Raw genomic sequence first — 144,179 nt, 5'->3', positions numbered from 1 at the left:
ACAGCTTTCCTCCAACCCGTCCTTTACCTTGATGTGCTACTTCACTTGACCCAGAACAGTGGATTCCGTGGACCAGAGACTAATCCTCTGAAGCCATGAGCCAAAGTAAAATTTTCTTTTAAGTTCTTCCTGTCAGATTAATTAGGTCACAACAAGGTAAACCTGTCTACCCTGACCAACTGAAAAGTAACTTTACATCATCTTTAGAATGAGGTGGCAATAGAATACAATATAAGAAAATACCTTTATATTCTTGACACTCAGGTGCTTATCTGCCCACAAACTTCAATTTAAAAAATGAATACAGAAATATCAAAAAGTACTCACATAAAGGAGTAGTAAAATTATAGAAAAGAATTTAGCATTATCTGTCAAAGTTTCAGAGGCACTACCATTTAGCCCAGTTATTCTACTTCTCAGTTTATCTCCTAGGGAAATGTTCACAAATATACAAATAAGTACTGAAAGATAACTTCAAGTGAGTTCATGTCATTTTTCAACAACAAATACACACTTCCTAAATGTCCAGCAACATTACAATAGATGCAACAGTACAAAGACATAATACACATTTGTGAAAAATAATGGTGCCTAAAAAATGGATAAGGAATAAAAACACAAACAGACCCACGAATCAAGGTCCTAACCTGCATAGAAGAAGACATAAATAAGGATCTCAGAACACTGAAATAGTTTTCCATACATTAGTTGTCTTAGGAATCTCAGTATAACTATTTTGGAGGAATCCAAGTTTGTGAATTTTCAGTTAATGACAAATCTCACAATACATCCTTCAGAGTAGTGCCTCCTGCAAAAATTTCAAGATAGATATCATTACTCATGAAGTTGTCAAGCAATTATGTATCAAAGTTTTCTTGGAATAATTTTCCATAGATAGTAAATTATCCAGAAATTTAATTGCAACCATCACTATTTTCCCAAGCTTTTTCTTATTATATTTCTTATTATTTCTTAACCTCTCTCACTTACCTTACTCCTACAGCACAAAGCTACTGTGTACCCTAACCAGGCTAAGTTTCAGGAAAGGCATGTATTCTCTCAGTTGTTGACTTTGTCTCTATATTGCAGAGGATAACCCAGAAATTAGATGGTTCCTTTTCATTCTAAGCTTCCAGACTAGTGTTTGCCACCATCATTAACATACAGTATATACGGGAGGTGGGAGGAGGAGAAAAGCTTCTCTGTGAGGGTCACAGTGGCTTTGCAGACTTTGTAAGCACTCATTTCTTTTGTGGGGGAGGCTACCAGGGATTGAACTCAGGGTCACTCATTCTCATCACTATTTTGTATTTTATTTAGAGATAAGGTCTCATTGCGTTGCTTAATGCCTCGCTTTTGCTGAGGCTGGCTTTGAACTTCTGATCCTCCTGCCTCAGCCTCCAGAGTCGCTGGGATTACAGGCATGTGATACTGCAACCGGCTGCACTTTTAAATAAGTTGTTTTTATTGTAAATAGTCAAATTATTTTCATATAGTTATGAAGTACAAATATTGTAATGTTTTCATAATGCAATGCAAAATAATTCAACCTATAATTAACATATAAAACCTAAAATACCAATTTTTATGGTAAAACACTTAAAATTTACACTTGGCTATTTTGTGGTGTACATTATGCTGTTATTAACTATGTTCACCACCCTGTGTAATAAGTCACAAGAAAAATATAGATGAGTTATTCCTCCTATCTAGTGGAGACTTTTGCCCATTAACCATCATATTTTATTATCTCATCCCCGTCACCCTCTAGCATTCAATTATTTCAGATTATACATGTGAGTGACAACATGTTCTATTTGTCTGTCTGTACCTATTTCACTTAGCATAATTGTTATTTCCTTTAGAATAATTTTCTCTAATTCTAAACATGTTCTCAATAATGGAATTTCTTTTCTAAAGCTGAATAGTATTTCACATTTTATTTACACCACATTTATTGTCTTTGTGATGCTTCTGTGAATAGCCACCTAGGTTGCTTCAATAACTTGGCTCTTGTGAATAACTCTATAGTGAAAATTGGAGTGTGAACATCTTTTTGAAATATATATTTCTTTTTATTTTAATTGATTTTATTTTTTAAATACATGACAGCTGAATGCATTGCAATTCTTATTACACATACAGAGCACAATTTTTCATATCTCTGTTGGTATATAAAGTATGTTCACAACAATTCATGTCTTCCTACATGTACTTTGGATGATGATGTCCATCACAATCCACCATCATTCTAACCTCCTCTCCCTCTCTTCCCCTCATACCCCTCTGCTCTATGCCCCCCTCCCTACCTCACTATGAGTCAGTCACCTTATATCAGAGAAAACATTCCACATTTGTCTTTTGGGGATTGGCTAACTTCACTTAGCATTATCTTCTTCAATTCCATCCATTTACCTGCAAATGCCCTGATATTATTCTCTTTTATTGCTGAGTAATATTCCATTGTATATATATGCCACATTTTTTGTATCCATTCCTCTACTGAAGAACATTTAGGTTGGTTCCACAGTTTAGCTATTGTGAATTGTGCTGCTATAAACACCGATATGGCTGTGTCCCTAGTAGAATGCTGTTTTCAAGTCCTTTGGGTATAGACTGAGGAGAGGGATAGCTGGGTCAAATGGTGGTTCCATTCCCAGTTTTCCAAGAAATCTCCATACTGCTTTCCATATTGGCTGCACCAATTTGCAGTGTATAAGTGTACCTTTTGCAGTGTATAAGTGTACCTTTTTCCCCACATCCTTGCCAACACTTATTGTTGTTTGTCTTCATAGAAGCTGCCATTCTGACTGGAGTGAGATGATATCTTAGAGTAGTTTGATTTGCATTTCTCTAATTGTGAGAGATGATGAACATTTTTTTATATATTTGTGGATTGATTGAATATCCTCCTCTGAGAAGTGTCTTTTCAGGTCCTTGGCTCATTTATTAATTGGGTTATTTGATTTTTGGTGCTTAAACTTTTTGAATTCTTTATATACCCTAGAGATTAGTGCTCTATCTGATGTGCGAGGGGTAAACATTTGCTCCCAGGATGTAAGCTCTCTATTCACCTCACAGATGGTTTCTTTTGCTGAGAAAAAAACTTTTTAGTTTTAGTCCATCCCATTTATTGATTCTTGGTTTTAATTCTTGCGCTATAGGAGTCCTATATTAAGGAAGTTGGGGCCTAATTCCACATGATGGAGATTAGAGCCTACTTTCTCTTCTATTAGACGCAGGGTCTCTGGTTGTATTCCTAAGTCCTTGATCCATTTTGAGTTGCATTTTGTGCATGGTGAGAGGTAGGGGTTTAATTTCATTTTGTTGCATATGGATTTCCAGTTTTCCCAGCATCATTTGTTGAAGAGGCTATCTTTTCTCCAATGCATGTTTTTAATGCATTTGTTTAATATAAGATGATTGTAATTTTGTGGGTTAGTCTCTGTGTCCTCTCTCTATTCTGTACCATTGGTCTACCAGTCTGTTTTGGTGCCAATACCATGCTGTTTTTGTTACTATTGCTCTGTAGTATAGTTTAAGGTCCTGTTTCACTCTTCCTGTTAAGGATTGCTTTAGCTATTCTGGGTCTCTTATTTTTCCTGATGAATTTCATGATTGCTTTTTCTATGTCTATGAGGAATGCCATTGGGATTTTGATTGGAATTGCATTAAATCTGTATGGTGCTTTTCGTAGTATGGTCATTTTGATAATATTAATTGTGCTTATCTAAGAGCAAGGTAGCTCTTGCCATCTTCTAAGGTCTTCTTTGATTCCTTTCTTTAGGGTTCTGGGTTCTGTAGTTTTCATTGTATAGACCTTTCACTCTTTTGTTAAGTTGATTTTCCCAAGTTTTTTGTTTGTTTGTTTTTTAAGGCTATTATAAATGGGGTAGTTTCCCTCATTTCCCTCTCAAAGGATTTGTCACTGATATACAGAAATGCCTTTGATTTATGGGTTTTGATTTTATATCCTGCTACTTTGCTGAATTCACTTACTAGTTCTAGAAGTTTTCTGTGGAGCTTTTTGGGTCTTCTAGGTATAGAATCATATCATCAGGAAATAGTGCTAATTTAAGTTCTTTTTATCCTATACATATCCCTTTAATTTCTTTCATCTGTCTAATTGCTGTGGCCATTATAAATAAAATTATTCTCTTGATTTCTTCTTCTTCAGGTATTTCAATTTTAATGTATAGAGAAATTACTGACTTTCATATATTTATTTTATGTTCTGCTACTTTACTATATTTTAGTTTTGAATTTTTTAATATGTCATTAATGTGTTTTTATTATTTTAGGAAAAACCCAAAATCTTAGTTATACTTTTTTTGTAGTCCACAGTTTAAAATTTTCCAAGGTTTTATGACCAATGACAATTATGCAAACTATCACAGTAACATATGATTTTATATTTATATGCTCAATACTTAGGTTGGATCTTGCTTTGCACATTCAAGAGAGATAATTCTATTTCAAACCATATGAAGAATACCAAGGTTTACTGAAACACTTGTCCTTGACTAACCATCTCCTTTTTGGATTCATATATCATTGGAAATAGCATAACTTCACAGAAAGAATAGCAGAGTTGAATTTTTTTTGCAAATAGATAACTGGTTACTACTAAAAATCCTCCACAAAGTTATCTCAATCAATCAAACTCTTTACATTTTTAAATGCTATTATCTAGTCTAAAATTAAGCTATTTTATCATTCTTTACTTCCATTGCCCAGTATAAGCTAGTTCAAACTAAAGAGAGAACACCAATCCCAAACTTTAACCGAGGTGACTTTCTCATCTCTTATAGTTTCAGCTAGATTTAAATCGCTATAGACAATGATGACTGCATCATAATTCATCCCTCTGCTGGCAACCCACACATGCTTTTGACTTTGACTTTAAAACGTAATTTCAGAAATGGCAAAATGGGAAATGTGCATCTTAGTAAAAATATAAAATAATAACCTCACAATAATTCTCTTTGGCTTCATATATTCTCTGGAAACTAAAGAACTGCATGACAGAAGACAAGGCAGTGAATAAGAATGATCTTTAGATAATAAGTCTAGAAAAAAATAATTGGTTACTTGAGAAAATACATGAGCAGACATTAATCAAACCCACACAAAGAGAAATAGGATATGTGTACATAGACATATGTAGAAACACACGCACACACACATACATACACACACATTTAGTATGTAGAGTATATAAATTCCTCTAAGAAATATATGGTAAACATACTGAATCAGAGATAATATGCTTATAATCTGGATCTAAATGTAGATCTCAAGTAATAAAGAGAATAAGAATCTTAATCTAAACTTAAAATATTAGCTATGTAACCTGACATTTTTAAAGACTCATTCTTGGCATATTACATAATATTTTCAAAGAAAGTAAATCAGTTTTTAATTTGTTTTCATAGATTGCATATTTACATTGTATATTTTCTTAAAATATGATCAATCAGTAACTTTTTTTCTTGCCATGAACTTTGAAATAAAGGTCATTAAATAGTTTTTTTTTTGTTAGTAATTCTTGTTGCCTTATGCAACATTATCTTAAAGACTTTATATTGCCTTATCCACTTTTTCTGATACACCTATTTTTCATGAGAATATAGTCCATTTTGTAGGAACTCTATAAGGAGCTATCAACTTTTCATTAGGAAATCAAAGTGTAAAAGGAGGTTTATTATGAAAGCACACAGAATAAATATTAGTTCTTTAGGAGACTTGATAGACTGAAAAGACCATCAGCAGCACATTGCACATCGATTATTCTGATATATTTGGCTGGAGCAGTGCTTATAGAAACTAAATTATTTTGTTCTCAAAATAATTTTAGCTTAATGTTGAAAAGGATGTGTCATTCATTGAAAATTGTGATTTTCCTTTGTGTATCTGGGTAGAATGCTTCTGGAATGCAAAATGAGAGTTCAAAGAAAGATATTTTTTGTTCCATTAATGTTTAATTATTGGGTATAATTTTGCAAAACAAGTAAACACTATTCTTAGAATGATGACGCTGTTTAGGTGAAAAAATGATCATTTATCTTTTCAATGTATCTTTTTCTAAAGACAATTCTATTTGTAGAAGCTATATGTTGAGCCAATTTACCACATGATTTAGTAGGAAATCTCTGCCATGGTCTATTTTCTTTAAACTTCATAGGGAATATTAGCATATTAAAGCCATATCCTATAATATAGTCTAACCCATAAACTTCTTTCAAGGTGAATAGTTGCTTTAATTATTAATAATGTCAACAACAAAATTTTTGAAAATCAGGATAATCATCATGGTATTGACTGTACTACTTTATATTTTTTTTCATTTATAATGAATGCACTAAATAAAAACTGTTCCCTAAAAAATACTGTTTCTTAAATTTTACAAAACAGTAATTTCAAACTATTGAGATTTTTTAAAACAAAATGCTTAAAAAATTAAACTCTTAAAACATCATGAGTTTTTAGAAATAGAATGCAAATGTTTGTATAGAAATAAATATTAAAACAGCTGTCACTGAATCATTGCGGAGAGTATCCATGATAAACAGTACGAAATATAATAAAATCTTAAAAACACTGTAGATTTAAATGTCATAATTCTTAATACAAATTTATTTGAAAACACATACATACATATATGTGTACACATTGATAATCATAATGCATAATTTTAAGTAAGAAAATATTATGGAGGGAATAAGACTATTAACTTTCTCTTCTTCTAACAAGACTGCCCCATTCCCCCTTTGTTCTGTTCTACAATTGAAAATTTTCTTTTTATTTATGTTTATTTATTTTTAGTTTCTGGTGATTGAACCCAGGGGTCACTCAACCACTGAGTCACATCCCCAGTTGTTCTTTTTTTTAATTTTTAATTTTGAGACAGGTTTTCACTAAGTTGCTGAGGCTTGTTTGAACTTGAGATTCTCCTACCTCAGCCTCCCAAATTGGGATTCCAGGAGAGCACCACTGCACCCATTCTCTAATGTTTATTTGTGTCTACCATAGAAGAATAAGAAATAGATAAATATAAACTTAACGTTTCTCCTTTTTGCATGCACAAGCTATCGTGAGTAATTGAAATAAATAAAGTGCTTTTAAGTTTTTAAATATGCTATAGATACATCAAAGTATATTTACCTTACAAATATACACATGGCATCAAAATAAGAGTAATTCAAATTATTAAAAATAAACTCTATTTAAATATTTAAATATATTTAGCTAAATGCCAGTATTTAATAAGGTGATATAAATACTTTTGAAGGTTGATAGTCTTTTATGTCATCATGACAGTGATAACTACTTAATTTCTAACAAGAATGAGGCAAAGTAATATATTCGCAACATATATCTGTTCCCTTATATTCTTATAGTAGTGTTTACATTCAATTACTGAGATTAACACAGATATGGAAATGTTAAACTGTACTGTATAGATGTCCTTAATGAAGATGCTTTAAATATTTAATTATAGACAAAGATAACTTCCCATTGCAAAACACAGATGATGATGGGCACTGAAAGCTGATAATTTCTGGTCAATAAGCCATTTCCTAAAGCTGCTGGTACTTTTTCTCCCAAAACTGATGAAGCAGTCTTTTTTTTTTTTTTTTAACAAAATGATGTTATTTTATGCACTTTATAACATTATTTCAGTTATCAACACATAATATCACAGTTTAGACAAATTTACCATCATAAATTGAACTGAGAAGATTATCACTTTAGAGGGTCAGTTGTACTCACATGTTGACCATTTACTTCTATAAGTTCTCTAATCTCTGGCTTATAAGTTAGATTTCATAACAGGGAGACTCCTAGATTATATTAGTCTAGCTTCCATAATAAATCTTTTCACACAACTATTATTTACTATCGTATCACTGATTTGACTTTTGCTATAAGAAATAGCCATGGTCAAAATATTTACTATTTTTAAAGCCTCATGTCAATGTAACTTGGTATTTCCTCTTTTAGAAATTTAGCCTGGGAACATACAGGGAAACTTGTACATCAGTATGTTTGTGGGGAAGGGAAGCAGTCTTTTAGATTTGAAGAATTATCAATTGGAAGACACAACTAAGAGGGGATGGTTAAGGGTTTGGAAGTGAAATCAGTAGTCAATTACCTTATTTATGTTAACTGTACCTCATTGTTGTTATATAATATTTTGTTGAAAAATAAAATTTATCTGAAAAAAATGCATTTAAAAAATATCTTCTCGGGCTGGAGCTGTAGCTCAGTGGCAGAACGCTTGCCTAGCATGTGTGAGGCACTGGGTTTGATCCTCAGCACCACATAAAATAAACAAATAAAATAAAGGCATTCTGTCCATCTACAAATATAAAAGATATTTTTAAAAAAATCTTCTCAATTTTTTTCTTTTATTTCTGAAACTGCAGAAATAAAAAAATATAATGCTTTGCTTAAAGTATTCCTCTCTTACTAGGTTGGTATAAATGTACTACAAACAGATGGGATGATAAACTTTCAAATCATTATCTCTTCAAATTACCACATGAGAGGGTTTCCAGTTTCACCTCAATTTAAAGAAATTAAAATTGGAAATCTGATATTTGTAGGAGAAAGAATTCACTATCCTTGAACAGATCTATATTCAAAGGCTTTAGCATTATGTCAGATATTAGCATGGAAAATCCACTTATTTCTTTTAAACATTATTAAATATTTAAAATATGTTCAAGTTATTTTCAATGATTTATGCTTTAACTACATTTTAAATTGAAATCATGGTGATTTTTACATTTTATTTTATGAATAATTTTATAAGCCTTTATCAGAGTTATTACATTATAATAAAATAGTCTGGCTTGGAAGTTACAAGAAATCTGTTCATTGACTATTTGAATTTTTATCAACCATATTTACTTTCTGAAAATCAAATTTATTCTCATTAAATTATGTTGGGTTAAACAATACCCAAGAAATATTTGATTCCTTAATTTACTTGCAGGTGCCATGGCACTAGAAAATATTTAATTTGCATTTGTGCAGTGAATGACTTGGGGGTCGATAACATTTTTTCAACACAAGAAGAACATATGTTTAAAAATTTTCAGAATATTCCTGAGTCTTTCTAAATAAACAGAAGCAAGAAGTTTTGAAGAGTGAATGAGTTGTTATGCTTAAGAGTTTTCTTTGCTTGGCTTTAATTTTTTCTCCTGGCAAATACTGGAGTATCAAACCAGCATTATATGGCGATTGTGATTTGCAACTAATTATTAAAGGAGACCAAATTGCAAACAAACAAAATGACATGGTTAACTTCATTAGAACTAGAAATTGCATCATTCCTGAAAACTAGTCTGAGTTACCATTTCTTTAAGGATTTCTATTGAATTTTAAGTCTGTTTTTAAGATATTAATTCAAGTTATCTAAGACTAGTATATTCCTTGGCAAATATTTTACATTTAGGAAATTATATAGGATTTTCAATGAGACTTGGCTTATTAAAATACACTTTTCATTATACTAATCTTGTTAAAATGTGTTTTTTTTTCCCCTACTGATGATTCTCATAATAACCAGCAGAATCTCATTGATACTTTAGGCACATTCATGCTATTTCAATATTTATTAATATATATATTCATGCATCCATTCAATGAAAACTTACTGAGTACTTATCATGTATCATGTACTATTCCAGCCACCATGAGCACAGGAGACAAATTCTTACTCTATATAATGCTTACATTCTGCTTGAGTAGATAGATGATAAACAAACTAATTAGGTAAAATACCTGATGTGATACACACAAATAAGTAGAAAGGGGAAAATTAATGGCCAGGAAAGGAGTGTATGAGTAGTACCATTTTAAGAAGAAAGTCAGAAAATGCTTCAGTGAGACATTCACATCTGAGTAAGAAAGTCAGGATCTGCCTAAATAGATTGAAGAGAGAAGAACTCTGCAAGCAGAGACATCCACAAAAGGGAATGTGCTCCAGGGCAGATGGGCCTGCTTTCCCAGAAGAGACATAAGCAGGCCAATTGAAGAGGGGGCAAAATTGTAGGAGACGAGGCCAAATAAACATGAGAGTGTGGACAGATTACCTTCTTCAGGGATGTTAAGTGATTTATGTGTTAGTTGCCAAGATGCATGCAGATGGTATACAGTGAGAAAGTGTTTAAACAGCTATATAGCTAATTGACATAAGCATGACATTTGAGCCTCACTAATACTGAACTTGGTATGTGTTTAAAAAGTTTCCATTTTTTAAAATTTGTTTATTTATTTATTTTTACAACAGTATTGGTTTATGAAAGCTAGGGAGAAATGGTCTTTTGCTCCATAAGGCATTGAAGAATTATTGATTTAGGAGAATTTACTCTGAGTGTGACGGGGAACAGTTGGTATTTTAAGAGAGACAAGATTTACTAAGAGTATCCCACTGGCCTCTGTATTGGGAAATTGCCAAAGGAAGCACAGAGGCCTAAACATGGACAGAGGGGTTAGGTGGCTGTTGAACAAGCAGGTGAGGGTATATGGTGGAGAGAACAAACAGCAAAGAATGTGAGATATTCTTAGGTTCTGGATATATTTTTGAATATAGAAAAAAGAACATTTTACAGATCATACATGAAATGTGATGTAAAAAATAAGAGAAGTGTCAATGCTGACCAAAAAGTATGGCCTGAACAAGTCAAAGAAATTGTCATATGCTGAGATAAGTGTGGATTGTGAGAGCAGAGGTTTTGGCTGGTGGAAGCAAAACTGAATGCAAACCAGGAGATGGGGCAGGACCATATTCATTCTGAGACGTACCAGGCAGCCTGGTGAAGAATGTCAAACAGAATTTGACTAATGAGGGAGAGGGGAATATAGCAAAATCAGTGCTTAGAAATGAGAGCATCCAAACTGTGAAAACAATTAAAAGATCATAATTTCAAAAAATAAAAAAAAGACACCTTGAATTGGTTACTCACCATTCCCTGGAGCACAGTGTTAACTTCTTCGAATGACTTCTTACATTTGGCTTTATTTAATATTCTTAGGGGCAGGCATTAATATTGTATATTTAGAATGAGAGTCTGTTGCTCAAAACAGTAAACATTTTACCTAAGAAAACATATAAAATCAATAATCTAAAAACCCCCATAACTACTGTATATTAAATAATCTTATTAAATAATCATTAAAAATTACCACTATCTATAAAGGGTGATGGTCAGTATCTCCTTGGTGGATACTTCTTCCTGGTGAGGAGGGTGTAAGACAACTGAGAATTTAAAGTCTGGAATAATTAATTAAGAACAAAAGGAGTCAGAAATATATTTCCAAAGAGTGGAGCCCCTGACAGATCTAGTCCACATGGGTACTAGAACTAGGCAAAGGAAAGATGGATTTGTTGGTTTATTAAAGGCGTACATCAAAGGCAGGGATAAGGTTTCAAGGGTGGAGTCTTGCCTCCTGATGTCTTGAAGTCAGCAGGTTGATTGGCATCTTGGCAGGTCACATCCATCTCAGGTGCTGTGTTGGACATGGCAGCTGGATAGAATTCACAGTGTCCCTGGACAATTGATAGAGGAAATGTCCACTGGTCATTCCCAAACACCAGATATTCTTATCCACTAGTCTTCGATGCACAAGTACGGTGATCCACACACCCATGGATGGGTCATGACAACTATTACTTTATAGAAGATAAAAATTAAAAACAGATTAATAAATATCTTGCATAAGCTTTTACATCGTTTATTGGTAGAGACACAATTTGAGTGTAATTGATAGGTTTAGAAGTCAAGGTACTAAACAAGATATTCACCTACTTCCTCTAGACTAGCAAACATTATAATTAGGTTTTTCTCATAGTAGAAATCAGATATTTTTCAAAATCCCTGGCTATTTCTATTAAATTCACTTATCAACAACTGTGCATAAATCAGATGCACTTGAGAATTCATTATATACCAATTACTGTGTCTCACCCCCACGACTTCTTATTCATTTTTGTCTAGGGTGGGACCTGATAGTTTAACTTTCTTGTAAGCTCTCTGGGAATGCTGTTGTTACTGGCCTGAGAAAGGTATTTCTGAGAACTACTTCTCTTTTGTGTGGAATATTTCTATAGAATATTATGTTCTAATGTTTTATAAACATTGCATAGCTTGTATGTAGTCTTTTATGTAGCTAATAAAGGTCAATAGTTTTTTAAAGGAACTATGGTTTAAAATATCCATGCAGGCCTTACATTCAAAGAGAGACCACGAATCTTTGAATTTATTATCAAAGTGATTTTCAGGTTTGGTCCCCTTTGAGACAGTTCATCCTGAAAAAGATAGTTAAAACCACAATGACAATTTTATATGGAGTGAACTCATGCTGACATCAGGCAGTTTCTGCCAAGCAGAAAAAGGGGTGTCACACTCAATTTGGTCTTTGGAACTATGGTAAAAGGAGCCAGGTGAATAGCTGTATAATGAACTCACTTTTTTTTATGTTCAAAAGATGTGTGAATGGGGAGATGATACTAAGGATGTCTACAAGAAAGGAAAATGCAAAGAATGTAAGGAACTAAAACACTGAGGCAAAAAGTGGGGAAAATTAGCTCCTCTGGACATAGTATCTCCATTCAACTTGATCTCAGTTTGTCATCCCTTGACCTTGTGATATACTAATTTTAAAACCATATTTTCCCCTATAAATTGTACTTTTTATTCATTTTGTCCTTGCTTTCTTTTTGCAATTTTACTTAAAAATTTAAAGTCAAAATTTGTAGTTCCCTTCAAAACAGCTGCAGTTACAACTTACATGGAAATTTCTCTAATGCATTTTAGGCTTCCATGGCTTGACAGTTTGCTAAATTTCTCACATAATTATTTCCGTGGAATTTTAAATAGTGTTTCAAACCAAAACATTTCCCAAAATGCTCTTCTAAATGAATATCTCTGGATTTACTTCAGTAGCTATAAACTTTACATTTTAAAAAATTCTCCTTTTTTTTGGCTTCTGGGAAACAAGTATAAAGAATGAAGTTTCAAAACATCTTAGTTTATTATACTGTTCGAATGTCAAATAGAAAGCTGAAATCTATTAGTTACATGTCTGAAATTGAAATCACTAGAATACTAGAATGTGTTTTTAAAAGGCTAGCATTACAAATGTTCATCATAATTAATGTCCCTGCAGATTATAATATCCTGTGATGGTACTAAGTGAGCTAGGCTGGGAGCCATGTTTAGAATGAGTTCTCATTCCTGCCACTTACTTCTCTCATTCCTTTGCTTTTTGACACTTTGTCTCACTGAAATATTAGGTGTTAAGGGCACATAACTTTTCAAAGTCTAATTAGGATAAAAGACTTTTCATTAATATAGAACCTAAATAGTCTTTATTCCTTTCCTTTTTAAAAATAATAAAATGACACTAATTTTGAAAATTTTACTTTTCAAATAAAAGGCTGTATTTTTATGGGTCACTATCTAATTCTGAAAGGAATTACTTCTTATATGGACCTATATTTTAATAGTTATAGAGGTATATATTTTATGTTAAAAAATAGAGTTTTTTTTCCAAAAAATATGAAACTGCTTTTACATGTGTTAATTGAACTTTATATCTTTTGATATACAATATTAAACCTTACATGTTCTACATTTATTTTAATACTATTGTGACTTTAATAGATAATAATGCCCATATTACAAAACTCACAAGTACTAAATCCCCCAATTCACCATTCCCTTACCAAGAGACAGGTGGCAATATGACGTTTCTTCTATCCCTTGAATTCCAATCTAGGCAGTGTTATATAGTTGAGATATATATTTATGTGTGTCTACATATGTGTATGTGTGTGTATGTGTATGTGTATTGTTTATTTGTTTTGTTTTGAGCAAACTGTATTGAACTATACATATTGTTCCATACTTTACTTTTGTACTTAATGCTTAACTTCATAGACATTTTTACACTACATCATATATAGAGTCTTTTTTACACTTATAGACATAAAATTATTTCATGGATATAGTGTAGTTTATGAAGCTACTCATTATATTTCTTCCAGGTTCTTTTAGAAGAAATCTACTACAAATTGTGTTATATATACAATGTTATTCATATTATTCAGACTTTCAATTATAACTGCAGGAAATAAAAGAATTATGGAATTTCTAGATCTAAAGCTATCCTTTAGTTTTGGTAAGTATTCTTAATTACCACTCATGAGACTTTCTTTAATCTCACGACCAGCAACATGTGAAAAAAAACTCAAGAAACGATTGAGTTATCAAATTTGTCAATCAGATAAAAGTTACATCTTTATAAGCATTTTTTTATACTTATGATTGAAACTAGGGGAAAACTATCCAACTATCCAACTGAGCTACATCCCTCAGTCATTTTTATTTTTTATTTTGAGACAAAGTCTCACTAAGTTGTTGAGGGTCAGCAGCATTTTTTATTCTGATTTATGTTGACATCTTTTTGTGTACAAATATAAAAAAATAATTTAGTTTTGATTTTCCATAAAATGATCTTAATCCATTCTATTCACTTATCCAATTGCATGGTTGAAATTCATTGTATCAACTTCCTAATATGAAAGTTGGCAGTTTGCTTATGAAATGTGTTAAATTTTTTTAGTTTGTTTTGTAGTTTTGCCTTCTGACCTTGTTTACAGTTTATTCTTGAACGTATTTGACCATAACGTCATATTTCAATTTTTTGTTTAAATTAAATATATTTTAACTGATACATAATGACATAAAATTACATATATTAGTGGGACACCACATAATGTTTCAATATATGTATATGTTGAATGATGTTTAAATCAGATTAAATATATTTAGCCCCTCTTAAACATTTACAGTTTCTTTATGGTGAAAACATCAATTATTATTTTTTCTAGCTTTTGAACTAGACAGTATATAATTGTTACTTATAGTAACCCTACTCTGTTATTGTATACCAGAAATTCTTGCTCCTAAGTGTAGCTTATTACATGTACATTTTTGTATTCTACATTAAAAAAAATTGTTTTTCAGTTTTGTGATCTTTTCCCAACTCTTACCACCAAGAAAGAATTAAAAAATAATGAAATAAGAGTCTCTCTCCCTATATTTAAAAAAAGTTAATTTCCTACAGTAAATTTTGAACAAATACAACAAATAGAGTTAGTCAGACATTTGGTTAAGAATCATATTTTATTGTTTATTCAACTCCCCGCCTCACCCAGATTTTTTACCAGAGATTCAACCCAGGGATACTTAACTACTGAGCCACAGCAAAGCTCTTTTTTATTTTAAATTTTGAGACAGGGTCTCATTAAGTTGCTTAGGGCTTTGCTAAGTTGTTGAAGCTAGCCTTGAATTTTTGAGATTGGATTCAAATAATAACAATCTAACATTCATTATGTCAGAATGACATAAGCGTTTATGAATCTCAATCTTTTTCAAATTTTCCTGTCTCTATAGTGTTTATCTGTCCAGTTCACTTGCATAAGTAATATTTCTTATTTACATATTAATTATTATTCATATTGCAATTGTTTAGATCAGAAAGGCAAAGGCTAGGCAGTGAATAGAGTTGAGAATCCTCAGATTAATAAATTAATTTAATGATATTTGTAAATCTTAAAGGTAATAATATTTACAATATCATCACTATGTTTTTGTATTCACTCTTCCAAATCTTCCTCTCTCCTCTCTCTCTTAAAACCATATTTCAGGCATTAGTCAAAATATCTCCACCATAGACACACAAAAAAGATATCTGCTTTATATTCCCCTGGATCCTACAAACTCAGTAATTTAGAAAAACCTTGAAGGTTTTTTGAAGGTATAATTAAGTGAAGGGTCTCCAGATGGAGGGGTTATCCTGGCCTATATGGGAAAGAATGGAGCTTTATCTGGAGTTAGCACAACCTGATAAAACTTTGTTTTCAGCATAGTGATTCTGACCTCAGACGTCTGGCTTCCAGAGCTGTGAAAAAAATACATTCCTGTTTTACAAGTCACCAAGTTTATGAATATTGGTTACAGCAACTAAGAGACTAATGTACTCATCAAAAGCTTTCAGAGGTCTCTTATTCAATCATGAAAATTAATATTCCTTGGACTGAACTCATAATTTTGGCCTATTCTAAAATCTTTGTGTTTTATTCTATGGTTGGCAAAATGTTTATGAAATGGACCAGATTGAAAATATTTTAGGTTTTGCCAGTCAGTATGGTCTTTGTCAAAAATGCTCAAATCTGCAATAATAGTATGAAAGCAGTCACAGATGATAGGTAAATGAATGAGGACAGCTGTGTTTCAATAAAACTTTATTTACAAAAATAGATGGTTGTACAGATTTGGCTCATAGATAATTGTTTGATACCATCTACATGCTTCATTCCAATAATGTATTTTTCTGTTTCATAATGTATAATTACTTGGTGCCGCAGTCTGGCTGGGCACACAATCACGAGCCACCATACAGCTTGTAGATTCAAACAGCAACTCTTTATTCCCGAACTCACACCAGCCGTCTACAATCACGTTCTGGGGAAATCCACATTCTCTTCCCAAATCCTCGTCCACTGGGCTTCTATCTCCAAAATATACTGTCTGAATCCCGTGAGAACTCAAGGGGAACTCAGGCAGCAGGATACGCCCTATTCCCAGCAGGAATAATCTTAAACCTTAAACCTGGAACCTAAACTGGGAACGCCCTAAACCCGATTATGTTAAACCGGGAACACCCTAATCCGCCCTGGTCCTTGAGCAAGGTCACCTACATTCAATGTCACTGCAACATGGGGTACGCTGGCAAGGAAATTGTCATATCTACTTGGCTAATGGCTCCCAGCATCTCCCCCCTTCTGATTAATTAAACAACAAGCAATGTGGCTTAAGGACCGTGCCTGGTAGGTTGTCCAATTCAACATATGGTTCTTACCCGTCATCGGAAAACTGACCTTTAGGCGTCAGCCTCCTGTCTTAGGTTGATACCACTGCAATTGAATCATACCCGTCACTGACTACCGGTCCAGCATACAGCCATACTTGTGGATAGGTCTATGCACCAGTGGGGGGGTGAGGTTCTTTGCCTCACCTCTGTTGGCCCCCAAATTTGGCCTTGGTGCCAGTGGGGGAGTGAGGTTAATGTGGCTTATGTGACTTAATGTGGTAGGTTGTCATACCCGTCACTGACTACCGGTCCAGCATAAGCCATTGGCCCCCAAATTTTAGACCATCACTAGCAGAAGGGAGGAGGATACAGAAATGCCACGACACCAAGCCAATTGACGGCTCCTTGGGAAAAATTGCATCACTGGTGACACCATCAGCAAAGATATGCCAGCATTACCACAATTCGCTGCACCAAACGATACTTACATAGTCCAGGCAAGTTCTGCAAGCAGTTCAAAGCAGAGGAATCTATCAATATGTCCATTTCCTCCCAAAATCCGTTTCCTCCCAAAGTAAGTTGACTCTTTGATTGAGCATTACTTGTTGAGTTCTTCACCGGCACTGGGATGGAGATAGGAATTCTGGCAATGATGCTAAAGAGACATTATCCTGAAAAGAATTATTAAATATAATGAAAAGGAAAGGTGAAAGTAAACAAACAGATCTGTTAACCTACTTTAAAAACAATCCTTAACAGCTTTTTACCTAATTTAAATTAGTAAACAAACAGACCTGTTAACCACCTTTAAAAACATTCCTTAACAGCTGTTTACATAATTTAAATTAAACCATTTAAATCAAGAGAATAAAAAAAATAATAATAATTCGGATCCATTTTTTCATGAGCGCTCCTCATATAAGAAATATGGACATACGCACATACAGACATACAACACAAAACACAAGAGTGTACACAAACGTACAACACATAAGAAAATAGTAAAGGCCTTGTAGCTTTACCTAGGTGAAATCTCCATTGCAATGTTTAAAGACTCCACAGTCAAAAAATAAAACTGATCAGAAAAACATTAACCTAGGTTTGTATGAGCTCAAAAAATAAAAATAGAACCTTATGATGTGGAAAAATGCAATAATAAAATAGCTATTGAAAAAAGCATCCTGGTTAATCACTGTCACAGATGTAAGAATGGCCAAGCTGGAGTTCTGGATATCAGCTGTTATGGATTTGAGTCAAATCGTCTTCTTTTCGATCTGTAGAAACTGTTTTAGTTAATCTCTCTGGAATCCAAATGGGCTGCTGTTCTCCCTGTGGAAAAACACAAACAGACCCCCGACTCAAGACAATCACTGGGTCAGGACCTTTCCATTGTCCTGTTAGAATATCTTTCCAAAGTACTTTAGGCTTATGTACATTTTTTGGATACATATGCCTTTCCGTAGCACTAAGTCCTGATGAATCCAAATTTAAAAAGTTTAGAGTAAAAAGCGTTATTTTAAGTTTATCTTTGGGGGATATATACCCCCTTCCAATTCCCTCTTTTTGCTTTAATAAGTATGTTTTAATAGTTTGATGAGCTCTTTCAACTATGCCTTGTCCCTGTGGATTGTATGGGATTCCTGTTATATGAGTAATACCAAATGATGAGCAAAATTGTTTAAAAGAGGTAGAGGTATAGCCAGGACCATTATCAGTTTTTAACTGTTTAGGAACGCCCACAGTGGCAAAATTTTGTAAGCAATGAGCTATAACATCTTTAGTTTTTTCTCCGGCATGAAGGGAGCCCATCAAAAATACAGAAGAAGTATCGACTGTAACGTGTAAATATTTTAATTTTCCAAATTCTGGCAAGTGTGTGACGTCCATCTGCCAAATATGGTTAGGTATCAGTCCTCTAGGATTGACTCCAAGATTAACTTGTGGTAAAAATGTCACACAATTTTGACATTGTTTTATTATATGTCTGGCTTGTTCCTTAGTTATTTTAAAACGCTTTTGTAAAGTATTAGCATTAACATGAAACCTTTTATGAAAATTTGTAGCTTCTTCAAATGTAGAGAAAATATGTATGTCATGTGTAGTTTTACCTGCTGAATCATTGCCTAAACTAAGGGCTCCAGGCAATCCTGTATGTGCCCTAATATGTCCTATAAAGAATGGATCTTTTCTGTCCCAGATTAGACTTTGTATATTGGAAAACAAAGAGAAAACAGTAGAAGAAGGGGAAATCCTACCAGCATCTTCAAGAGATACTATAGCATTAACTACATACTGACTATCAGAAAATAAATTAAATACAGAATCTTTAAACATCACAAAAGCTTGTAAAACTGCATTAAGCTCTACCTTTTGAGCTGATTGTTTGGGTACTAAAAATGTAAAAGTTTGATCAGGGGTAACTACTGCTGCTGTACCATTATTTGACCCATCAGTGAATATATTTGGAGCATTCATGATAGGTGTTTTTCTTGTCATTTTAGGAAAAACTACAGGATGCTTAGACCAAAAAGACAACAAAGGATTAGATGGTAAATGATTATCAAATGAAACATTAGATTTACACATGATTATTGCCCAAGTATTTAACTCATTAGCTAACTCATCAATTTGATCCATAGTATATGGAGTAATAATTTTATTGGGAGAAATTCCAAACACTCCCTTCGCTGCTTTTATTCCTTTGAGTATTAATTGTCCTACAGCCTCAGGATACCTAGTAAGAATCGTGTTAGGAGAATAAGATAAATGTATCCACAATAATGGACCTTCTTGCCCAAATACTCCTGTAGGAATATTTTTTGTTGGTAGTACAATAAATAATAAAGGCAAACTTATATCAATTCTATCCAAATGTATGTTTTCCATATATGTTTCAATAATTTTTAATTCCTTTCTTGCTTTAGGAGTTAACATGCGGGGTGAATTTGGATCTGATGGACCTTTTAGAATATCAAATAAAGGTCCCAACTCTCCTGTTGGTATACCTAGATAAGGCCTTATCCAATTTATGTCTCCCAATAACTTTTGAAAGTCATTAAGTGATTTGAGTTGATCTACTCGTATTTGAATTTTTGGTGGACGGACCATGGTTGAGGATAGTAGAACTCCTAAATAATTAATTGGAAAATTTAATTGTACTTTATCTATTGCTATCTCTAGATTATAATTTTTTAATAAGTTTGTAAGTGTGGCATAACATTCCAGCAATATGTTTTTATCTTTATGTGCCAATAATACATCATCCATATAGTGAAATATTTGTAGTTCAGGATTTTGATTTCTAAGTGGCTGGATTGCTTTGTTAACATATATTTGACACATAGTTGGACTGTTAGCCATCCCTTGAGGGAGTACTTTCCATTCGTATCTCTGATCAGGACCTTCATGATTTAATGCAGGGATAGTAAATGCAAAACGTGGACTATCCTCGGGATGAATTGGAATTGAAAAAAAAACAATCTTTAATATCTATAGCTAAAACATGCCAAGTTTTTGGCAAAGCAGACAATTGAGGAATCCCTGATTGAGCAGGTCCCATAATAACCATCTCATTATTAATGGCTCTTAAATCTTGCAACAATCTCCATTTACCAGACTTCTTTTTGATGACAAAAATGGGAGTATTATGGGGAGATATGGAAGGTTGTATATGTCCTTCCGCTAATTGTTGTTTGACCAGATCATGGGCTACTTGTGTCTTTTCTTTAGTCAGGGGCCACTGAGGAACCCATACTGGTCTTTCTGATTTCCAAGTAATTTTGATTGTCTCAGTGGCCCTTTCTGAAAATCCAACCCATGTCTGTCTGTTCCTTGATCTATTTGTACTGGTGCTGCTATAACTTGCCCTTGTTTTCCTAATCTTTTTTCTTTCCTAAAGCCTTGTCTAGCCCTAGTAGTGGGCGCATTAGGATTGATGTTATTTGTTAATGTCAAACCTAATTGATCTAGGACATCTCGTCCCCATAAATTTATAGGAAGATGATCCAATACATATGGCTGTATAGTTCCTTCACATCCTTCAGGATCCTTCCAATCTAATATCATAGAACTTCTATGGGGATTAGTCGCCACTCCTTGGCCTCGAAGCGTTTGAGTGGCTTGTTGTAATGGCCAATGTTTTGGCCATTCTTGACGAGATATGATGCTAAGGTCAGCTCCTGTGTCCAGTAGTCCATTAAACTCATGACCTTGAATATTTCGTTTTAGCATTGGGCAAGAATCTAAATTTAAAGACAACATAGCCCAATCTACACCTGTGGAGCCTAATCCCCTGGAACCTCTTTCTACACTATGACTAGGAAATTTATTATGTAGGCTGGGTATTATTAACAACTGTGCTATTCTATCTTCAGGTGAAATTACTGATATACCTCTTGGAGAACTAGCTATAATTTTTATTTCACCTACATAATCAGGATCAATTACCCCAGGACTTATCATAAGTCCTTTTAATGTAGATGAACTACGTCCCAAAAATAATCCCACTGTTCCTTGGGGAAGAGGTCCTTTTACTCCTGTGGGAATGATTTGAACTCCCATCTCTGGAGTTAATACTGCTCTGGCAGAGGCACAGATGTCCAACCCTGCGCTCCCTCGGGTTTGTCTGATGAGGGATTTAATGGACAATGTGTCCTGGGCACTACCCTGATGGTGTTGCTGGGATCCTCCACTGCCCCGTATATTTGTGGTTGTGGGCCCCGGAGCATTGGGCCCCCCTGTCCGTTTTTTGGCAATGGAGCCTGATGCCTTTCTCCACGATATCGTGGATAAATACCTGGTCTTTGTTCGTTTTTTGATAAAGGAGTACCCTCAATGGTGGTTTGAGAACAGCATTCATTAGCCCAATGTCTCCCTCTACGGCATCGTGGGCAAATACCCGGTATTCTATTCCTTTGATACCTACTTTTGTTAAACCCTCCTCCTATGGGGCAATTCCTTTTAAAATGTCCTGTTTGTTCACAATCATAGCATGTTTTTGGCCTGGCATCTAAAGCCTGTTGTACTGCAGCTGCCAAGACTTGCCCTTGTTCATTAATATCTCTACATAATTTAATATATGTGTTTAAATCTTCATGTCTCCATGGTCTAATAACCTCTCTGCAGCAACGATTTGCTTGGTCATAAGCCAGTTGTTTTATTAATGGCATTGCTTGTTCTGTATCCCCAAAAATTTTGGCAGCCGTTTGAATTAGCCTATCTACAAAGTCAGCGTAAGGTTCATTAGCTCTCTGTATTACCTTAGATAGCTGACCTTGTAAATCTCCATATCCTTGTAAAGTCTTCCATGCCCTAACTGCGTCTGCAGCAATTTGTGCATATATAGCAGGATCATATTCAATTTGTTGCCGTTGACCCTCATAAGGTCCTTTTCCTAACAACATATCTAGATTTCTTTGAGGGTAACCGGCTGCTGCATTTCGCCTAGCTGTCTCCGCGCAAAATTCCTCATTGGTAACCTTCCATAACAAATATTGTCCTCCATTTAGTACAGATTTACACATGCTAGCCCAATCTGCTGGCGTCATGTCCAAGTTAGTAATGGACTCGACCATGCTTACCGTGAAGGGAGCTTGGGGGCCATCGGTTGTTACAGCCTCCTTTAACTGCTTCACTGTTTTAAAATCTAAAGCACGGTGAATTCGCTGCCCTCCTGCCTGTTCAAGTACAGGGCATGCTAATCTTTGAGGTCCTGTCTCAGGATCCCATTTATCAACTACGGGGTTTGAGGGCCACTCAGCTGTCTCCATCGGTGGGGCTGTTGGTTGAATTACGCCCTCTTGTGATAAAATGGAGTTAGTAACAGCCTCCTGTTGTGGCCTTTTTCCTAACAACCCCTTTTCCTTTAAATTTTCTTCCTCTGTCTGACTAGCTCGAGAGACCTTCTCTTTTGCTTGATCTAAAATGTCTTTCTCCATGGTCTGAACCTCTAACAATTTACTTAACATCTTTTCGGTTTGTTTTTTACTAATTTCTAATCTACTATAAAGATAACGCAACCCAATAAGATAGCACAAAACAAAGCCGAAACTGAATGAAACAAAAACGGAATAAAAAATCCTTGTATCAATTTTCTCTTCCTCAGGGCCGACAAACTTCAAACCTTTAGTCAACCATTTTTTCCAGTTTGCCTGAGAAATTTCTAGGGATAGGCAGCTTGAAACAAAAACAAGATAAATCAAAACAATAACACATTGTTTTTTGAATTGGTCACCCATTCTTTCGCTCTTCCTCAGGGGCAAGCAATTTCACTTACCTCCAAGCTTCAGAAGTTCCCCGTACGGGCCGCCAAATGCCGCAGTCTGGCTGGGCACACAATCACGAGCCACCACACAGCTTGTAGATTCAAACAGCAACTCTTTATTCCCGAACTCACACCAGCTGTCTACAATCACGTTCTGGGGAAATCCACGTTCTCTTCCCAAATCCTCGTCCACTGGGCTTCTATCTCCAAAATATACTGTCTGAATCCCGTGAGGACTCAAGGGGAACTCAGGCAGCAGGATACGCCCTATTCCCAGCAGGAATAATCTTAAACCTTAAACCTGGAACCTAAACTGGGAACGCCCTAAACCCGATTATGTTAAACCGGGAACACCCTAATCCGCCTTGGTCCTTGAGCAAGGTCACCTACATTCAATGTTACTGCAACATGGGGTACGCTGGCAAGGAAATTGTCATACCTACTTGGCTAATGGCTCCCAGCAACTTGGCAGTACTTGTTCTTATGCCACCCACAGAGATTATATATTGTGTTATATTAACCATATGTACTATATTAACCGTAAATAATTTTTGAATGTGTAAAATTCTCATTTCTAGGTGGAATAGTGTGCTTGTATTCTACAAAACATTGTGAATGCATGTAGTTTCTTTCCCTTGGCTCTCATACTAGCTAAATATTTATTCTTATATGCTGCTTATGAGTATTGTAATCACTCATCAGAGTTTAATTGCAATACTACCTTCTCTGTGAAAACCAATTCAAATTTCTGTAAATGTTCTTAACCTGCTATTGCATATATTATCAGTATCTCAAAATAGCACATACTGCCTCCTTTGTGAAATTTGTAAATATTCAACCCAGATAATTTTCATAATTTTATTTAGAGTCACTATTTTGGCACCATACAACCATTATAGTTTTTGATAACACAAATTAACCTTAGGGTGTATTTAGAGTGGTTCTTGTATTTCAAATTCAATGTATTTACATTTTGGGTATCAAATGTACCCTCTACGCGTAGAAAAAAGCTACATCACCTCTAATTTTGGTTCTATTTTCCATAGTGTGGAAATCCTGACTCTATAAATAAGTATTCAGCAGTGCTTTTCAGATCAATTTTTATAAATTGTATTAGTTGGTATTGATAGCCATGTTGATCACAGCTAATGTTAAATTCTGCTATTACATGCTTGTAGAAAATACATTAAGAACTCCCACGAAAAAATACTCAATCATAGCCAGTCCAGGTACTGCTCCTAAAATATTGTATTCTGAACTCCATTGCATGCAAAATATAATAATAATGTTCTATTTGATTAAAAATTCCATTACAGATAAATACATTTATATATTCATAACTAAGAGAACAGAGTCCAGAGTTTTTCTACATTAAATGAGAGAAGCAATGTTGAAACTTGAGACCAGGCCCCTCGCTCCCCCCACCCCCCTCAAAAAAATCAGAAAATAAAGAAAATAGAATATGTATGGAAAATTAAATCATTTTCTGTATGTCCCCTTCAAATTAGTTCTATTGTCATTTCAGTACATAAATTATCTTCATTTAAATTATGATTTTAGACTTATTAAAATAACCTCCAGGATAATCTTCCTGACCACAGCAAAATACAGTATGTTTTATAAAATCATATGTAAATTTGATTATATAGGAAAATATTTTCCAGCATATATTTATTCTTCTGTTAGTTTTTCTTATGCTTTCAAACATATTGTGGTGCTCCAGAATCCAAAATCACCTGAAGATTTTAAAATATTATTTTTGTCTATTTCTATTTCCACAAAGACCTCAAGAGTAAGTTTGCAATGCATTATGACACATATGTAAGCACAAAAGGAAAATAATTAAAATGATAGTATTTTTGCTTTTTCAAAAATTGTATTTATACATAACACTCAATAAAAAGCATCACAGTGTAACTCATGTTGTTGCAGGATTTTTTTCACATGTCACTAAAATAATAACTTTTTACTTGGGATAGTGTGCATTTTATTTAAAATAAACAAACCTACTAAGGGTTCATTCCTTTATGAAGGAAGTGCTTATTGCCATGTGATATTGCATAATATTGAGATACATTTCCATTTCTTTTAATATATTATTTATAGAAGAACAGTATAAATTAAATTTTAATTTGCATAATTTATAAACCTAAATGAATGATTCTGATATTTTAAATTTTTTCTCAGTTGTTCTTTAGGATGTTTATTGGCTTTTCATAAAAACTGTTTGTCATTATGTTGAAACAAATTTCAACATTAAATTGATTTAAACAGTATTCTGCTTATATGTCCTAAACATTTATTCAATAAATGATTAAAGCTGATGGAATTTAAGCTTTTTTTTTTTTGCTATACTAGTTGTACTCACTGTCAACTTCCCTTAAAATGGCAGAGTTAATAGTGTAACCATAAGTGTCGACTTTTTGAGTCAAATTTATATTAGAACTGTTTTATGAAATATAAATATTAAAAATACACATTTAGATATGTGGAATTTATTATTTAATTGCTTTATGCAATGTAAATTTGCTTGAATTTAAGTATTGTTTATTTCTTCAGGTGAGTTTTGTCATCTTCAACTTCATTAGAAAGAAGACATAAATCCAAATGAGCATCTTCTGTGTTTTCTCCACCTAGGGACTATTCACCTTCTTTCCTTTTCCTGTCAATGTTCAGGGTCTCCTTTAAAAAACCTTCTCCCTTTATTTATAGCACCATTCCATTTGGTTCCATTCCCTTGAATAGAAGAAGCCATTAAAAGCCCATCTTTTATCACTGACAGCCACAATTACTCCAGATAACCACACCCTATAGATCTCCATAGGCCCTAGTGAGTCCTCATCCATGATCCTGGTTAAAGTTGGAAATCCTAGGACATGTTCCCTTTGGACATTTCCTGAAGTATAATTGGAGTCTGTTTGCTATCAGGAAGGCTAAAGTGGGCACGTGGCAAGGAGGGAAGCTACCTAAGATATAGAAAAATACCATAGAACTTGATTAAACATGTTACCCATAATAGGTAAATAAAATTTTATGTGTCAATTTACAACAAATTAATACATAAAATTTGAAAAATTTATGAAAAACCTGAAGTAATACTGCTTATACTAGGCCAAATTGTGTTTTCTGCTACTTTTAAATCAAATACACTACTTTAAATAAAATCATTAGCAGAAGAAAGTTAGTATGGTAAAAAACAAACAAACAAAAAAACTGATCCTGAAGGTAGAATTAACTAAGCCCAAAAAAAAAAAAAAAAAAGGCAAATCTGAGGGCAACAGGGATATCAAGGGGGAAAAAAAAGTGCATCACAAATGTAAATGTAAGCAATTGTGTCAGAAGTTAAAGAGAGAGAAATGAAGTATCTAGGTTTAGAAAAGACATCAAACACCAGAAAGGTGCCAATCAACCTCTTTTGCAATAAAATGAGTTCACAATTCATGTGCAGTCCTTCACAAGACCAGGTAATTAATAGTCAGAGACATTAACCCTGCATTATAGTGACTCAGGGAACTTGGTGGCCTTAACATTGTAGCTGTATATTCTCCATAAAATTCCTCTTCCATAATATTTATGGAAGGAAAAAGACTGAGAACTATGAAGACTTTCTCAGTGCCGCCATCTCTGAAATGTTACATATCACACCTGTTTATATTCTTTTAGCCAGAGCAGCCATATCGTTCCACAAAGACCAGGAACTAAGGAGTTTTGGATCCTGTTGAGGTAATATTTTGAAATATCAATTATTGAGATGTAATACTAGGTAGAGAGTCATTCAAATACGTGCAAAACCAAACGAAAAGCAACCTAAAACAGATTTAGTCCTATTAAAAATCATATATTCTTTTTTTTAAAGAGAGAGAGAGAAGAGAGAGAGGGGAGAGAGAGAGAATTTTTTAATATTTATTTTTCAGTTTTCAGCGGACACAACATCTTTTATTTTATTTGGTGCTGAGGATTGAACCCACACACAGATATATATATATATATATAATACTACATATGTATATAGTATTATTTTATTTTTGTATTGTGTATTGTGTATGTGAGTGTGTGTGTGTTTATATATATATATATATATATATATATATATATATATATATATATAGAGAGAGAGAGAGAGAGAGAGAGAGAGAGGAGAGAGATGGAATTATTATATTTTTGATATTGTACATTGAACCCAGAGATGCTTCACCACTGAGATACCCCCCACCCTTGGTCCTTTTTATTTATTACTTGATTTTTTATTTTGAGACAGATTCTCTCTAGATTGCAGAGGCTGGCCCCTAATTTGCAATCCTCCTGCTGCAGCCTCTGAAATCATTAGGATTATAGGTGCATATCACTGCACCCTGTTTTCATTTTAGTATGAAAACATAAATTATGGGAGATGCTGTTTTTTTTTTATATAAAATAAGAAGTCTGGCTTCTCAAAAAGAGGAAAAAGAGGTGGGAAATAAGATTAGTTTGCTTAAGAGATTAAGATTAATACTGATAATGATTATTGTGTGGAGACACTATAGGAAATCAAAGATAAATCTGAACAAAGACATTCTAAAAAGTTGCAAGAAAAATTAAGACACAACCTCAGAATGAAATTCACAGATTTGCACTATATTATGGTTATATTGTGGTTATGTAGTATCTTTCATAAACTAATCAACAGGCTCCAAAACAACTAGATAAGAAAATGAATCAATAAATAGGTTTTTTGGTTGTGTTGCAGATAATGAGAATGGGGAGGGAGTCTTCCCAATGTAACTAAATTAAGGCAGAGTGACTATTAATTATTGGTCAGAAAGTATAAAGTGAGCAGTCAAAAATAACACTTGGGGAGAGAAAGCACAGATCAGGTGGGTTTGAGGTTATAGATGCATTTTGCATTTAGGAACATGGCAGAGAATAGCAGGGATGAGAGGTTCCTGGAGGATTCAGGTTGGGGAAACCAAATTTGGAACTCTGAAAATGTGAGTTGGTTTTCTAGATGTTGAGACTTGTTGGATTTTTATGTATTGTGGTCTTTGATAAGTTTTTAAAGATACTTCTATACTGTGCTCCAACTAAATTCAGCCATCTGCAGCCAGAGAAGAGAGCTGTGTATCCTCATGGTTGGCCATGCCTGGCCATATAGTATTTCTACTGTCAGTATCATGTCATTGGATTGGGGGACGGCAAGGGGAGGAGAGAGAGAGAGATGTTCACTAGTGCTTAATAACTGGTTTGCACTAGTTCCAGCATACCACTGGTTATTGCCTATAAAACAGTACCTTCTAGGTTTTAAGTTGCAATGACGCAGCAGCAGATATGTCTTGCTAAAAGCATTACAAAAATGAATACCATATTTCTAGGTTTACATTTATTTTAATTTCACAAATTTCTTTGAAGTTTGTATAAGATAGGGACTCAACAGCTGCGAGGTAATCACAAACTTTAGTTTTTGAATCTCTTTTATACTTGTGTTTCTTTTAAACATAATGTTGCTTCAACCTATGGAAACATTTTTGATAGTAAAGGGAATACAACTTTGATAAAGCATAAAATGTTTTTATGAAAGGTAACTTCTAATGGACCTGTGGAAATTATACTTGAAATATGAAGTTTGGGAATTTTTCAAAGCAGAAAAACAAAGAGAATGTTGTCAATTAAGAGACTTAGTAGGCAATATTGCAGCTTTCCAGAATATCATTTAAATATGGACAATGTATATGAAAAATATGAAGGTGTAATAAAAAGAGTATACCATATGAAAGAAAGTTAAGTATTGTTCCTTTTTGTGTTGCAAGTAATTTTATTAAGAGCCATATTCTATAATTATTTTATTAAATTTTTTTTATTAAAATTATTTCAAAGAAAATACATTTTATTTCATCAAATATAATTATATTACAATAAAAGAGAAAACTTAAAATGTCTTTTGTATTTAATAATGTATTAGGTATTAATGTTACTTTGTGCAAGAAAAGTGTCATTCTTTGTTTTGCTACAACTCAGTTGATTAAAAAAAGAACCTTTTTAATACAGTGGCTGAAAATGATTTTCATCTACTTGTAGTTTTCTCAGATTTTGCTAAGGCCCAGGATGCTTCCCATTCTATAAACTTTCTCATTACTATCTTAGCTATGAATGAAGCATTTTATAAATAGACAACATTTTGACAAATTCTAAAATACTTTGAACGTATTGATGTAAATAAAATCCTTACCAAAATGAATTTCTTTTGTTTCCTTTTTACTGTGTGAGTGTTTGCATGATATGCACTAGTTTTTGTATGACTATATTACATTTCTATTGAACAGTGCCTGGCCAGAGTCTGTTGATGAGTATGGAAGCTATAAAAAGCCGAAGAAAAAATTCTTCCAGCTGTGGAGTTTAGGAAATGCTGGGAAAATAACTGTGTGGGAAATAAGTTTGTGAAATAAAATCATGGTGACAGTGGTGGACAAGAAGATAGCAAATCAGATATTTGAGTTATGATTGCTGTCACATCAACAGAAAAAAGGCAAAATAAATGAACAGTGGGGAAAATGAGAAGACATTCTTTAACAGACATGAAGTCCTTTAAAAATCGAGGAATACAAATTGTGTGGGAGTAGAAATTATGATAGTAACAGTGTTTGTTCATCCTGTTAATATAGTATTTATTATTTTGTCTTTTAGTACAACACTTGTTTCTAAACACTTTCTGTAAAGTAGCTTCAAAGTAAGGAGAAATGTTACATGTTTTCAATAAAATAATCACTCTAAGACAAATGCAATGCTCAGCCAGCATCTTCTTGTTTTAGTCACATTAGTATTGACACCATTTTTAAAACTTAATCTTACCTGTGTCTGTCACTATCAATATTAATTCTTTGTTGATATAATAAAAAAATAAGTAAATGGGAAAACAACAAGCCCATGACCTGTAGCTATACAAGTTATAGTCAATTTGAATAGTACCTTCCATATTTGGGCGGTATATAAACTAGTATGTGTCATTTTATTTTGCAAAGCTGAGGGGTAGGTGACATTAAATGAGTTATTGTTATTATGTAGCAGATGACATAAATTCAAAAATAATTTTCATTTTTCCCATTGGATTTCTTTAGAGAGGATTTTTAAATTGGGGAGAGGTATTTTTTTTTTTTTTTTTGTATAAGACAGGGACTCATTTAGAATCAGTCAAATATAGGACTTAATGCAGTATTAATTTGGTATTTAGAATGGTTCTTGAGGGACCATTAAGAAATGTAGTTACACTGAACCCATCACTTGAAACTATTCATAAGATGAGTTTATAAAAAGAGAAACTGTAACCTTCTATGACCAGTATGCCCAAATATTGCTACCATTTACTTATCAACAGTTTTTTTGTGTGTGTCTTATAGTAACTGGCAGGAGTTTTGAAGTGAATGAAAAAAGGAAAATAGGTATTTAGAAATCTGTCAATCATCTTGATACACAGAGATTGCTATAAAATAGACATTTTCCATTCTTTCTAACTTTTTGCTCTGATTTTCAGCCATAGTTGCCTACATAAAATCAAGTGTTCAGATGGGGCTCCTATACTTTCTATCTTCTCTGTTTTATGAAGCCGAGGTTCTGAATGGAAAGAGTATGTGTTCTAATGGAATTCTCCCCTGGGGCACATCAAGTCATTTTATACAATGACACACTAAGAAAGGCAATTTATGATGTGTGACTGACTCTAATGCGACTTTTTTATCATTTCATTTGTTTTCCATTAGTCAGAAAAAAAGACATAAGAACCACATATAAATTTTTTCATTGTACTCCACAGGGGTTTGCTAGTATATGAGAATTCCAGGGAATGCAATATTTTATAAAGCTTATGAGAAAATGGATGTTCAAAACCATTTTCTTTTAACCTTCAAGTCTCTATCAAGAATTTCAAAAACATTCTTAAAAGCCATAAAAATTTTAATTGCAAATGTCTTATAAATTATGCTTTTTGTAGATAAATGTTTGCTTAAAACATTAATCAGTACTTTTAAACAATTTTCAATTACAATTCAGATTTCTGAAGCCATTATACTTCAATGATAAACCAAAATCAGAGATGATGGCTCTGATTGTATAATTTAAATCAACAAAGCCCAATTTTTAGTTTTCTGATCTGTTTTCAATCACAATATTTCCCATTTGCGCTTCTAATAAAATTTCTTCTGTAAACATGCAAACAGTGCTGTGGTGAAAATATTATCATTGGATACAACATATCTAGAGTATTTGCATAACATGTTCAGTTCAGTCAGGTTTTGGCTCTTAATGTAGCTCCTTTGCTACCATCCTTCCAAATCCCAGATTGCACATCAATTTCTTTGCTGTTGTTTTCATTAGTTCCTTGTTGTTAGTTCCACAAGTTGTCTTGTCTTTTTATGACCTACATTTGTCCTCTTCACCTTTCTTTTAATCATTTGAACTGTATTGCAGATGTCAGCACGTCCACTCAATGCAGTAGCTCATTTAGAGTCTCGAGATATAGCCTGTTATTACCAGTAATAAAAATAATCTTAAATAAATAATATATATATATATATATATATATATATATATATATATATATATAACTAAGATAGTTACATATTAAAATAATAAAGGTATTTTGGTATTTATAGTGGCATTAAAAGAACACAGAAAACCATGTGAGAAGGGCAAAATATATTTAAGATTGTGAAATAGAGTAAATACAGTTATGGTAACATTATATTAAAACATATCACCACATGTAAATGTAGTAAATATTTTAGCTAAAATAATTATAATAAAATTCAGTGTTTAAAATAAATAGAAGAAAAACATAGGAGACATTATATAAATAGACTGTAATCATTAAATAAATGAACAGTGGTGTGAATCCAATTTCCTGCACCACCACCAAATTGAATTCTAGAATCTGAATCTGGAATTCTTCAAGTTATGCATGAAGAATATTCATTAACACTTCTTTCCATGCAGATTGTTAGTCATCAGTTTGTTAAGTTTTGTTTTTCTGCAAATATTTAAATGTTTCCATTATTTTCTCAGATATTGTTTTTGTATCTAATCATTTTTAATAAAATTTTTCACTTGAGGTAATTTTAAATTCACATTCCCTTTTAAGATACAATGCAAAGTGCTCCCAACATAACCCTTTACAAATTTTTGGACTATAAACATCTAGCAAAACTATTGTAAATCTACATGATACATAGAAGGCTTAGAACATGTCCATCAACACAAGTGTCTCTCATGCTCTCCTTTATCACTACACTCACTTCCCTCTCACCTATCTGCAGTTTTCCCTCTTGAAGAATGGTATGATGTAATCATAGAGTAATTTGGGAATCCGTGTTTTTTTTTTCTTTTTCCAAAATAATACTTTGGAGATTTACTCAAGTTGTTATATAAATCAGTAGTTTATGTAGTACTCCCTGACATGAACCAAGAGTTGTTTTACCATTTATCTGTTGAAGGACATCTGGGTTATTTCTAGTTTTGAGTTATTATGAAGAAAGCTGTTACATGCAATTACAGACAGATTTTGTGTGAAAATAAGTGAGAATTAGTTTTCATTTCTTTGGGCCAAATGCCCAGGAGTTTCACTGATGGATATATGATAATTGAATGTTTAGGTTTGTTGAGGAAATTATGAATTTTTAAAATAATGCCAGAAGTTTTCTATTAGTGATCCAGTTACTTTGCATTTTTAAAAGCATTTGATACTTTTAAAATTTTATTACATATACACATTCTGATAAGTAAAGTGATATCTCAGAGTATGTGTGTGTTCAATGAATTTTTGATCATTGTAGTTTTTATTCACATTTTTCTCATTAGTATTTTTGCTTCCTGCATATCCTCTTCACTAAAATGTTTCTTATTTTGTTTTGCACCTTTTCTAAGTGCATTATTTTGTTTTGTTCTGTTTTGATTTTATTGTTGAGTATTCAGAGTTCTTTATGTATTCTAGATAGCAGCTTTTTTTTGAGTTGATATATTTTTTTCCAATATTGAATTAGTTAGTCATGTGTCACATTAGTGTGTGTGTGTTAAAGAAATACACACACACACATACACACACATACACACACACTTGCTTATATATATATTGAGAGAGAGAGAGAGAGAGAGAGAGAGAGAGAGAGAGAGAGAGAGAATATTAGTTTAAGGAATTGAATTGAGTCACATTATAGTGAGAAACTGATGTGACTCCATTTTTGAGAAACCAGCCTCTACCTCAGAGCAAAGCCTGTCCAAGGAAGAGGGCATGACCCTTGTCCTTGGAAAAATCCACAGAGCACTCCTAAGCACATACCCACCCTGCTGAGTTGTCTAGAAATAACAGGAGAGATCTGCTGTCCCTGACTCAGTTAGGCTAGGTGAGGACCCATAGTAACCCTCTAGCAACCACCAATCAGCATGAGACAGGGAAAATATCTGGGTTGCCAGATAACCCCCCAGGAGTTTATGGTGGTTGATAATATGTTGGGAAACCATGTAGTTTAGCACATATACCTCTTGTACTAACCAATCACCCCTACCCAACTTGTTCCCGCCAGTGAATGTGCTAATCAATGTTAAGAGTAGTTGTTTGATTTTCCTGCAGTATGGAATGATTTGCTGTGTGATGTTGTGATGCATAGAATATCCCCCCAAAACCTGTAATATCTCACTGAACAAAAGACTGGGACTCACTCCCTGGGACTGCTGCGTCGGAAATGATTGTGAGTCCAGGCTCGAGCTTGCAATAAATACTCTTGTGTGATTACACGGGATTTGGCTCCTGGAGGTCTATTGGGGTCCCATGAATCTGGCATTACAATAGAGGTTGAGAAATCCCCAAATCTGCTATTGGAGCCTTAGATACCCAGGATATCAGACATGTAGTTCTAATCGAAGACTGAAGATTTCAGAACTGAGAGATGGTTATACAAATTCTAGTTTGAAATCTGGCCCTCAAAACCTAATGAGAGTGTGTTTTTTTTTCAGTTCAAAACTAAAAATAGGAAACAACCAATGACCCAACTCAACAACCCAAGTTGTCTTTCAGGGAGAGCTCCTTCTATCCTTTTTTGCTCTACTCAGGTCTTCAATTATTTGGATGAGTACGTTGAAAAATTGAAAAGCTTGTGAATTTTGGTGAAAGATGTGAAAGGACACTCGCAAATTCCATGCAGAATCCAAAGACCCTACCACGTGCTGGAATCTCACACAAGAGATTTATTGTCAATAGCATGGAGCAAGCTGACAAAGCTGTCCCTCTGAGGAGAGCAGTAGCATGTTGACACTCACAGAGCAGCTTTATAGACAGCAAGAGGAATTTTACATGCGTGCTTAGGGTTTGCAACATGGGCTGGAGTAGGGTTGACCTTTTAGCATTTACATGATTTATGGGAAACTGAGAAGCATTGCCTCAGAATAGAAACTTAGGAGTTCCTAGAAAAAATGGCACCTGACCTAAAATGGCAGATCTAATGCTAATAAGATGTAAATTGTACATAAACCTTTTCCAAATCCAATGCCTTGAAGCTTTTTCCTATATTTATTCTAAGCTGGTTTATAGGTTAGCCCTTAAGTGTAGAGTAGTTGTTTCATCCATTTTGAATTAATGTTTCTATAGGGTACAAAAAAAAAAAAAACACAATATGGCAGTTTTTCAAAAAACAACAACAAAAAAAGGATTATCATGTAATTACTATAATGTATTAATTCTGCGCTTGATAGACATTTTAGAAAAGTGCAAATAGATACTCTGACATGTATTTTGCCATTAATATTCATAGCCAAAATTTGGGGAAAACAAAGGTCAATAGTAAGATGGATGGATAAAAAACAATGTAGTATATACTTAGGTGGAATATTATTCAGATTCAGTCTTCAAAATGGATCGACCTTGAAGACATTATAATATGTGAGATAATTCATCACAAAAGTATAAACAGTGTATGATTCCACTACTATAGGGTAGCTAGTGATGTCAAATTCATTGAGACAGAAATAGAATGGTGATTTCAGGGTCTCCAGGGAGAGGAGCATCAAGAGCTGTTGTTGAATAAGTATGGAGCACCAGTTGGGAAATAGGGGTATGTTCTGGAGTTGGATGGTGATGATGGTTGTGATACCACTGGTTATTGGTGATGAGTTCTGCTCCCTCACATGTTGAAGTATAACATTAGAGAAGCACACTGAGGCAAGCATATAAACCAAGGTTTTTTTTTTAAAAAAGGGGTAACATAGACTACTCCTGGTAGGGAGAAGGGGGCCATAGCTGGTATCCTGGTATCCCAAGAAGTGAGGGTGGTCTGCCTTTTTATATGTCCTAGGCTTCCTCTGTTCTCCTGCTCTCTTCCCCCTTATCTCTCTCCTTCCTGCATATGTGACTAGGCCCAAGAGATGCTCAGTGGGATGGCCAAAAGGTGAAGCAGATGGGATGGAGTGGCCAGGGTAGAATGATCTGGGCAGGAAGGGGGTAAAATTAACCCTAACTCTAACTCTAACCCCTGGCACAACCTTAGCAACAATTGGAGCAGGGGCAGGTTATCTTGGTAAGAGTGGAAGAAGAGCTCTGAAGGAATTAACATTTCAATCCCTCCATTCTCTGGATCCACTCTCTTGCCTATCTGCTTATCTAGTTCTAGCTTCACTTGTACTACAATGTGAACATAATGGATGTCACCAAACTGTACACCTAAAATATTTAGGCTTCTCTAATTTAAATAATGTGTACTTTATCACAATGAAAAATTATCTTAAGAATGGAAGGAAAATAAAAATAACTTTAGATGTAGGAAAACTAAGACAAATGTCTTGCAAGCAGTTCTACTTGAAAAGAAGACAATATATAAACAGAAAGGAAATTATAAAAGAAAAAATATGTGAATATCAGGAAAAAAGAAAGAATAGTTTAAAAAGTACAAGTGTAGATAAATAAAACATAGTCCCCTTCAGCTTGAGTTTTATAAATTATGTGTAAGGATTGAAGCAAAATATATAGCACTGTAACAGGGGTCCACTTTATACATTGAATATAGCCCTTGATGCTCTGCCACTGCAACTGCTACTTATTTTTAAAAAGGACATGTTTCTTGGGGCCAGGGTTGTGGCTCAGTGGTAGAGCACTTGCCTAGCAGGCGTGAGGCACTGGGTTCGCTCCCTGGCACCACATACAATAAACAAATAAAATGAAGGTATTGTGTCCATCTACAACTATAAAAATATTTTTTTTTTAAAAAAAGGACATGTTTCTTTTTATTTTCTCTTTCTGCTCTTGCCTAATCTCCCTTCACCCCCTTAATCTCAGGAAAACAGGAAGATCTTTCTTCCCCATCATAGACAAAGTAATCCCAATCTGCCCTTGAGTACTTACCTACTGAAGCCAGAATGAGACAGGCAGTCAGTATAGATAAGAACATCAAGTCAGGTTGGATCAAGGAGGCCAGTTTTGGTGAGTCCTGGAAGTTGGAGACTGGCACCCCCCAGGGATTGAAATGTTAATTCCTTCAGAGCCCTTCTTCCAACCTTATCAAGAACCTGCCCTGGCTCCAACCTGTTGCTAAGGAATTGCCCCTCCCTACAAGGACTTATAAAGTTGTTATTTAATGTGTCCTGGCTGCTCCATTCTGCCCTTTCCCCTCCAGCCCACCTGCTTTCCACCTTTTGGTCATGCCACCTAGTCATGTATGCAGGAAGGAGAGCGATAAGGGGAAGAGGGCAGGAGAACAAAGAAAACTAGGACCTATATAAAGGCAAAACACCCTCACTTCTTGGAATACCAGGATACCAGCTACGGCCCCCTTCTCCCTCCTGGGAGAAGTCTGTTACCCCTTTGAAAATAAACCTTGTTTTATAGGCTTGCCTTGGTGTGCTTCTCTAATGTTCAAACTTCAACATGTGAAGAAGCAGGACTCATCACCGGTAACCAGCAGTATAACTACCATAGGAATGAAGTAATCCAGACTTTGGGGATGGTGCCAGAATATCTCAGAAATAACTATCTCCCAAATTAACAAATAAATTACAACCCTGACAGAGAACATGTGGAACGTAGCTTTTGCATCACCTCTATAAAAGCCCTCTGTTCCTGTTGATGGACAGAATCACAGCCTTTGGGACAGGAGTCCCCTATGTTTCTCTTTTGCTAGCAAAGCAATGAACCTTCTTCTTCGTTTTTGTTCAAAACTGTATTCTTATTATTGGATTGGCACTGGGGACAAGGACTGGAGCTTTTGGCAACAGCATTGTCCCATGTGATTCTAAATTTCTGCGTAGTATATATTTTAAAACATTCTATTATAAATAGTAAAGAATAATACTACATTAAGGGGGAACAGACTTCACAGAACAATAGACTGTCACAGGTCATATAATAATGTATAATGCAGTAACTAGAGACATCATGGATGCAGAGATACAAAGACCGACATTCAGAAATACTACAAGTGAAACAAAATTGAGTCAAATAACATACAAGAAGGTAGAAGAAAAAAAAAAAACAGAGAAAAGACAAAAATATAAACAAGTGAAAATACAAGATTAAATGGCAAAATTAAATGGCAGAATCAAACACTAGCGTATCGATGGATACATTCTGTGTAAATAATCTAAGGACACCAATTAATAATAGGTATTGATGTAGTGGATTAAAACATATGACCCAACTCTCTCTTTTGAAGCACACCATTTTCAATTTTGATCAACTCCAATTTATCTGGGTTTTTTGCTTGTGCTTTAGAAGTACACCCCAGAAACCATTTCCAAATTCAGTGACTTGATGCTTTTTTCTATATTTACTTCTAAGGTAGTTTACAGTTTTAGCTATAAGTATAGTTGTTTCATCCATTTTGAATTAATGTTTCTGTAGGGCACAAGTAAGGGTCCAACTTTTGCATGTGAATATTCAATATTTACACTGTTGAAAACACTGTCCTTTCCTCCATTGAATAATCTTGTCCCTGTGTTGAAAAAAACCTGACCTTATGTACCAGGGTTTATTTCTGGGCTCTCTAGTCTGTTTGCTAAAAAAAATTTTTGCTGGCTATAGATCCTTACCTTCACAGATCATCTCTTTCAGTCCTTGGAAAACGCTGTGCTATTTCCTTTAACCTTTGTACCTTTCAAGGAGGAATTGAATGTCTTTAGAATAGCTTTCCGTGTATCCCTTTGCTTTTATCTTTCACAAGTTTGACTTCATTTTTTCTCCATGTGGATATCTTTAAGTTTATTGTGTTTGGGGGTTATTGAGTTTCTTGAATATTTCAGTTTACCAAATTTGGGACAATTCAGTTATCCCATTCTTGAATACTGTCAAATTTAATGTGCTTTCTCCTCTCCTTCAGGAGTCTAATATGCTCATATTTTGACTATTGTAATTTTCACTTTTAAAGTATCTTTTCAAGTTCAATTGGTTACTGTTTGATTCTTCACTTGTTTGTTGATACTTTCTTTGCTGAAATGATATTTTATTTTCCTCAAGTAGACTTTAATTGGTCAGTGAATCATTTTTCTCATGGCAGCTACAAATCATTGTCAAATAATTCTAATTTCCTTGCATACCTGGAGTTGGCTTCTATTGATTGTCCTTTTTTATTTAAAATAAAATTTCTTCATTTCTTTGTAAGAGGACCGGTTTTTTCAAATGAAGTCTGCACACTTGGAATGCTATGTTTTGATCATCTCAAAGTTATGCAATCTTTTGTTTAGCTGGCTTTTTGCATCACTGTGAGAGTTTTACAGTGATAGAAGCTACTTAATCATAGGTACAAGCTATTTAATCATAGGTAGAATTTGAAATGGATCATAGAGGAAATTTAATGTAGGTGTTTAGTTATCTTCTCATCAAGGAATTAAAAGGCCCAAAGTAAAAATAGCAAGCACAGGAAGAAGCCATGGTTAGAAGTGGATTGGGAACAAAGAAAAGAAATGGGCGTGTTTACCTCATACTTAGTGCCTTAAAACATCACAAATGTACTATCTTACTGCTCTGGGTGCCAAAAGTTCAAAATATGTCCTCAGAGATGTGTTCCTCCTGGAATCTTCAGGGCGGAATCCACTTAGCTTCTTTTTCAGATTCCAGAGGCTTTACACACTCCTTGACTCACAGTCTTTCATCTCTCCAAACCTCTGCATTTGTGGTCACATCACCTTTTCTACTTCTGCTCCAGTGGCCACATTCTGTCATGCAATTCTGACCCTTTTACCTTCATCTTACAATGATCTTGTGACTACATTGAGCCCACCCATTTAATCCAAGATAATCTCTTTAAACATCTCTAACACAATAATATCTATACATTTTCTTTCACAATGAAAATTAACAAATTCACAGACTGGCAGGGATTAAGAGTCAGAAAGACCTTAGAACAGGAAGTGTATTACTCAATTTATCACAATGGGTTATATAAGAACCTAAGAGCAAGGATCACCAAAAAAACTAGCAGCATGGCCTGTTGAGCAGTAACTGAACCCACAAAAGAGAGAACCACTGCCAGAGCACCACTCTTGAGAAAGAAAAGGAAAAGCAGGAGGATTCTTTTCCAATGTGTCCTTGAGTCTTTTTCAACTTTTGCCCAGTGTTGCTTCTTGATGGTAGGCAGATGAAATTGGATCCTTGGGATTGGCGCCAGGAAATATGAAACAAATATGCTGCTTTATGCTTATTTTATGTTAAGAAAAAAATAAAATGCATATCTATTTTGATATAAAATTTAAAATTGTTACAATAATGAAGAGCTTATAATATCAGTGAAATTCCATTGACTATAAGAAAATGAAAAAAAAAAATAATCACAAAATGCAACCTCAGAATGTTAAAACTACACAAAATGATAGAGAATGAGAGTACATGAAACGGTAATGGAAGGTATTTTTGATTCTCATTTTTACTGGTTTTTACTGTAAACAATTTTTTGATGCAAAAAAAATCACTTAGCAAAGGCCATATTTTCAGTGAAATGAATCTTTTTTTAATTGACTGTGCTTTCATTGGTAAGAATTCAATTAATTGATTAGTATTTTAAAGAGGATGGCTCTGCAGAATTTTAGCTATTTTGTGACAATAAGAATCTGCTCCAGAATCACCTCTAAGAACAATGTCCAGAGATTTACAAGGCCTAAAGAGGTTGAGTGCCTGTAATTTAGTCCTTTCTTTGCTTTCTGGAAATACTAATCTAATTCCAATCAGAACAGATCTTTAATATGATGCATCATTGCATTGTGTGTTCTGCAGTGGCCCATTTAAAAACTATATGCAAGTCACAGATGATGATGGAAATTACACAGTGCTTAAGCAGAGCTTCATCTGTACGCAGTGAAGCAGAGCTAAGGCAGAAACAGACACCTGGAGCTCATGCAAAGTCAATTGAACTACATACTCTCAAAGAGCTCTGTTCAGGGGGTGAAACAGAAAATGGTTGGCGGCTGGTCCAACATGGAAGTGAAACTGCTATAATAAGGGAAAGCAATTCACTTTAGACAGGCACATCTGAAGCATAGAATTAAAATAATTCACCTCCTAAAGAATGACTCTAACAGTTTGAAGAGTCACAACTTTAATCTTTTGTTTTATTAACAGCTAAAGACCCACGCAGAATTGAAATATGTGGAAAAAGATAGTGTGTGCTTCTATATATTAGACTGATTGGCTCATATTAAAACTATAAATTAGAAAACAACCATGTTTAATTTGAGGAAATATATTTTGAAATTAATGACTTTTCTATGGACACATGTTTAATTACGTGTTTGTTTTTATTTATCACAAAAATGTGGGTGTTAAAAGTGATATCTGTGTATTTGAATGCATGTGTTTGAGATATGAGAACACTTAGAAGATAGAACATCAGACAATGAAGACAAAGTATTTCAACTGGAAAAGAACATAGACAGCTCAGCAAGACTGTTAAGAAACCATGAGCAGAACATCCAAGAAATATGGGATAACATTAAGAGACCAAACTTAAGAGTCATTGGGATACAGGAAGGTACAGAGCTCCAAACCAAAGGAATGAGCAGTCTATTCAATGAAATAATACAAGAAAACTTCCCAGACTTGAAGAATGAGACAGAATCCCAAATCCTAGAAGCCTACAGGACGCCGAATGTGCAAAATCATAAGAGATCCACACCTAGACACATTATAATGAAGATGCCCAACATACAGAATAAGGAGAGAATTTTAAAAGCTACAAGAGAAAGGAAGCAGATTACATTTAGGGGTAAGCCAATCAGGATAACAGCTGATCTTTCAACACAGACTCTGAAAGCTAGAAGATCCTGGAATAACATATTTCAAACACTGAAAGAAAATGGGTTCCAACCAAGAATTGTGTATCCAGCAAAATTAAGCTTCAGGATGGAGGATGAAATTAAAACCTTCCACGATAAACAAAAGTTAAAAGAATTTGCAGCTAGAAAACCATCTCTTCAAAACATCCTCGCCAAAGCATTACAGGAAGAGGAAATGGAAAATAACAATGAAAACCAACAGTGGGAGGTAGGACAGTAAAGGGGGGGGGAATAATCAAAGAGGAAAACAAACAATGTTTAGTAACAGAAATAAACAAATATGGCTGGAAGAACAACCCATATCTCAATAATAACCCTAAATGTTAATGGCTTAAACTCACCAATTAAGAGACACAGGCTAGTAGAATGGATCACAAAACAAGACCCAACAATATGCTGCCTACAGGAGACGCATTTGATAGGAAAAGACATACATAGGCTGAAGGTGAAAGGTTGGGAAAAATCATATCACTCACATGGACTTCGGAAACAAGCAGGCGTGTCCATACTCATATCAAATAAAATAGATTTCAAGCCAAAGTTAATCAAAAGAGATAAAGAGGGACACTACATACTGCTTAAGGGAACCATACACCAACAAGACATAAGAACCATAAATATTTATGCCCCAAACAATGGTGCAGCTATGTTCGTCAAACAAACTCTTCTCAAGTTCAAGAGTCTAATAGACCACCACACCATAATCATGGGAGACTTCAACACACCTCTCTCGCCACTGGACAGATCTTCCAAACAAAAGTTGAATAAGGAAACTATAGAACTCAATAACACTATTAATAACCTAGACCTAATTGACATATATAGAGTATACCACCCAACATCAAGCAGTTACACTTTTTTCTCAGCAGCACATGGATCCTTCTCAAAAATAGATCATATATTATGTCACAGGGCAACTCTTAGACAATGTAAAGGAGTAGAGATCATACCATGCATCTTATCTGATCATAATGGAATGAAACTGAAAATCAACGATAAAAGAAGGAAGGAAAAAGCATACATCACTTGGAGAATGAACAATAGGTTACTGAATGATCAATGGGTTATAGAAGACATCAAGGAGGAAATTAAAAAATTCTTAGAGATAAATGAAAACACAGACACAACATATCGGAATCTATGGGACACATTGAAAGCAGTTCTAAGAGGAAAATTCATTGCTTGGAGTTCATTCCTTAAAAAAAGAAAAAACCAACAAATAAATGATCTCATACTTCATCTCAAAATCCTAGAAAAAGAAGAGCAAAACAACAGCAAAAGAAGTAGAAGGCCAAGAAATAATTAAAATCAGAGCTGAAATTAATGAAATGGAAACAAAAGAAACAATTGAAAAAATTGACAAAACTAAAAGTTGGTTCTTTGAAAAAATAAACAAAATCGACAGACCCTTAGCGATGCTAGCGAAGAGAAGAAGAGAGAGAACTCAAATTACTAGCATACGGGATGAAAAAGGCAATATCACAACAGACACTTCAGAAATACAGAAGATAATCAAAAACTATTTTGAATCCTTATACTCCAATAAATTAGAAGATAGTGAAGGCATAGATAAATTTCTTAAGTCATATGATCTGCCCAGATTGAGTCAGGAGGATATAGAAAACCTAAACAGACCAATATCAATTGAGGAAATAGAAGAAACCATCAAAAGACTACCAACTAAGAAAAGCCCAGGTCCGGATGGGTATACAGCAGAATTTTACAAAACCTTTAAAGAAGAACTAATACCAATACTTTTCAAGCTACTTCAGGAAATAGAAAAGGAGGGAGAACTTCCAAATTCATTCTATGAGGCCAACATCACCCTGATACCTAAACCAGACAAAGACACTTCAAAGAAAGAAAACTACAGACCAATATCTCTAATGAACCTAGATGCAAAAATCCTCAATAAAATTCTGGCGAATCGGATACAAAAACATATCAAAAAAATTGTACACCATGATCAAGTAGGATTCATCCCTGGGATGCAAGGCTGGTTCAATATACGGAAATCAATAAATGTTATTCATCACATCAATAGACTTAAAAATAAGAACCATATGATCATCTCGATAGATGCGGAAAAAGCATTCGGCAAAGTACAGCATCCCTTTATGTTCAAAACTCAGGAAAAACTAGGGATAACAGGAACATACCTCAATATTGTAAAAGCAATCTATGCTAAGCCTCAGGCTAGCATCATTCTGAATGGAGAAAAACTGAAGGCATTCCCTCTAAAATCTGGAACAAGACAGGGATGCCCTCTCTCTCCACTTCTGTTCAACATAGTTCTCGAAACACTGGCCAGAGCAATTAGACAGACGAAAGAAATTAAAGGCATAAAAATAGGAAAAGAAGAACTTAAATTATCACTATTTGCAGATGATATGATTCTATACCTAGCAGACCCAAAAGGGTCTACAAAGAAACTATTAGAGCTAATAAATGAATTCAGCAAAGTGGCAGGATTTAAAATCAACACACATAAATCAAAGGCATTCCTGTATATCAGCGACAAATCCTCTGAAATGGAAATGAGGACAACCACTCCATTCAAAATATCTTCAAAAAAAATAAAATACTTGGGAATCAACGTAACAAAAGAGGTGAAAGACTTATACAATGAAAACTACAGAACCCTAAAGAGAGAAATAGAAGAAGATCTTAGAAGACGGAAAAATATACCCTGTTCATGGATAGGCAGAACTAACATCATCAAAATGGCGATATTACCACAAGTTCTCTATAGGTTTAATGCAATGCCAATCAAAATCCCAACGGCATTTCTTGTAGAAATAGAGAAAGCAATCATGAAATTCATATGGAAAAATAAAAGACCCAGAATAGCAAAAACAATGCTAAGCAAGAAGTGTGAATCAGGCGGTATAGCGATACCAGACTTCAAACTATACTACAGAGCAATAGTAACAAAAACAGCATGGTACTGGTACCAAAACAGGCGGGTGGACCAATGGTACAGAATAGAGGACACAGAAACCAATCCACAAAACTACAACTATCTTATATTTGATAAAGGGGCTAAAAGCATGCAATGGAGGAAGGATAGCATCTTCAACAAATGGTGCTGGGAAAACTGGAAATCCATATGCAACAAAATGAAACTGAATCCCTTTCTCTCACCATGCACAAAAGTGAATTCAAAATGGATCAAGGAGCTTGATATCAAATCAGAGATGCGCCGTCTGATAGAAGAAAAAGTTGGCTACGATCTACAGTCGGTGGGGTCGGGCTCCAAATTCCTCAATAGGACACCCATAGCACAAAAGTTAATAACTAGAATCAACAAATGGGACTTACTCAAACTAAAAAGTTTTTTCTCAGCAAAAGAAACAATAAGAGAGGTAAATAGGGAGCCTACACCCTGGGAACAAATCTTTACTCCTCACACTTCAGATAGAGCCCTAATATCCAGAGTATACAAAGAACTCAAAAAATTAGACAATAAGAGAACAAACAACCCAATCAACAAATGGGCCAAGGACCTGAACAGACACTTCTCAGAGGAGGACATACAATCAATCAACAAGTACATGAAAAAATGCTCACCATCTCTAGCAGTCAGATAAATGCAAATCAAAACCACCCTAAGATACCATCTCACTCCAGTAAGATTGGCAGCCATTATGAAGTCAAACAACAACAAGTGCTGGCGAGGATGTGGGGAAAAGGGTACACTTGTACATTGCTGGTGGGACTGCAGATTGGTGCAGCCAATTTGGAAAGCAGTATGGAGATTTCTTGGAAAGCTGGGAATGGAGCCACCATTTGACCCAGCTATTCCCCTTCTTGGTCTATTCCCTAAAGACCTAAAAAGATCATGCTACAGGGACACTGCTACATCGATGTTCATAGCAGCACAGTTCACAATACCAAGACTGTGGAACCAACCTAGATGCCCTTCAGTAGATGAATGGATAAAAAAAATGTGGCATTTATACACAATGGAGTATTACTCTGCATTAAAAAATGACAAAATCATAGAATTTACAGGGAAATGGATGGCATTAGAGCAGATTATGCTAAGTGAAGCTAGCCAATCCCTAAAAAATAAATGCCAAATGTGTTCTTTGATATAAGGAAAGTAACTAAGAACAGAGTAGGAACGAAGAGCAGGAGAAGAAGATTAACATTTAACAGGGATGAGAGGTGGGAGGGAAAGGGAGAGAGAAGGGAAATTGCACGGTAATGGAAGGAGACCCTCAGGGTTATACAGTGGAGGGGGTAGAGAGAGAGGAGGGGAGGGGAGGGGAGAGGTGGGGAGGGGGGAGGGTGGAGGATGGGAAAGGCAGCGGAGCACAACAGACACTAGTATGGCAATTTGTAAATCAATGGATGTGTAACTGATGTGAATCTGCAATCTGTGTATGGGGTGAAGGTGGGAGTTCATAACCCACTTGAATCAAAGTGTGGAATATGATATGTCAAGAAATTTGTAATGTTTTGAACAACCCACAATAAAAAATTTAAAAAAAAAAGATCCCAGTACCATGCATACCAAAAATAAAAAAAAAAAAAAAAAAAAAAAAAAAACTATAAATTAGAAAACAACCATGTTTAATTTGAGGAAATATATTTTGAAATTAATGACTTTTCTATGGACACATGTTTAATTACGTGTTTGTTTTTATTTATCACAAAAATGTGGGTGTTAAAAGTGATATCTGTGTATTTGAATGCATGTGTTTGAGATATTAGTGATATAGCATGATATTGGTTCCATTTTTGAGTGTTCTTTTGGACTCTAGGTATACCTTATTATAATTCCTGTAGTTATCCAGTAATATTACAAATATGAAGATCAAGGTTCTGAAATTATGTAAACATAAATCATATGCCAGAGTCGTAAGACCCATATCTGTTTGTATAGAAGTCTGTTTTTTATTAATAGAACACTTTACTAAATGTTTCATTGTCATAATTTTTGTGAGTTTAGCAAGAGTATGTTTTATCACATAAAATAATTAAATTTCTACAATACAAATTTTCATTTGAAAAGCTTACTTTGATTTAATAGGTAATCACTGTCATTTAGTTATGCAATTTTTAATCATATCAAACCCTAATGTACATATGTAACAGTTACAGTCAGGAGAATTATAAGTTTTCCACAATGATTGGGGAAATATTATGTTCTCATCTGCCATTACACGATAACTTGGATTAGAAAGTATGCTATGAGCGGAGCGGGTGTCTCAAATATTTCTTTTTCTTTTTCTTTTTTTTTTTTTAACACGGAATTGAACACAGGAACACTTTTCCACTAAGCTATATCTCTAACCCCTTTTTCATTTATTATTTTGAGCCAGGATCTCGCTAAGTTGCTGAGGCTGTCCTTGAACTTGTGACCCTCCTGCCTCAGCTTCCTTGGGTTACTGAGATTACAGGTGTATACCACCATGCCTGGTTTCAAATATTTCTTTTAACTACTGGACCATCTTTGAGGGAAAATACTTTGGTAACTCTCCTAGTTATCAAGTTTCTGAATTTAGGGAGACTTGCACAAAGTTTTTAAGGGAAAATAATTTGTATAATAGAAGGATACAAATTTGGAAAGGAAGAGAGAAAAAAAAAGGTGCAAATAGGAGAATGCTGATAAAAAGGTAAAATTACCCCATCCTGTTTCTTCCAAGTTTTCAGTAAAATATGAAATACATTTTACATATATGGAGTTCTTTGCCGCAGTCTGGCTGGGCACAAATGCCGCAGTCTGGCTGGGCACACAATCAGGAGCCACCACACAGCTTGTAGATTCAAACAGCAACTCTTTATTCCCGAACTCACACCAGCCGTCTACAATCACGTTCTGGGGAAATCCACGTTCTCTTCCCAAATCCACTCCCACTGGGCTTCTATCTCCAAAATATACTGTCTGAGTCCCGTGAGAACTCAAGGGGAACTCAGGCAGCAGGATACGCCCTATTCCCAGCAGGAATAATCTTAAACCTTAAACCTGGAACCTAAACTGGGAACGCCCTAAACACGATTATGTTAAACCGGGAACACCCTAATCCGCCCTGGTCCTTGAGCAAGGTCACCTACATTCAATGTCACTGCAACATGGGGTACGCTGGCAAGGAAATTGTCATATCTACTTGGCTAATGGCTCCCAGCAGTTCTTATGATAACCAGTGAAGGCAGAGTTATTGATATGAGGTAATCAAGCATAAAACAGAAAACATGAGTGGAGAAAAGGGAACAGGAGACCCAGGTAACCCTGGGGCTGGAAAAGGTTGAGTGTCAACTTGAGGGAAATGTCCAGCCTATAAGTCTTGCCAATACTTGGTGATTCATAATCCAGGCTGTACTTAAATTCCAATTTCCTTTTCATTGTTTTACCTTTTACATCAAATTCTAGGCATTTTGTGACATGATTATGAGAATGAGCCTTTTTCTATTATGCATCTATGACATAGAATAAGCTTCTATAAGCTCATTGAAGAAGCTAACACTTCCTGAAATTTCCATTTGATCTCTTCCTATGCCTTTCCAGACTGAATTCAAATATCCTCCTAAGTTCCATTTTTCCTGAGTGCCAAATTGTTGACTTGATCCCATTATACCCTGTAGTTAATATCTACCATGCAATTTTTAACTTAGATGTTTATCATGTGGCTACTAACCTATATCTCTGACTTGACTGCAAAAATTCAAAGTAGGAGCTATCCATCATTAATTATGCAATCATAAGTTGCAACACTTAAAAAAAGTGAAAATACAAAGTATAAATAGCTAAAAAATTAGTGATTTTTTCTTTTGAGAAGTTCCTTCATAACACTACAATTATTTATAAATCTTATGATATTCTTGCAGTAAACTTGACAAAAATAAGAAAGTAAAATTCTTTATTGTATGATTCCTTTTTTGTTGAAATGTTACAATATAAATTTTTTTTAATAATTTTCAATATTGTAGTGTATTTTTAAGGGATTGAAAGAAATATCTTATAGGAATATTTTGAAATATTAAGCTGGGACATTGCAAGGACAATGAAACAAATCCACTATGATTTCTTTTGGCAGTATTTCTCAAATAAATATGTAGAGAAACTCCAGAGCAAAAGGATCTTTATTGGTGGCTGAATGCCTTGAGGGCCGCATACAAAATATGATTTCAATAGCTTTTTAGTGACTTTGATATGACCTACAGTTTTCTACAAATGCTCTATGTAAATGTGCTTATCATGTCTGTGTTGTTTTGTCCTGTGTTATAGGTACCACTGCACAGAGGGTGATTTCTCAATTACAAATTTTTAGTGTGATGGTCTTGGTTTTTAAACAAGTACCAAGGACACATTTATCATAGAATTGTTGTATACATTTTTTCTATTTCTTCATTTGTTTCAGGATTTCAGTCCTTCCCCATTTTCTCTTTTTCGTGGAAGATCATAAAAAATAGAGAAATATTGGTAATAGGAACCTATGGAGGGCTGTACACCTTTGGAAACTCTGGAAGGTTATACTGAGACAGAGACTAGAGCAAGGTCGTTTTTCTTCAGAAATTGTTATTTTGTCATAGGTTGGTGTCTCACTCTTTGGGATGAAAGTTTAATTCTTCAAATAAGATTACACTTTTCTTTGGAGCCTGGCACGTACTGTCTTCGTCTCATTCTATTGTAGGCTCACAGTGCTTAGGGGTTTTCCGCTTTACTGAACAATTGCATCAAAACTTCCTAGAAAGAATGTTTAAATGCAAACTTTTGGATTCTATTTTATAACACATCACAATCTCTGAGTCTGGGGTTCAGAAAGCATCTTGTTGACCTTCACACGATTGAGAACTTCTAGATTTCCAGCATCTTGACAATGGCTAATATATAACTCTTGACCTTCCTGGTCTTTGCTCATGATGAAACTATTATCACTTGCATTCAAATTAATGTCACAGAGGTTACTATCATATTGTTCTATAATGATGAAAATCTGTGATATTATTTGCAATTATTTAAAAATTTAAATAAAAAGAAAGAAATAACTGAAAAATTTAAGTTCTGCTATTTTCATGTTCAGTTTTAAATAAATTTCAAATATCAAACAAGAAAATTGTATACCAGTATACTTGGTACATAGACTCTGACCCTAAAACACACAACAGAACTGACAGACTGTGGATTCCAGATTCTCCTTAGGACATTATAGTTTGTTTGTTTGTTTGTTTGTTTGCACCAGTAACTTCCAGGCAACAAATACAAGTGAGCTTTTGAAATTTAGTTCCAAAGTAGAGAATCATTTGAAACTTACTTTCCACCTCCCCATAAAGATCACATGGACTATTCATTTCATATCATTTTCATATCTCTTACACACAGTTTTCTTGGGTGCCTGGAGCCCTTACTTTTGGTGACTTAAAAAAAAATAATCTTTCCATTCTTCTGGATTTTTAGTTTTCTAGGTACCTTATTTTCAAAAATCATACCCTATACTCCAGAGCAGCCACCCCCTCCTGGCAGATTCTATGCAAAATAATTAACATCACACATACACATTTTAAAATTTAATCACCATCACTCTCTGTTCTTTAATCGTCGTCTTTATCAGGAAACATCAAGAATAGTTTAAGAAAAAAAATGTCTACACATTCACTAAAATGTTAGTAGCTATATTTTCATCGGATACATTTGATGAATGCATAGATAAATATATTCATATTTTTGAAATATTTTTAAATGTGTGAAGTTTTACCTTTGTAAGAAAATACTTTTTTCATAGCATCAAAAGATGGATTTATTGTCGAATACTTTTAGTGTAGTGTGTCCAACTTTTTCTAAAATATTATTATTGTTTTTCACAATTCTATTTCTTCTCTTTGATATATATCAGCAGAGAGTTTAAATCAAGAACTAACTGATTATTTCTGAGAATGGCCAAGATAGAGTGACAGGGATAAGATTTACCTTCCCACTTGAAACCAGATAAAGCAGTAAAATCAATGAAACAATGATACTTTGTAAACTGGATCAGACAACAAGAAACAGGAGGGAAGGGAAACTTGCAAGTTTACAGAATACAATTATTTTGACTATTGTTATGAGAATGTTTCCAGGATTCAGCTTAGGGAGGGTAGAAAGAAAGTGGGGTCCACAGCTGGTTTCTTGGAGCTGAAGTGACAGAGCAGAATCCAGGAGATCAAAGGGCCAGAGTTAGCCAGACAAAACAATGGAGAGAGGAGGGATGTTCAGAGACAGAACTCCAGAGGTCTGAAGAAGTCACTTCTCAGATATACCACATGTAAAGCCACCATAGAGCATGAACATACGATGAAGAGACAGGAAAGGAATGACCTGAAAGGATTAGATGGAGCATGACCAGCACTTCCATAGGACCAGGCAGTAGTGCCTGTTTCTTCCTCTCTTACTAAAAAAACTCAGCTCACAGAGTGTTGGTGAGAGTGTTCAAGAAAATCTAGCTTCAGTTATGAAGAATAATTAGTCCCAGACTGTATACTTCTCTGGTTCTGCCTCAGAAAAAAACAAACAAAAACAACAACAACAACAAAAAAAAAGAAAAACCAATCAAGATTCAAAATGAACTTACTTTTCAAATAAGTATAAACAAGAACAAAGCTTAAGAATTTATAGGGATGATATTTATAGGGATGACATTGATCTGTCCTGTAATATTTGCCTGTACCAGTGGCCTCAGAGGTTGTCATGGCTTCTCCCCTGCTCTCTTGTACTGGGTGAAGCAACTGTAAACTTGAACACGTTCAAAGGTATGGGATAGTAACACCTGAATGAGAGAGATGTCAAGGAATTTGGGGCCTATGTTTTAGAACTCGCATTGTTAAATCAGAAGCTTATTTTTAAACAAACTTTTTGCTGCTGAAGGAATATACCTATATAGATATATCTAAAACACATAAAACTACTCAATGAATTTATAATTCAGAGAAAGGAACCATCATAATACGTAGATGCAAATGGAAGCACTGAAGATTTCACTGTACAAATTAAAACTCAAATTAAAGATTACATATAGTTTCAATGAAACACATCATGCATTAATTTTGATCTGTTTTGGATATGAGTATTATTATTTTCATTACCTCCGTATTTAATTACTGAGTTTGGCATATGGTAAAATCTGGCAAAAAACAAAAGGAATAAAATGCTATAATATAATTACCACTTCTGATCACAGTCTCTATTCCCATCTTGGTATTCAAAATTGATCAAGGTAATATAGACATGGCAATAGGTATACAGCAATGAGTCAAGTTAAAATACATTTCCCTATGATTTTCCACATTAACCACAAAAACTTCCATCAATATTGCAGTGGACTGCTGGCTAACACTAAGTGATTCCAGGAAACCATTATGAAATGTGTCACTCTACCACAACAACCCCATATCAAGATAAACCTGTCAATTAAAACACACCTTAAACTGTTTGATCACTTTGGAATGATTTTTCTATTTGTTCTAATTCTAAATACTTTATATTCTTAACTACACAAAAAGTTCAACTACATGGAGAATTAAAATATGTTCCTTTTGTTCTGAGTGATTTGTTTGCAGATTAATGTATCACTGTGGAAAATTTCCATGCTTTTAAAACAGGTCATTAAAAACTACATTCTAAAAAAGTGTAAGACTTTCACATAAATAAACACATCAAGAGCTAAAATTATTCTGTCTTAGAATAATAATATGCTATGTGGACAAATGAATACATATGTAATTTTTAAATTTTTAAGTGGCTTTACAAATGTAGTTAATAAAGCAGTAGAAATGTTCTTAAATGGTAGCATTCTTTACTTATTTCCATTGAAAATAAACAGCTTTCCACTAAAATAATCATAGATGTTTTTCCTTGTGAAAAACAAAATAATTTAACCATATGAAAACATGGTCTTAACAATGTGAGATATACTTTCAGGTATTTATTGATAACAATTACATTATTCATTTTTTCCTAATTTGAAAGTGAAGCTAATTTCAAATAATTCTCATGTGTCTATAAGTTGATTTTGATTTTTCAAATATGGCAGTTTAAATTCCATCTGTAACAACTGTTCATTGACTATAATCTTGTCAATCTTTCTATACACCTGACTGACTTAAGCAGCCCATACAGTGAGTTAAAATGCATCAAGATTTTAAAGGGAGCAGAAAAATTACACAGACTTGCATAGTACTGAAGACTTATGGCCTATTCACATAAGCAGGTAGCATTTTTATCTAAGTATTACTAGAGTATTTGAGAAGCAACAACACATTACACTCTGTAAATTGTATGGTATTTAAACAGTGCTTGTGAATAAATATTGTGCCGCAGTCTGGCTGGGCACAAATCACCGAGCTGCCACAAAGCACTTGTATGTTCAAACAGGAAACTTTATTGCCTGAACTCCAACAGCACTCCACGCACACTCCCCAGGAACTCTCCCCAATGCCACCCACGCGGCCCCTCTCCAGCACACCACACCAACCGGAACTCCCTCCACTGGAACTTCACCAACCAACTCAAACTCCCCAGGAAATCCCCGCAAGAACTCCAAAGTAGCAGGTGGAGGCGGACAGCAGGGGTCTATATACAGTTGAATCAATCCAGCATCGTCTTAATGGCTCACCTCTCAACCATATCTTCTGGCAAAATGCCAGGGGCCATTCCGACTGGGCTGTGGCTCTCAACAATATTGCACTTAATTTATTCTAAGCCACTACTAATTATAGGATGAGGCCTTATTTCATGTACACTATAAAAAATATGTGCTGTCAATTAAACTATATAAGAATGTTTTGTTGCTACTTAACATATTTTCTGTTTATGATTCATTTTATGAAATTTAATTAAGAAATTTAATAATTACTTTCTGCAAATGTAAAAAATATATGAGAGAAATTAAATATTTCTAACATGCATGCACAAAGTCAATATTCCTGTATTTTAAAAATGCAATTAAATTTTTTAGCTAATTCATAAAAATATAAAAATTTTGCATATTTATGGGGTATTACATACTGTTTTGATACATGTCTATATTATCTAATGTTTAAATTAGGGTATGTATCAATTTCTTCAAACATTATTCATTTGTTTAAGACAAAAATTTTCAAAATACTTTCTTCCAGAATTTTGAAAAAACAGTACATTACTACTTCCTATGATAACGCTATTGGGAAGTAGCACACCAGAAGGTCTTAATCCTATTTAACTGTAAATTTGTACCCATTGGTCAACCTCTCCACATACTCCACCCTTCCAATCCCCACCCTCTGGTAACCACCATTGTACTCTCTCTCACCTTCCATGGGATCAAATTTTGAATAAGATCATGCAATATTTGCCCTCTGTGCCTAGTCTATTTCATTAATATAATGATTTCCATTTCCATGTCTGTTATCACGAATGAAAAGTTTTCATTTATTTGTGGCTTGATATTCCATTATGCATATGTACCACAATTTCTTCATGCATCAGTTGAGGGACCCTTTGGGTATTTCCATTTCTTGGCTATGGTGACCAGTATTGCAATAAACATGGAATTTTGGCTACCTTGTCTACTACTAATTTTTATTTCCTTTGAAGAACACATCCAGTAACAGGTTTACTGGATCATATGATAGTTCTAGTTTTAATTTATTTGGGCAGTTTCCATACTATTTCACATAATAGCTGTCTTGATTTACATTTTCTTCCATAGTGAATAAGTGTCCTCTGTTCTCCACATCCTCATCAGCACTTGTTATCATTTGTCTTTTTAATAATATGAATTATTACTGTAGCATTAATGGAGTTCTTTCTGCCCTGCCTCTAACACCACTTCTTATGGACAATGAATCCGTGAGTCTAAATATGCATAGTGACCATGGTTAGTTCTCTTTGACCTCTAATGCAAGTGTAAAAATTCTGGAAGTAAATAATTTCTTAGACCCTAAGGTGACATTCCAGGTTGCTATGGAAGTAAAATTTCTAAGGTAGAAGAATAAAACTTTTATTTAGTGATTTGCTTGGTTTATGTATTTTAAGTTTCCATAGACAAAGTAGGCCAATTTTATGTGAATACTTGTATTGAACCTTGTAGAAGGACTAATTTCATTTTAGTTTTCAATAGATGAAACTGTCTAACACAATCATTAATTTCCATTCTGCTACTTTGATGTTAATAAAATGGATAAGTTTTTTCCATATTTATGAATGATTGGAATAATATTTTCTCCAAAATTTCCTCCCTAATCCTGGAGACACTGATACTATTTTTAGTTGAGAAACAATTTCTAATAAAACTGGATACATTTTACATGAGAAGTACTTCAATTTTTTTCCTCTGAACTTACTCTTTGTCTTCCCAGTAAAACATAGCACACCAGTGTTTAAAAATACAGTTAGCACTATTTGTTTATTCCATTCTTCATAATTTTCACCTCCTAAAATTAATTATAATTTTGAGCTACTTCCTTCCAAGTTTGTCCCAAGAGTGGAAACATGTGTTAATGACATCTGCAATGCTTTATGATGCAGTATGCAAGTGGTGGTCTCAAGCTCAGAAGCCCTGTTTTCTTTTAAAACATGATTTCTAAAAACTAACTGGAATTTTCTTTAGTACAGATGAATTTGAGGTAGTCTTAAAAATGAATTATTGACTGCATTTTTGCAGTGTGCTGATTATCCTCTGCATTTTCTTTTATCTGTAAAACTGGTCAAATAGTCTGGGATGTAGCAATGTATCACAGTATCGTTTATTTCCAAACAAAGCTCTCTTTATTCAGAATTGTCTCAAACATAATAAAATGTAAAAAAAAATTATCATTGTTTATCACTTTAGTTTGAATGTTATCTTATGTTAAGAAATATCAAAAGAAAACAACTTAAAGGAGTAAAAATTTATTTTGGCTCATGGGTTCAGAGGTTTCTGTCCATGGTCAGCTGGCTCCCTTCTTTGGGCCTGAGGTGAAGCTGAACATGGCCATGGAATGGTGTATTATAGAAAATCTGCTCACCTCATATTGGCCAAAAACAGAAAAAGAGAGAGAGAGAGAGAGAGAGAGAGATACGTGGGGCCTGTTGGGGGAAGTGGGAGAGAGAGTGCACATATGTGAGGATGGGACAAGGGAAAGGTAGAAGGACTGCAAGCAAGTTCAAGGCCAACCTCCGCGAGTTAGTGAGACCCTGTCTCAAATTAAAAAAAAAAAAATATATATATATATATATATATATATATATATACACACACACACACACACACACACACACACACACACACATGAAAGGCTGGGATGTAATTTAGTGGTAGAGTCCCACCACTGGGTTTGGCTGCCATTACCACAAATAAACACACACACAGAGGCTTTAAAAACTTCCAGTTAGAATAAGTTGGTCAGGGATATTACTGGAGCAGAATAGAAGTTTATTGAAAGGATACTAGGTAATTTCTAAAATAGTTAGAAGAATTCAGAATGAGACCTTAAGCATTACAATCAGGGAAACACCCCAACAACAACAGCAGATCAGCAGATCAGCAGACCTGGTCTGGTGAGGACACCAGCTCCCTTGGCACAGAGTAGAGGTGGAGTTTACCACCTGCAAAATTGAGGCCTGGAAGGCATCTTATACTCTGCCTTGCTACATAAAAGTAGCAACAGCTCCACTGCACGGACTCTTTTCATTATGAGCTCCAGGACAGACTCATGTTCCCAGGAATTGTCAAAATAGTCCGCTCCTGTTTAGACAGTATGTTTTCTTTTTCCTATGTAGTCTATAAATATGATGGATTGCACTGAATGGTTTTCAAATGTTGAGCTAGCCTTGTATTCCTACAAAACTTCTTGATTGTGATATATTATTGGTTTATTATGTTGTTTCAATTTGACTACCACTTTGTTGGGAATTTAACTTTTTCTTATTTGTTATTTTTAGATATACCTCACAGGAGAATTTTATATCTATTTTGAGGAGTAATATTGGCCTCTTTGTAAAAAAAAAAAAAACATATTAGTTGTGGTTGGACATAATACCTTTATTTTATTTATTTGTTTATGTGGTTTTGAGGATCGAACCCAGTACCTTGCATATACTACGCTGAACCACTGAGCCACAGTCCCAGCCCCTAATATTGGCTTCTTTAAAAATAACTTTCTCTGCCTTATGTGTCTGTATATGCTGGCCTCATAAAGTTACTAGAAATGTTGCCTCCTCTTAAATTTTTTAAAAGATCTTGCTAGGAACTGTCATTTATTTCTGCTCCAATGCTTAGTTTTATTGAAAAATTTGGCCATCTGCTTTTTTTTTTCTTTTTCTGAAAGATTTTACCTATGTAATTAGCAATAGTTATCTATTTCTTCTTGGGAACATTTTGGTAGTTTGCATCTTTAAATGAACTAATCAATTTCTTATAATTTGTCAAATCTTGTCATAGAGCTCCTTTTAATATTCCCTCATTGACCTTAAAATTTCTATGTGATCTGTGATGACAACTTCTCTTTCTTTCCTGGGTGATTTATGTCTTTTTTTTTTATTTCCTGGTCAAAATAACTAAGAGTTTTTTACTCCCTTCCTTCTGTTTGTTTTGGTTTGGTTTCCTGTTAATTCTTTTTAGTTTCAAGAGGTGGATACTTAAATTATAAACCTGTGAACTTTATACTTTTCTAATATAAGCGTATCATGCTATAATTTTCCCTCTAATTTTTCCTTACTGTGTTTTTCAAAATTTGATATACTATATTTACATTTTCATCTACTTCAAAATATTTTCTAGCTTTCCCTTGAGACTTCTGCTTTGATCTGTGGCTTATTTATTATAGCAATGGATGTTTATAAAATGGATGTCTATAAAATGTTTTAAATGTATCAAATAGCCTTTTGATATTTATTTTATGGTCATTTAATTTTTTCATCAGAGAGCATAGTTTGAGAAACTTTTAGTTTTTTAAAACAATAAGATGAATCAGCAATGATCTATATCCTGTTAGATGAAAACATTGCTAAATGGTGAATCAACTCTTTGTTTTGTAGAATGGTTTTATTCTTTGGAAGATGTCTAGCGTCTGGATCTTCTGCCCACTCAATAGTTGATCACAATCATTTTGCAAACAAATTTCCCTCAGAAAATTTTAAATGTCTGTTAGTGGCAGCAATGCCTCCTGTTAATATGACTGATTTAAATGAACAAGAATATTACAATTATTGAAATTCAGTATGTAAGTATCAGATAATTTAGATTTGCTTGTTCTCAACCTTATTTTAACCATTGCAAAATGTAGCAATTGTTAATTTATTTGACTTTTGGCCCACTGAATTAATTACCTTATGTAAACAAAATGAACTCTGGGGAAAATTATTTATCAATTTAGTATTTTAAGGTAGCTACCTTCTTTCTCTCTATTGTATGTGTGTGTGTATACACATGAGTACATGTTACCTACCATCAGTATTAGACACCTAAAATTTTATTATATTACACTCATCTATATTTTCAAAATAAATTGCTTCACAAGCGTTAGGGAAAAAAATTCCCCTCCTCTTTATCCATTAACTTTTATTATGGTGAAGATGATGTAGATTCCTTTAAAAAATGAATTTTAGTTTTCCTCTGAGGAAATGTGGCTTAAGCAAGTGTCTCTTGATTGGTAGTGGTGGCAAGCTGTGAGCCTTTTGATAATCACTTAATAATGATAGCTTTGAGGTAGCAGTTTGGACCAGCGGCACTGGATCGTCGGGACCCATCATTATTTCTTCTCTGTGAAATAGGCTATCATTATGGTTCACAAACACACATATCTCTGTCTTTTCATAACTGGAACACTCTACCTGGGACAAGCAATGAGGGAAAAATCTACAGTATAAAAATTCTTCTCTCCAGAGAGAACAACTTGATATAAATAATATTATTAATAGAGTTAAAAAAATTACTTCTCCTACTTTTCCTGTCCAACAGTCTTGTTATTTCCTTACTGATGAGACTAGTTTATGGAGTCACAAACAGTTTCCCTGTGAGTCAAGATAATTATATCTTAATGGCTTAGAATACCAATCTTGTACTATAGAGTTAATAACAACTGATTATAACTGATTGACAATAACTGATAAGGATTTCTCTTTTACTTCCTACATTTAAATTACCAAAGGAAGTGTGAGACTAGGACAGTTGATGAATATCTAAATTATTTCTTAAAACACGTTTAGCCGAACTACCTAATATCTCCAGTTCTCACAACTGGCAACCCAAATCAACATGTAATGCATTGTTGTACTCCAATAAAAATCAGCATATTTAAAAACAAACAAACAATAAACAATGTAGTGTTAGATATATTATGAGTAATGAAAATACTTTCTGAGGAATTGCTTTGTACTAAAAAACCTGACTTTTTTATTCAGTAAAATCAATTTTAATCCTCACCATAAAACAGATTGATGCTGTGTCCAAAAAAAATAAATAAATAAATGGAAGATCTAGAAATTGACACTGGATCTGGTGTTCCAGAATCTTCCATTCTCAAACAATTCCATTTTGCCACAGCCAGGGGCAGGACTTCCTTATGGATACATGAGGTGATTTGTATGTGATTAGCAGAGGGAATTCAAAGGGCGTAGTTATTAAGAATGAGACTGCATAGATACTTGGACAAAATCAGATGGTGGTTTACCAACATGATTAAGCTTTCTGGGTTTAACTTTGAGAGCATCAAGAAGTCACTGAAAGATTTTAAGCAAACCAATAATCTTTTTATTATACTTTTAGAACTTTCCTTTGTTTATATGATCAATGAACTGTAGAGCTATGAGACTGGAAACAGAATTTTATAAAATTGTTCTGCATAAAATTTATTGAATTACCAGACAACTATTTTTTTCCTATCTCTGAGTGGCAGAGGATATATTTAGATCATAGAACCACAATCATCTGTTGTGGTTTATTAGAAAAAAATTAAGTATAACATTATAGTTTCTGGATAGATTTGTAATTTTTTTCATTGTTTGACAGGGTCTTAAGTAATCTCCATAAAAATTGTAGTGCACAGAAAATTTAAAAATTTTTGGTAAAATTTGTATTGCATTTTTTTTTTCTTTTGCAAAAGTCTATGCTGGGGCCAGTTTCTCTATACAGCTGAATGTCAGAACTTTTTTCCCTGCCAGGTCTAAACTAAATGACAATCCAGATCTCCTTTAGTTCATTTCCTCACTCTGTTATGGAAAGAAAACTATTCCAATGATCCTCTGTTTACTTTATGATTGTGAAAGTAACTGAGTGAACACTAGTACAGGCAAGACAATTGATTACTACTGCTCTACAGTTTCACAAAATTGGATTATTGTTTTCATTTCACCTGCCTGTTGGTTGGCTGTTCACAGGCTCCCCACCTATGAATCCCAAAGCATAATGGAATTATTGGGAGTGTTTCCCAACTTCTTTTCTGGGACCCTGCTCTATCTCATAAAAGCTATTTGTGAGTCAGCCTTGGTATCATTTTGTTTGTTTGATGTATATTATGCAAAATGTATCTAGTTCTAATCACTGATGAAGATTTTCCCTTACTTCACCTTTTGTACAAGTCGTGGCTTATTTTTAAGTAGAAAACATTTAAGGAGACATAACTATCACTTTGCAGCCAGATTTTTACCTTACTTTGAATTTTTTGCTCTGTGCTTTCTTATTTTCCATTATCTTAGTCTGTTCAGGTCACTGATGCCTATCAGATTTCTCTAAAAATATAACTTAGTTTTGCATTTGCCTCTAGGTACTCTTCATCTTTCTTCTTTATTTCATCACCAAGATAATTCAAAATGCAGTATCAATTCCACATATCTACTCTATAAGCTCATATTCATTATTCCTCCCACTAATACCAGGCTTCTAACCACTCAGTTACACTGAGCCATGAGACAATCATGGTATTCACTCCTGGATTTTGTCTCATTTAGTTCAATGGATGTTTAGGTTTATATGTGAGATTCCCTGCAATGCTCCTGTGATCATGCAGGGGTTCTCAGAACTGAAGTGATTAAATTGTAAGAGCTCTAATCTAATCAGCCTATCCTATTTTGAATGAACTGAGTGGGTGGTAACCATACAGGCAGGTAAGGCTTGGATGGAGGAAGTGGATCACTAGTACAACCTGGAAGGGTTATTGTTTCTTCAATACCCTCCACCGCCCCCCCACACCCTCGCCCCCCCTCCCGCTCCCCCCCCTTATAATTTGAGCAGCTTTGCTCTCATAGGCCCTTCCCCCATGATGTGCTTCCTCTGTTTGGGCCTAGAGCAATGGAGTTAGCCATTTATGGACCAGCGCCTCTAAAAACGTGAGCCCCAAATAAACTTTTCCTTCTCTAAGTTTTCTTGTTGGGTTGTGTCACAGTGATGAAACAGCCGACTGAAATACTTTATATTGACTTTTCAGCTCCTGGGAGTTCTATACAACCTGGCTGTATAATATACCTTGCTGTTTATTCATAATCATCACCCTATTGTTTCAAATGTTAGCAATTGATAATAATGTTGCCTAATGAAATGACTAATTAGATATCTGTGTGCTGGGGTCTCTTCTAGTTCCATCTCACTTTAATGATGGTGAAAGCCTTCCATTTAATCCAAGAAGGCTTTAGCAAATCAATGACACATTATTGAATTCAACCCTAAAAATTAACATTCTCAAGTATTTTATTTAGCATTTACTTTTCAAAGGACTTCTTCATCAGTACCTACGGTTTGGTTAACAGATTATAAGATTATTATGGAGAGATTATAAATTCATCCTCCCATAGTGATAATCAGGCTTAGCTTCATGAAATTTTCTGACTTATTTCCTTATCTCTTATCATTAATTTTCAGCTTCATCCACTAGCTATTCTTTCTTTGCTTTCTTGTTATGTATTGCTGCACCCCATATTGTTCATCAGTATTTTTTTTCATCCTTTTCTGCTGCAACATCCTCCCAACTTTGAACATTCTCTCTCCATATTTTCAATGTCACCTTATAGATGATTTTAAAGATTATTTCTTTCAGCCTTAGTATCTCAACAGTTTTGTTTGCTGTGTCATACTGCTTATTTGACAATGACACTACAAAATCCATAGGTATTTATGTATTGTTCCTCTATCTTGTTTCCTAATTAAATAGTTTACCCTATTCAATCACTCAAAGATACATCTGTGAGATCTCTTTTTTTTTTTTTTTTTGCAGGAGTACTGGTGATTGAACTCAGGGGTGCTCCATCACTGAGCAACATCTCCGGCCCTATTTTGTATTTTATTCGGAGACAGGGGCTCACTGAATTGCTTAGAGCCTCGCTTTTGCTGAGGCTGGCTTCGAACTTGTGATCCTCCTGTCGAGCCACTGGGATCACAGTCCTATGCCTCTGCGCCCAGCCTGGGAAATATCTTTTAACTTTGTTTTTACCTCTATTCACACAAATTTCAAAATTTGTATTTTTTTTAGCCTAGTTCATTTGTTCTGCTTTAGACCTTCAGTTAAAGCCTTAATTCAGACTCACCTCTTCATATCTTCACCATTGAATGTCATAGTCTCCAAAGATAATTCTATCTTCTGAATTGCATCTCTCCGTTTTCCTCTTCCATTGTTACAAGAATGATCACTGTTGAAATGCAAGATTTGTGATATTACTCATTGCTAAAAACTCTTCAATAGATCACAAATTTCACAGGATAAAGCTCAAACTTCTTAGGAAATCATTCAGGAAACTCATGATCTGGATGCTCAAGGTAACCAAGGTTTTTCTTTCTTCACCTGAACTCCTACTCTTGCCAACATATTTGTAGCTCAGCAGGGTACCATTATTTCATAATTTAGGTGCTTTTTTGATTTTTTGCTTAATTTCTGAAATGACTTTATTCACTGGCTAGAAACTACTTACCCATCAAACAATCCTTCATAAATAATTAATATGTCCTTTGTGACTTCACTATAATGTGAACATTCTACCTGTATAACATCTTATTCAACTTATTTGTGTCCATATCTGTCTCCCTCTACTTAGTAAAATGAGTACAGGAGCAGTAAGGCAGCAAGTAGTTAATGGCAACGTTCTCTGATTGAACTAGGCATGTGAAGATGACTAACTCTGGGACTCTGGAGTCTCAGTCTTGGACTCTCCCTCACCTCTGGTCAGTCTCAGCTTCTACCAAAATTTTAGTATAGCAGATTTTAGAACAGGTTTTGCTCAATAATTCTGTACTATTATGATTAAATAGTAAGGGTTTAGATGATTACTGGCAAATTACTACAACATTAAATAAAATAGTATGCTCCCATTCTCTCTATACATACCTTAATCCTGACCACTGTTAGAAATTAATTTCCACTTTGGAGCCTCCCTAGATTACCTCATGAAATTCAGAATTATGCCTGTGCTGTTCCTAGTTGTCGTTGCCTAGGCAGCTATTAACCTTCCAGTTTCTGAGAAGCCATCCCTATTTAGTAGGTTTATTGTGCAGACTTTGAAAGATAATTGTATTGAGATCCTTGTGTATATTAGGTGCATGATGTGTTTTTTACTGATTCAGTCCACAAATCCTTTTTCTGCATTATAAAGGATTTGTTCAAATCATGTGGCTCTTTGCACTGAATTTTCATGTAGCATTTTTCATGTATTTTTACTTTTAAGGGTATTTCTAAATGCTACTGAGAACAAATTTACTCCCAGGATTTACAAACATATATTTTATTTTTTTTTACCCTTTAATCTAGTGAATGCTTTAAATTTCAGAGTTACTGGGGGCTCCAGATATAGCTCAGTTGGTAGAGTGCTTGCACAAAACCCTGGGTTCAATCTCTGGCACCACCAAAATAATAATAATAATAATAATAATAATAATAATAATAATAATAATAATTTAGAGTTCCTTAAAGTCATTTATTTGTGGTATGAATATATGTCTTTCCCATATACTAATTCCCCAACCTAATAAAGTACAAATTCTCTGGTCCTGCATATACACAGGCACATCACTTACTGCAAGACTCCTGAACAGGGTTTCTTCTGACAGATTATAAACTATGTTTTGAGTATTTAAAATAAAAAAAACATTTGTTTTTATTCATAGTGAAAATGAAAAAAAAATCTTTTCACAAAAGTGTTGGTAAATTATAGGATTGGGGCAGAGTATTAGCATTGCTATACCTTCTTGTACTATTTTACCACTTAATTATGTTTTCTAAAAAGAAACACTAAAGAATGTAAATATGCTGTGATGTAAAAAGGTGCATTATAAAAGTCATAAAATAGTTGTTAAGCAATAAGTCTCTGGAAACATTAAACATGAACTAGGAAGTGAGTGGGACCATATGACCTTCGATATTTCTTTCAAAAATAGTGGAAGCAGTATATTTCTTTTAGGACTCAAAGATACTTTTATGAATCAATATCATTTTTAAAATTTATTTATTAGTTCTAATCAATTATTCATGACAGTAGAAAACTCTTCTATTCATTGTACACAAATGGAGCAGAATTTGTCACTTCTCCGGTTGTGCATGAAGTAGAGCCACACCATTCGTGCAATCATACATGTACCTAGGGTAATGATGTCCGTCTCATTCCACTATCTTTCCCACCCTTTTGCCCCTTCCCCCCTCCCCTTTGCCCCATGCAAACGTCCTCTATTTACCACATGCCTCCCCATATGGATTAGCATCAATTTATCACAGAAAACATAAGGCCCCTGGTTTTTTGAGATTGTCTTATTTCCCTTAGCATAATATTTCTCTAACTCCATCCATTTACCTGCAAATGCCATGATTTTATTCCCTTTTAATGTTGAGTAATATTCCATTGTGTATATATACCACATTTTCTTTATCCATTTATCTACTGAAGGGTATCAAGGTTGGTTCCACAATTTAACTATTGTGAATTGTGCTGCTATTATAAACATTCATGTGCTGTGTCCCTGTAATATGCTGTTTTTAATAGCTGGGTCAAATGGTGGTTCCATTCCCAGTTTTCTAAGGAATCTCCATACTGCTTTCCAGAGTGATTGCAATAATTTGCAGTCCCACAAACAATGTGTGAGTGTGCCTTTTACCCCATATCCTCGCCAACACTTATGTTGTTTGTATTCTTGATAACTGCCATTCTGACTACACTGAGATGAAATCTTAGTTTTTATTTGCATTTCTCTAATTACTAGAGAAGTTGAACATTTTTTTCATATATTTGTTGATTGATTATATTTCATTTTCTGAGAAGTGTCTGTTCAGTTCCTTAGACCATTTATTGATTGGGTTATCTGTTTTTTTGGTATTAAGTTTTTTGAGTTCTTATATATCCTGAAGATTAGTGCTCTACCTGATGTGCATGTGGCAAAAATTTGCTCCCAAAATGTAGGCTCTGTCTTCACCTCACTGTTTCTTTTTTTGAGAAGAAGCTTTTTCATTTGAATCCATCCCATGTATTGATTCTTGATTTTATTTCTTGTGCTTTAGGAGTCTTGTTAAAGAATTATGGGCCTAGTATGACATTATGAAGATTTAGGCCTACTTTTTCTTCTATTAGGTGTAGGTCCTTGATCCACTTTGAGTTTTGTGCATGGTGAGAGATAGGGGTTTAGTTTCATTTTGCTGCATAGGGATTTCCAGTTTTCTCAGCACCATTTCTTGAAGATGCTATCTCTTTTTCCAATGTATGTCTTTGGCTCCTTTGTCTAGTATGAGATAATTGTGTTTATGTGGGTTTGTCTCTGTACCTTCTATTCTGTACCATTGGTCTATGTGTCTGTTTTGGTGCCAATATCATGATGTTTTTGTTACTATTGTTCTGTAGTATAGTTTAAGGTCTGGTATTGTGAAGCCCCCTACTTCACTCTTGCTAAGGATTTCTTTGGCTTTCTGAGTTCTTATGTTTCCAAATGAATTTTATGATTGCCTTTTCTATTTGTAAAAGGAAGGACTTTGGGATTTTAATTGGAACTTCATTGAATCTATATAGCACTTTAGTAGTTTTACTAAATTCTCTTTCAGAGGATTCATCACTAATGTATAGTAATGCATTTGATTTATGGTCATTGATTTTAAATTTGGTACTTTGCTGAATTCATTTATTAATCCTAGAAGCTTTCTGCTTGAATTTTTTGGATCTTCTATGTATTTGATCATGTTGTTGACAACTAATGATAGTTCAAGTTCCCTTTTCCTACCCTGATCTCCTTAATTTTTTTATCTAATTGCTCTGTGTAGAGTTTCAAGAACTATGTTGAAGAAAAGTGTTGAAAGAGGGCATTCCTGTCTTTTTCCCTGTTTTAGACGGAATGCTTCCAATTTCTCTCCATTTAGGATAATGTTGGCATTGGATTTAGCATAGAGAACTTTTACAATGTTGAGGTATCCCTACTAGTGGTTTGAACATGAAAGGGTATTGTATATTTTCAAATGCTTTTCCTGCATGAATTGATATAATAACATGATTCTTATTTTAAGACTATTGATGTGATGGATTACGTTTATTGATTTCCGTATGTTGAACCAACCTTGCATCCTTGGAATGAATCCCACATGATCATGGTGCACTATTTTTTTAAATATATTTTTATGTGCAATTTGCCAAAATTTTGTTGATAGTTTTTGCATCTATGTTCATTAGCGACATTTCTTTTCTTGATGTACCTTTGTCTGGTTTTGGTATCAGGGTGATACTAGCCTCATAGAATGAGTTTGGAAGGGTTCCCTCCTTTTTTATTTTATGGAATAATTTGAGGAGTATTAGTATTAATTCCTCTTTGTAAGTCTTGTAGAACTTGGCTGAGAATCCATCAGGTCCTGAGCTTTTCTTGGTTGGTAGGCTTTGATAGTGTCTTCTATTCCTTTGGTTGAAATTGATCTGTTTAAGTTGTGTATGTCCTCCTGGTTCAGTTTGGATAGGTAATATGCCTCTAAAAATTTGTTGGTGTCTTTGGAATTTTCTATTTTACTTGAGTATAAATTTTCAAAATAGTTTCTAATTATCTTTTGTATTTCAACAGTGTCTGTCATGATATTTCCTTTTTCATCACAAATTTTAGTAATTTCAGTTTTCTCTGTCCTCCTTTTTCTTGGGGTGGCTAAGGGTTTCTCAATTTTATTTATTTTTAAAAGAACCAGCTTTTACTTTTGTCAATTTTTTATATTGTTTCTTTTGTTCCAATTTCATTGATTTCAGCTCTAATTTTAATTATTTCCTATCTTTTGCTTCTTTGGATGTGGTTTGTTTCTCTTTTCTAGGACTTTGAGATATAATACCAGGTTTTGTTTATTTGTTGACTTTTTTTTTCTTTTAATGTATGAGCGTAATGAAATGAACTTTCCTCTTAGTAATGCCTTCATAGTGTCCCAAAGATTTCTATACATTGTATCTGAGTTCTCATTTACCTTTAAGAATTTTTTTAATTTCCTCCATGATATCTTCTGCTATCCACGTATCATTCAATAGCATATTATTTAGTCTCCAGGAGTAGCTTCTGCTTTTTATTTTATCATTTATTTCTAATTTCATTCCATTATGATCAGGTAGAATAGAGGGTAGTATCTCTATTTTTCTTGTATTTGCTAAAACTTGCTTTGTGGCATAACATATGGTCTATTTTGGAGAAGGATCTATGTGCTGCTAAGAAAAAAAGTCTTTTCACTTGTTGATGGATTCAGTATTTGATATATTTGTGTTAAGTGTAAGTTATTGATTGTTTTATTGAGTTTTTTAGTTTCTTTGTATAAATTACCCAGTAATATTTTGTTATGGTCTATTTGATTCTTGAAGTTGAGAAGTGTGGTTTGAAACACATAGATGCCCAATTATTTGGGGCATAGATATTCATGATTGTTATGTCTTGTGAATGTATGATTCCCTTAAATATATGAAATTACCATTTTTTTAATCCCTTTTCGCTAGCTTTGGTTTGAAGTCCACTTTATCTGATATGAGGATGAAAACCCCTGCTTGTTTATGTGGTCTATATGAGTGATATGTTTTTCCCATCCTTTTACCTTCAATCTGTGGATGTCTTCCTGTGAGATGTATCTCTTGAAGGCAGCATATTGTTGAGTCTTTTTTAAAAATCCAATCCGCCAGTCTGTGTCTTTTAATCTATGTTTTTTAACTTGGTTTCTCCTTTGATTGGCCTTTCCTTTGGAGTACTTTCTTCCTTTGCAGATTTTCATTGTTATTTTTCATTTTCTTCTCGTGAAATATTTTGCTAAGAATGTTCTGTAGTTCAGACCTTCTTGCTGTAAATTCTTTTAGCTTTTGTTTATCATGGAAAGTTTTTATTTTGTCATCAAATCTGAAGCTTAATTTTTCTGGATATAAGATTATTGGTTGGCATCAGAGCTTGGTATATGTTGTCCCCTGATCTCTTGGCTTTGAGGGTCTGGGTTGAAAAATCTGCTGAGATCTGAATTGATCTTCCCTTTTATGTAATCTGATTCCTCTCTTTTGAGGCCCTTAAAATTATATCCTTATTCTGTATGCCAGGCATTTTCACTATAATGTATCTTGGAGTAGATATGTTTTAATTTTGTTTAAAAGGCTTACATTCAGGGTCCTGTAAGCCTTTTGTATTAGATTTTCCACTTCATTCTTAATTTTTGGTAAATTTTTTTATATTATTTCATTGAAGAGATTGCACATTCCTTTGATTTGAATCTCTGTGCCTTCCTATGTCCAAATAAATCTTAGATTTGGTCTTTTAATGCTATCCCATAATTCTTGGATGTTCAGTTCATGGTTTCTTAACAACTTCACTCTGTGGTCAACTTTATTTTTAAGATTATATATTTTGTCTTCATTGTCTGAGGTTCTGTCTTCCAAGTGATCTAGTCTGTTGATGATGCTTTCTATTGAGATTTTTAATTTGTTTTTTTTGTTTGTTGGTTAGTTGGTTTCCATCATTTCAAGGATTTCTGTTTTTTTTTTTTCAGAATCTCTATCTCTTTCTTGAAGTAATTTTTGCTACCTGTATTTGCTCTCTTATATCTTTTTTGGAGTGATCAATTTTTGCTTGTGTTTGCTTTCTTAGGTAATTCTTTAATTCACAGAGATTATTTTTATTATGTACATTTTAAACTCATTCTCTGACATTTCATGTATTGCACTGTCAATGAGTTCTCTTGGTGTAGTATCTTGGTTTGTTTGAGGACCTTTCCTCCCTTCCCCCACTTTTATTTTTTTTTCTTATTGCCTATGTGTCTTCTTGTCTTGCAATGCAGCTCTGAGATATTGCAGTTTCAACCCTATAATTTTATAGTGTCTCTGCAGGTTACCAATACCTTATCTTTAAGGGCGATATTGAGATTGACAGCATGAAATGCAATCAATATGCAGCCATAAATCCATGATTTTCTATTTTGACATTTACAGTTTTGTTGCTATAAACAGACATGATGAATTCAGTTATCTTCTACCATATAGCCAGTAAGTTTGCATTTTCTAATGGTGTGTGTGTGTGGGGGGGTAGGCTGTGATGTTTATGAGGTAGAATGTGAGAATGTAGAGGTATTATATTATAGAACTAGTGAAAGGGTAATCAAAAGAAATTAGCTGTTAGTAGGAATAAAAAGAGTGAGGTGACCCCATGCAAGGGCTCCCTGTTGCCTTTGCAACAGGATGGTGTCTGTTAGCACACCTAGGAGAGATACTTCTGGGGCAACTGGATCCACAGAGACCTAGGTAACAGTCTTCCAGGTCCTGGTTGTTGTCCCTAGATGGAAGCGGCTGTGTACCTAGTTGGAGGCAGGAGTAGTGTCAAGCCTGTAGGTACCTTAATGTTGGGCTTCCAGGCTCCAGTCAGTATCTAAAGGTGGAAGCTTCCCCCACTAAAGATGGTAGAGGCAGCAGTGGAGGTAACCTAAGATGTGGTGGAGATGTCCCTAGATGGAGGCAACTGCTTTCAGAGATGGGGCTGGAAGGATGGGCTGTTCCACAGCATTCGGGAGCCTTTTTGATGATGCCACAGTGTGTCATGCAGTGCTGCAATGGCCAGCTGCCTCCTGGCCCTGTCTGATGTCCCATGGTGGAGATTACCATGTGAGAAAGGCTATGGCGGTGGCTGCATAGCCCAAGATGGAGGTAGTTTGGGTGGAGCCACTCCATTTGGGTGGAGTTGAATATGGAACCTCAGTGTGGTCCCTGCCCAGGTGCAGTGTTCCTCTCTACGGGCAGCCATGGGGCAGCAATGGGCACTTGGTGGGTCCAGGATGAAAATCATTTTGATTTAAACTGATATTTTGTTCCTAAAAGTATATCAAGGCAAATTAAGGTTAAATTCTTTAAAGACAGGCAAGAAGAATGAAAGAATATTTTCTTTGAAAAAGAATGCTCTTCCTCCTTTAATTTTAAACAAAGGAAGAGTTTAGTTTCAAGGAGCAAGCCTTAATTATAAAATTATGATATTGCATATTTTAAAATAATAAGATTGCATAATTTTCCCTAACACTATTGCCATTTAGCCATTTGAAAATTATTTTTTAAATTACATTTTGAGAAAATAGTATGTATATTCTAGTCTGTCCCTTACTTCAATTTTTTGTTTTTATTGGTATATCATAATTATGCATAATAGTGGGATCATTGTGGTATATCTGTACATACACAAAACATAATTTGATCAATTTCATTCCCAGTACTTCCCCTTTCCCATATATCCTCACTCCTCCTAATGCTGTTGACTCAATAAATCTTGTTTAAGAATAAGATAAGATAAAACATGTTTCATCCACATCAGTTTTAACTAATATATTATTTCAATATTTCCAAGTTATAATTAACAAAACATGCAAACAATATCGAAAAAACTAAAATTCAGAAAGATGTTTTCCTTTTCTTTTGCTCATGATGAACATATTGTTCACTCTAAGCAAGTTTCTTTCACTTCATTAGAAAGCAGAGAAGCCCCTTTACACCAGCACTTTGCCTCAAGTAAGCTACTAGAGTCTCTGGGTTCCAATGCAACACTGTAGTTGCTCTTAGAAAGACGAATGAACCTCAGGCATATTTAGAACAGTTCAAAGGAAATCCCAGGAATCCACTTACACTACTTATGCCATGCAGATTTTTGAAGAGGAAATTATTTTTACTGTGTGCATTGCCTTTAAAAAAAAGAAAAGAAAAGAAAAAAAGGTTGATATTCTAATGTAACAGGACTAGATGAGGAACCCATACTCCATGCCGTGCAACATTAGAAAACACCATTTAAAAAATATTTTTAATTGCATTTTCATGAATACTGAATATAAAGTGTTCCTTTTTTCTCATTGCTAAAATTATGTTACTGTTGCTGCTGCTTTTACTGTTATAGTTTTATTTCAAAGACACAGTATGTCTGAAGCTACTGAACACTAGAGTTATCTTCAAAGTAAATAAGTTGAGGTAAATGGCTAAATACAGAAAGGATTGCAATAAATGTAGAAAATATTACAATAAATAATGCAGTTTCAGCACTAATATTGATTTCTTAACCTTTGATGAGAATGTACAGGTTTAAAATATATTGGTTCAGAAATAAAATCAGTTCTAAAAGCATTTTCAGTTATTTTGCACTAATGGATGAAGGTTGTTTGATTTGAAGTCACAAAATCAAATTTAAATCACAGGTCTTGGTGTAAAAATCTGGGTAAAATGCTATGCTGACTTAAATAGGAATATAACACAAGCTGGAACATAATATTGTTTTAAACATCATGTGAAACAGTTATGTGAAGCAGACATATTTTACCTCACACAGTAATAATTAAATGTCAGTTATTAACCTGCACAAACCAGTAATGTTCCTAACAATCTGTGTCATAGAGTTAATTTACATTTTTTAAATTACTATTTATTTACTTGTTCAGCAGTTAAACCCCCACTTGTTTTATTTTATTTTTATTGTACACATGTAAACTATGCATAATATTTTGATATACATATAAAATAAGTAAATAATATGGTCCAGGAAATTAACTTATACATCACATACCTTTACTTTTTTTTAGCAAAAGCACATTTTTTTTAGCAAATCTCTAGTACAATATAAAATACACTGTTATGTAGTTCATTAGATTCCCTAGACTTATTTATCTTACATAACTCCAATTTTGTACAGTTTAACCAACATCTCCATTTTTTTCTCTCACTCCCACACATCCCTGAACACCAGCTTCTACTCTCTGTTTTCTATGGATTCAGTTTATTTTACATTCCGTGTATAAGTAAGCTCATGTATATTAGTGTATCCGTGTTAGGATACACTTAACATAATGTTTTGTAATTTCATCCAGGTTTCATAAATAGTATGAATTTCTACTTTTTAAAGGTTAAGTAATATTCTATTATTTATATGAAATATATGCACATTATATATATGCACATGTGTATAATGTTATCTATGTATAATATATGTGACAGAAAATATTGAATATAATGGAATATACAATCTATATTTTCTTTATCTATTCATCATATTAACATTTAAGATATTTGCTTAACTTGGTTATTGTGAATAACAAATAAATGTGGGAGTACAGTAGCTCCCCAAAACACTGATCTCAGTTCTTTCAGATATATTTTCAGCAGAGAGTAGTCCTATTTTTAATTTTCTGAGGAATCTCCATACTGCTTTCCATAATGCATTCCCTAATGATTCATGACATTCAGCATTTTTTCATAGGCCTATTTACCAGTTTTATGTCTTCTTTGAAAAAATGTCTATTCAGATCCTTCCCTCAGGTTTTTTTTTAATGGGGTTGTTTTTGTTTTGTTGCTATCAATTGAGTGACTTCTTTACTAGAAATTAGACAGTGTCTATTCCTCCCATGCTCCCTCTGCCTATCCCATTAAGAATCAGCCTCTTATAGCAAAGACAACACTCACATTTGGTTTTTGGGGGGATTGGCTAACTTCACTTAGCATTCTCTTCTCTAACTTCATCCATTTATGGGCAACTGCATGATTTTATTCTCTTTTATTGCTGATAAATATTCCATTGTGTATATATGCCACATTGTTTTATCCATTCATCTATTGAAGGGGATCTAGGTTGGTTCCACAGTTTAGCTATTGTGAATTGTGCTGCTATAAACATTGATGTGGTTGTGTCCCTGTAGTATGCTGTTTTTAAGTCCTTTGGGTATAGATTGGGTCAAATGGTGGTTCGATTCTGATTTTTCAAGGAATCTCCATACTGCTTTCCATATTGGCTGCACCAATTTGCAGTCCCAACAGCAGTGTATGAATGTGCCTTTTCCCCTACATCCTCGCCAATACTTATTGTTGTTTGTCTTCATAATAGCTGCCATTCTGACTGGAGCGAGATGAAATCTTAGAGTGGATTTGATTTGCATTTCTCTAGTTGCTAGTGATGATGAACATTTTTCATGTATTTGTTGATTGATTGTATATCATTTTCTGAGAAGTGTCTGTTCAGGTACTTGGCCCATTTATTGATTGGGTTATTTGACTTTTTGGTGTTTAGCTTTTTGAGTTATTTATACATCTTAGAGATTAGTGCTCTGTCTGATGTGTGAGGGGTAAAGATTTGCTCCCAAGATGTAGGCTCTCTATTCACCTCACAGATTGTTTCTTTTGCTGAGAAGAGACTTTTTAGTTTGAAGGGAGGAGCCATGGGGTTATAAATGATGCTGAAATGTGATAATTATTATTATCCAAAATATATGTATAAAGACATGAATTGGTGTGAATATACTTTGTATACAACCAGAGATATGAAAAATTGTGCTCTATATGTGTAATAACAATTGTAATGCATTCAACTGTCATATATAAATAAAAAGAGCAAAAATGAAAAAAAATGATATTAGTGTACAAATGAATTACATGTGTCAGAGTTAATTCCTTAAAAATATTATGTGTGAGAAGACACATATTTAGCAAAGTTAAAGATTGCTCTAAACTCTAGAAATTAAAAAAAAAACTTAAGAAAAATTTCAAAATCAGATAAATCAGATTTCCATTACTATAGCCAATACCTAGATAATAAACTTATTTATTTATATATTCAGCTCACAATTTTGAAGGTTCCAATCCATGTTTTGTCAGAACCACTGCTTTTAAATATTTGATGAGAGTTCAGCAGATCATGATAGTAACACATGGTGGAGGGAAACTGCTCACCTCATGGCTGAGATGGGAAAAGCAAGAACAAGGAAGACACCAGGGTCCTAGCATCGCCTTTGGGCCATATCTTCAATGAACTGGGGACTTCTCACTAGACCCCATCTACTAGCATTTCCACCAACTACAAGTAGTGCCTCACTGGGGGTGAAGCTTTGACCACATAGAGCTTTGGAACACACTTATAATCTAAACTATGCCATTTTCTTTCTGTTTGTAAGCTTATAAGATTATGTTACATATTTCCACTCAAAGTGTGTTTATATGGCCACGAAGATGATTTCTCATATGATTTTCAGTTTTCTTCCAACAAGAAACAAAAAAAAAATATAAGTAAGACAGTATATTCTGGCACTCTCCCAACTAATTAGAGTGCTATTCTTATAGATTCACTGTCTGGAATCAGTCCGAAATCTTAAATAGTGAACTCCTAAGTAAGACAGAGGTCAGGAGGGTTTCACTGTGTAACCATGGCATAAGAAGGGATGTATTCATGATACTTCAAACTTGTTTATATTCTATCATCAGGCTAAAACCTTCACTTCCTAAATGTGCCTTGAATTTGCATGCTGTCAGTGAAACTATCTTGGTATGTTAATGTTTTTCTTGATAAGAATTCCAGGGGAGATAAATGGCAAGGGCCTCAAGCTGATTCTGAAGATCTTTAACAGTCATCATTACATTTATTATGGAGACTGGCATCACCATTCTTAGAATTTCAATTCTTTCTCAGAAGAAAATTTGGAAGGAACACTGCTAAGAAAAAAAATAAAGGAAGATTAGTGTGAATGACTATAAAACTTTTATAAAAATAGTCAATGTACTTAAATGCACTTGTAAGAATAGATTAAAGAGGGTTATTTTATTTAAGAGTATTAATACATGAGATTAAATATCTTCAAATTATGTTTTAAAAATACAAGAGTGTGTGGAACTGTTAGTTTTAAGAATGGGAGCATTTACAAGGTAAATTAAAAATTCCATTTGATTACAAATACCATTTTAACCCTCTCATCTTGCTTTAAAAGGCAAACTTTTTATTATATTAATTCTCTTAAATTATTGCACATAAATATGAAAAATACCTTTCATTTTTGTATATGTATGTTTTTTCATGTCCTTTGTTTTATATACAATATTAGAAACTTTTTTTGTTAAAAATTTTCCAATGCTACATGGTCTTTGAAGAGTTTTCAATTTATAAATGAAAAATATAACTTTTGCATTAGGATTTACTAAGGTAATTACAATGGGTTATTTGCTATTCCTGGATGTCTTTGTTCTTGAAAAATTTAAAAAATTTCTCCATAAAATTCCACTTCAGGTATCAATACATTTTGAAATAAAAGGGAAATCACAAAGAAGGATGCATTTGTAATGAAAATAATAGATTGGTGGTTCAGAATAAATAATAATATTATGTCCTTAAGGTGGTATTTACTTTTTTATATTTACTTTGTAATAATTATTCAAACTGTGATATTATAAATTAGTCTTCTCTATGGATATTATACTTCAGTGAAAATATTTATAAAATTTTAAGAAAATAATCACATTGGGAGAAAAGGAAATACTTTCATGGCTTGGTAAAGCTATGTTCAGTACTTCAGACTGCCCATCTATGACATTAATAAGGAAGAGTTTGTGTGATACCTTCTGACAAGTCCATAGTGAAAGCTCTTAGTTCTTTGGGGACATCTATGGTGAGGGGGTCACACATTTCTTGACTGCTGTGACAGTGGCATTTTGCTTTCATTATTACTGGGTATTTTTTAGTCAAGCTTTATCTTGAGGTCCTCCTATGGATCTTATACCCACTAATACCTAAAGCCCTTTGTCCTTAAAAAAATAGTAACATGGATTTTGTTTGCAACTAAGCAATCTGATCATTAAGAAATAACTGACAAGTTTTTGAGAGATTTTAGTTGTGAAATGGTCGAATTTGGGGGTTCTTGAACTGTTCTTACTAAAGTAACTGTGGCCCTTTGTTACCAATTAGAAGAGAATCAAGAAGCATCTCTTTTCCAGAACTTTTATGAAGCAGGCACTAGTTTGAACAGACAATATCTAGTACTGATGGAGGACCTGGAATTGTATGGCTAACAAAAAGGTCTTCCCATCCTAAAAAAGGTGAGAAAAAATTGCAGATAAATTGGTGGGCAGAAGCAGCTACACACAGAACAGGATGATGGAAACTATCTATAACAAGTACAAATATCTTTGTGAATCAAAATATTCTGAAAAAATTTTAAAAATCACATTAACTGTGATCATTTGGAACAGAGAGAGTTAGAAGTGTAAAAGGAACAAAACAATATTTGAAATTACATTTAATCTAACCTATAATAATTTACATAATGCACAAACAAGCATGTTAAGCAAAGATCATTAGAATCATAAGATTAAATTTTAGCATATATTTTAGTTTTCTTAGGTACATTTATTGTACTTATTATACAATTTATAACTTGACCAAATTATTAGCAATTGATATTAGCAATTACACTATGGATCATATGTTGGTCAATATTAAAACTTTATTATTTTTTAATTATAACCTTTAGTATTTTTATCTTCTCAGATATTTATTCTGAAAATCTTATGAGTACTTTTAAATATTTGTAGATGCTTCTGTTTCTATTTCATTTTGTCGTATTACTTTATAAATTGTATTTATAAAATATGAATTTAAAGATTAATTCAGATCATAATATTAGAATTGAGATGATGAATCCAAATGATATGAAGTATTTTGTTCACATGACACAGACTTGCATATCTATGACATAAATAAAGAAGAGTTTATGTACAGCTGTCTATATACTAAATTTCTATTAACATCATAAATTTTACATTCCTTAAAGTTTTAAGTCCTTTCTCTTGAAATTTTATTCAGTTGAGTAGAATAAATACAATGCATTTTTACTTCCCGATAGTGAGATAAATATATAATACTTTGTAAGGTAAATTACTGAATGAGAGTTTGAGTTCTCACTGATGATTAAGAAATATCAACAATTTTGTGAAGAGGAAGTGAATGAAATGAGGAGAGTTACCAGTGTAGAATCAGGCATTCGTGAGGTCATGCTTGTAACTAAAGCAAATATTAGTTTCTTCAACTCAGTCAGATGCTTCATGCTCTATTCTGTGCAGGATATTCTATATAATATACATTTTCTTACCCAAATGCTTTTATTGTATCCAGTGAGAAAACTGCTGGAGTGTTTTGAGATAAGAATATTTACTGTGTGTACCTCTGCTGACATTTGTCCTCTGAGACAAGTCCTTTAGTAAATTGTTTCTCTATTGACATTTGTTCTCAATGGAAGTTTGTGTTTTCTTATCTAGTAGATAATACCCTCAAAGTATCTATTGGATATTAAAATTGTGTCTTTAGAGATTGGCAAAATCCTTATTTACACTTGAAAAGCAATGTTCCCTCTCATGTGAAAATCCTTTCAGTATTCTCACAGTATATATAGTTTACTACTCATTTGGATATTTATAACTTATAATATTATTTAAATTAAATAAGTCATTAACTTAATTATCCCACCAGCCTTCTAGAAATATTAATTTCACCTCAATGTGATATCTTCTCTCAGCAAATTATACATTCAAAATTTTATTGAAATAGAAAGTATGTAAAATATAGTAAGTTAAGAAAGGATTAACTGTATAAGAATATTGTGTTATTATTTTTAATCAAACTGTTTTCCTCGGTTTATACCACCAATTTTCACTTCATGATCCCTCTCTAATTAACTGATGCATTCAGGCAAATATATATGCATTTGTGGGGGCAGGGTGTGGATATCATTAGCTTTGCTTGGTGGAAACTGAGACTAGGATTTATAAAATGACCTCAAAATTAAACTGGATACTAAAATAAAAATGACAGAAATAAAATGAATTCAAATTTCTTTATAAAACCTTAAGAAAATTCAATAGAGTTGCAAAAAAGAGGAAGATAATCATAAGAGAAGCTTTTCCAGGAACGATTGCATGCATTACTGGATTTTGCTTTGCACAGAATCTCACTAATTTCACCAAATATGGAAAGACAACACACCAAGGAGTTATGAGGGAATTGAAATAAATTACACAGCTAGACCCTCCTTAAAACTCACAATAGGCAGGAAAAATGTTTAAAACATACAGGCAGAAAGGTTGTAATTACTCAGAACGAATTATCTGCAGCAACTGAGAGGGATTTGAGAGTAGAGAGAGATAAAAGAGAAAGTGAAATGAGAAGATTTCTACTGAGATGGTAATATCAAGGGGAAAGATATTTGCAGAGTTCCAACTGAAGCAATCTAGCTCTAAAACCTAAACAAAATTTCTTGTAATAGCATGCTGTTATCTTTATTTTTGACATGGTAACCGAATTAGAAACAAGTGAATTTTAATAGTAGATATACTTGAAGAACTTTAATATTGGGAAAAAATAAAAATTATTATCTCATATCTGTATCTATATCTATCTATCTATCTATATATATATATATATATATATATATATATATATATATATATATTATACACACGTATATCTTGGGTTATTATACAATAGAATGTTAACTTATTAAACTTTCTGAGCATTAATATAGAAACATAAATAGCATTTCTCTCTATAAAGAACAAGAGTTTAGAGCACATAATACAAGAATAGAGAACGATGCATAACAAAATGATACCAAAAATGTGCAAACAATAAATAAAATCAAGAAATCCTTTGAAAAATCAAAAGAAAATAAATGGAAAGTTTTTAGTTATTTATCAATAATAAAAAGTACTAAATACATTAATTACCCTTAAGTAAATACAATTTTACAAAACCAATAGGAATATCAGAATATTTTATATTTTGGAGTGTTTGTAATATTAATAAAACAGTGCATGTGTTAATACCAAAAACATTTTTAAAGAAGATGATACTAGTAATTTATAGTAACATATTTTATTAAATATAAATTATTAAAAGTATTATCTGAAGAAAAAAACCCACAAAAATAAAACACTTGGAGAGTGTGGAAATACACTCAAATACGCATATTGCAACAGTCTTTCCAAATTATGAATGAGTGTATACATTTTTCATACTACTATTTTCCTAAGTGGTGGCAAAAAGCTGAAGTGTAGAGATAGTCACTCTCATTCAACTTTTTTCAATTATTTAAAAGACTCCTATGCAAAGAAATGGACCTGTCTCAAGTCTTGGCACAGTATCTTAGAATAATAATGACACCATAAAAGAAGATCTAGGACCACCTTTTCAGCTCCTGCCTATCACAGGTGAATTTCATTTGGTCTGGAGTATATGAGAAATTAACTGAAGTTGTTACTTACTTTTGATCTTGAATTGTAGCTCTGTACTTCTGTAAAATGACTGGTTTCTCAATATCAATTTGACTTCTTCTCTTAAATGACACTAACATTTTGCTAACTTTGTATCATGAAGTAGTGTGTCTTCATCTTAATGCTAATTAATGCTAATTCCTCACTGATCCCATCTAGTTTATCCTCTTAAAAGGATCTTTGTTTAACTTGTCCTAACATATGTCTCCATACAAAAACATGTTCTGTGGTTTAGAGAATTTTTTGAATTCCTATGATATATATATGATGTGAGTCACTTCCCTATCCTTAACATACAACATTTACTAGAAGATAAAATTGAAAACAATTTTGTGTTATTAGGTAAATAAAAGAGAAAGAAGTATTTGATAAGCAATGTAACAGAAGCAGTATAATAGCAGTGATGACATTCAAAAGTTATTTTCTTTTTAAATAATTTAACTTTCTTATATATATTTAGACAGAAAACTATATTAATTGTAAGCATATAGATAATTCTATATGAGTAGATAATTAGAGAAGCAATGCATACCTGTTTCTTACTTTAATAACAAAATTGAGATGCCTATTCTTTCATCTTCTTAATTTATTATGTCAGTAAATATTATTTTGACTTCTTAAGCAAAATTTTCTTTAAAAATTGTATCACTTGCCAAAAAGAAAAACAATAGTAAGATAATTCTTGAAGTCGTCACATGAACTTGAATAAACAATAGCGATATTATCTCATCATGGAGTTTGTATTTTTAACCTATTTTTATTCCTATATTTATGATTTTTATGGAATTTAATTACAATTTTCCGAATTAATTAAGTTATGTGAAATGAAAATTATTCCTATAACAGCAAAATAAAAAATGATAAAAGTACCAGAATATTAACCACTTGTGTCCAGAAACAAAAGCCCTTTTTGAACTTAAAACCTGCTATTTAATTCATTGCATATCTAATTAGACTATAAAAATTAGTAAACACTAAGAAACTATAGAGTTATTTTCTTGAATTTGTAAAATTTTAGTAATATTAAAATAAATAAATAAAAAGAGGTGGTGAGGACAACTTTGTTAGTGAGCTTTTTGTCCCTGTGAACAAAATAACTGACAAGAGCAATTTAGAGGATGAAAAGCTTCATTTATGGTTTCAGAAATTAAATTCAGAATCACCTGGCACTGGGCACCAGATGAACCAGAAAAACTTGGTGGAAGAGTATGGTGGAGGAGAGCTGTGTAGCCCATAGGCACTGGGAAGAAAAGAGAGAGCATGAGGAACCAGGGACAAAATATAAACCCGAAGAGAATACCCACTGTGTCCTTTCTGTCAAATGGATTAATCCATTGATTGGGTTACTGATCTCATAGTTTAATCATTTCACCACCTGCATTAACACAAAATACCAAAGCAAAATAGGATGAAAAAAATGAAAGGGGTCTTATCTTTGTGCTTAGAGGGGGAAAAATGGGGTTAGGGAGAGGAAGGAGGAAAATTGCCAAGAGGAGAAGTAAGGGAGTAAGAAGAAAAGGAGGAGGATGAAGGAAGGCGTGAGTCATTTACTTTTAATAATTTGAAATATATAAAGAATACCGAAATAGCCTGGAAATAAAATGGGATCACTCACAATTCCAACTTAGTGCAAACCACTACTACTCTTTTAGCACAGAAGCTTTTAACTATTTCCATATGTTTAGGAAAATTAATTTCCAGTGCTAAAATCTATATTCTCTTCATCCTGAGCATATAGCTAGGATATATTTTCCATATATTTTGTGCAACTAGGCAAGGTTTTGTGCTTGAACTTTGGACAAAAACTGCTGCCAGAGGAATTGAACAAGTTGTGCTTTGTCATCCTAAAATCAGCACACTATAGTGACATAGCCAAATCAATGTTTATAGAAGCTGCATTCCTAATGGCTAAGCTGAAGAACCAAATGAGGTGCCCTTGAACAAATGAATGGATACAGGTCTCTTGGAAGATGGCAGCAAAGGGAGTCACCCCCATGTACTGCGTCACTGTGCGGGAGAATGACGAGTTAGAACGGCTAAAAGCTATCTTGTTAGGAATTTCCAGCAAAATTGGGGTGCTCCAAAACCTAGAGGAAGGATTTCCATTGCACGAGGATCAGCTACGGGGGCTCAGACGCGAGCGATTTGTCCGCACGGAGGGTCACGCTGCTTATTCAGCAAATCGCCCCGCGGCTAGAGTCTGCGGCGCACGCTGGGAAACGACGAGATAGCAACGCAAAGATACAGCGCTGCGGATTCTGCAGGCTCCTGCCGGCTGTGCAATCACTGTGCTCAGTGCTGAATTCTGGGTTTGAGACAGGGGAAGGAAATGGTCCAATTCGGTTCTCCACACCGGTCAGACCACAGAGGAAGCCAGCGGCCACCATCTTGGAGAGCTGACGTCACCATCCCTGTTTTCGACTGATCGCAGCTCATTCAGCTATAGAACAGGTAATTTCAGGCTGCTATTCGCCTGCGTCTCCCAGACAAATTACTCAGGTTCAGTGCTAAAGAACCCGCAGAAACTGTTTCTTGGAGCCTGCTCCTATCAGAACATACACCAAGCCCGGAGCAGCCTAATTCCAGCTCCCGGAACTGCTCTGGCCCAGGGCTAAAGAACCCGCGGAAACTGCTTCATGGTCCGGGTCCTGCTGAATAATGTGGAGGTAAATACCAACCGAACCTTCATAGGCAGTGGCAACAGGATTGAGACGGGGCTTATGAGGGCCGGTCAGGACTCACCCGTTGCTTTGGTCACCCGGCAAAGGGAACAAAATGCTGCCGTTCGCATGGGATACCAACATGGCAGAGATCTGATGTCATCAGAAAGCAGCGGAGGAGATAACTTCATCGATACCAGCAGGGAAAGAAACAGTTGGTCTCCTGGTAAAGAAAGTGAGTAACAAACACCCGAGTCTCTCTCATTTTGTCATCAAGCCAGAGGGGCAGGGCAGAGCCGCCGCCCGCGCCCGGAACAGGCCCAGCGACCTGCCGGCGTGGTAGACACGTCACCCCAATTGGAGTAAGGGCAGAGCAAAGCCGCTGCCCACGCCTGCAAGGTAGGCAGACCTGCGACCGACCAGCAGAACAGGCCCAGCGGCCCTTTAGCGTGGTTGACAGATCACCCCAATTGGAGGAGGAGCACAGCGGCCGCCCGCCCCTGCAAGGGAGAATTTTCAACTATACAAGAGCAATATAAATATATATGGGGAAAATCTCAATAACACAACAGTTTCACCAAGCAGAAAGAAACACGAGCAGTATGAAAAGACAAGGAAAGAAAGGACCACAAGCAATGCAGGTCAACTCAACTTTAGAAGAGGTAATAGCTGCAGTAGATGGAATGTCAGATAAAGAATTCAGGATATACATGCTTCAGATGATCTGGAGTCTCAAGGAAGAAATTAGACAGCAAAATCAGACAATGAAAGATCCCTTCAACAATGAATTACATAAACAAATCCAAGAAGCAAAAGATCAACTATACAGGGAGATAGAGGTTAAAAAAAACAAACAGAAATCCTAGAAATGCAGGAAGCAATAAACCAACTTAAAAACTCAATGGAGAATACTACCAGCAGAGTAGAAAACTTAGAAGATAGAACATCAGACAATGAAGACAAAGTATTTCAACTTGAAAAGAACATCGACAGCTCAGCAAAACTGTTAAGAAACCATGAGCAGAACATCCAAGAAATATGGGATAACATTAAGAGACCAAACTTAAAGAGTCATTGGGATACAGGAAGTTATAGAGGTCCAAACCAAAGGAATGAGCAATCTATTCAATGAAATAATATGAGAAAACTTCCCAGACTTGAAGAATGAGACAGAATCCCAAATCCTAGAAGCCTACAGGACACTGAATGTGCAAAATCATAAGAGATCCACACCTACACATTATAATGAAGATGCACAACATAGAGAATAAGGAGAGAATTTTAAAAGCTACAAGAGAAAGGAAGCAGATTACATTTAGGGATAAACCAATCAGGATAACAGCTGATCTTTCAACACATACTCTGAAAGCTAGAAGATCCTGGAATAAAACATTTCAAACACTGAAAGAAAATGGGTTCCAACCAAGAGTTGTGTATCCAGCGAAATTAAGCTTCAGGATGGAAGAGGAAATTAAAACCTTCCATGATAAACAAAAGTTAAAAGAATTTGCAGCTAGAAAACCATCTCTTCAAAACATCCTTGGCAAAACATTACAGGAAGAGGAAATGGAAAATAGCAATGAAAACCAACAGTGGGAGGCAGTACAGTAAAGGGGGGAAATAATCAAAGAGGAAAACAAACCATGTTTAGTAACAGAAATAAACAAATATGGCTGGAAGAACAACCCATATCTCAATAATAACCCTAAATGTTAATGGCTTAAACTCACCAATTAAGAGACACAGACTAGTAGAATGGATCACAAAACAAGACCCAATAATATGCTGCCTACAGGAGACACATTTGATAGGAAAAGACATACATAGGCTGAAGGTGAAAGGTTGGGAAAAATCATATCACTCATATGGACTTCGGAAACAAGCAGGAGTGTCCATACTCATATCACATAAAATAGATTTCAAGCCAAAGTTAATCAAAAGGGATAAAGAGGGACACTACATACTGCTCAAGGGAACCATACACCAACAAGACATAACAATCATAAATATATATGCCCCAAACATTGATGCAGCTATGTTCATCAAACAAACTCTTCTCAAGTTCAAGAGTCTAATAGACCACCATACAATAATCATGGGAGACTTCAACACACCTCTCTCGCCACTGGACAGATCTTCCAAACAAAAGTTGAATAAGGAAACTATAGAACTCAATAACACAATTAATAACCTAGACTTAATTGACATACATAGAATATACCACCCAACATCAAGTAGTTACACTTTTTTCTCAGCAGCACATGGATCCTTCTCAAAAATATATCACATATTGTGTCACAGGGCAACTCTTAGACAATATAAAGGAGTAGAGATAATACCATGCATCTTATCTGATCATAATGGAATGAAACTGAAAATCAACGATAAAAGAAGGAAGGAAAAAGCATACATCACTTGGAGAATGAACAATAGGTTACTGAATGATCAATGGGTTATAGAAGACATCAAGGAGGAAATTAAAAAATTCTTAGAGATAAATGAAAACACAGACACAACATATCGGAATCTATGGGACACATTGAAAGCAGTTCTAAGAGGAAAATTCATTGCTTGGAGTTCATTCCTTAAAAAAAGAAAAAAACCAACAAATAAATGATCTCATACTTCATCTCAAAATCCTAGAAAAAGAAGAGCAAAACAACAGCAAAAGAAGTAGAAGGCAAGAAATAATTAAAATCAGAGCTGAAATTAATGAAATCGAAACAAAAGAAACAATTGAAAAAATTGACAAAACTAAAAGTTGGTTCTTTGAAAAAATAAATAAAATCGACAGACACTTAGCCATGCTAATGAAGAGAAGAATAGAGAGAACTCAAATTACTAGTATACGGGATGAAAAAGACATATCACAACAGACACTTCAGAAATACAGAAGATAATCAGAAATTATTTTGAATCCTTATACTCCAATAAAATAGAAGATAGTGAAGGCATCAATAAATTTTTTAAGTCAAATGATCTGCCCAGATTGAGTCAGGAGGATATAGACAACCTAAACAGACCAATATCAATTGAGGAAATAGAAGAAACCATCAAAAGACTACCAACTAAGAAAAGCCCAGGACCGGATGGGTATACAGCAGAGTTTTACAAAACCTTTAAAGAGGAACTAATACCAATACTTTTCAAGCTATGTCAGGAAATAGAAAAAGAGGGAGAACTTCCAAATTCATTCTACGAGGCCAACATCACCCTGATTCCTAAACCAGACAAAGACACTTCAAAGAAAGAAAACTACAGACCAATATCTCTAATGAACCTAGATGCAAAAATCCTCAATAAAATTCTGGCGAATCGGATACAAAAACATATCAAAAAAATTGTGCACCATGATCAAGTAGGATTCATCCTTGGGATGCAAGGCTGGTTGAATATACAGAAATCAATAAATGTTATTCACCACATGAATAGACTTAAAAATAAGAACCATATGATCATCTCGATAGATGCGGAAAAAGCATTCGACAAAGTACAGCATCCCTTTATGTTCAAAACTCTAGAGAAACTAGGGATAACAGGAACATACCTCAATATTGTAAAAGCAATCTATGCTAAGCCTCAGGCTAGCATCATTCTGAATGGAGAAAAACTGAAGGCATTCCCTCTAAAATCTGGAACAAGACAGGGATGCCCTCTCTCGCCACTTCTGTTCAACATAGTTCTCGAAACACTGGCCAGAGTAATTAGACAGACGAAAGAAATTAAAGGCATCAAAATAGGAAAAGAAGAACTTAAATTATCACTATTTGCAGGTGACATGATTCTATACCTAGCAGACCCAAAAGGGTCTACAAAGAAACTATTAGAGCTAATAAATGAATTCAGCAAAGTGGCAGGATATAAAATCAACACCCATAAATCAAAAGCATGCCTGTATATCAGCGACAAATTCTCTGAAATGGAAATGAGGACAACCACTCCATTCACAATATCCTCAAAAAAAAAAAATACTTGGGAATCAACCTAACAAAAGAGGTGAAAGACTTATACAATGAAAACTACAGAACCCTAAAGAGAGAAATAGAAGAAGATCTTAGAAGATGGAAAAATATACCCTGTTCATGGATAGGCAGAACTAACATCATCAAAATGGCGATATTACCAAAAGTTCTCTATAGGTTTAATGCAATGCCAATCAAAACCCCAACAGCATTTCTTGTAGAAATAGAGAAAGCAATCATGAAATTCATATGGAAAAATAAAAGACCCAGAATCGCAAAAACAAGGCTAAGCAGGAAGCGTGAATCAGGCGGTATTGCGATACCAGACTTCAAACTATACTACAGAGCAATAGTAACAAAAACAGCATGGTACTGGTACCAAAACAGGCGGGTGGACCAATGGTACAGAATAGAGGACACAGAAACCAATCCACAAAACTACAACTATCTTATATTTGATAAAGGGGCTAAAAGCATGCAATGGAGGAAGGATAGCATCTTCAACAAATGGTGCTGGGAAAACTGGAAATCCATGTGCAACAAAATGAAACTGAATCCCTTTCTCTCGCCATGCACAAAAGTTAACTCAAAATGGATCAAGGAGCTTGATATCAAATCACAGACACGGCGTCTGATAGCAGAAAAAGTTGGCTACGATCTACATACTGTGGGGTCGGGCTCCAAATTCCTCAATAGGACACCCATAGCACAAGAGTTAATAACTCGAATCAACAAATGGGACTTACTCAAACAAAAAAGTTTTTTTCTCAGCAAAAGAAACAATAAGAGAGAGAAACAATAAATAGGGAGCCTACCTCCTGGGAACAAATCTTTACTCCTCACACTTCAGATAGAGCCCTAATATCCAGAGTATACAAAGAACTCAAAAAATTAAACAATAAGAAAACAAATAACCCAATCAACAAATGGGCCAAGGACCTGAACAGACACTTCTCAGAGGAGGACATACAATCAATCAAAAAGTACATGAAAAAATGCTTACCATCTCTAGCAGTCAGAGAAATGCAAATCAAAACCACCCTAAGATACCATCTCACTCCAGTAAGATTGGCAGCCATTAGGAAGTCAAACAACAACAAGTGCTGGTGAGGATGTGGGGAAAAGGGTACACTTGTACATTGCTGGTGGGACTGCAAATTGGTGCAGCCAATTTGGAAAGCAGTATGGAGATTTCTTGGAAAGCTGGGAATGGAACCACCATTTGACCCAGCTATTCCCCTTCTCGGTCTATTCCCTAAAGACCTAAAAAGATCATGCTACAGGGACACTGCTACATCGATGTTCATAGCAGCAGGATTCACAATAGCAAGACTGTGGAACCAACCTAGATGCCCTTCAATAGACGAATGGATTAAAAAATGTGGCATTTATACACAATGGAGTATTACTCTACATTAAAAAATGACAAAATCATAGAATTTGCAGGGAAATGGATGGCATTAGAGCAGATTATGCTAAGTGAAGCTAGCCAATCCCTAAAAAACAAATGCCAAATGTCTTCTTTGATATAAGAAGAGTGACTAAGAACAGAGTAGGGACGAAGAGCATGAGAAGAAGATTAACATTAAACAGGGATGAGAGGTGGGAGGGAAAGGGAGAGAGAAGGGAAATTGCATGGAAATGGAAGGAGACCCTCAGGTTTATACAAAATTACATACAAGAGGAAGTGAGGGGAAAGGGAAAAAAATACAAGGGGGAGAAATGAATTACAGTAGAGGGGGTAGAGAGAGAAGAGGGGAGGGGAGGGGAGGGGAGTGGGGGATAGTAGAGGATAGGAAAAGCAGCAGAATACAACCGACACTAGTATGGCAATATGTAAATCAATGGATGTGTAACTGATGTGATTCTGCAATCTGTATATGGGGTAAAAATGGGAGTTCATAACCCACTTGAATCAAAGTGTGAAATATGATATATCAAGAACTATGTAATGTTTTGAACAACCAACAATAAAAATTAAAAAAAAAATAAAATAAAATATTTTTGTAGATGGAAAAAAAATAAATGAATGGATACAGAAAATGTAGTACATATACACAATAGAATATTACTCAGCCATAAAGAAAAATGAAATTAAGCTGTTTGCCAGGAAATGGATAGAACTGGATACTATCTTGCTAAATGAAGTAAGCCAACCTTCAAAACCAAAGGCCAAATGTCCTCTCTGATACATGGATCCTAACTTAGAATAGATTCCAGGGGGTTGCGGGGAGTAAGAAGGAGAGGTTCACTAGATTGGACAGGGTGGAATGGGGAGAAGGTGGGGATGGGAATAGGAAAGACAGTAGAATGAATCAGACTGAACCTTCTTATATTTATATATGAATACACGACCAGTGTAACTCCACATCATGTCCAACCACAAAAATGGAAAGTTGTACTCCATGTATGTATGATATGTAAAAATACATTCTACTGTCATGTATAACTAAAAAGAACAAATAAATAAAAAAGATACAGATAGTTAGGAATTCAAGGTGGAAGGACAGATAATCTGGGAAAACAGCTTGATCATAGTATACACATGGAACTGCTGCATAATTAAATAGTCTTTAATTTTTTAAGGTGTCTAAACTTTAAAATTCATGTTTTGATAATGTGATAATAACTTATCATATCACTACTTTATTATAATGGAATAATTAATTTGATGTGTCATTTAACAAGCTCAACAAATATCTAAACACCCATTTTACAAAACATTGATTTTGGAGAAAGTTTGAAGAATTTCAGTCATAATTTTATAAATATTCTATTTGAATTGGAGTCACATTATCTATTTAGTAAATGAAAAGTATAAAAGGAAATTTTTTACTGAAATTCTAGGGAACATTTTATTTGCATGTTATCCAGAATAAATGTTTAAATATTAATATTTGATGTGTACAAAATGTGTACATTCTGTGAAGACATACTATGCTAATAACAAAATGCTATTGTGAATTACATGTATGTTTTCCATGAAATTAAAAAAAATAAAATACTTGAGTTACTAACACTTATATTGCTTTTATTTCTTAAGATATGATTTATCCTATTGTTTATCACCTAACCTAAGAGAGCAATATAATTCTCTTATAAATATCTATAATATATGGTATCAATTAAACTTTAAAGACACCTTGAATTCTTACAAATAGCCTCAACTTTTTAAAATTGGAACAAGCCCTAAGTGGCTAAACACTGGTAAAAGGACTAAATGGTGAGAAAGCTGCAATCTCAGAGGTGAGGTGATTGATGCCCGCCCAAGGTAATCTGCAATATAGCTTCCTCCTCAAAGACCATAACTTCAATGTCATTATGTTATAAAACAGATGGGATGTTAGGAAGAGACAGTCAAAATTTGAAAGTAATGGATATGTGTGAAGAGGAAAGGGACTTGTCCTTCTTGAGAATTTACAAGAACCACTCAATAAGATATGATGTATTAATACAGAAATTGGAACAAACAAAGGTAAGCATTTCATAGAAATAAGTAACATTTTTTGATCTATTATGTACTGATTTCTAATAAATAAATAGTGTCTCATTTTTGTATGTTCACTTCAATCACCTTATTTTATATGACACTATAAGAAATCCAGACTTATCATGTTAATAAACATTAGCTCTGTATGTAGAAAGAAATTTCTGCAATCTTATTTCAATAACATTTATTGCGGCAACTATAGGTGGATAATCTGGGAAGACATGAAACTAAGGAGAAACAAGTTTTTGGTTGATTACAATGTTTGTATAAATTTGCTTTTAAATCATGTAATGATATACCTTAAATTTTTTAAAATCTTAAAATCTGTAAGCCTTCTCATATTTCTACTTCCATAATAAATCTATTGTTAGTTACTAATTTGTAGGGTTTTTTGAATAGATGATAAATAACCAATTATAGTACTGCACACTTGGTAAGGGTCAGGAATACCCATGAGTTAAATAGTGAACAATTAGCAGAAGAAAGTTAATATTTCATAAATAGGCACGTTAAATTCTATTTGCTATAAAATAGCCATATGTAACACACAAAGAGGGGAAAATATATATTCTTAAGTCTAGATACACAAAAGAAAATCCCTGGAAATCATTATCAAAATATAGCAATAAAAATAGGATGAGTTTGTTTAATAAAGTTTTTAAAATTCTGCTTATATCATATAATCTCAGGAAATTTAGATATCTTCTTATTCATTAAATTCAATTTTCTTCAGCACAGGTTGTGCTGGAATGACATGAATATGACAAATCAAGCCATGACCAAAAGCATTGCACATTGTAATGTGTTATTTTAATTTATATGCTGAACAAGAAGGCATTTGAATCATACTTGTGGTTGAATAAATAGATTGTAAGATTGCCTTCATGATAGAGTGGCTGTTTTTTTATTTGCTTGGATAATACAAACTGTACTCAATAGTTATAAACACAATACCTAGAAATATTTTAGTATTCAATCTACAACTTTGAGAGTACTTTTCTTTGAGAGATATAAAACACGTATCTTATAAAGCTGTGAATTTTACCACCCTACATTTGGTATTTGGATATATCTATGGTTGTGTTTTGCAATTGTAACATAAAGGGATATTCAGAAAATTAATCACTAAAGAATCTTATTCTATACACAGTTTTCATGCAAAGTCTGAATATCGTAGGCCATATTCAGTTGCTGTAGACCATTTTCCTCACTGTGAGAAAAGCAAATTGACTATTGAAACTTACTGAAATATGCATAAATAAATATATATAGCAAGCTAATAATTGAATATATATACATATATGTATGTGTGTATATATATACATATATACACACACATACAAACACATATATATTACTTCAATGACTCAGGCTGTAGCTTTGTAGCAGAGCACTTGCCTAGCATGTGTGAGGCACTGAGTTCGATCCTCAGCACCACATAAAAAAATAAATAAAATATTACTTTAAACTGGAAGAAAGTAATAGTTTTTTTTGTTTTGTTTTTACCAATTAAAATAAAAATCAACATTTAGTATTATATTCCAAGTTTTATAACTTGAAATTAAAATTATAATTGTTAAGGAAATACTACTCAAACATTGGTAAACCCGTTTCTTCATGAAGACAACTTTCTGAAGGATACAGATGGGTATACTGATTTTTATCAGTCATGCTTTTGTGATATAATATTTATGTGGTAGAACAAAAACAGTGAACATTGTTATTTCTTGGGAATAATCACACAGAATGTATCAATTACTGAAATGCATATTCTTATTTTCTAAGATATATATATATATATATATATATATATATATATATATATATATATATATATTTATTTATTTATTTATTTATATAAGTTAAATTCTTTGTTTCATTTATACATATATATTCATACTATATATATATAGTAATATGTGGGAAGTACATTGGTACATTTAAATCTCTTATTTTTGCTATTAGTACATCCAACTCAAGGCATGCATACATCATATACAAATACTTTTCTGCCATTTATAATGATAGATTAGTCATTTAGGAAAAAATACACATGGATAATGCATACTTACTACCTATCAACAGATTTCTAATTCAGTATTATCTGTTTCTTATATTATTTATTAAATCAGTACACATATTTTGAAAACTCATTCTACCAATTCTATTTTTTTTCCAAATATGTTTTTTTCTTCTTCATTCAGTAACTTTAGTCAAAGCTTAATAAGACCTTTATTATACCCACAAAACCACATACTAAATATTTAGCTTGGCCAAACACTTATCCTTTAGGAAAGCAATACAAATTCTGTACAATTATTGGTACTGTAGAGCTTCAAGCTTCCTAAGAATTCATGGTAGTATCCAGACACAAAGAACATTAAAAAATTAAATAATTATGTAGTTAAGTTTTAAATTGTTGAAAAGTACACTATTACAAACTATGTTTCACACACATAAGATTTCTATAAGATTTCATTTTTAAGGGTTACATTGATTAAATAATATTTAAGAAACAATGATCCAATGAAAATAGAATGGAGTTTGAAATCACAAAACCAGGTTGTTGTTTTTTTTCCCCTAAATTTGTTCTAACTAGTTATACATGACGGTAGAATGCCTTTTGACACATTGTGTTAAAATGGAGCACGAGTTCTTGTTTCCCTGGCTGTACATGGTGTGGAGTCACACCAGTAATGTAATCATACATGTATATAGGGTAATAATATCTATCTCATTCTACCATCCTTCCCATCCCCACAGCCCTACCCCTCCTCTCACTCTCTTCTGCACAATCCAAATTTCCTTCATTCTTCCCTACTCACCCCCACTATGGATCAGCATCCACTTATAAGAGAAAACATTTGGACTTTGGGTTTTGGGGACTGACTTATTTCACTTAGCATGATAGTCTCTAGTTTCATCAACTTACTTGCAAATGTCATAATTTCATTCTTCTTTAAGATTAAATGATATTCCACTGTGTATATATACCACATATTAGAAAATCTATTAATCTGTTGAAGGGCATCTAGGTTGGTTCCATAGTTTTGGTATTGTGAATTGAGCTGCTATAAACATTGATGTGACTGAGTAGTGGGATACTTGGGTCAAATGGTGGTTCCATTCCAAGTTTTCTGAGGAATCTCCATACTGTTTTTCATAGAAGTTACACCTATTTGCAGTCTACCAGCAATGTATGAGTGTACATTTTCCCCCACATCTCACAAACACTATTGCTGATATTCTTGATGATTGCCATTCTGATTGGAGTGAGATGAAATCTTAGTTTTGATTTGCATTTCTCTAGATGATGAACATTTTTTCATATATTTGTTGAACAATTTTATTTCTTCTTCAGTTCAGTTCCTTAGTTCATTTATTGATTGGGTGGTAGTTGTTGTTGTTGTTGTTATTATTATTATTATTATTGGTGTTTTTTGAGTTCTTTATGTATCTTGGAGATTAGTGCTCTATCTGAGGTGCATGTAGTAAAGATTTTTTTCCCATTCTGTAGGCTCTCTCTCTTTATGTTATTGATTGTTTCCTTTGCTGGGAAGAAGCTTTTTAGTTTGAGCTTATTCCATTTATTGATTCTCAATTTTACTTCTTGTGCTGTAGGAGTCTTGTTATGGAAATCAAGTGCCAAGCCCACATGATGAATATGTGGGCCTACTTTTTCTTCTATTAGGCACAGGATCTCTGGTCTAGATCCTGTGTGAGATGAATTTTGTGCAGGGTGAGAGAAGTTTAATTTCATTTTGCTACACATGAACACCCAGTTTTCCCAGTACCATTTGTTAAAGAGTCTATCTTTTCTCTAATGTGTGTTTTCAGTGCCTTTGTCTAGTATGAGATAAATGTGTTTATGCCGATTTGTCTCTGTGTCTCCTATTTTGTACCGTTGTACTACATGTCTATTTTGGTACCAATACCATGTCATTTTTGTTACTATTTTTCTATAGTATAGTTTAAGGTCTTGTATTGTGATGCCTTCTGCTTCAGTCTTCTTGCTAAGGATTGCTTTGGCTATTCTGGATCTCTTATTTATTCAATTAATTTCATGATTACTTTTTTTTCTATTTCTAAGAAGAAGGTTATCGGGATTTTAATAGGAATTGCATTAAATCTGCATAACACTTTTGGTAGTATGGCCATGTTGACTATATTAATTCTGCCTATCCAAGAGCATGGAAGATCTTTCCACTTTCTAAGGTCTTCTTCAATTTCCTTCTTTAGTGTTCTGTAGTTTTCATTGTAGAGGTCTTTCACTTTTTTGTTAGATTGATTCCCAAGTATTTTTTTTTTCCTTTTTGAGACTATTGTGAATGGGGTGGTTTTACTAATTTCTCTTGCAGTGGATTCACTGCTAATGTATAGAAATGAATTGAATTATGATTATTGATTTTATATCCTGCTACTTTGCTGAATTCATTGATTAGTTCCAGAAGTTTTCTGGTTGAATTTTTTGGATCTTCTAAATATAGAATCATGTCATGGGCAAATAGTAATAGTTTGAGTTCTTCTTTTCCTATTCATATTCCTTTAATTTCTTTTGTCTGTCCGATTACTCTGGCCTGCTTTTCAAAGACTACATCAAATAAAAGTGGTGAAAGAAGGCATCTCTATTCTATTCCAGAAAATAACAGGGTTTGAATAATGGCTTAATTAGATTAACTCAAAAAACATTTTACATATAAATCAAGTTCAATCACTGCACCTTATCAAGCCATGATACTTACCAAAGTTAATTGTTAATATCAAATTTGAAATTATAAACTATAAATCATTTTATAGTTTATTAAAATTATTATTTTAATATATCATATATATTTATTATTTAATATATATATTATTATTATTAATAATATATATTATTTAATATATCATATAATAATAATAATTATTATTATTTTAAAATATCAATAGGGCAATCATGATATTGCTATCTGCTTATTTAAAAAAAATGTGCATTTTTTCTTAGCCATAGGAATACAGAAGAAATATATTTCTCACCAAAAGTATATTTTTTTTCATGAAGACTGATAAGGTTTTAGTAATAATAAAACAAGAGTAAATAATAATGTTGAGAGTCAATCACACTTCAGGCATTTTTATAATTACAGCATATTTTCACTTCATCAATTCTTACAACATCTTAAATATTTTAAGTTCTATTATGATACCATTCCACAGATACAAAAATTAAAGAAGTATTAATTTTTTGGTGAATTTTGCTCAATTAGTAACATGACAGAATTAAGAATTGAATTTGAATCCCATTCCAGTTAAATCCATCATATCTCTTTTTCTTTCTCTTTACTCACTGTGTTTCATATCAGTGGTTTTATTCAGCAATGACTCAAATAGCAATTACTGAAATAGTTGATCTAGAATCTCCTAAGATGTAGTTATATTATAGTGTCTATTATAATGCAGCTGAAAAAAAAATGTAAACCAGCAGAAAGTTTGTGGGCTAAAATAATGTCCCTGCTTCTATGCTTAGTACTTTATGAAAGTAACCAAGAAACTAATAAAAAAATACAAAATTTTAGTAACACTAGGAACACTAATTCTCCATATTGTAACTTAGAATTGAATTGAAATAAGCAGACATTAAACTAGCATATGCTAAAATACCAAATGGGGAATAGTTAAGGAAAGAAGAGTAGCATCCTGGTAACTATGCTCAGTGGGGGTTGCCACTTTTGTATCTGTAGTTGGGAGCGGGGGTGGATCTAAACACTGTGATACTATAAAGAATGCATTAAAACAACATTTCTAGCTGTACTTTTAGTTTATAAAGAGAACTTATAGTTAAAATTTATTTTATCCTTAAAAAATAAAGTTATTGGGCTGGAGATGTGGCTCAAGCAGTAGCGTGCTCGCCTGGCATGCATGCGGCCTGGGTTCGATCCTCAGCACCACATACAAATAAAGAGTTTGTGTCTGCTGAAAACTAAAAAATAAATAATAAAAAATTCTCTCTCTCTCTCTCTCTCTTAAAAAAATAAAAAATAAAGTTATTTATGGAAACCATGACTAATATAAAGTTCAAAAGGAAAAGACTTTAATAGCATAGTGGTAGATTATGTTGCCAATAAACACCTTTAATAGGGAATTGAATGATAAAAATAAAATTTGTTGAAACTCAGCATATTTCCAAATAAGAAAGAAAGAAAATCGTGCACTCAAAGTGAAAACAACAAGCATGGTTTTAAGATTTATTATCAACAATAAGAAAAAATAAAGAGCTAAATGAGTTGCACACTCATTTAAAATAAATCATCATTATATTAATTTAATGAAAGCATAGATAAAAATAAAATAATACATTTAAATATATGTGTATATTATATTTTCAGCCATTATTACATCAAATGTTTTTCTGGCCGTTTTACTGTTTTCTTCCTACTGGGTGTATATGAAAATCTATTTTTATATATAAATGGTGAGGGGACATTTATCATAACAATTTTTTTAAAAAGTAATAATTCAAATATCTATTAATATTATCATTGCCGTTTCAAGAAATTGAATAAGAATCTGTGACTTCTTCACCAGATGTAGTGGTGCATGCTTGTAATTCTAGTGGCTTGAAAGACTGAGGCAGGAGGATCTTGAATTCAAAGCCAGGCTCAGCATAAGTGACATGCTAAGCAATTTAGTGAGACCCTGTTTTGAAATAAAATACAAAATAGAGCTGGGGATATAGCTCAGTTGCCAAGCACCCCTGAGTTCAATCCCTGATACAAAAAAAAATCTATGATTTAAGGAATAAAAACAAGCATCATATACCCCAAATTTCATTTGATGAAACATTTCAATTTCACACAAGTATTTGATTGCATTGCAATAAAGATACAAAAGCAATCATAGACATACAATCTCAAACTCAAAAATCTCACTCATAACCAAAATATATTAAAAAAATGTAGTTTATGGACAAGAACAAAAACCCAAGAGAGAAGACAGAGATAGAGCTACAACAAAGATGTCAGACATTGGAAAAACAATGAAAAGATTATTTTTAAGAAGCTGGCTGATGAGTTCATGTTATGGTTAGATTTGAGGTAGTCCTCAAAAGTTCATTTGTGACACAATGTGAGCAAGTTCAGAAGTGAAAGGATTGGTTTATGAGACTATAAACTGCATATGAATCAAAATAGTGCAGATAGGCAGGTAGATTGTGGTTGGTGGAGACAAGTCACTGGGGGCAGGCCTTTGGGGTTTACATTTTGTTCCTGATAAGTGGAATACTCTCTCTGCTTTCTAGTGGCCATGTTCTGAGCTGATTTACTCCACCATGCCTTTCAGTCATGATGTTCTGCCTCACTCCCACCCAGAGATATGGAATAATTCATCCTTGGACTAAAGCCTCTGAAACCTTGAGCCCCAAATAAACTTTTCCTTCTCTATTCTTCCTGTCAGGTCTTTAGTCACAGCAATGAAAGAGCTGACTAAAACAGTCTATGACACAAACTGCCAGTATGTTTTTCTTGTGTATACTGATATTATTTTACAGAACATCCTCAATTAATAGCAACAACAGAAGAATGCTTGGCCACAGGAAATATAATTGAAAAATATGAAATAGGATTACTTCTTCTCTTGACTCTAACATGTTTATCCACAGAGATACTTTCAGGTGAATAATGGAAACAAACAGAAATGGCTTAAATAATGTGCCAAGTATATTATGTAACAAATGTAGTTACTCCCTGATTGGATTATGGATTATTTAGCATCACAGATTCTAAATCAATACTAAATTATTTCCATCATTTTTACTCTGCTTTTCTAATTAATCTTATCCTAATCAATCAAGGCTACTTAAACAAAATACCACAGACTGAGTGATAGAAACAAAAGACATTTATTTTGTACAGTACTAGAGACCTGAAGGTGTGAGATCATGGTGCCATTCAATTTGGTTCCTGGTGAAGACTCTCTTCCTGGTTTGCAGACCCCTTCCTTCTCACTCTGTCCTCACATGATCTTTTCATAGTAGGAGGGAGAGAGAGGGGTGGAGGTAAAGAGAAGGAGCACTAATTTCTTTCTTTTATTAAGGCACTTATTCCATCATGAGCACATCCTTGCCATCATGATCTAATGGAAACCTAATAACTCCCAGTGTACCAACCTCCAAAACCAACAGAGCGCTGGTAAAAGTGTCAACACATGAATCTTAAGAGATACCCACAGTCTATTAAAAGCCCACTACTCCTCTGTGTTCCCACGATGGCTATCATGATTTCAATTATCAGATTCAGATATAATATTGTAAAACAGAAATGAAAGGAGTTTTCTATGCAAACATTTCTTATTATCACAGTAAACTTAGAAGCCCTTCAACATATTTCCCTTCCTTGGTTAGTATTTCACCACATGCTATACTCTAAAATTTCCAATGATCAATGTAAAAGGGAATGGGATTACCATGGGTAATTTAGATCAATCAAGATTCTCTGCCTATGGTTGGTGAGCAGCTCGTTCTTCTGTGAAGTACAACTGAATTGAGTTTATATCATTAAAGTTAAAGTATATGGTGAGTGGATGGATATTTGGGGGTAAATAAGAGTGTCTAACAGTCATTGATTGTCTTGAGTAGCTTTTGGAAGTCACTTAATCCCTCTCTGTCTCTATCTCTTATAAATTAGTAATGGATTTTATTAGTCAACTCTTGAAGCATGAAAGAGATCACAACATTCAGGACTAAAAAACATAAACATTTACAATCTCACAGTTTCTGAGTATCAGGAATCCTGGAGCAGCTTAACTTGCCTTATTGTCCACAGGGTTATTATCTTCTCCTGTGCTGACTGGAAACTTCAAACTCTCACCATGAAGTTCTTTTCCTGTGGATGCTCACCTCCCTCGGGGGGAAAGATCAGAGATATGGGCTAAATCATACCCATGATGGAAACTGCAGTCTTTTACAGTAAGCAAGATAATATAAATAAGATCATCTATGAATAATAGAATGTTTTGTAATTCTGAGAACAAGGTACTTTCATTTATGAAAGTTTTATCAATATCTCTTAAATATTGCCTCATAAATTCAGGTTTTACCTTCACTAATGATGAGATTTTCTTGAAGGAAAAGTATTTAAAAAAGAATCACAAAGTATGTCTTTGCAAAGAATTGACAAATCTGACTCCTGGGAGAATATCTGGGCTTAAGAACACCTTTTTAAATTTTCTTTAAATCTTAAACTTATTTTTCTCCTTCCATCCCCCCTAGAGCTTCCTGTTCAGGATTTGCAGAATAATTTTACCAATTATATTTCAAGAGGCCTGAAAGCAGAGATATTTGTCTTCAATGAATACACTTTGAATTTACGGGAATGTACAGATCTTTGTATACACCAGAAAGAAAAAGAATGGAAAGGTGAGAGGGTACCCATACTCACCATTAGGACCTGTAGTGAGAATTAATACTTTCCTCTGCCTATTCAGATGACTGTTTAGGTTTATAACAACACAAAATATTTTATAAAGGTTTAGATACTTCCAAAGCCTTGGAAGCCTTTATGGATAAAAGAAAGTATTCATTCTTTTGGAGCATCACAATTAAATGAATTGGTTCCAAGACTCTTTAAAAACAAATGGATCAATCAGTTGGCTATAGCTCAGGTCCAATGGCTAGCAAGTAGTCTGCCATTTTCAATTTAAGTGAGTTTATTTGTCACCTTATTTTGATTAATATGCAGTCATAATAAAAATTGGGACTTACCAAAAAATTCAAACAAATCTATGAATGATAGTTGTGTCTTATAGGCAGCTATTATGTTTACTGTACTCCTAATTGCTGAGTTTATAAAGATATTTTATAAACTTTTATTCTTATTCATTTGGAAAAAATTAGACACCTTTACAAAATGAGTTTTGTCATTTTCATAAGTCTATTTCATAAGTCTATTAGCTATGTCAAAATATATAATAAATGTATAAAAAAGAATCAGGAAAATATAATGTTAATTTTAATAACTATTAAAATAATACAAAATAATATCTCTTTAGTCATTTTTCCCTTGACTTCTTACAAACAAAAATATCCTATAAAATGAGATGCTTTGAAAAGACTTCATTTGTAGTCTTGATTTGATTCATGATAACTATTATTATAATGTGTAATAGCAATTATAATATGACAACTTTATATTTTACATTATAATTGACATAACTGTATAATATAATACTCAGGCTTTTACATTCTATCATCTAAAAGATGTCCACTTGAAGATAATAATCAATGTTAATAGAATTTCTCTATTTCCAATGCATGACTTATTAGGAGCTATACTAGAAGAATAAGTGAAATTTGAACATAGTCATAATTTAATCTCTTTCAATGTTATTATATGTCATTTTTTTTGTTCCTCCTGAGAAAGACACACTTTGGGGGCTTATTAGTACTAAGCATTCTGCAACATAAATTAGAATACCTATGTTTAACTAGAAGCATTTAACTCAGTTCCTATTGTAGAATCCAACAAGACAGAGTGAAAAGCCTGCTAAACATGGGACACTGCATAGAATGCTCAGAATAGTTTTATTTTACTAGGGCTAAAAATTTATCCCTAAAGACTGTTGTAGACCTGCTATAACAGGGCTTAAATGCAGACCTCTGAAGAATTAAATGGATTCAAAGTAAACCAAGTGCATCTAAATACAGTGTAATGATATTTTAAAGAGCAACAAAATTTAACTCCAGAGTAAAATCCACAATGCATAGTATTTAATAGGAATTACTCAACAACCCAAAAAGTAGCAAAGTAGTTGTATAATCTTGAAAAAATGTCAAACTGTCAATACAGATATAGAAATAATTCAGATGATAGAAAAAGCAAATATGAAAGTTAGTGTTAAAATACTTTTTTAAAAGTATTTTCTAAATGTTTAAGAAAACACGAATGTGATGAGGAAAAAAATAAAACTCGTGGTGACAAATATAACACGATGTCTACAAGGGAAAATACTCTGGAATGGGATAACAGCAGATTGAAAATTGAAGGGAAATACTCTCTATGCTTAATGCACATAGCAAAGGAAACTACCTGAACAATGGAAGACAAGTAATAGATTACAAAGAAGAAAAAGATAAACTAAGGGCTCTAATGAGTTGTGGGTTTAGTCAACTGACCTAGCATCATACAATAGGAACCGCAGAATAGGAGAGAATGGGGAAAGGAGGGTAGAAAACACATTTGAATTAATAGTGTATATTTATTTGAATACATGTATTATTTACTGGAATTATTTAAAGAACTATATTTATTATTTACTTGAGATGTTGTCTTTGAGTTAACTGAGATAAATGGATATATTTTTGATGCAAATATAAAACCATTATATGAGTTTCATTGGTGCAGAAACTACTAAAATTTTAGTGGCTTAAAATGACACATTAATGCTATTACAGTTCTCGAAGTAGGGAGTCTGAAACGGGTCTAAGTGTGCTAACAGCAAAGGGCCAGCAGCATCACATTCCTTTCCGAATTCTCCAGGATCATCTATTCTCTGGCCTGTTGCAGCTTCCAGAGGCTACTGCCATCCCTTGGCTTGTGCCTTTCTCCTGTTCTCAAGGACAGTAATGAACTGGTTGATTGTCTTTGTCACCTGCTATCACTCTGATACTGTCTTTTCTGACTCCAGCTTCCACTCTCAAGTTTGTTTGTTTGTGTTTAATCAGGGATTGAACCAAGGGGTGCTTTACCACTGAACTATACCCCGAATCTTTTTTATTTTCATTTTGAGACGTGGTCTCACTAAGTTGCGGGGACTGGCCTCAAACTTGAGATCCTCCTGCTTCAGATCTTAGGGAAAGGAAACATTGATTCTTGTAGATGAGTACAAACAAAATTGGTCTATTTTTGTTGGGGGGATGGGGAACTCCCTGGCACTCAGAACAAAGTCAAACTTTCTCCGAAGCCAAAGAAGAGAAAGATAATGTAATGACGCCCGGAAAAGGGATTACATTTCCTTGAGCAAAGAGTCTTACACCTAAACCAAGAAGAGATTTTTCATCTTTGTTGGAGAGGCAGAAAACTTGTGCCCAAGAACAAAATAAAGTAAAATGAGGTATGCCTGCCATGGGATGCAGCAAGAGAAAGATGAAAATAATTTCAACCTCCATTGGAACAACTCACAGAAACGGGCATCCCAGATGTAAATAAGGTAAGATGTGAAATATGATCAGTTAAACAAATGTGTTTTAAACACTAGGACATCCACAATAAAGGATACATATGTTAACCATTAAAAATAAGTGGGTGTTTACAGTGTGTGATCACAAATACTGTTCTAGACTCACTCTATTTGTTTTGAGAGAAGGAGGTAAAAACTCATACATTTTATGAAATTGTCTTCTATGTGGAAACTCTTGAAGAGGAATTTTTACATTTTTCAATAAATTATATTTTGTTACTCTGGAATAAAACCCATATCTGTTACTTCTTTTGTTAAATTAAAAATAAATGTATTTATGTATATATAATAGTGTATGTGCATGTAAAACTATAAAGTGAAGTCAGTCAAGTTCATTGTGTTTATTTTGTATGACTGAATCATTTGATTATTGCTATGGGCTCAGATTTGAAATGGTTACATATTCATTTTCCTTAATATTGATAATTAAAACTTAAAAATGAACAAAAGGAAAGTAATATAACATGCATATGTATGAAAATCTTTCTATGTGTTAAAAACAATCAACCATTCTGAGTCTTGGAAATCTAGGTAACTGAAAAACTTCAGATCACAGTCATATTCAGTTCTTGCCCTTAAGATAATTGAAACTTTTAAAGTACGTTATTTTTATTAATGGAAATGATACAGACAACCTTTTGGTTGGACAGTTGAAAAAGGTCAAAAAGAGTAGCCTTTATGGAAAATCAAGTTTCAAAATTAAATTAAGACAACAACAAAAATGTAATCATCCAGCACCTATATTAGGATATAAGAACAGCAAATTGGGTCATTTAAAACATTTAAAATGGTTTCAATTAATTCATCATGACCTTAATAATACAGCTGCCCTTTTCTAATGGGTCATTTTGAAAGTACTTAAAGATTTGAGAATATTTGAACTTCTATACTTTAGCTAAAAATTACACAGATTTTTCAGTCTAGCTGTCTACTTCTGATTGATGAAATTTGAATAATTACATTTAAATGCTGTGGACAAATTAGCTCCAACTTATTTTATACCTTTATTTTATCTGTTTATTTATATGTGGTGCTGAGGATCGAACCCAGGGCCTCACATGTGGGAGGAAGCGCTCTACCACTGAGTCACAACCCCAGTCTCTCCAAGGAATTTTATAATTGATAAATACAAATATGCTTACAAGGTCCATTTCATAGGTAACTAGAACTAAGACTAAAGGACTAAACATTTTTAAACTCTGTGAAAAGTGAAAAGCAGTAAAGGAAAAAAGGAAAAGTTAACTCTAAGTGTAAACAATTATAGATATCCAATGAAAATGTTTCCATTAAAATGATGTGCCTGTTTAATTAGCACACTCAGTTTGTTCTTTTTCAAATTTGTTTCTTTTTAATTTCACATGACAATAGATTCATTTTGATATAATAATAAAAGCATGGAATATAATTTGTTCTAATTTAGTTCCCAGTACTTCCCTTCACCTTCTCTTCCTCCCTCCTCACATTCCCTTCTCTCAACTTTACTGATTTTTCTGCTATTTTGATTTTTTTTAAATTAATATCTTGTAAATATACATACATGGTGGTGTCATTGACTGTCGGATGTTCATATATGCACATAGGAAAGTTAGTGCAGATTAATTCTCTGTCTTTCCCTATTCCATCCTTCCTCCATTTCCTGCATTCTCCTTTGTATACTCCTCTGATCTTTCTAATTTTTTTATCCCACTTCCCTTTATTATGAGTTAGATTCCAACTATGAGAGAAAACATTTGACCTTTGACTCTTGGGGACTAGCTTAGGTCACATAGCATGATAGTATCCAGTTCCATCCATTTACTGGCAAGTGCCATAAAGTCATTCTTCTTAATGGCTGAGTAATACACCATTGTGCATATATGCCACATTTTCTTTCATTTGTTGAAGGGCACCTATACTGGCTCCGTAGCTTGGCTATTATGAATTGGGCTTCTATAAACATTGATGTGGCTGTTTTACTGTATTATGCTGATTTAAAATCCTTCGGATACATACTGAGGAGTGGGATAGCTGGGTCATATGGTGGTTTCATTTTTACATTTTTCAGAATTATCCATACTGCTTTCCAGAATGAATGCACTAATTTGCAGTCCCACCAACAATGTACAAGTGTACCTTTTTTTCCACATCCTCACAAATATTTATTGTTATTTTTATCCTTTATAATTGCCATTCTAATTGAGTGAGATAAAATCCCAGTATAGTTTTATTTTGCATTTCTCTAATGCTAAGGATGTAGAATTTTTTAATAAACGTTTTCACTGTTTATATTTTTATTTTAATACCTTTATTTTATTTATTTATTTTTATGTGGTGCTGAGGATCAACCCCAGGGTCTCACAGTGCTAGGCAAGCGCTCTACAACTGAGCCACAACTCCAGCCCCTGAATTTCTTTTTTGAGAAGTATCTGTATGGTTGTATTGCTCTTTATTGATTGGGTTCTTATTTATGTTGGGACATATTAAAGTTTTTGAGTTTTTGTATATCCTGAATATTAATACCCTATCTGAGGAGCAGGTGACAAAGATTTTCTCCCATTCTGTAAGCTATCCTTTCATGTTCTTGATTGTTTCCTCTTCTATGAAGATTTTAAATTTGATGTCATCTCATTTATTGATTTTTTTTTGAGGGGTACCAGAGAATAAACTCAGGGGTAATCAACCACTGAGCCATATCCCCAGTCCTGTTTGTATTTTATTTAAACAGGGTCTCATTGAGTTGCTTAGCACCTTGCTTTTGCTGAGGCAGGCTTTGAACTTGCAATCCTCCTACCTTGGCCTCTGGAGCCATTGGGATTACAGGTGAACACCACTATGCCCAGATTCATTTATTGATTTTTTATTTTACTTCTTCAGCTTTATGATTCTCATTAAGGAAGTCAGTTTCTGAGCCAACATTTTGGAGCATTAAGGAAGTCAGTTTCTGAGCCAACATTTTGGAGCATTAGGCCTATATTTTCGTTTATCAGTGCAGGCTTTCTGGTATAATTTTGAAGTCTTTGATTCATTTTTTGTTGAGTTTTGTGCAGGGTGATTGACAGGAGTTCAATTTCATTCTCCTACAAATGGATTCCCGGTTTTTCCGGCACCACTTGTTGAAGAGGCTATCTTTTCTCCAATGTATGTTTTTGTCACCTTTGTCTAATATTAGATAAATATATTTACGTGGGATAGTCTCTGCAGCTTCCATACTGTTCCATTGTTCTCCTGTTTGGGTGCCAAAACCATGCATGTTACTTTCTCTCTCTTTTTTTTTAAAGTGGTATAATAACTTTATTATTATTTATTGTTTATTGTTATAAGCTAAGCAAATATTTAAAGAAAAAATGAAAGTCACTAGAAAACAAATTATTTGTAAACAGCATCAGTAAGAAGTTGCCAGAAAAATTACTGAATCTCCTACCCAGTGGGCCTGGGGTCCTGACACATCCATTACAATGTGTTCAAATTTATTAGAAAATTTTGCTTCTTCTTTTTTTTAAATTGGTTTTATTTTTTAAATACATGACAGTGGAATGCATCACCATTCTTATTACACATATAGAACAATTTTTCATACCTCTGTTTATATATAAAGCATGTTGACACCCAATTTGTGTCTTCATACATGTACTTTGGATAATGATATTCGTCACATTTCACCACCCTTGCTAATCCCCTGCCCCCATCCCTCCCTCCCCTCTTTCCTATCTAGAATTCATTTATTCCTTCCATACTCTCCCTCCCTACCCCACTATGAGTTAGCTTCCTTATATCAGAGAAAACATGCAGCATTTGTTTTTGGGGGATTGGCTAACTTCACTTAGCATTATCTTCTCCAACACCATTCATTTATCTGCAAATGCCATGATTTTATTATCTTTTATTGCTGAGTAAAATTCCATTGTGTATATATCCATTCATCCACTGAAGGGCATCTAGGTTGACTCCACAGTTTAGCTATTGAGAATTGTGCAGCTATAAACATTGATGTGGCTGTATCCCTGTAGTATGCTGTTTTTAAGACCTTTGGGTATAGTCCAAAGAGAGAGATAGCTAGGTCAAATGGTGGTTCCATTCCCAGATTTCCAAGCAATCTCCATCCTGCTTTCCATATTGGCTGCACCAATTAGCAGAGTCCCACCAGCAATGTATGAGGATGCCTTTTTTTCCACATCCTCGCCAACATTTATTGTTGTTTGTCTTCATAATAGCTGCCATTTTGACTGGAGTGAGATGGTATCTTAAAGTAGTTCTGATTTGCATTTCTCTAATTTCTAGAGATAATGAACATCTTTTTCATGTATTTGTTGATTGATTGAATATCCTTGACTGAGAAGTGTCTGTACATGTCCTTGGCTCATTTATTGATTGGGCTATTTGGTTTTTTGGTGCTTAGCTTCTTGATTTCTTTATATACCCTAGAGATAAGTGTTTTATCTGATGTGTGAGGGGTAAAAATTTGCTCCCAGGATGTAGGTTCTCTGTTCACCTTACAGATTGTTTCATTTGCTGAAAAGAAACTTTTTAATTTTAGCCCATCCTATTTATTGATTCTTGGTTTTAATTCTTGCGCTATAGGGGTCCTATTAAGGAAGTTGGGGCCTAATCCCACATGATGGGGATTAGGGCCTATTTTTTCTTCTATTAGAAGCAGGGTCTCTGGTTGTATTCCGAAGTCCTTGATCCATTTTGAGTTGAGTTTTATGCATGGTGAGAGTCAGGGGTTTAATTTCATTTTGTTGCATATGGATTTCCAGTTTTCCCAGAACCATTTGTTGAAGAGGCTATCTTTTCTCCAATGCATGTTTTTGGCAACTTTCTCTAATATACGATGATTATAATTTTGTGAGTTATTCTCTGTGTCCTCTATTCTGTACTATTGGTCTACCAGTCTGTTTTGGTGCCAATACCATGCTGTTTTTGATACTATTGCTCTGTAGTATGGTTTAAGATCTGGTATAGTAATGCCACCTGTTTCATTCTCCATGCTAAAGATTGCTTTAGCTATTCTAGGTCTCTTATTTTTCCAGATGAATTTCATGATTGCTTTTTCTATTTCTATGAGGAATGCCATTGGGATTTTGATCAGAATTGCATTAAATCTATATAGTGCTTTTGTTAGTATGGTCATTTTGATAATATTAATTCTGCCTATCCAAGAGCAAGGTAGATCTTTCCATCTTCTAAGGTCTTCTTTGATTTTTTTCTTTAGGGTTCTGTAGTTTTCATTGTATATATCTTTCACTTCTTTCCTTAAGTTGATTCCCAAGTATTTTTTTTGAGGCTATTGTAAATGGAGTAATTTTCCTCATTCCGTCTCAGAGGATTTGTCACTGATATATAGAAATGCCTTTGATTTATGGGTATTGATTTTATAACCTGTGACTTTACTGAATTTGTTTACTAGTTCTAGAAGTTTTCTGGTGGAGCTTTTTGGCTCTTCTAGGTATAGAATCATATGGTCAGCAAATGTGCTAATTTAAGTTCTTCTTTTCCTATGTGTATCCCTTTAAATTCTTTCATCTAATTGCTCTGGCCAATGTTTCAAGGACTATGTTAAATAGAATTGGTGAAGGAGGGCATCCCTGTCTTGTTCCAGTTTTTAGAGAGAATGCCTTCAATTTTTCTCCATTTAGAATGATGTTGGCCTGGGGTTTACTGTAGGTAGCCTTTACAATGTTGATATATGTTCCTGTTATCCCTAGTTTTTCTAGTGTTTTGAACATGAAGTGATGCTGTAATTTGTCAAATGCTTTTTCTGTGTCTATTGAGATGATCATATGATTCTTATCTTTGAGTCCATTGATGTGGTGAATTACATTTATTGATTTCCTTATGTTGAACAACCTTGTATACCTGGGATGAATCCCACTTGATCATGGTGCACGATCTTTTTGACATGTCTTTGTATTCGATTTGCCAGAATTTTATTGAGAATTTTTGTATCTATTAGAGATATTGGTCTAAAGTTTTCTTTCCTTGCCTCTGTTTTGGAATCATGGTGATACTGGCCTCATAGAATGAGTTAGGAAGTGCTGCCTCTTTTTATATTTCCTGAAATAAATTGAAGAGTATTGATATTAGTTCTTCTTTAAAGGTCTTGTAGAATTTGGCTGTGTAACTGTCTGGTCCTGGGCTTTTCTTGGTTGGTAGGCTTTTGATGGCGTCTTCTATTTATCACTTGATATTGGTCTGTTTAAATTGTGTATATATTCCTGATTCAGTCTGGGCAACTCGTATGACTTAAGAAATTAATCAGTGCATTCACTATCTAATTTTCCTCTGTATTTCTGTAGTGTCTGTTGTGATATCACCTTTTTTATCCCGTATGCTGGTAATTTGATTTCTCTCTCTTCTTCATTATCATAGCTAAAAGTCGGTAAATTTTATTTATTTTTTCAAAGAACCAAATTTTTGTTTTGTCAATTTTTTTCAATTATTTCTTTTGTTTTGATTTCATTAATTTCAGCTCTAATTTTAATTATTTCTGGTGTTCTACTGTTTTTGCTGTTAATTTGTTCTTTTTCTAGAGCTTTGAGATGTAAAGTGAGGTCATTTATTTGTTGACTTTCTCTTGTTTTAAAGAATGAACTCCATGCAATGAATTTTGCTCTTAGAACTGCTTTCATAGTGCCCTAGAGATTTTGATATATTGTGTTTATGTTCTCATTTATCTTTAAAAATTTTTTAATCTCCTCTTTGATGTCTTCTGCAACCCATTGTTCATTCAGTAGCATATTGTTTAGTCTCCAGGTGTTGGAGTAATTTTTATTTTTTATTTTGTCATTGATTTCCACTTTCATTCCATTATGATCTTATAAAATACATGGTAGTATCTCTACTTTTTTGTATTTGCTAAGAGTTGCTTTGTGGCATAATATATGGTCTATTTTAGAGAAGGATCCATGTGCTGCTGAGAAGAACGTGTATCCACTTGATGTAGGTTGAAATATTCTATATATGTCAGTTAAGTCTAAGTTATTGATTGTATTATTGAGTTATATAGATTCTTTATTCAACTTTTGATTCAAAGATCTATCCAGTGGTGAGAGAGGTGTGTTAAAATCACCCAAGATTATTGTGTTGTGATCAATTTGACTCTTGAACTTGAGAAGACATTTGTTTAATGAACATAGATGCACTATTGTTTGGGGCATATATATTTATGATTGTTATGTCTCGTTGGTGTATGATTCCCTTGAGCAGTATGTAATGTTCATCTTTTTCCCTCTTGATTAACTTTGGCTTGAAGTCTACTTTATTTGATATAAGTATGGAGACCCCTGCTTGCTTCTGCAGTCCAAGTGAGAGGTATGATTTTTCCCAACCTTTCACCTTCAGTCTGTGTATGTCTTTACCTATCAGATGAGTCTCCTGGAGGCAGCATATTGTTGGGTCTTTTTAAAAATCTTATCTGCTAGTCTATGTCTTTTGATTGGTGAGTTTAAGCCATTAACATTCAGGGTTACTATTGAGACATGGTTTGTATTCCCAGCCATATTTGTTTATCTTTGTTATTTAACTTGACTTGATTTTCTTCTTTGATTAGTTTTTCCTTAAGGTACTACCTCCCTCTGCTGATTTTCATTGGTGTGTTTTGTTTCCTCTTCATGAAATATTTTTCTAAGGATGTTTTGTAGTGTTGGTTTTCTAGCTATAAATTATTTTAACTTTTGTTTATTGTGGAAGCTTTTTATTTCATCTTTAAATCTAAAGCTTAATTTTGCTGGATACAAGATTCTTGGTTGGCACCCCATTTTCTTTCAGAGCTTGATATATGTTTTTCCAGGATCTTCTAGCTTTCAGGGTCTGTGTTGAAAAGTCTGCCATTATCCTAATTGCTTTTCCCCTATATGTAATCTGATTCCTTTTTCTTGTGGATTTAAAATTCTCTCCTTATTCTGTATGTTGGGCATTTTCACTATAATGTGCCTTGGTGTGGATCTGTTGTGATTTTGTACCCTCGGAGTCCTGTAGGCTTCTTGAATTTGGATTTCCAATTCATTCTTCATGTTTGGAAAGTTTCTTATATTATTTCATTGAATAGATTGTTCATTCCTTTGGTTTGGAACTATGCCTTCCTCTATCCCAATAACTCTTAAATTTGGTCTTTTTATGGTATCCCATATTTCTTGAATATTCTGCTCATGGTTTCTTACCATTATCATTGTGTGGCCTATATTTTTTTCAAGATTATATATTTTGTCTTCATTGTCTGATGTCCTATCTTCCAAGTTGTCTACTCTGTTGGTGATGCTTTCATTTGGGCTTTTAATTTGGTTTATTTTTTTCTTTCATTTCAAGGATTTCTGTTTGTTTTGGGTTTTTTTTTTTTTTTAGCACTTCTGTCTCCCTGTTGCTGTAATCTTTTGTTCTCTGTATTTGTTTATGTAGCTCCTTGTTGATGTGATCTTTCACTGCCTGTATTTGCTCTCTTATATCTTCCTTGAGTTCCCACAATATTTTAACCATGTACATCCTGAATTCCTTCTCTGTCATTCCTCCTTCTGTGGCTGCCAATGATTCTAATGATGTGGTGTCCTCATTTGTTTGGGGAACTTTCTTCCCTTGTCTTTTCATGTTGCTTGTGTCTTCCTTTCCAGCTTTGTGGGTCTATATTGTTATTGTTTTTACCCTATAGGTTTGTAGTGCTCTTGTAGGGTTCCAAGAGCTCTCCTTTGTGGGGAAGGACAATGTTAACAGGTCCCAATAACAACAATATACCACCTATGAAAAATTTGTTGTTATTAAGACGTGTACAGTTTAGTCTCGGTGTACAGAAATGTTGGATTCATTTATTACCTAAAATATAATTAGTAGTTTTGTGAAAAGGTTTACAGTTTCTGCAGTGGACAACAAACTGGGGCTGGGGCTTAGGATGATATGCTGAGGAGGTAGGATGTGAGAATATAGAGTGAATATATCTTAGGAAGTATGAAGGAGAAATCTAGTGAAGAGGGATAGTAGCAAGAGAATAGACAGGAAGTAATTTAGGGTAGGCAAGTATGTGGGAAGACAGTAGAGTACATTAAACAAACATACAGTTAGAAAAATACAGATGTTAAAACAGTAAAATTTGGAGGAGGAAACAAAAATGAAAGAATAAAAAGGAAAAGAAAAAAAGGGGGGGCATATACAACTCCTCTCTATTATATTATTCAGATGACTCAGTCCTCAAAGTCCTATTTCATGCAAAGTTCTTGGTTTCACATGTGTTGGGGATGTGAGGGCTGGAGGATGAAGGGGTAGAAGAGAAAAAATCAACCAACCAACCAACCAACAAAACAACTCAAAGGAAGAAACCAGGATTGTAGCTAGCCTTAGAGATCCATATCTTTTTTGCTTCTCTTCTCATCCAGTAGGTGGCATCATCTATTGTAAGCTGGTGTCTCTGCCCTCCGGATGGTTGAGGTAACCAGGGTGGGAAGACTGGTCCTGGCGCCTGGTGCCTGGATTTGGGGAGTGGCACCCTCCAGTACCCTGCAGAAAGACTGTACCTCATGGATCTCTTTTTGGGACCGCTCGCTCCTATGACATGAGTGCCTGGTACTATCTTCCTCCCTTGCCTGGAGATTTCCCAGTTCCTGGTCTCTCCCTCTCCCCTAGCAGTTTCCAATTGAGAAAACTCTCACCCTGGGGCTACTGTGGGCGGTTCCCTTGCCCCCTTGCACACCTGTGTTGGGCAACTACTTTGTTGTGTTATCGCCACTGAGGAGAGAGGAAGGTTGGAAATCTGGTACCTGGCCACTGGAGATCCCATCTGGGAACTGCCCCCAGCTAATATGGCGAGAATGTTGAGTCAAGATGGTGGGGTCCACTTTCAGCACCATAGTGTCTGGTGAGGTGGAGGGAGCCTGGTGAGGTAGGGGAAGCCCCATGATGGTGTTTTGCTTGGGTTGGTAGCAGCTGAGTGACCTGCATGGGAGCGGGGCGAAGTCTTGGCCATCTGCATATGTGTTGATAGGTGATTCTTGCTAAGACGCTCACTGAGTGTTGCATGGACTGGAACTTGAGGCTTTGGGTCCTGCTCTAAAACCGGGCATCCTACTAGAATGATGAGGCCCGGAGCCCTGTATGGGGTCACAGCACTGGTGATTTCTGTGGAGAGCAGCTGGATAGGGGTCCTCTAACACTCTCAGAGATGTAGTATTCCGACTAGGCGAGATCTGTGGGTCTGGCTCCAAGGGCACTGGGCGGCTCACTGCCTTCCTGCCGCCATATGGGAGATCAGAAAACTTGTTACTATATCTTATGGTATAATTTAAGTTTCAGAACTGTGATGCCTCCAGCTTCATTTTTCTAAGGATTGCTTTGGCTCTTCTGGGTCTCTTTATTTTCCCAAATGATTTTCATAACTTCTTTTTCTAGTTCTGTGAAGAACATCATTGGTATTTTGATGAGAATTGCATTAAATTTGTATAGTGCTTTTGGGAGTGTGGTCATTTTGAACTATTCATTCTGCCTATCCAAGAACATGGGAGATCTTTCCATTTTCTTCAATTTCTTTATTTCTTCTTTCCATTTTCTTCTTCAACTTCTTTATTTAGTATTCTATAGTTTTCATTGTGGAGATCCTTCTTCTGTTTTGTTAGATTTATCCCCACATATTTTATTTTTCGAGGATATTATGAATGGAATAGTTTTCCTAATTTATTTAGGAACAAATGCAACCTTGGGGTACAGGAATGTGGTTGATTTGTGAATGCTAGTTTGCTGTATTCATTTATGAACTATAGAAATATTCTGGTGGAGTTTTTTGGGGGGAATCTTCTAAATATAGGATCATGTCATCAACAGAGATAATTTGAGCTCTTATTTTTCTGTTAGTATCCCTTTAATTTTCTGATTGCTCTGGCTATTGTTTTAAAGAATATGTTCCATAGGATTAGTGAAAGTGGGCATCCTTGCCTTGTTCCTGTTTTTAGAGGAAATACTTTCAATTTGTCTCCATTTAGAATGATTTTGATCTTGGGTTTTTCATATATAGCCTTTACAACATTGAGGTAATTTCCTTCTAACCCTAGTTTTTCTAATGCTTTAAACATGAGTGGGTGCTCTACCTTATTAAATGATTTTTCCTTCATGTATTGAGATAATCATGTGATTCTTGCTTTTAATTCTATTTATGTAGTGAATTACATTTATTGATTTCCATATGTCGAATCCACCTTTTATTCATGAAATAAAACCAACTTGATTGTGATATATTGTCTTTTTAATATGCTTTTATATGTAGTTTGTCCATATTTTTTATTAATACATTTTACATCTATGTTCATCAAGGATATTGGTCTGAAGTTTTCTTTCCTCAGTGTGTCTTTGCCTGGTTTGGTTGTAAGGGTGATGTTACTCATTTTTAAAAATGAGTTTGGCAGTGTTCCCTTCTCTTCTATTTCATGAAATAATTCAAGGTGAATTGGTATTAATTCTTCTTTAAAGTTTTGGTGAACTCAGCTGAGAATCTATCTGGTCCTGGGCTTTTTTTGTTGGAAAGCTTTTGATAACCACTTCAATTGCCTTACTTGAAACTGATCTGTTTAAGTTTTCTTTATCTTCATGGTTCAATTTGGGTAGATCATGTTTCTCTAGGAATTTCAATATTGTCAAGATTTTCTAGCTTATTGCAGTATAAATTTTCAAAATAGGTTCTGATGTTATTCTGGATTTCATAGTGTCTGTGGTGATATTGAGATTTTGATTATTTAAGTTTTAGCTCTATTTACTGTGGTTAGTTTCACTAAGGGTCTATCAGTTTTGTTTATCATCTCAAAAAGCAAATCTTTCTTTTGTTGGTCTTTTGTATTATTTTTTAAATCTCAATTGCATTGTTTTCAGCTCTGATTTTAATTATTTCTCATCTTCTACTCATTTTGTTGTTGTTGTTTTTTTATTTTTCTAGGGTTTTGGGAGGTAATATTAGAGTATTTATTTGGTATCTTTCTATATTTATTTTGAATTTATGAGTTTAATGTTATGAAATTTTCTTTTAGAACTGACTTTATACTGTCACAACGTTTTTGATATGTTAGCATCACTATTCTCACTTACTTCCAAGAATTATTTTATTTCCCTCCTGATTTCTTCTGCTATCTATTCATCAATCAAAAGTATATTATTTAATCTCCAGGTGTTAGGGAGGGTTCTGTTTTTTATGTTATTAATCATTTCTAATTTCATTCCATTTTTATTTGATAGAATGCAAGGTATTTTTAAATATTTTCTAATATTCTTTGTGACTCAGTATGTTTTGTAGTACAGGTTTTCTAATATGGTCTATTTCAGAAAATGTTCCACGTGCTGCTGAGAAGAAAGTGAATTCAGTCATTAATAGATGAAGTATTCTATAGGTGTCTGATAGGTCCATCTTATTACTTGTACTATTTTTTTAGTTCTTTTCAATCTTTACTTAGTTTTTCTTTTTTATTAATTAATTTAATTTTATCTTTTTACACAATGGAGCACGATTTTTAATTTCTCTGGTTATACATGATGTAGAGTCACACCATTCATGCAATCATACCCATACATAGAGGTAATAATGTTCATCTCTTTCCACCGTCTTTACCCTGTCACACACTCCCTTACCTCCTTTTCTCTCCCTTCCTGCTGCTCAATTCAAACTTCCTCCATTCTTCCCCACCCCTTCATTATGAATCAGCATCCACTTATCAGAGAAAACATTTCGACTTTCGGTTTTTGGGGATTGGCTTAGTTCACTTAGCATGATATTCTCCAACTCTGTCCATTTTACCTGTAAATGCCATGATTTCATTCTTCTTAAGGCTGAGTAATATTCCATTGTGTGTATGTACCACAGTTTCTTTATCTATCCATCTATTGAAGGGCATGTAAGCTGTTTTCACAGTTTAGCTATTGTGAATTGAGCTACTACAAACATTGAGATGGTTGCATATAACACAGGATAGTAGGGGACAAGAGTAGTAGGTATAAACTAGAATGAGGAAAACAGATGAAAATATTGACTCCAGTTAATACTTTAAACCATTAGATGAAATACATTCAAATGGGTTGAAGGTACAATATTGGCTATTGGGTTAACATTTATCATTCTAGTAAATGAGTTATTTATATGATCAAGTTGATATTACAGTTATTTATAATATATCATGTCAAGGTGAAGAAAATTCTTGTTGAATCTTGGTTTGGGTTTCACTGGAGTTTGGACACTTAGCAAATTCATCAGGTTTTGGCTGTGGATCTCTCCTGAGTTTCAGGGACACGGGAGCCAATTCCCTGGTAGCTATGAACCTCCCACTAGCAGCTCTGGTTTACCATCCAAGGGGCCTGCAGCTGAAGGCTTGGAGGGTGCAGTGTTATAAGCTGGTTGTTTCTATTGTGTGCAGTAGTTCAGGATGTAGGCTATGTAGTGTCCCTGTGATTTTTGTGTCTATTCCAGAAAGGAGTTGTACCACCTCCCCTCTGCAGGATTCTTTCTGTAGTAGTGAAGATCCACCTCCCTTCTGCAGGATTCTTTTTGCAGTAGTGATGATCCTGGTGACTGTCTGTGAGTGCCAGTATTCTGGTTGTAAGTTTTCTTTAGGTGTTTGGTGATGCAGAAGTATTCCTCCAGCCATTGATGCTCTGTGAGTACAGTGTACATTAATGAAGAGTATCAAATGGTTAGCTCTGACTCTCATTTTTACTGCCCCAGTTTTGAAAGGTAGGCATTGATTCCCTCTGTTTACTGAATCTGCTGCAAGGCCCCTCAAGTATTCAAACAATGCCCTTTCACTTGCAAGTTGTGATAACCTTTCAGGCTATGTGCCTGTTAAAGCTAGGATCAGTCCCTCCCTGCTGCATAGACTGCTAATTTCCCACTGGGTCTCTATATCATTGGATACATCATTCTCTGGTATGGCCCCACAATCCCAAGGACTATCCTGAGGCTTCCCGTGGTGCCTCTCTCAGTTGTTAGGGCCTGGAGAATCTGCTTTTCTTTGGGATCAAATCTGTTTGTTATGGTCTCTGAGTTGAGCAAGCAGATGCTGTGAAGACTTGCCTGGGTTGCAGAGACTGAAGGAGGAACTCAGAGTACTTTGTGGCACTGGTCCTCACCAGCCTGTTTGTTCCCCTCATTTGTATTGAGGGTAAGGGTGTTTCAGCAATTTTGGGCTAGTAGTGGTTCTTTGAGAGATTCTTTCTCACCAGATTCTTAAGAGGTCCCACTGCAGGGGACTTTCCTCTTTTTAAGTTTGCAGCTATCTGGGTGCAGGAGGATGCTGTGGTGATTTACAAAAGATAATCAGTTGGCTAAGATACCTCAAGATAGTTGTGGAACCCCAGCTCAGCCTTCTTTTCACAATTTAGTTTTCAGTTGTTTGAACTGTTTTAAGGATGTTTCTGTCACCATTATGCTTGAAATTTTGTCTGTTCTTTCCAACTGTTTTTAAGTTGGGTGAGTTTAAGAGAATTTTTACTCTCCTCCCAGCTCTTTCTCTTACCCCTTCCCCCTTCTCATCTCCAGGTTCAGGTTTGGGGTGAGGAGATGCTCAGTATGTTTTCCATTTTGGGGGGAGTGGGGGCACCAGGGATTGAATTCAGGGATATTTCCACCACTGAGCCATATCTCCAGCCCTATTTTGTATTTTATTTAGAGACAGGGTCTCACTGAGTTGCTTAGCACCTCACTTTTGCTGAGGCTGGCTTTGAACTTGCAATCCTCCTGTCTCACCCTCTGAAGCTGCTGGCATTACAGGCTTGTGCCATTGCTCCCAGCCTCAGTTTGCTTTCTATTCTGGATACCTACCTCCCAGTCTATCCAGGTCTCAGACTTCGTCATATTGAGTCGTACAGCATTTATTTTGTCACTCACCTCTCAATTCTGCTTTTCCTTCACTGACTCCTGTTTTCCTTGTGAGGAGATCAGGACGCACTGCCTAGCTCTCCACCATCTTCCCCTCCAGCCAATTTGTTCTTAAAAGATGTCAACTCCCTGGTATTTATGCACTTTATTTTCTTTATTTTTGTGTTGATGGAAATTTAGGTTGTTTTCAGGAGTGATAATGTAGTGAATATAGGAATGATTAGATCTCTTTGATATCCTGATTTCAGTTCTTTTAGATAAATATTCAGAAGTGGGACTGAATCTTTTTTTTTTTTTTTTTTGAGGAATTCCCACATCAGTTTTTCATAGAAGCTATTCCACTTTGCATTCGAATCAATGGACATGCAAGGGCTTTACTTTCTCTACATTCTCCCAATACATGCAATTTTTTTGGTTTGTTTGTTTGTTTTGAATAATAGCCATCATAATAGGTGTTACTGGGCTTAAAACAGAAGGAATATCTATATTATTATCTATAATAACAGAAGGAATATCCACTCTGCTACAGAATGGATGCACTTGTTTTCACATTCTGTTACTCATTACATTATATTAAGTGAAACAAGTGAGTCACAGAAAGATAAAACATGATTCCACTTACATAAATATCTAACAGCCAACTTCTTCATGAGTGATCCATGGTTGCCAGAGACAGGGAGAAGGGAAAACTGGGAGTTGCTAATCAATGGACCTGAAGTTTCAGCCAAGAAAGATGAATAAGCCTTAGAGATCTGCTGTACAATACTGTAAGTAAACTTAATAAGACTATATTTTACATTTGAAATTGGTTAAATGGGTAAATATTATTTTAAATATCCTGACCATAATAGTAATATAAAATAAAATAAAAGACAATGACAATTCCCAGTGAATCTAAATAAATAAATAAATATTCATTGAAAGTTTAAAATCTCTTTTAGGTTGCAATCTGAATGAAAAAACTTAAGGGAATTCTGTTGTTGATTTTTATCTTCTGATACTGGCTTCTGCTTCAACTAACTTGATTTTTTAAAAAATAGTATGGAAAAGATTAGATGTGTGAGTACACATGTACATATCTGTTTGTATTCTATGTCACACCCTAATGTTGACAAATCTTAAAAAACATCACTTGTAAAGGAGAAAAGAGGTGCTTTCCTGTCCCAAACAATCTATTACAGACTCAAATAAGGTTTTATTTAAAAATTGTATTTATGGTGAAGTACATGGGAAATATTTTTGAAATAAGATAACAAAATTGGAACTATAGAAGTGGTTGAATATACATTTTTATAAAAAATTATATACCACATACTTTAGGATAGAGACAATATGTAATTTCCTTACTGTGTTAAGAAAATACTTCTAGCCTCTGAGTTAAACAAGCCCTAAAATCTGTACGTAGAATGTAAAATGAAGTTCAGGAGATTTAGCTCAATGTAGAGTACTTAGCAAGCATAAGACCCTGAATTCAGTCCCCAGCATAAACAAACAAACAAATTAAGTTAATTTCTTCCTCATGAAATAGAAAAATTATTGTTTTTAATTTTCTTGTGGAATTCTACACAGTACTTCAGGCACTTCTATGCCTGAATGCAGCTTTTCTATTACATTTGACCTCAGAACTGTCTGGTAGTTATACTGCATTTACCACCAGATGGGGCAAAAAACCACAGTGGAATTTACAACGCCTTTGTTGGACCAGTTCCCTACACATCAATAGTGTTCATATTCTATTTCTCAAAATTCAGTAACATGCCTGCACCCATGACAAGGTAGGGTGGCAATGATAATATGGCTATGTGTCTGGGAGAAGAAGATAAAGGTCTTATGGACACAGAGTAGTCTAGGTCACAGACACTGTACTAATTTCTGATTCTTAACTAGAATCTTTTGGATCAACTTCACTCCTATTTATTTTGTTTCAAGAAATAATTCCTTCATTAGTTCAGCAGTAAAGCTTTCAGTAATCATTTATTAAGTTTCTTGTCTTTGCCTGTAATACATATCAACTGTCCAGTGATAAGGTGACCAGCCATTCTGGTTTGTCTGTGACTAGGGTTTTCTTGGGACTTTCAGTGCTAAACCAGAACAATCCCAAGAATAGAAGAAAGTAGTGGTCCTAGAAAAAAATGAATACTAGTTTTATTATCATTAAAGATATACTCTACCTGTCTCCACTCTCCTGTGTTCATTATAACATATTAGAAAATGCAAATTAAATGAAAATTTGCATAGAAAAGTGTTGTTATGGAATGTAATTCTGTGATTACTTTATACATGTGGACTTATAAAATGCATGTTTTTTCCATCCAATGCATTCCTTAGTAAAATTTTATTATATTTAGAAGCAAATGAGTATGTATCCTTAACATCATTTTAATGGCTTTGTAGGATTTTAATGAAATAATGCACAGTTAGTTCTTAAATTACATTTTCAATGCTGAATCTTTATATCAGATTTTAACAGCTAAAAGCTCTGACTAAATTAACATGTTGGTATATGAATATTTGGGCATCTGTGTCTAGACAACAATAGTAAAAGATCATGTGCTATATATTCCAGGTACAGTTTTATTAGGAGAAAATTATAGAAACAGGAGAAATACCTGTACTATATTATATTCCAGGTAATACTGAGATTTCCACCTCAGTATCTCAGGCTTTTAATCTTTATTGAGGCAATCCTAGCTGCTTCTCTGATATTATAAGGGGTGAGTGCCTTTCCTTGAGGTTGCCACCATTGTCATATGTTTGGATCTTGATGTCTAGTCCTGATTTGCCATGCCAAATTGTTGATTTAACTAATAGCTTAAGTATCTATACATTGTGAGATTCAGGTTTGTACTGATATCATTCTATAGACTAATAATTCTGTACACTAATAATCTTTTAGGTTAGGCTTAACAGATCAGCCCTGGTCATGTTTATTGGTACAGAGTTTCCTCAAAAACTAAGAATGGAACTACCACATGATACAGCTAACCCATTCCTGGATATCTATCCAAAGGAAATGAAGTCAGCATACAAAAACATAACTGTATGCCCACATTTATTGCAGCATCACTCACAATCGCTAAGACATGGGATCAGTCTAGGTGCCCATCAACAACAGAAAGGAAAAGAAAAATATGGTATATATGCACAAGGGAGAATTTTTCAATTATAAACAAGAGTGAAATTGTATCATTTGCAACAAAATGAATGGACCCGGGAGACATCATGTTAAATGAAATAAGCCAGACACACAATAACATGTATGACATGCTCTCTTTCTCCATTAATTCATAAAATTAATGTGCTAATAAAAAAGTAAAAATTCTAAACTTTTGAAAATAAATGAAGAGATAACACACACACCAAAAAAAAAAAAAAAAAAAAAGCACAGGGTGATCTGTTATTGAAAGACTGTGGTTCACAGAGAGTAAAATAACCCAAGAAAAAAAATAAGACGTGTTTTTATTTTAATATGATAATTTCTTGAACCTCAGTTTCAGTGGTCCTCCAAATGAACTTGGGACCTTGCACAAATATAGATTTCAGGCACATGGAATACACATTTTAATTGGTCAGTGTGGTGGTCGCACAAGAAACTCAATTTCACATGCTCTCCAACTAACTATAGTTTTCCTGTTTTTCTTTTACTGTTTATTTAATTATTATTAGTTTATATGTTCATATAATTGCACATTATAGTGGGCTTCATTGTGACATGTCCATACACGCACATAGTAGTTTGGTCTGTCTCATTCTGGGTACCTCCCCTTCCACTCTCCTCCTCCCTTCCTGATCACCTTTCACTGCTCTGATAATCTCTGTTATTTCATCAGGTTCTTTTCCTTTCTTGTTTTTTCTCTCTAGCTTCAGAATACTATTGTATCCCTTCAAAGCCAGCTGTTTTAAAAATCACCCCCATCTTCACTTACTAAGTAAAAATGAAAGGTCCGAATGTTATTTTCCCAAATCCAGAGTAAGGTGAACAAATACTGGTTGAATTAACTACTACAAGCTACAAGAATTAATTATTATGGGTCAAAATTCATAAGGCAAGTAAGAAAACTCAAAATAATTTTTTTTTGAAAATAAATAAGGAACATAAATTCCTGTAAGGACAATATATAAGTGTCATAGTCTCCATGACAGGTGGTTTGTAACAACAACAACAAAAAAAAAAACAATGAAAAGAGACTCAGGAAAAAATTTCCTAACAAAATTATAACTGAATACTGTGGTATAAAGACACATCAGTATAATAAATCTAACAAAGACATATTTTCAGCCCCCTTTGATGAATGTTCCCATTTCAATTTTCAGGTGAGTTGTTTTTTAGCTTTTCCCCTTCTTTATATGTATCAAATTACTGTTTAAAACTCTAAAATCTCTGTTTTCTCAAGGTAATTATTTTCTGAAAATTATATTTTTTTGTTTTTAATTTTAATATTAAAGATATCTGAATGAAAAGTTATAGATTCCTAATTCCTAGTCCCATTCCACAGTAACACAACCCTTATTAAATTAAAAAAATTCAAAAAATTTAAAAAATCATCCAGTTTGGCTGCTAAAAACTTCCCAGGCCACAGTTTATCTTATAAACTGTTTATATGTATGTATCAGCACAGGGAGATACAAAGTAAACATAAACCATCTATATTATGTTTTTTGTTTTTGTTTTTGTTTTGTTTTGTTTGTCCTACATTGCTTTATCTATATTATTTCTAAGCCTTAGTTGTAAAGACACTCACCGGAACTTTCAAGTTCATTTGAACACCAGAAGAAATTGTAAAAGCAATAGTAAGAAATTTCTGGGTGAATGAAAGAGTAAATTATAGTGTATTTGTTCGAAAGACTGCCCATTAAACTTCTTCTCCATCTTACTTAAAATCAAGCTATCTGAATCAAAAGTTGACATATAGCCAAGCTTTTATGAAATCTTATATTGTACTTTATATTTAGTGTTGTTTAATATGATAGTTGCTATTAGCTCTTCCTTTTGAACTATTTATATATCCATAGATTCATTATCACCCTGAAGACAGAGTGAAATCTAAGAAAGACTTGAAAGCAAAAAGTAAAATAAATAAACAGACAGTCAAACAAAAGTGAAATATGATAGAGTTAAGTCATATAGCAGTGAGTCTGTTGGGACTGTCTATGCTTTCAGTAGAATATAGATTAATATTTTAATGGTGATACCATTGCTTTTTTGTATCTGTCTGTTTTGAGTATTTTGGGAATTCATCATATAAAACAGATAGCAAGACACAAGACACTGTGAATTTTATTAAATCAGAAAAAATAAATGCACACACAAACCACAAAATAAAACACTATTCTTCCATTTTCAATGGCACATTGTCTCATAGATATTCACTGATTCTTTTTGCTAGGGTATCGCAACATAATAAAAATTCAGGCTTTGCAAAACTGTTTATCAATAATAGTCAGAGGGTTTCCGTCATACCTCATTTATACATTCTGAGTAAGTGCTCTAAGCAAATGGAAGCTGAAGTATATTAATATGGACAGATGTCAGAATGTTTCAGTAGCTGCCTCTTGCTGCTATTTCTTAAAAGAGTTTCTTCAGGGCCTATTGACATCATGGGAAACCAAAAGATGTCTGTGTTTAGAAATTTAATTTTTTGTTCTTAAGTCCCTCAAATTGAAATCCAGAAATGACTTTTCTGCATCTGGTTATGGCAGTTTTATAAGGATTTCAGATCCTGAGAACGTTCTTCCTTTGGATGTGGGCTTAATTGTGACACAATGAAGCTATGGAAGTGATGTTGTCATGTTTGCAGTGACTTTGACCAGAGAGGTATCATGTCCACATTCAGTCACAGTAAAGGCAGATAACAACAACAAAAAAAAGTACAATTGTTTTCTGTTACGGTTTAGGTGTGTGGTATCTCCTAAAAGCTTATGTGTGAGATAATGCAGGAATTTTCAGAAGTGAAAAGATTTAATTATAAGAGGTACAAAATAATCAGTGGATTAATTCACTGATGTGGATGAACTGGGTGGTAACCATAAACAGATAGGGTTCATTTAGATGAAGGGTTTGGGGATTTTCCTTTAGAGTTTTTGTTTGGTCCCTGGCGACTGGTGCTCTATCTCTACTTCCTGAGTGTCATGTCCTGACCTGCTTTCCTCTACCTCACTCTTCTGTCATGAAGTTCACCCTATTGAACTGTGAGCCCAAACTTTTTTCCTCTGCATTTTTCATGTCAGATCTTTTATTCACAGAAACCAAAGATCTGACCAAGATACCTTCTTTTTGAGAACACTTTGCAGAATTTACTCACCCTGATTCTACATACACACAGTTGGCCAGAACTTTGTAATGTCACACATCATGCTGCTCAGAAAGCTAAAAAGATATTCTCATTTGGGTTCACTATATAACTTGATGAAACTCTGGGCGAGGAGAGAATAGATATTGTGGAAAAGTTTGCAATCTCTGCCACAGCCTATGCAATTGAGTCCCCATAAGCCCCTCTACCTCCTTCTCTCATGTACTTAACAATATTGTCATTTCCCTAATGAAGCATATGAAGGACCATTCAGCAGAGCTTTCAGCTGAACGCTCATGATCTCTGAATTATATTTAAACTCCATCCTCCTAAGGTATAATTCCATATTGTCCTGTGACCTCTAAAATAAAGGGCATGTTATTTGTCTCTAAAGAAAAGGAGTAACAGCACCTGCCATCACCTATTTGGAGAAGAGAAAATGAGAACCTTTGCAGTGGTGATCTGTAGCATTTACCAAATCCCATTGCACAGGAATGGAGAAGAACCCATTTCATGACAGGAGCCAGGATTCCTTGTTAAGCTTCTGTTTCTGGGAAGACAGCTCTTCATCATCATCTTCCAGGAGTCAGGACTCTGCCTTTTGGGGAAGTATTGCCAAGTAACCTCTGTAGCAGAATCTGAGGTGTACACTGAGGAGTCTTGGTGGCTACACAGTCTTTATAACATGCATCCCATTGCTATATTTGATGGCCCAAGAGTTATAGCAGGTAACAAGAACAAGATATTTCAGGTCCGTTTTGCAGTCTCTGAATCAAAACATTTTCCACTGAACTAATTGGCTCCTTATTTTGTTGCATTTTATCAGTTCTATATACAAGCACCTGCAAGGAATTAACCGCAGACACAGGTAAAGCCTGAAGACTCTGGTATTTTACCTTTTGGGCTCAGTATTCTGTTTACCATCATAAACTGACTCATAGTTGTTTTGACGCCATCTGAAGCAAACAATGGTTTTAATCTGATCTTTGCTATGATGCTGTCTCCCAATCTGGTACAGAATTCTTGCTAAGATAAGATGCTTAAAAATTTCTGGGGCTCCAGTATGTTAATGATGCTACTATAAGCCATTGATTGTTATTTCTACTTGGAATAGAGGCTATTTTAAAACAGCAAAATTCAGATTACCTGAACAGACAGACGTATTTCTACAATATTTCTTTGCAAAGTAACTAGTTCAAAGATTTTGAAACAGTAGGGCAAATAGAACCAATAACCTGAAATTTCCCGTCATTTCATTTCATAATAAAATATGTAGAGCTAACCAGATCTTTGATTTAATATTTTTCTGTAATGCAATAGGGACTACCATCTGATTTTTAGCTTGTAGTATTTAAATTGTTCATACTTGATGGTCAACTACTAAGTCAATGTCAGCATTCTCATTTTATTATGACATCTTACATGTAAAAGAGATTTATAATAACATGCATCCAGGTATGGCATGTGATTTTTTTTACAGTATCTTTATTTTGTTTACTTACTTTTATGTGGTGCTGAGGATGGAACCCAGGGCCTCACAAGTGGGAGGCAAGTGGTCTACTGCTGAGCCACACCCCAGCTGCCTGGAATTTAATCTTAATCATTCTGATTAAAATTATGTTTGGGAACAAATAAAAAATAAGCCAGAAAACAAAAGCTGAATCAGATGAAGATCAAGTCCCTCAATTTAAAGTCTAGGAGTCAGTGTCCAGGGGCCATATGGCCTAACTCAAGAGAGTTCTTTCTCATTAGCCCTCCTGCCATCCATAAGATGAAACTATCTTCATTTTTTCCTTTTCTAGTCTTCATTTCTATAATTTTGTGCCTTCATTTCTATAATTTTTTAGACAATTTCAATTTTAAAGGGGAAAAAAGTAATTATCATTGTGTTTTCTTTTTAGTTTTAACTTTGCTAAGGGGAACAAATACAATTTCTAAGAAATTAGTAAATTACTGTTACTGAATTCTGGAGAATGGAAATCCCAGCTGCTTCCATAAGTAGCAGTCAGTCATCCTGCCATTAACCATGGCATCCAAAGTCCTCAGGATGAAAATAAAGCAGACAGATATAATTTGGCTCAAGGAACCTAAGAATTCATTATTGCCTACATTCCATCTACCCAAGGAACCAAGCACTGTCCAGTACAAATTAGTCTCTGAGAGGCAAACTTCTATTTTGTATAACTTAAAATATCTTTTCCACTCTTATTTCCATGACAACCACAAAATAAGAATTGCCAGAAGGATGTCTTAGGTTTAGCATGTCAATCAGTCTTTGCTAGTTTCTCGCTATTTCACTTTACCTAGATCACTATTGCCATATTCCATTCATCAAAAATTCTAAATCACACAGATTTTATTTGGCAATAATGCAGTGATTTCCTTCAAGGATGATAACACCCCCTTAAGCAATGTTAGAAAATTTAGATGGTCTTTTGTGATTTTATTAATGGGTAATTATTATTGGTATTTAGTAAAAAAAAATTATATATATATATATAATTAACACATAAAAACATTTTTGCTTTGCAGTTTCCTAATGAATACAATTTTATCAGAATTAATGCTCATTGGCTTCATCATTTAAAAAATTCCTTTTATTTTCCTGTCATAAGTAGACTTTTGTATCTTTTTAAAAAATTCAAAAAAATGTTTATATAAAGAGGTTCTCTTTGTATTTAATTCTTCTTAGTCATTAGTGTTCTAAGTGGATTATATGGTTTTAGGTTTGTCTTAAGTATGTCTTTAATATTGTGAATTAATTTTATAGACTTTATAAAGTGAAATATTTCCTTCTTAATTTTCATGTTTTATGTGTCATTTAAGAAATGATTTCTTACCCTGAATTTTTATTCTTTTACATTAATTCCTAAAATTATGTTTATGGATTGTGTATGATAAGTGTTATCTTTTTTTTTTTTTTTTTTTTTTTTACAGAACCTCAGTTGCACTGGCAAATCTGTTAAACTCTCCACCAATCATTTCACATTGAGCAGAAACATCCTCCATATCCTAAAGCAAGTTGTATATCAGTGTAGTTGTGTTTACCTGCTATATATTCTATTCTATTAATTAACTTTTCTATTTTTGCATAAATAACTTCTTAGTTACTATGACTTTTATTATATTTTTACAATTAGTGAAAGCAAGTCCCTCCACAAAACTGTTCTTTTAAATTACTATTTAGCTATTGCTTTAGTCTATTCCTTTTTCGTATGATTTTTAGAATTAGTTTATATCCACAATCTAATTTTGAAATTGAAATTAATACAATTTATAAATAAATATGAAAATCTTAATGCCTCAATTACATCAAACACTCTAATCCAAAACAATTACAAGCATTTCTAAGTTATTTTTAGGTCAAGCTTTGAAATTTTCTCCAAAATCTAGTGAAGTTTATTTTCACTAAACATCGATATTTAAATCATAAACCACTTAATCCAGAACAGTTAAAATGGTGAAGTTTAGTGGAATTAACAAAGGAGGGAAGGGACCAATTTCTAACCTCTGGTTATTATATAACTAACTCATTTCTCCTTTCAAATCTTGGATTTGACACAAAAAAAGTTGTTTTGTGGATCAAACAGGAAGATATAAAATTATATACTTATCAGTAATATCTATTTAATTTTTGAATAATTAACCATTTCTCCCATAACCATATTGGCTCATCTAGAGCATCCATTTATGCTCTAATCTATTTTTAACATCTCCAGAGTGTAGATATACACAACTATCTTTTTTGTCACTAAATTCATGGAATATACTCTCTAGTTACATAAAGAACCTACATTTCTTCTAACACCTGGAATTCATAATCATCATTAAATGGTTCTACTTAACATTTTTAGTCCAAGGTCATCTCTTAGGGGTTTTCTGCTAATAAAATTCAAATTTTCCTTAGTACATGTCTAAATGCCTTTTCCTATATTATAGTTTATCTGACTTGCAGATTTAGAGTCAAATACTATTTTTACTAATTATTATTATTTTAGGTGCATGTATTCACTCACAATGTGAAAATTCATAGCATGAATAAATATATAATTATCCAATCAGGATGTTGACATTTTAATATTCTTAAGCATCTTTAAAAATTTGACTATCATGTACTATTTATAACTGTTTCTCAGGTACAGTGTGATCTTTCTATACATGAATACAATGCACAATGACCAAATCAGGATAATTAATGTTTTCATTCTTTTATCATTATTTTTCATTTTAAGCCTTTGGACTCTTCTAGCTATTCATAAAATATAATGCAGTTTATTGCAGACTTTAGTCACTCCACTACTGTAGAACAACTGAACATATAAATTCTAAGTGTGTCTTTGTACCTATTATCCAACCTCTGTCAATCTCTCTACTCATCCCCTATGACATTCTAGAAATTATTACTTTATTGTCAGATTGACATTTTTTTAACAGTCAAATATGATAGAGATAATTTTGTACTTATCTCTCTCTCTCTCTTTTTTTTTTGTTCTGGCTTATTTCTTGTAACATATTCTCCAGTTCCACCCATGTTTTTTTTTTCCCCAAATAACAGCATGTCATTCTTTTTCATGGCTGAGTAGTACCCCATTATGTACAGGTACCACAGTTTTATTCTGCATTCATCAGTTACTTGATGGACACAGGCTATTTCTATTTCTTGGCTATTGTGAATAATGTTGCCATGAACAAGGGCATGCAGATGTCTCTTTGATACACTGATTTCATTCATTTGAATATACATCCAATAGTGGGATGGCTGGATCATATGTTAGTTCTATATTTAGTTTTTTGAAGAACCTCCATGCTGTTTTCCATATGGCTATGCTAATTATATTTCCACCCACAGTGTGCAAGCTTTCCCTTTATGCCACATCATTGCCAACATTTGTTATCTTTAGTCTTTTTAATAATATCCATTCTTACGAGGGTGAGATTGTATCTCATTGTGGTTTTAATTTGCGTTTCCCCCAAAAATTAGTAAAGTTGAGCATTTTTTGTGAACCTATTTTACATTTGTATACCTTATTTTGGGGAAATGTCTACAGAGATCTGTTGCCCATTTTTAAATCATTTTATTACTGTTATTTTAGCTATAGAGTTTTTGAGTTCCTTAGATATTCTGAAAATTAACCCGTTCTTAGAAGTATGGTTTGCAAACATTTTCTTTCTTTACATACGTTGTCTTTTCTATTGCTTCCCCTGCTATATAGAAGGTATATTTTATTTTGATATAATGCACTTGTCTATTTTTGTTTTTAGTCTTTTAGCTTTTAGGTTCTTATCCAGAAATATGTATCCATTTCAACTTTCTGAAAATTTTCTTTGTGATTACTTCTAGTAGTTTAACAGTTTCATGTATAACATTTAAGTCCTTGGTCTACTTTGAATTGATTTTTGTAACTGGTGAGATACAAGGCTCTAGTTGCATTCTTTTACCTATAAATATCTAATTTTCTCAACACCATTTTTTAAAAAGACTGTCCTTTTCCCATGGCATGTTCTTAGCACCTTTGTCAAAAACAATTTTCTGTAAATGCATGGATTTATATTTAAGCTCTCTATATTGTGCCTTGATCTGTGTCTATTTTTATGTCACTATCTTGCTGTTTTGATTATTATGGTTTTGTAGCATATTTTGATGTTAGGTACTACAATGCCTCATGCCTTGTTATTGCTCAAGTTAGCTTTTGCTATTTGGCATCCACTTCTTTTTTTTTTTTTTTTTAACAATTTCTTGACCTATTCAGGATCTCAAATGCATCTATATGAATTTTAGGATAGGTTTTTCTAGTTTTGTGAAGAACATCACTGGTACTTTGATGGAAATTGCATTGAAATGTAAGTTACTTTGAGCAGTGTGGACATTTGACATTACATCTTCCAATTGTTATCATGGAAGATCTTTTCTTTTTTTTATGTGTGTGTGTATGTGTCCTCTGTTTTAGTAAGCTTTTCCTCATGGTGACCAAAAGACCTGACAGGAACAATATACAGCAGGAAAATTTTATTTGGTGTTGATGGTTTCAGGGGTTTCCATCCGTAGACAGCTAACTTTATGACTCTGGGTCCAAGATGAGGTGGAACATCATGGCAGAAGGGTGTGGCAGAAAACAGCAGCTCAAAACATGCTGGGGTGGGGGGCAGTCCTACTTGCCAGGAACAATATATAAACTCCAAAAGCAAGTCCTCAGTGACTCACCTTCTCCAACTAAACACCACCTGTCTTCAGTGACCACCCAGTTAATCCATTCAAGTGGATTAATGTGCTGAATAGATTAAGGTCCTCCTAACCCAATCATTTTACCTATAAACTTTCCTGCATTGCCTCACACACAAGCTTTTGGGGGAAATCTCATGTCTAAACATATCCTGATTTTTTTATTATATTTTTATTTTATTGTCAAGGTCTTTCTCATTCTTGGTTAAATTTATTCATAAGTTTTTTTTACTTGTGTAGGTATCATGAAACAGATTGCTTACATGATTATTTTCTCAGCATATTGCTTTTGGTATATGTAAATGATACTGATTTTTGTGTGTTGATTTTATATCCTGCTGTTTTATTGAATTTGTTCATCGGGTTTAATAGTCTTTTGGTGGGGTCTTTAGATTTTTCTATATATAGATTTATGTCATCAGCAAACAGGGCTAATTCAACTTCTTAAAATTCTATTCAAGTCTTATCTTATTTGTGTTGAACATAAGAGATGTGAGTGAATACCCTTGTCTTTATTTAGATCTTTAGGGAAAGACTTTCAGCTTTTATCCATTCAGTATAAAAAATGATTGTAAGTTTATTACAGTCTATTATTCTCAGGTATGGTCCTTCTGTATCTTTTTTCAGGTTTTTTTTTTATCATAAAGGGATGTTGAATTTTACTGGATGCTTTTTTTTGCAAGTATTGGGATAATCATGTAAATTTAGTCCTTTATTTTGTTTGTATGATGTATTACATTTATTGATTTACATATGTCGACTTATCCTTGCATCCCAGGGATAAATATTAATGAATGCTCCTTATTATTTGCTATTGGATGGATTTGTTAAGATTATTTTGAGTTTTTGAATCAGTTTCTAAGAGATATTGGTCTCTAGTTATATGTGTGTGTGTGTGTGTGTGTGTGTATACACAGGTGTGCATGTCCTCCTTTCATTTCAGTACCAGGGTTATGCTGGCCTTATAAAATGAGTTTAGGAGAATTCCATCTCTCCCTCCCTCCCTCCCTTCCTTCCTTCCTTTCTTTTTTTTTTTTTTGAGTATTTTGAGCAGAATTGTATTAGTTTTCCTTAAAATTTGCAAAAATTTAGAAATGAAGCTATTCAACTAGTTTTTTATTTTCCCCCCTAATTTGGAGGAGGTTTTATTATTGATTCAACCCCATTACTCATTTATTTGTCTGTTCCTGTTTTCTGTCTGCACAGCTTAATTTGGATACATTGCATGTGTCCAGAAATTTATACATTTATTCTATGTTTTCCAATTTGTTGTCATATAGTTTTTTTATTACCTATAATGATCATTTCCATTATATGTAGCATCTGGCAGTTATGATGTTTCTTTTTTTAATCTTTAATTTTATTTAAGTTTTTTTTTTTTTTCTGAATCTAACTAAAGGGTTTTTTTTTTTTAATTTTATTCATCTTTTCAAAATCCAACTCTTCCTTTCATTTCTTCATGGCTTGATAGGTCATTGCATTGATAAGGCTTGAGTCTTTTCCATTTATCTTTTGTGTATCTGTTTTTCTAGTGTATTTTACACTGTCATATGTTTTTATGATGCTCATTCTCTTTTTTGTGCTTCTGGATGTAGGACCCTGCAGCATCTGGCCATGTTCCAGTCTTGAGACTGACACCCTTTTCCCATGTAGAAACTTCTTGTCTCCTGTATGCCTATGATAACATGCGGCGCTATGAAGGTTTGAATGTACAGTTGTTCTTCTGGGTCATATTGGATTCATAAAGCAGCAGATACTGTGTTAGTATGGTAAAACGTCTTTGTGGGACCAAGGCTGGATATATGCACGGTTTTCTGATGCTTAGAGTAGTATGAATCCCTTCTTAAGGTGGAACTGAGCTACAGCAGCTTGGACTCTGGGAGTTATTGAGGACATGATGTGAGTTACTTATCTGAAGCAAAGCTTCTATACGGACTCGAAGTAGCTCCCCTAACTGAGCTGTAGGTGTAACTCCAGCTAGTATTACCCATTAGCTATAATTGCCCTTAAGATAGAAGTACTAGCATCTACACCAGTGTAATCTTCTGGGACTTTCCCATTTATTCTTCTCCTGCAAAGGGGACTCCCTGTGGCTAGGGTCCTGCAGTTATGGTTTTCAGTACCCTGTTACTTTTCTTATGCTGCCATCCCAGACTAACACATCTCAAAGTGTTCCAGTCTCTACCTTCAAGAGTTTGAGCATGTGTCCTTTGTCACTCACATCAAAATGCACGATGATTTACAAATATTTTTTTTCCTGATGTATGGTTTTCCTTTTCATTGTCTTAACAGCTCCTTCACAGAACAGATATTTTTCATTTGGAAGTATAAATTTTCCTTCTGTAAATTGAATTTTGGGTTTCAAGTCTAAGAATTATATGCCTACCCCTATATCCCAGAGATAATCTCATATGCATTTTCTAAAATTGGATGAAATAAAATTCAGCGATGTCATATTTGGAAGGTAAATACTAGAAAAGCAATAATGTTGCAAAAATTTAAAAGGCAAAGTTAGTTATTCTGTACCAAATAAGGCACGCATCACAATTCACTTTTACTTTACTTGATTGATCATAACTGTCAGTCTAAATTCTTTTCAGAGCAAGAAACAAGTAATCATTCCTTATGCATTTACTGTCCACAATATTTATTGTATTTACTACAACATTATCAGTAGTCCATCATCTTTTTTCTTAAAATAGAATGAAAATTTTTAACAATTTTATGAGAATAATATGTTACAAATATATAAAATTTTATCTGAATCTCCCAGTTTAGTAATACATCTTAAAATGTGACATCTTGTAATGATTTATTTGATTTGAAAAGGTTATTAATATATGGTCAGATATAACAAGGTTCAAAACCTAACATTAGCCATTATTATTTTGACAATTTTGTGTTAGCCTCAATTTTCTGAAATTAAAAAAAGGATGTTTAAAGTGAGTGAAATAATATACTCAATTCTAAGCAAGACACTTAGCCAAAAATTAATAAATAACTGATAGTCAATAATTTGTTGCTTAAGAATGAAACTGTTAATCATTATTTATTTATTGTCTTTTTCTGATTAAGTCTCCCATGTCTGCCATTGATAAATGATGGTTAGGGATTATGGAGGAAAAACAATGTGAAGTGAAGGTTAGGAAAAAAATATATTGTTCAAAAATACCTAATAGGAATAAAGACACCACAGGTAAACGTGATTGCAGCTTAAAATAAATGAATTATAAAATGACCATGACAGCGTGGACACAAAAAGTGTCTGTTTAAGTTTATGTACACTCAATGATAGAGTGTACCTGAGGGGAAATGTTTTAGAAAATGATTACATTGGGTTCTGTCTCAGATTTTTTTTTTCATTTCTCTGTAATAAATAGCTCCCGACTATTCCAGTCTTCTGAAGTTTTCCTCAGGGTATCACACTTAGTAGAGCTCTTGTACTCTGCTCCAATTATTGAATTCCTAGGAGTCCCTCTTCTGAACTGCCATGAACAGTTCCTAAAGGCAGTCAACCAATGATCAGAGGCGGGCCACCTACAGTTTAGCAGTACATCAAAAGATGGCATAGTAAAGGCAATTTATTTTCTTACCCTTCTATTTGTCACCCCACAGAGGGAACTGCAATACTTGCTGCTACTTGCATTCTTTTCATTTGTAGAGATAATACCGTACAAGTAAAATTATATCAGATACAGATTCTCACAAGAAAGAGTGTTTCTCCACAATGTCCTAAGTCCTCAGTGTTTAGAGAATTTAACATGGCATCTTCTGTGGAACTGCATACGAATAGATCATAATTTTTTTTCTTCTATTACCTGGAAAATGTCTCAGAATCAAATAAAGAGGCTCATTTTTTTAATCATACAAATGCCCGAGTCTATTTTCTTTATGTTCTAGAATATATAGTAATGACTCTTCTCAGTAATTCAAATTTTGCTTTAAATTTAATCATATCGATCAATTAGTATTTAATAAAATGTGTATGCATCTTAGACCCATCTTATTATTTATGAAAAAATGCTATGCTAATTTGAAGAGAAAAGCATACTTTGTGCTTTTCTAAATTAAGATTGAAAGATGGCTTAGTTAGTGGTATGCAAAGCTATTCCAGAATAATTTTTTTAGTGATATATCATGATGTAATAAGGGGGCTTATTTACAAATATAACAGCCCATTAACATTTGGATTATTCATAGATTATTTTACTGATATAGGTGCCATTTACTTGTCAACAAAATATATGGAGAATATTTTAATGCACTGAATTTCACTACTTACCATATGTATAATTCCTGGTGGCTTTTTAATATTGCATGTTGTGCCATGCATATTCAATTGAATTTGAGATGGATTGCTATTCACATCTCTCTAATTTTCACAAAATGACAAATTGATCATAATTTTGAAGTAGAAATCATGGCCTCATTTTATTTCAAAATATACAATTTCTGTAGAATATATAGCTTTATGATGCATGTACCTCATCTCCTCAACTGAAAACAAATATAACTCCCTAGGTTGTTAATATTTTATAGAATATTTTCAATAAGTAATACAGAAATTTTTGCAATACTGCAATACTGATAAATCCAAGGTAATTTCTGTTCAGAATTATTTTCAAGTTTCTGTTTCCTACCTAATTTAATAGATTAATTATCATGTGCTGCTTTTATATATTTTTGTTTTCTACTTTTTAGAGAAAATAAGATATATATAATATATATATATATATATATATAGTATATATACAATTATATATAATCTCTCTCTATATATAATGATGTCTAAATCAAAAGCTAAAAATACCTTTGGATTTAATATCCTATTGGAAATACATTCACAATTGGATGTTTTAGTTTTATTAATCTTAAATTTTTTTATTCCCTTCAGGTTTCTTTTGACTTTCAATAATTGTTTGGATTGAGTTTACTCAAGAAGAGAGAAAATTTTAATATTAGCATACCAGGTGGTTCCATTCACTCATACAGGCATGGAATTTGATTTTGGTTCCTGATTCCTGCCTGCCTCTTCTTTCCCATCCTCCCTTACCTCTCCCATTCTCCTTCCTCTACCCTTCCTGACTTCCTTTTGCCAGTCTGTTAATTTCTATTTGATTGGGTCTTGATGTTATACTGCCCTTCCTTCCCCTTTTCCTTCATTTTACTCTAGCTTCTGCATATGAGAGAAAACATTTCTCACTCTGACTTATTTCACTTTGTATGATGTTCTCCAGACAGAAAACCTTTTGTTCAGTCCACTTCTCTCTCCCTAGATGCACCTATCTTTGTATTCTCTATAAATCTTCTATTTTCATGATTAAGTTTTGCTGATTTGAACTGGCCCACTGACCTCCCAGTTCAAACCAGATTTGGAGTGAGACTTGCCTTCCTCCTTCCCTTCCCTTTCCTTCTCTCCTTTCTTTCTTTTCTCCCTTTTATATCTTTCTTTCTAGTGGAGATTGAGCGCAGGACCTCATGTATACTACACAGTGCTCTACAACTGAGCTACATAGCCAATTTTTCATTTTATTTTGATACAAAGCATGTAACTATGTTACCAAGGCTGACCTCAAACTTGAGATTATATTTTCTCAGCCTCCTGAATAGCTGGAATTATGCACATGTGCCAACATAACTGACTGCAGAGTTGCTTTCTACAGCATAAAGACGGTTGGTCAATTCCTTGCTGTATCATATTCTTTGTACTATATTTCATGCAACAGCTTCATGGTAGGTACATATTCAGAGTAGTATGTATTCACCAAGGCTGTGGTCTTTTGAGTCTGCTCTCTGATTAAAGAAATCTTAACTTTTAACCAAAGAAAAATCAACTTCCAGCCACTTCTTCCAGCTTCTGAGTTTATAAACTTCAGAGTAGCCCCTCCTTCTCTATTAACTATGGAATATTTTGTATTTATTGCTCTTCCAAGGAGATGCATCTATATTTTGAAAAAAACTCAGACTTTTTTTCTTATAATAAATACTGGAAGATGAACTAAAGAATGTGTAAATTGTTAAAATGGATATGTAGATATTTATTGTATGGGTCTTTTATAGGTCAGACCTTTTTCAAAAATATAAGAATAAACAATTTATAAGTGAATTATTAAGAATATATAATATATATGGATATATATATATATAATATCACCCATTATCTCACTTAGAATCAAAAATACCACTACAATTTTTACAATTAGCCTACAATAGTTATTTCTATACACCCTGTGTGTTGTATCAGTGTTTGTGTGTGTGTGTGTGTGTGTTTGTGTGAGAGAGAGAGAACATGAAGGCTCAAGAGTCAACAAAACCTCATTGTGTCATTCCCTGCATATTTAGGCATGGATGGAGTCAACTCTATGTGTTTTCTCACCTGGAACTCACATTGAAGGAATAGGATGAAAGGCAGGAATAAGAATTTAAAGAAATCTACAAAAGTACCTTAAGGGCCAGGCATGGTTGCACATGCCTGACATCTCAGCCACTCAGGAGGTTGAGGTGGAGGATCATGAGTTCAAAGCCAGCCTCAGCAACTTAGCAAGGCCCCAAGTAACTCAGGGAGACTCTGTCTCTAAATAAAATATTTAAAAGGGCTGAGGATTTGACTCAGTAATTGAACACCCCTGGGTTCAAAATAAATAAATAAATAAATAAAGTATCTTACTTTTTTTTCCCCCTCAGATGTAAAAAATGTCTCATCCTTTTGCATCTATTAGTCAAAGAATCTCCAATGTTCTGAAGTTCCATTTCAATAGATTGGGAATCTACATTGTATCTACAGAGGAGCATGATAAGGAATAAAACAGAATAAATGATTATGAACAAGTAATACAAATTGCCATGGTTATCCTCCAGTCTTAATTATATGTGATTATTTTTGTGCCTTCAAACCACATTTCTAATAATTGCAGATTGCACCCTGTATCTTTTAACAATTTATCTCATATATAAAGGTAAATTTACTATTATAAGAATATAATTTTTTATCAACTAATTTTTGGCTATTTCACTTCATGTTAAAGCTTATCACTAGTTCAGAATCCTAGTTCTTAGGTTGATAAAGATAATCAGGAAAATAAAAAGGTGTTTTTATTCAAAAACAAGATACTACATGAGACACTAGAAAATCCTAACCATAATATTTTTTATTCTTTGGCCTAAAGCTGAAATGTTTTTTCAACACTGAGTTATAGATTTCCTTCTTATGAACAGATATTTAATTTGACATTATGTTCCCTTAATACATTCTTACATTTGGTAAAATTGATATTTGCCAAGATACATATCTGATATAAATATAGTTAAAATAAAAGGAAAAACATCTAACATGGGCAATACTTCTAGCAATGGTAGCTTGAGGCAGTCAGGTGACTCACAAAGAACACAAATATAAAACTCAACAGAATTATTAAAAACAAAAAGCACAAGACAATAGAAAATGACTAAAGAGAGACAACATCTTGAGAACAGTAATTTCTCATCAACAGGTGCTAGTGCTTCAGGTCACAATGGTTGTGTTCACTGTCCTCTTGTCTCAGAATATTTCTATATACCTATAAGTGTCTTGAAAGAGAAAAGAGAATCAACATAATTAAAGCAAAAATAGTTCAAGTATTCCTTGGAATTCATGAATGGACATTGTGAAAGTTAATGTCTGTCTTAGATTAGGAATTCTACATATAGAAGAAGGTCATGCTTGTGGCAAGCCCCTTTCCCTCCTATTTGAAACAAGTTATAATCACATTCAAGGTAAGAACTGGTAAGTACAATCATAAAATATAGAACTAGAGCTCTAATACATTTGCTCCTGCTCCCAACTCTAGACTTACCTCCATCACACATGGTTTTGAAGGTGTACATTCAATTATTGACATATTTCATACCAAGTTTTCATTATGCATTCATCAGTTAATGCCCATCGAAGTGGATTACACTTCTTAGCTACTGTGAATAGTGTCCATTACCATGAGACTATAGATGTCTCATTGACATACTGATTTCTTTTCTTTCATAATATACCAAGGAATCAAATTGCTGCATCAAATATTATTGTATCTTCCATTTTTGAGTATTCTCCATATTGTTTACCATAATGATTGTAGTAATTTTTATTCCAACTGACAGTGAGCAAGGATTCCCTTTTCTACACATCTTTACCAGCACTTGTTATCTTTAGTCTTTTTGATAATCATCATTTCTATCAGGATGAGTTGATATTTCATTTTTGCTCTGATTTGCATTTCCCCAATGGTTAGTGACATGGAGTATTTTTTAATATACCTGTTGGCTATTTGTCTATTTTCCTTTTGAGAAATGTTTTTTTTTTTTTTTTTAAGTCTCTTACCCATTTTGAATCAAGTTATTTGCTGTTAATTTCCTTATGTATTCTGGATATTAACCACCTGTCAGATATAGAGTTTGCAAATATTTTCTCCATTCTTTAGGTTTCCTCTTCCTTACTTTGATTGTGTTCTTTGCTGTGCAGAAGCATTTAGTTTTATATAATACCATTTGTCTATTTCTGTGCTTTTCATGTCTTATCCAAATAAGCCTGACCAATTCCAGTGTCCTGAAATTTTTCCTGTTTTATTCCAACAGTTTCATGGTTTTCAGGTCTTATATTTATGTTTTTAAGTCTATTTTGAGTTGACTGGTTGGTTTTTAAGTCTATTTTGAGATGGAGGTCTAGTTTCATTCTTCTGCATGTGGGATTTCCATTTCCCCAACACGATTCATTGAAAAGAATTTCCTTTCTCCACTGCATGCATTTAGTACCTTTGTCAAAAATCAGTGGGCTGTGGATGCATGGGTTGTCTTCTATACTTTCTATTCTGCTCCATTAGTCTATGTTTTTATGATAATGTTATACTGTTTGATTACTATAGCTTTGTAGTATGTGAATTTTTTTAAAAAGGTTCCCATATAAAATATCAATGTATAAATATTGTCATTAAATATTCCCTCTTATTAATTATTTCAAAATGAATCTTATCAGTAACAAATTAATTTTTAAAATCATCAACACAGAAGACTGGCAAAAAGTATTCTATGATTTCTCTCTCTAAATATAGCATAGTTGTTATGATTAAACAATAATCAACTTACTTTATATACAAACAGAGATATGAAAAAATTTGGTATATATGTGTTATAAGAATTGTAATGCAAAAAAAAAAAAACTGAAGTACATGTATGAAGACATGAATTGGCATGAACATACCTTATATACAAATATATGAAAAATTGTGCTCTATATGTGTAATAAGAATTGTAATGCATTCCACTGATGTGTATCTAAAAAAATAAAATCAATTAAATAAAAATAAATAAATATAGCATAGTTTCTATGATTGAACAATAACCACAGAAGTCTCATTTTTAATACTACACAACTCTGAAAAGTGGACTCCTGCTTTAGTGCTCCTTTTGTCATGAACATGCAGAGAAAGGAAATAAATATTCACTCATATTGAATTACACAGGACAAACAAATTTCTGATGAAGTCTTTTACTTTACCTCATAATGAAAATCTTTGGTATTTTACTCTATTTCAGGGTCTTATATGCTATGTAGTTGTGCCCACACTATGTTTCCTTTACTTTTTACTAAATGGGAAATTTTTTTATGCGTAGCTGATAACCACTGTATGTTTTTGTGTTGTATAAATAGGAATTTGTTAAGTGTTAGAGTTTAAAGACTATAAAATATATAAGTTGGACTTATAACTTTAAAGAAAAGAATATATTATCTACAGAATAAGAACTTAGAAAAATACTTATCTTCAGATTAATATGTGAACTTGACTTTAAAATGTCTTGCAAAAATATAAACACAATTCCAGTTTAATGTAATAGTCTCATTTACATACAAAAATTGTTTTTCTTAAACTAGGCTAGTTCACCAATGAGATTTTATTAGTTTTTTATTGTTATTATGCTGCATTGTGACAACAGATAACTGAATCATGATGGTTATAATTACCATACATATATCAATTTATGTGCAAAGTATATTGAAATGATTTAGCACATTACTTAATAACAATAATAATGGTAATGTGCTATTCTTTTGGAGAAATAACTACAGAGTAAGCAAAAGTATTAGAAATTTATCTGTGGATCCTTTACAAGACTCATTGACATGTTTTATAGAATTAGTGAAATTCTTAAGAGGTCACAGAGTATGTTATTTTGTTTCTAGTTCTACCCACAGATATACACAGTTCTGAATCTGACACATCCTTCCATGTACTGACTATGGAACACACTGGACAACTTATTTTACTATCCTAACCTTCAATTTCTTCATCTGAACAATGGAGTTAGCAATACTTAAATTATAGTGTTATTGTGTGGATTCAACAAAAGTGGCCCCTGTATGCATAACCATAAAAAGAGGCAAGATGTATAACCATAATCAAAACTTATTTAAAAATTTCCATGTAAGCACATGTTTCAGCTAAAATTCACATTTGGTTGCAAGCAATGAGTGACACAAATATGTTGGCATTTATGCAGTTACAAGTCTCCAAGTACATAAGTAGGCATTTCAAGATTGGTACTGAGATTAAAATTGGTTATGAATGGTCTCTATTTCCACTATAATTATATTGCATAATCCTCATTCTTGAAATAGTAAGAAGCCCCTAGATTTTTCAGGTTTTGCATTCCTATTTCAGATAAGAACAAATTGAAATTGCCCCAAACTAGATTCTATGACAAGTATGTATAATTACAATACTTTATTCAAGTTCCTCCTAGTTACTTACATAACTTTAATTATCTCACATGATCATCTTTTTAGCAAGGAAGGTCTGGAAAATATTTGTTAACTGCAAAAATTATAATACACAATACAAGGTTATTTTAGCAACAGGGAAATGGGAAATTAACATTTAATGGAACATCAGTTATAACTGTCCAAATTGTCTATTCAGAACCTGAAATCATCAAATTACAAATAATGGAAAAGATTCTCTATTATTTACCATAATGATAAAAATTTTAAAATACTAAGAAACATTTCAAAATTACTTATTTATGTATTTGTGCACTGGTCGATTGCTTCCCTTAGGATCTTCTTACCTGTGAAGTAGAATTTAACAACTCTTTATATGACTATTCTGAGTGCTGCGATGTTTTTATGTGGACCCACCTATGTGTGCAAAGTCAGATGCTCTGTGTGTGTTTATAGGAGGAGAATTTTCACAAAAGCAGGTTGCCTTAGAAACGCCATCATCTATAGCACAATTAAGTTGTCCAGAGTTATGGATCCGAACCAATTCAGAGACTTTCAAGGATTTTTCAAACTATAACTGATAAAGCAAGTCAGTGTCTTCCTGGAGATGGAAATCATAATGCATACAGGTAATATAATACTATAAAAAAGAAAACTAAGTTAATATAAAATGAGATGCAAGAATGAGCCAATTGTTCCAAAAATCAGCCTGATCTGAGTGCTTTGGTTTGTTGAAATATTTTTAGTTTTTCATGAAACATGAAATTCTCATTTCTAGTATATTGCATTATTTTGCCTCTACTTTTTATCAGTAGATCAAACATAAAAGCTCTGATGGTTATGCTAGTTAATATTGTTTGATGAGTTATACTACTTTTTCAAATTTTGAAAATAATCAAACTTCTTATTTATCTTGATATAGATATAAACTAATAAAATCTAGAATATGATTTAGCACTAGGTAACCACATACTGTTTTTTGGAAAACCAAATAATACAATGATAATAAGTTGCATCACAAAGTATAAGCTTGGTGATATTGCAGTAACCACAAGAAAAACAAAGGCCTACAGGTTCATAACTATGAATGTCTTTATTCTTTGATTTATCTCAGATTAATGCTAATTTTGTTCCACATTGTCATGTTGGAAACATGGTTAAATGAATATGACCCATATCTGAAATTTCACCCATTTCTTGGAAAGGAGAAAGGATACATGGTTCTACATAGGCTAGGTCTTAAATCTTTTAATTATAAGAGGCATGAGTCATTTTTACCTAAATTCATTAATCAAGTGGAATTACAGCACCAATCCTGAATTGAAAAGAGTGCAGAATCGGTGATTATGTTAAACAATGCTAGAATGTTTCAAAAGAAAAGAGATTCCAGAGGTTACACTGTTTCAAATTATTGCTTTTCTATTTGATTAAAATATTACTTTAGGCATGTTAAACAACCCTTCTGTACATTTCATTCTTCACTATAAACACACACACACACACACAATTCTGGTAACAATATCATAGAATTTATGTGAGGATTCAATAAAATAATAGAGAATGCATAGCACATTATCTGGCTCAAAAACATTAAATTTTCAAAAATAATAATATCATGCAATATGGGATTGTGATATTCATTCACAATATTAAACCTAGACACAGATAACAATGATAAATGTAATCCCAATCTATCATTTTCTAATGAAAGTCCTACCCAAACATCCTAGGGCTAAGTGCCTCTGTTAAGACTAGATTGTGTGCCTGAGACTTTCAATGTCCATTTTTTCTCTCAAAAGTCTTTAATCTGTTCACTTACTTTCCAAAAGTTACTTTGATTAAAATTAAAACTCATTAGCTTATCTTAAGATATAACAAAATAAACCTTACATAATATAAACAATAGAAACACAAGCTGCTACCCTGGAGGAGGTTTAATCAAATATTAAACAACTGAAGAAATTAGTATTAGTAATCTTTCACTCCTCATCACAGAGTTCTCTAGAAGTGCTATCTACCGCTTAGGGAGCCACCTTTCTCTTATTCTTTGAAATCACATTTTAAAAATAATTACCACTGAATAAGGTCAAGATGGCGGAGCAGAGGAGGTTGCTTTCCAAGCTGCTCTGTGGTGCCAGACCAGGACAGCGACAAATCGCTTCACTTTGAGGTGGGTGAAAAGGAGAAGTCCTACTTCCATCTAATACTGGACTTTCAGAACAGCCTAGGGTTTCAGAAGTTTGGATAGAATAAAATTAAAAAAAAAAAAAAAAGAAGGGAGGGAGGAAGTTTTCAGGTGGCACGAAGGCGTGTCTTGAAAGGAAGAAATCAGTGTTCAGGACACTGTCAAACTGATCCAGTGGGTGAGCTACTTAAGCTTTACGTCTGTGCATAAAGATGCTGCATGCCTCCTGGTAGCTGGCTGAGAGCCAAGGCAGCTGCCATCTTTTCCCGCTGTGGGGCTGGTGGATCTGGGTCCAAACCCAGGTGCCCAGACGTGTGTAATTCCAGCGGGGTCCAAAAACCTGACCAGGCAGAAGCCTGCCATGCATCCCAGAGTGACTGGAAACCAGGTGAAATTCAGGCATGGAGAGTGTTGTATCCAGGGAATTCGGAACACTCAGGGGAGATCCCAGGTGCCTCTCAGTCTTTGAGAGTACCGTGGGTCACAGTGACAGCTGCGGATAACCTAGGACTTCATGGGGCGGGTATGTGTGTGGCGGAGGGAGTGAACGTGCACTTTGGGGCTGAACTCAGGACGCCAAGACAGGGGAGCCTTGGGAGGCAACACGGGGCAAGGTCCCGGCTCCTCCTTTGCTCTAAAGTAAACTGGGGTAGATTCCCAGCAGTACCCAGCGCAGATCGGAAGAAGCTGTGATAGGGAGGTGTGAAAATTTAAAAGCTTCAGACTAAAGATAATTAAACAAAGCACTGAGGGTGGAGTGGGGGTAAGATTCTAACTAGACCCAAGCCCCACCTCCAGGAGCTCTGCCTCTGGGATCCTCTTTCACAGAACTCTGCAGTGACCCCTGGCTGTCAGTGTAGTACACAACACCCTCCAATCTGCACCCCCCCCCCCCCCGCCCCTAGAGCTGAGAAGGGAAGCTGAGAACCAGAAACGTGACAAGTTCCCCCCAATGAAGGAACTGACAGCCCCTGACTACTACTTTTGCACACCTCAAGGAAAAAAATGGAAAGAAAGACAATTGGGAACTGACAACCAACATGAATATTACAGACAACTTTTTTGATCGTTGCAATGGAAACAATTCCTTAACCTTCCATCAAGAATGTCCCCCACCTTTTTTGTTTTTAATTTTTTGTGCTACCTGGTTCATGGACATTTGTACATTTACACATTTGTCTCACTGTTCTCATTTCTAGCATTTCTTGAAGGTACTTATTTTCTTGTCTCTGTCTTTTGCTTATTAGGCATGGTTTTGTAATTTTTTTGGTTTTATATTATTTTTCTCCTATTTCCCTTGATTCTCTTTCTCTCTTTTTTCTTTCACTAACAGCCAAATTCTATTGTTCTCTTTTTCAATCTTCCTTAAACTCTTTACTTCTAATCTCTCCCATTCTCTTTCTCAATTATTACTTCCTGCATCTCCTTTGCATTCTCCCTCTTCACCTTTTGAAATAGCAAACTTTGCTATTTGTTTGCTATTAGTACCAATTAACTGTACTATTAGCAGTTTGTTAATAGTACCAATTAACAATGTATATGCCAAAATAAGAACTAAGTACTTAGTATAGTACCATATATATATATATTTTTACATTGGTGGTTGTTATTATTTGGCTTCCCCTAAAACTTGAGATACTAGAAATCTTAGGAACACTATGAATTCATACACTAGTACTCAGATTCTTACTTATAAATGGTTGGACATACAGACAACATGAAAAAGCAAGGGACCCAGTGACAAGATTCTATATTTAGAAGATCCAAAAAACTCCACTAGAAAGTTCCTCAACTAAATCAATTGCATATCTCTACATCAAGGATATATCAGAGAAAGAGAAATTAGGAAAACTAGCCCCTCTACGGTAGCTTCAAAAAAAAAAAAAAGGAAGGAATCAGCCTAACAAATGAGATATATCAGATTCATTCTAAACATTGCAATCACTACAACAAAAAATCATAAATAATAAGCAGAGAAGTAAGTTAAAGTGGAATCATAAAAAGTACTAAATTAGCTTGGCTATGGAACATTATTGATTGAACTATATATTTTTCTAATGTTGCTTTTTGGTTCAATAATGTGCAAAGGAAATGAACAAACACAGAACAAGAAATTTGAATGGTCAAAATATATGAAAAAAAGTTCAACAGCAATTAGAGAAATGCAAATTACAATGACACTAAGATTCCATCTTACATCAGCCAGAATGGCAGTTATAAAGAATAAAAGTAACAACAAATGTTGGCAAGAATGTGGAGAGATAAGTACTCTTATACATTGTTGATGGGACTGCAAATTGGTGTAACCACTATGTATAGCAATGTGGAGCTTCCTTAGAAAACTTGGAATGGAACCACCATTTGACCCAGTTATCCTAATTCTTAGTCTATACCTAAAGGACTTTAAAACAGCATACTACAGTGATGCAGCACATCCATGTTTTACAGCAGCTCAACTCACAATAGCCATGCTATGGAAATAGCATAGGTGTCCTTCAATGGATGAATGGTTAAAGAAAATGTGGTACATGTACACAATGGAATATTACTCAGCCATAAAAAACAATGCCTTTCTGACATTTGCTGGTAAGTAGATGGATATGAAGAATATCCATAATATTAATAATATTATAATAATATAATAATAATAATAATAATAATATTGACTAAGTGAAATAAGCCAGTGTAAAAAAATGTTTCAATGTTCTCTGATATTGGATGCAAACACACAATAAGAGGTGGGAGGGAAGAATAAAAGTTCAGTAGATTAGACAAAGGGAATGAAGGG

The sequence above is a fragment of the Marmota monax genome, unplaced genomic scaffold (assembly GCF_021218885.2).
Source record: "Marmota monax isolate L192 unplaced genomic scaffold, Marmota_monax_Labrador192_F-V1.1 WCK01_AAM20220418_F8-fsc00326, whole genome shotgun sequence".
NCBI classification, from domain to species: domain Eukaryota; kingdom Metazoa; phylum Chordata; class Mammalia; order Rodentia; family Sciuridae; genus Marmota; species Marmota monax.
The sequence above is the reverse complement of the archived record's forward strand: the minus strand, read 5'-3'. Positions refer to the sequence as shown.